Source organism: Trachypithecus francoisi, unplaced genomic scaffold, assembly GCF_009764315.1.
Source record: "Trachypithecus francoisi isolate TF-2019V2 unplaced genomic scaffold, Tfra_2.0 Contig00084, whole genome shotgun sequence".
Classification (NCBI taxonomy): Eukaryota; Metazoa; Chordata; class Mammalia; order Primates; family Cercopithecidae; genus Trachypithecus; species Trachypithecus francoisi.
The window spans coordinates 384,121-528,299 of NW_022680469.1; the positions used below are offsets into that span (position 1 = coordinate 384,121).

The 144,179-nt window shown below is 38.2% G+C and overlaps 2 pseudogenes across 1 annotated transcript; one reads left to right on the forward strand and one right to left on the reverse strand.

Annotated features, from left to right (window-relative positions):
* Positions 1–2,955: 2,955 nt before the first annotated feature.
* Positions 2,956–35,478, reverse strand: LOC117090476 (annotated as a pseudogene).
* Positions 35,479–64,187: 28,709 nt separating this feature from the next.
* LOC117090551 lies at positions 64,188–113,060 on the forward strand (annotated as a pseudogene). The gene is made up of 12 exons (XR_004440059.1): positions 64,188–64,266; positions 64,703–64,813; positions 66,397–66,471; positions 91,290–91,587; positions 93,943–94,034; positions 96,583–96,753; positions 98,192–98,386; positions 102,119–102,242; positions 103,733–103,806; positions 108,355–108,447; positions 110,731–110,825; positions 112,313–113,060. The product of XR_004440059.1 is annotated as a gamma-taxilin-like (transcript).
* The last annotated feature ends 31,119 nt before the right edge of the window (positions 113,061–144,179 follow it).

Here is a 144,179-nt window from a genome sequence, read left to right on the forward strand (position 1 = left end):
GAGAAACTCTAAATTGTGGATTGAATGTGACTTGCTGAAAATTAAAATATGAGACTTTTTTCACCCATCTCTGACATTTAAAATTTTTACTTACACCTCCAAGCCCTGAAACAGATTAGATGATATCGTTTGGGAGAAATGACTCACAAAGCTAGAGAAGAAGACTAGCCTCTTCACCATTCCCAAACATTCTACTGTCATTAAGGATTTGAAGCTAAGATATCCTATGGAGACCTCAAAACGTGAAGACTTTGTAGCTGAATACAATTCTTTCCTCTTCTTTTATCCCTTTGTACCTTCACTCTCCTGATACCTCAAGAGCTGAAAGAGTGGAAAGGCAGGGAGGAATGGAAATTATTAGGGAATTTGCCTCAAACTTCAAGAATTTAGTCTTTTCATTTTGGGGGACATTGTTTACTTAGGCTGAATGAAACCAGGAGATAATTTATACTCCAACCAACCTCAAGTTTGGAGACAAGTTTAACTTTTTGTGATTATAGATGGGTGTTTGTGTTTCACCCTTGCATTTGGAACTCATAACTACATCAGCATGAATTGGCTTTACAACAGAAGAAATAACCTGAAGTCATTTTCATGTCCTAGGCAATAGAAAAAGCATGAAATCACCAGAAACAGAGAACTCCCAGAAGAACTCAACTGTCAGAAAGCTTTATAAAGATCCTATTGTTTTTTGCACAAGAACCTCCTGAAGGGATTTCATAGATGGCCCTGATGAGGCATCAAGACCTATCACCATTTGTTTAATAGACTGTTCTTTCCCAGTTTAATAGTGTTGGTACACTAATCATTTGACACCGGTTCATTTGTGAACTCTATTCTATTCCATTAGTCCATATCTCTATCTTCATGACAGTACCACATTGTTTTGTTATAGTTTTGTAGTAAGTTTTGAAATTAGGAATGAAGAAACCTCCAACCTTATTCCTTTTCAAGACTGGTTTGGTTATTCTTGATCCCTGGCCACTTGGGTGTTGCATCTAATAACAGGGAAGAAAAAGAAAGTGTTTTAGATATGTGGTTTTAAGGGTTTCTTGGTGTCCCTCAACCTATTACACAGGAGACTGCTTCCTTTATTATGGCAAGAGCAGAGAATGTGGACTCCCAGAGAAAAGATCAGAAAGCTAGACCTGCAGACTGGATCCTACCCTACCAGCCTTTTCAGCACATTTGGTCTCCAAATTAGGGCCACCCTACATTGTAGAAGAGGTGAGTGTCAGGCTTCTCATTCAAAAGATACCAAACTTCTTTTCTGCAGGTAGGGGCATAGTACCCTTACTGTGGAAGGTTAACCCTTCATGCACTCCCAAAGCCATTAGCACTAGAGCTGCTAAGGTGGCAAATTTTAAAGGCTGCATTAAACAAGGCCTGCTGTTTTCTCAGCCAGTGGCTATCCTGTCAGTTACACATGGACTTGGTGCTCTGATCCCAGGCTCTGTGACTAATCACATGTTCAGTTTTCTTCTTTTCTCATCTGCCTCTGCAGGCACCCTGGAGACAGAATAGTTTGGGAGATGCTGACAGGAAACCTCCAGGCACAGGGCAGGTGGTCTAGTCAACCTGCTAAGGTTAACCCACTGAACTCAGCTGCCTTGGGGACCCTGCTGGCTCTCAAATGTAGACTAAGCATCCTGTCCTTCTCATTGTCCCTTGGGTGAGGCGGCACCATCCCTCTTTCTGCCTTTCTTAAGGATCTGGAGGATCTGTATGTGGTGGCATATGCATAAAAATAGAATGTGTGTTTCAGTGCATTGGAATGCCTCAGAATCCTTATTGAAGTGCCTTTGGTTCTCGGGGCTATTTGATTTACGGTATTTGTATTGCCATTTGAGATAAATAAGACCAAATTCTAGGCAAATCCTTTGGTGATCAGAGACCACCAGAGCATCCATATCTGCACATAAAACAAAGAGGTCTTAATCAGCAGCTCACAACACATTTACAAGTGACACTTCCCAATGCTGCCTTCTGCTGGACTGGACTCTCTCCAGGCTTGCTCTGCACTCAGCTGGAAGTGCCTTATGGGGGCAAATCAAGTGGCCACTCCTTTCTGTCCAAAGTGTAGCTTTCCTTCCCCAGCTACTGCTGCTCTCCTCTGCCTCTGCACTGCTTGCCAGGAACTCCTCAGCTTGGATAAATAAGTGGAAGAGCACTAGCCATAGGGAGCCAGTAAATCAATCATTAACTGGCCTGCGAAGGGAGCAGCACCCAGATGTATTGGGAGCCTTAAACGTTCCAGTGAAAGCATTCATGAAGAGAGGGGAGGCAGTCCCACCAAGATCTCTTCGTTCTTTCCAGAAGTCCCTGATAACTCCTTGGATCTTTCCAGCCACGCTCATAAGTTACGGTGCACCCTCAGGGCTGGCTTGAATATTAACGAACCACCTCAGTAGCCTGATTGTTTGCATTTCTTTGGATAGTCTGCTTCCCTATCTCAAATTTACTCTAAAATTCATACAAGTTTTAAATTATTCTAAGAGGCCATATAATGTTATTCCAAGCAGCTCTGTTTGTTGTAGCATGAGATCATAAGTAACCTAAGTGTCGGGCAACGACCTTGAAGTCTTCATACAATGCAATTATTCTGAAGCTACTTCTTAAAAAATGATTATCTACTCTGCAAACTGATTCTTTGGGAATGATCCCAAGATCTGTTGATAATGAAACAAAATACAGAGGCAGAACAATTTGTATAAAAGTCAGGATAAGCAAAAAATTGAGAAAACAGAGAAAGGGAGGTCCAGCAATGGTTTCTTTGTGGCCTTCACTAAATATGTAGTGCAGAAACAAGTATAAACACGGCTCCTTTCCCTCCTCACCTCCATCCCCTCCGTTCTATTTTTGATAAATAGGAACCCATTGTACTTGCTGTTTTGTATCTCCTCTGTGAAATTTATCCTTACCAAGGCTCAGAGAATGTTCACAGAATTTTTTTTCTCACTGTAATAGGACACATTTTAATAAACAAATGATCAGCATTTTACACAATCCGTTTTCTTCAGAAAACCTAGAGCAAGGGATCATTTCATTATCTGCATAACACTTCAGCACTGCAGATTGAAAACAGCTGAACTTTCAGATAAAGTTGACTTCTTGATTGCAGGATTCAAGGTTTCTCAGATGTTAATACAGAGTCAAAAGCAGTGGATAAAACCTTGCAAATGGCTTGTGCTTGTTCCAGGCTGTTGCACTGATAAACCCACAGGCTGTAATCTTCATTGCTTGCATCTGTGGTCTTCAGAGCCAGTAAGCTATTCCCGCCCCCCCCCCCCGCCCCCCCACCAGACCATCATCATAACACACCATCCGGATTATTAAGTAGAGAGCATGCCTGTGCAAAACATCATATTGATCTGATGTTGATACTTTTATGCCATACTTGGAAACTCCCATAATAAATTCTTCCTCTGGAGGAACAAAAGGCAACTTTCCATCTCGGCAACGTCTATATAATTTATCAGTCTAATGGCCCTTCAAGGCCTTTTCCCTCAGAGAGTTTCAGTTTCTCAATGGCCAACATATTTTATTCGAAATTCTGCACAGGTATCTGAATTATTGTTGCTTTGTCCTGAGCTTTTGGCGGAATCTGTGTCGAGGCTGGCCAACCATATGCTTGGCCATAAAGTAATTCTTAACAAATTTTAAAAAAGCAAAATAATACCAACCACAGTCTCAGACCTCAGCACAAAAGAAATCAATACTAACAATACCTGTCAAAAATCATATAATGACACAGAAATTAAACAACTTGCTCCTGAATAACTTTTGGGCAAATAAATGAAATTTAGGCAAAAATTAAGACATTCTTTAAAACTAATGAAAACAAAGATACAACATACCAGTCTTTGGGACACAGCTAAAGGAGCTTTGAAGAAGAAAGTTTATAGTGCTGAAAATCCACATAAAAAAGAAGACCTAAAACTAGCAACCTCATATCACACCTAGAGGAACTAGAAAAATAGAAGCAACCCAACACCAAAAGATTTTTTAAAACTCAATGAAAATCTGCTGAACTGAATGAAGGATGGGAAAACCATACAAAAGATTAATAAAACCGAAGTCAGTTCTTTGAAAGAAATAAGATGGATAGACAGCTAGCTGGATTAACAAACTAAAAAAGAGAGCACAGATCCAAATAAACACATTTGAAATGACAAGAAAACATGTAAATTGATCCCACTGAAATACAAAAATAAAAATTAGAAAGGAATATAAAACAGCAGAGACTATTACAAACACCGCTACGCATACAATCTAGAAGGCCTAGAAGGAACGGATAAATTCTTGGGGTCATTCAACCTGGTAAGTCAGAACCAGGAGGAAATCGAAACCCTCTGTAGAAAAATAATGAGTTCCAGGCCGGGTGTGGTGGCTCAAGCCTGTAATCCCAGCATTTTGGGAGGCCGAGAAGGGTGGATCACGAGGTCAGGAGATCCAGATCATCCTGGTCTACACGGTGAAACCCCGTCTCTACTAAAAAATACAAAAAAATAGCCGGGCGAGATGGCGGGCGCCTGTAGTCCCAGCTACTCGGGAGGCTGAGGCAGGAGAATGGCGGGAACCCGGGAGGCGGAGCTTGCAGTGAGCCGAGATGGCGCCACTGCACTCCAGCCTGGGATACAGAGCGAGACTCCGTCTCAAAAAAAAAAAAAAAAAAAAAAAAAGAAAGAAAGAAAAATAATGAGTTCCAAAATTAAATCAATTATAAAAAGGTTTCCAATCAGAAAAAGCCCAAAACCTAACAGATTCAAGCCAATTCTACCAGATGTATACAGAAGAACTGATAGAATTCCTTCTGAATATATTTCAAAAGAAATTGAGGAGAAGGGATTCTTCCCTAACCATACTAGTTTATTCTCACATTGCTAAAAAAGAAATACCTGATACTGGGGAATTTATAAAGAAAAGAGGTTTAATTGTCTCATGGTTATGTAGCCTGTGGAGGAAACATAGTAGCCTCTACTTCTGGCAAGGCCTCAGATAACTTATGATCATGATGGAAGGTAAATGAAAGGCAGATACATCTTAGAGGGCCAGAGCAGGGGGAAGAGTGAGTGGAAAGGTTCTCCACATTTTTAAACAACCAGATCTCTTGAGAGTTTTTCGTGAGAAAGGCATTAGAGGGATGGTGCTAAACCATTATTGAGAAACCACCTCCATGATCAAATCACCTCCCACCAGGGGCCCCTCCAGCATTGGAGATTACAATTCAACATGAGATTTGAGTGCAGCATAGATCCAAAGCATATCACTAACTCATTCTATATGGCCAGTATTTTTCTAAGACCAAAACTTGACAAAAATAATTAAAGATTGAAAAAAAAAAACTTCAGGACAATAACCTGGATGAACATGGGTGGGAAAATCCTCATATCCACCATGATTAAGTAGGCTTTATTCCTGTGCTGCAAGCTAAGTTCAACATACACAAATCAATGAATGTGATTCATCATATAAACAGAATTTTTAAAAATTACATAATCATCTCAATAGATGAAGACAGAGCCGTTTAATAAAATTCACTCTCCCTCATTCAAAACCCTCAACAAACTAGGAAGTGAAGGAATATACCCAAAAATATGAGCCATCTATGACAAATTGTCAGGCAACATCATACTGAACAGGCAAAAGCTAGGAGCATTACCCTTGAGAAGTGGAAGAAAAGGTTGCCCACTCTCAACACCACTATTCAGCGTTAATAGTGGAAGTCCATAACAGTAGAAGCCAAAGCAATCAGGCAAGAGAAAATAATAACAGACATCACAATAGGAAGACAAGAAGTCAAACAATCTCTTTATTATTTTTGCACATATGTAATTTTATGCCTAGAAGATCCCAATCTCTATCCAAAAGCTCCTAGATCTGAGAAAAAAACAGCAAAGTTTCAGGTTATAAAATTAATGTACAAAATTTAGTAACATTTCCATACACCAAAAAAAAAAAAAAAAAAAAAAAAATTCCAAGCTAATTCCTAAATCAAGAATGCAATCCTGTTCACAATAGCCACACACAGACACACACAAACAATACCTAGGAATACAACTAACCAGGGAGGTGAAAGATCCTACAATAAGAATTACAAAACACTGCTGAAATAAATCAGAGATGACACAAACAAATGTAAAAACATTCCATGCTCAGGCATAGATAAAATTAATAAGATTTAGCTGTACTGCTAAAACATAGATTCAGAGAGATTCCAATCAAACTTCCAATGACCTTCTACACAGAATTAACAAGAAAAATATTCTAAAATTTATGTAAAACTAAAAAAAAAGAAACTGAATATCCAAATCATACAATTCCTACTGAAACTATTCCAAAAAATTGAGGAGAAGGGATTCCTCCCTAACCGTACTGGTCCATTCTCACATTGCCAAAAAAGAAATACCTTAGACTGGGTAATTTATCACCACAATTCAGCAGGAAAAAAAAAAAAAAAAAAAAGCTGGAAGTATTGCATTATCTGGACTTCAAAATGTGCTACAAGACTGCAGCAACCAAAACAGCATGGTACCGGTATAAGAAAAGACACAGAGACCAATGGAACAGAATACAAAACCAGAAACGAGACCACACACTTACAACTGTCTGATCTTCAACAAACCTGAATAAACAATGGGTAAATAATTCCCTATTTAATAAATGGTGCTGGAATTACTGGCTAGCCATATGCAGAAGATTGAACTGGATGCCTTTCTTGAAGCATTAAACAAAATTCAGTTCACAGTGAATTAAAGATTTAGTTGTGAAATCTAAAATTGTGAGAACACTGAAAGAAAACAGGAAATATCATTTTACCTGTAGTTCCCGACACAAATTTCATGATGAAGACACAAAAAGCAATAGTAACAAAAACAAAAATTAACAAGTGAGATCTAATTGAAGGGCTTCTGCATACCAAAAGAAAGTATCAATAGAGTAAATAACCCACAGAATGAGAGAAAATACTTGCAAACTCTGCATTTGAAAAGTAAATCAAGAATCTCTAAGAACTTAAATAAGAAAAAGCCGAGCAACTCTATTAAAAAGTGGACAAAGACTGTGAACAGAAACTTCTCAAAAGAAGAAATACATGCAGCCAACAGCATATTTGAAAAGAAACTCGCCATCAGTAATCATTAACAGAATGTCAGTCAAAACTATCATGAAATATTATCTTACACCACTCAAAGTGACTATTATTATAAAGTCAAAAGTAACAGAAGCTGACAACATTGGGGAAGAAATAAAGAGTTTATACAATGCCAGTGGGAAGACAAATTCATTCAGTCATTGTGGAAAACAGTTTCAAAATTTCTCAAAAAAAGTTAAAATCTACTGGTAGACTCACCAATCCCATTATTGGTTATATATCCAAAAGAATATATATGCATATATATTATGTATATGCCATAAAGACACATGTACATGTATGTTTATGCATCACTGTTCACAATAGCAAACACACAGAATCAACCTAGATATCCATCAACAGTGGATTGGATAAAGAAAACATGGTATATATTTACACCATGGAATCCTACAGTCATAAAAAAGAATTCTGCAACAACATGGATGGAGCTGAAGGCCAATATCTTAAATGAATTAAAACAGGGACAGACCAAATACCACATGTTCTCACTTTTAAGTGGGAGTTAAATATTGAGTACATATGCACACAAGAAAGGAATGATAGACACCCAGTATTAAGATACAAGTGGAAGAGAATAAAAATTTTAAAACTACTATCGCATACCCTCCCTCCAGGAGGTCTCTGTATCTGTTTTTACCCTCTATGTGTACATTTGTCTCATCAGTTAGTTCCTGCTTATAAGTGAGCATATACAGTGTTTGGTTCTCTGTTCCTGTGTCAGTGTGCTAAGAATAATGACTTCCAGCAAAATGTTCCTGCAAAAAAAGATCTGATTCTTTTTTATGAGTGCACAATATTCTATAGTGTATATATACCACTCTTTCCTTATCCATTCTAACAATGATGAGCATTTAGGTTGATTGAAGGTTTTTACTATTGTGAATAGTGTAGCATAGAACATATGAGTGTTTCTATTTTTAGAATAGAATAATTTATGGTCCTTGAAGTATATTCCCAGTGAATTGATTGCTGGGTAAAACAGTAGTTGTACTTTTAGGTCTTTGAGGGATTTTCACACCTTTTTCCAATTGGTTAAACTAATTTACACTCTCATTAGTGAGTAAGAATGTTTCTTTTTCTCTGCAACCTTGCCAATATCTATTATTCTCTTACTTCTTAAAAACTTTTAAGTTCAGGTGTACACATGCAGCTTTGTTACATAGGTAAACTTTTGTCATGGAGATATATTGCACAGATTATTTCATCCCCCAGATATTAAATCTAACACTCATTGGTTATTTTTCCTGATCCTCTCCTTCCTTCTAACCTCCACCCTCAGAAAAACCCGTGAGTATTGTTCCTTTCAATGTGTCTCTCTGTTCTCATCATTTAACTCCCACTTACAAGTGAGAATATGCAGTACTTGGTTTTCTGTTCCTGTGTTAGTTTGCTGACAATAATTAACCTCCAGCTCCAACCATGTTCCCACAAAGGATATTATCTCTATTTTTTGTGGCTGTATTCCATGTTGTATATGTATCATATTTTTAAAAATCCAATCTATCATTCATGGGCATTTCTGCAATGAATATACATATGCATGCATGTTTATGATGGAATGATTAATACTGGGTGCATACCTAGTCATGAGATTGCTGGGTAAAATTGTATTTTTATCTTTAGGTTTTTGAGGAATCACCACACCGTCTTCATAATGGCTAAAATAATTTACACTCCTACCAACTGTATATAAGCATTCCTTTTTCTCCAGAACCTCACCAGCATGTTATTTTTTTTACTTTTTAATAATAACCATTCTGACAGATGTTAAATGGTATCCACTGTGGTTTTGATATGCATTTGTTTCCAAAGTTGATCTTTTTTTTTTCCATATGCTTCTTGGCCACATGTATGTTTTCTTTTGAAAAGAGCCTGTCTATGTTCTTTGCCCATTTATTAACGAGTTGTTTATTTTTGCTAGTTAATTTAAGTTCCTTATATATGCTGGATATTAGACCTTTGTCAGATACATAAGTTTGCAGAAATTTTCTCCCATTCTGTGGGTTGTCCATTTGGTAGTTTCTTTTGCTTTGCAGAGAAGATCTTTAGTTTAATCAGATGCAATTTGTCCATTTTCCCTTTTGTTGCATTTGCTTTTGGCATCTTCATCTTTAAATCTTTGCCTATTCCTATGACAGAGTGATACTGCCTAGGCTGTTATCAAGATTTTTATCATTTTGGGTTTACATTTAAGCCTTTAATCCATTTTGCATTAATCTTTGTATATGGTGAAAGAAAGGGGTCCAGTGTCAATCTTCTGCATCTGACTAATCAGTTATTTTAGCACCATTTAATGAACAGGGAATCCTTTCCCCATTGCTTATTTTTTGTCAGGTTTGTTGAAGATCAGATAGTTGCAGGTATGAAGTCTGATTTCTGGGTCCTCTACTTTGTTCCATTGGTCTATGTGTCTTTTCTTGTACCACACCATGCTGTTTTCTGGACTGTAGCCTTATAGTAAAATTTGAAGTTTGTTTTGTGAGGTCTCCAATTTTGTTCTTGTTGCTTAGGATTATCTTCTGTATACAAGCTCTTTTTTGGTTCCATATGAATTTAAAATAGCTTTCTCTAATTCTGTGAAGAATTTCAGTGGTAGTTTGATGGGGATAGCACTAAATTTATAAATTACTTTGGGCAGTATGGCCATTTTCATCATATTGAATCTACCTGTCTGTGAGGATAGAATGTTTTTCACCTGTTTTGTGTCCTCTCTGATTTCCTTGAGCAGTGGTTTGTAGTTTCCTTGAAGAGGTCCTTCACGTCCTTGTTGGCTGTTCCTAGGTATTTTATTATCTTTGTAGCTATTGTGAATGGATTCATGATTGAAAAAATAAACAAAACTGACAAATCTTTACCTATACCAGAAAAAAAAAAAAAATGGGAGAAGGACTACATGACTAAAATAATAGACAAAGAGAAGTCATAACAACTGATTCTGCAGAAATTAAATGGGTCATTAAGCTATTATGACAACTATATGATAACAAATTGGAAAACCTGAAAACAATAGAAAAATTACTAGATATGTACAACCTATCAATATTGAACCATGAAGAAATCTAAAACCTGAACACATCAGTAACAAGTAATAAAATCAAAGCTGTAACAAAAACTGCTCTAGCAAAGGAAATCCCAGAACCTGATGGCTTCATAGTTGATGTTCACCAAACATGTCAAAAACAACTAATGTCAGTGCTACTCAAAGTTTTCTGAAAAACACAGACAGAGGAAATACTTCCATATTTATTATAAAAGGCCAACACCAAAACCAGCCAAAGACACATCAAATAACAAAAACTACAGGCCAATATCTCTGATGAATATTGATGCAAAAATCCACCACAAAATACTAGTAAACTGAATTCAACAACACATTAAAAAGATCATTCATCATTGTGATGCTTTAAATACTAAGTGCCACATTGATTGGATTGAAATATGTAAAGTATTGATATTGGTTGGGTCTGTGGGTATTGCCAAAGTAGATTGACATTTGAGTCAGTGGGCGAGAAAGGCACACCCTTAATTTGGTGGTCATCATCAGTTGCAGTGTATATAAAGCAGGCAGAAAAACATGAAAAGACAAAACTAGCCTAGCCTCCAAGCCTACATCTTTCTCCTGTACTGGATGCTTTCTGCTCTTGAACATCGGACTCCAAGTTCTTCATTTTTGAGACTTGGACTGGCTCTCCTTGCTCTTAAATCTTGTAGATGGCCTATTGTGGGACCCTGTGATTGTGTAAGGTAACACTACTATATATATTAATATATTACATAATATTAATATATAATTAAATTTATTATTAAAATATATATAAATTATTAAAATATATATAATATTACATACTATATATATTAATAGGATATTTTATGTATATAGCCTATTAGTTCTGTCCCTCTAAAGATCCCTGACTAATACAACCATGATCAATTGAGATGCTCCAAAAATACAGGGATAGTATATCATATGCAGATCAATCAATGTGATACATCATATCAACGAAATGAAGGTCAACACTACATGACAATTTAAGTTAGTACTGTAACAGCATTTGATAAAATTCAACATCCTTTCATAATAAAAACCCTGTCAAACAACTGGGAACATATTTAATCATAATAAAAGCCATATATGATAGGCCCTAGCTAATACTATACTGAATGGGGGAAAATGAAAGCCTCTCCTTTAAGATTTGGAATATGACAAGGATGCCCAATTTCACTACTGTTATTTGACATAGTAGTTGAAGTCCTAGTTAGGGCTATTAGACAAGAGAAAGAAATGAAGGACATCCATAATTAACAGAAAACATCAAATTATTCTCTTTTGAAGCTATAATCTTACATTTGGGAAAACCTAAGACCCATTGCCCTAAAAAATATTAGAACTGATGAACAAATTCAGTAAAGTTGCAGGATGCAAAATTAAGATACAAAAATTAGTAGCATTTGTATATGTCAACAGTGAATAATCTGAAAAAATAAAGATATTAATTTTATTTATAATAGCTACAAATAAAATAGAACACCTAGGAATTAACTTATTGGTTAACTTATTCCTAAGTAAAAAAACTGAAATGTTTCCACAATGAAAGCTGTAAAACATTGGTGCAAGTAATTGAAGAGGACACAAAAAAATGGAAAGGTAGTCTATGTTTAGAGTTTGGAAGAATCATTATAGTGAAATGTCCATACTGTCCAAAGTAATCTACAGATTCAATGCAATATCTGTCAAAATATCAATTATATTCTTTGCAGAAAAAGGAAAAAAATCTTAAAGTTTATGTGGAACTACAAAAGACCTAGAATAGCTAAAGCTATCCTGAACAAACAGAACAAAACAGGACGAATTACATTACATGTCTTCAACTATACTTAAGAAGTATAGTAATCAAAGCAGGATGTAGTGGCACAAAAACACACATATAGACCAGTGGAAAAGAATATAGATCCCAGGAACAAATCTGCAGACCTATATATAGTAAAATGATTTTTTACAAAGGTGGCAAGAACATAAGTTGGTGAAAAAGACAGTCTCTTCAATAACCGGTGTTGCAAAAACTGGATATACATATGCAGAAAAATAAAACTGGACACTATCTACCAGCATATACAAAAATCAAATCAAAATGGCTCAATCACTTAATTTTAAGCCTTCAAACTATGAAACTACTGCAAGAAACTATTGGGGAAACTCTCCAGGACAGTGGACTGGGCAAAGATTTCTTGAGTACTACCCCACAAGCACAGGCAAAAAAGCAAAATTAGACAAATAAGGTCACAGGAAGCTGAAAAGCTTTTGCACAATAGAGGAAAGCAATTAACAGAGTGAAGAAACAACATGCAGAACAGGAAAAAACTTTGCCAAATATCCATCTGACAAGGAATTAATCACCACAATATACAAGGAAGCCAACAACTGTATTTTTAAAAAATCTAATAATTCAACTTATAAATTAGCCAAAAAAATCTGAATAGACATTTTTCAAAAGAAGACCTATAGGCTTATGAAAAGGTGATCAACATCATTGATCATTAGAGAAATGAAAATCAAAACTACAATGAGATATTATCTCACCCCCATTAAAGTAACTTTTATCCAAATAGGCAGTTACAAATGCTGGCAAGAATGTGGAGAAAAGGGAACTCTCAAACAATGTTGGTGGAAATGTAAAATAGGATGATCATTATAGAAGCCATTTTGGAGATTTGTATAAAAAGCTGAAAATAGATCCAGCAATCCTGCTGCTACGTATATACGCAACAAAAACCAAATCAGTATATGGAAGAGATATCTGCATTCACATGTTTGTTGCAACACTGTACACAATAGCCAATATTTGGAAGCAATCTAAGTATCAACCAATAGAGGACTGCATGAAGAAAATGTAAATATACTCAATGGAGTATAATGCAGCCATGAAAAAGAATGACATCCTGTTATTTGCAATATCAGAGTGAACTGTAGGTCTTTAAGTCAAATACAATAATCCAGGAACAGAAAGACAAACTTAGCATGTTCTCACTTACTTGTGGGAGCTAAAAATAAAAACAATTAAACCTACAAAGATAGAGAGTAGAAGGATGGGTATGAGAACCTGGGAAGTGTAGTAGTGCATTGGAAGAAGAAGTGGAGCTAGTTAATGGAATAAAAAAGAGTGAAGACCTACTATTTGATAGCACAATGGGATGACTGTAATTAATAATGATTTAATTATACATGTAAAAATAACTATAAGTGTACAAATGGATTCTCTGTAACATAAGGGATAAATGCTTGAGACAATTGATACCTCATTTACCCAGGTGTGATTATTATACTTTGTATGCCTGCACCAAAATAGACTATATATTCCATAAACATCTATCTCTACTATGCACCATGTAAAATTAAAAAAAAATAAAAATTGAAAAAAGAAGTCTAATTTCCATATGAGAGTCATTGTAGGTGACCCCGTAGACAACTCACCTAATCCTCTAGCAACAGCTGGCATCAACTTGTGGCCATGTGAATGTGCCATTTTGGATATCCTCTGGATAACTACAACCCTAGATGATATCTGAAAGCAACCCATGTAAGTTGTCTTTACTATCGTGAAAGAGAATCACTAACCTTGGCCCTTCTAACAATTACTCACCCAATGAATTGTGAGAAAAATAAACTGTGTTTTAGTATGTGAAGTTTGGGGTAATATGTTACTCAGTATATAGTAAGTAAAACAGATCCCTGATGTCATTTTTACTTGACAGAAAGGTATCCAGAGTGCAAAAGGGTTGATAATTTGCCCATTGTTTCATACCTAAGTGTTAGTGCTAAGACTTAAACTTCAATGCTAAATCCAAATCATTTTATCACAGTACCTTCTCAACATCTCTCTTGATAATTTATTTCCATGGAGAACCTTATTTTCAGACTCAGTTGATTTCCAAGCCTGTCTGTGCATCAGAGTTAACTGTATAAAAGTTACGATAGAGATTGCCATTCCAATTCTATAGAGTCAGATTTTAAAGGCATGAGACCAGGAATCTGTACCCTAAAGTGGCACCCCAAGTGACACAGAGGCAGTCTGTGAGGCCACCAGTAGATCCCACTGCTCAGTCAGGATATTCTGGATTAATTAGAAGTGACCAGCAAGATTTCCTTTGAAATATTTTCAGCATTGGAAAATTACTCAGGTATGTGTTTATCAGGTTATATTTAGACATTATGAACCCTAACTTCTACACTATTTTCTTGACCCCTAAAACTAGAAGACAAAAGCTAATGGTATTGTAACAGGCCAAAAAGTGTTTTTTGAGCAATGCAAGTGTGGCAATACCTTCCTAGATTCTGGGGTCACTGCCTTCTAAGAATAAACCATTAGAATGAGGAACTAAATGTAAATTCACTTCAGAACAATCAAAAGACAAGTGGCTGTGACCATAAGCACAATGGAGTGGAAAGAATAATACCCAAATATGCTAAGAAGTAGCAGTTTAAATGAGGCTCAGTGGAGGAGATTGTACCTGGGGCTGGATGTCTAATGAGATCTGCAAAGTAAAAAGATTACTCCAGGTAGTTAGAGCCCAGGAGCTTAAGCTTCAAGGGCAGATAGAAGAAGAAATGTATTCAGTGGGAAGGGAACAGTTTAGAGGGTGTAATTTAATGCAGCTTTAGAAGTAGAGGAAAGAGGTAGAGCAGACTTGGGTAATGGGAAAGGCTTGAAACTGAATTCAGATTTTTATTTTTTCCCTTTCTGAATTCTACTCTTATTAAAGATCAAGTACTGAACTCTATATTTTACTGCAAATAAAAAGAAAATAATAGAATTTTCTTAGCAGATTATTTAACATTTTCCCCTGAGATATTTATATAGGAGATACTGTGAAGAATTTTTAAAGGAAAAAATAACTTATTTCTGCCATTTTGGAACTTTAAGAATCTACTAAAATGGCTAAAACATAAAAGTGAGAAAATTCTGAGGGCTGGCAGGGGAAACTCTCATACATGCCTAGTGGAAGTGAAAAAATTGATAAAATTTGTCAGACCTGTTGCACCAGCTACTCATGAGGCTGTATTTTTGCACACATGTTTTACATGTCTACATAAATAATATGTATAGCCTCCAAATATATACACATGTGCATAAATATAGATGAAAACATTATTCTTAATGACAAAACCAAAAGTAACCAATGTTCATCAACTGTAGAACAGATCATTTAATTGTGGTATAGTTACACAAGAGAATATTCAGCAATGAGCATTAATGAACTACAATCCTATACAAAAATAAATGAATTCCACAAATATAATGTTAGGCAAGACAAGCCAACCAAAACAACCTTCATTTTTGTAAAATACAAAACATATAAAGCCAATCAATGTTGTTGAAAGTTACGAGTTAACAGACATATAAGTATACACATAATTAGTGCAAACCTTGCTAAGAAACAACATCCATATAATCAGACCCCAGTTTAGGGGATAGAACATCATCACTCTGATAGTGACAGCAAGGGAATCAGGAATTTCTAGGGAGGTGGTGATTTTCTATTCCTTAAACTGGGTTCTGGTTACGTGGATGTTATTTCTCAGCAAGCTGTGAACTAATTATGTGTATACTTGTGTGTCTGTATGTTTCACTTCAATAGAGTGTTAAAAGTTAATGTAGTTGGGGATAAAGCTCAATACGATATAATACAATACAATACAAACAATACAATACAATACAATACAATACAATACAATACAATACAATACAATACAATAAAAGACAAGGCCTCAGGAAAGGTCTCTGAGACCAGAGTAGGAATCATGGGAATTTTGGCAAAGTTGCTAATAAAATCTGAGGCCATCCTGCAGTTTCTGGAATGCTCTACACCCTCCATATTGTGGTGGTCTAAAGAATAACTATTAGAAGAGCATACCAGAAGGGACCAAGACGATAAAATAAGAACAGCTCTGGTCTGCAGCTCTAAGCAAAGTCAACGCAGAAGGTGGGTGATTTCAACTGAGGTAACCAGTTCATCTAATTGGGACTATTTAAGCAGCGGGGCACAGCCCATGGAGGGCAAGCAGAAGCAGGGTGGGGCTTCACTTCATCTGGGAAATGGAAGCAGCTGAGGACCTCTCTCTCCCAGCCAAGGGAATCCATGAGGGACTGTGCTACCCATCTGAGTTACTATGCTTTTCCCACAAATTTTTCAATCTGCAGATCAGGAGATTCCCTTGTATGCCTACACCACTAGGGCCCTGGGTTACAAGGACAAAACTGGGCACTGTTTGGGCAGACATTGAGCTAGCTGCAGGAGCTTTTTGGTTTTTGTTTTTGTTTTTAATACCCCAGTTGTGCCTGGAACCCCAGTAAGACAAAACCATTCACTCCCCTGGAAAGGGGGCTGAAGTCGTGGAGTCAAGTGGTCTCGCTCAGTGGGTTCATTCCCAGAGAATCCAGCAAACTATGAATTACTGGCTTGAAATTCTCACTGCCAGCACAGCAGTCTGAAGTCTATCTGGGACAATCCAGCTTGGTTCAGGGAGGAATATCTGCCATTACTGAGTAGGTGGTTTTCCCCTGACAATGCTAAGGAGGCTGGGAGGTCTCGGCTGGGCAAAGCAAAGCAGCTGTGGCCAGACTGCTTCTCTAGATTCCTCCTCGCTGGGCAGGTCATCTCTGAAGGAAAGGAAATAGCCTCAGTTATGGGATTACAGTCAAAACCCACATCTCCTTCAGACAGAGCACCTGGGGGAAGGGTGGCTATTGGTGCAGCTTCAGTGGATTTAATCATTACTGTCTGCCTGCTCTGAAGAGAGCAGCTGATCCTGACAGAGGGATTTCTCCCAGCACAGTACACCAGCTCTGCAAAGGGACAGACTGCCTCCTCAAGGAGGTCGCAGACCCCCGTGCCTCCTGACTGGGAGAAACCTCCCAACAGAAGTTGACAGGCACGTCATACAGGAGAGCTCTGGCTGGTATCAGGCTGGTGCCCCACTGGGGCACAGCTTCCAGAGGAAGGAACAGGCAGCAATCTTTGCTGTTCTGTAGCCTGCACTGGTAATACCCAGGTGAAAAGTGTCTGAAGTAGACCTCCAGCAAACTGCAGCGGACTTGCATAAGAGGGTCCTAACTGTTAGAAGAAAAACTACCAAACAGAAATCTACAACATAAAAATCAACATAAAAACCAGAATGCCTCTTCTCCTCCACATGCTCACAACTTCTCTCCAGCAAGGGCACAAAACGGGATGGAGAATGAGATTGACAAATTGACAGAAGTAGGCTTCAGAAGGTGGGTTATAACAAAGACCTCTGAGCCAAAGGACCATGTTCTAACCCAATGCAAGCAAGCTAAGAATGTTGATAAATGGTTACAGGAACTGCTAGCCAGAATAATCCATTTAGAGAGGAACATAGATGACTTGATGGACCTGAAAAACCCAAGAACTTTGTGAAGCATATGCAAGTAGCAATAGTCAAACTGATCAAGCAGAATAAAGGATATCAAAGATTGAAGATTAACTTACTGAAATAAGATGTGAAAATAAGATTAGAGGAAAAAAAAAAAGAGAAAAGTAATGAACAAAGCCTCCCATTAATATGGGACAATGTGCAAACACCAAACCTAAGACTGATTGGTGTAACTGAAAGTGACAGGGAGAATGAAACCAAGTTGGAAAACACACTTCAAGATATTACCCAGAAAAAATTCCCCAACCTAGCAAGATAGGCCAACATGCAAATTCAGGAAATACAGAGAACATGTCTAAGATACTCTTCAAGAAGAGCAACCTCAAGAAACAAAATCATCAGATTCCTCAGGGTTAAGAAGAAAAAAATTTTAAGGGCATCCAGAGAGAAAGGTCACGTTACCTACAAAGGGAAGCCCATCAGAATAACTGGATCTCTCTGCAGAAACCTACAAGCCAGAAGAGAGTGGGGGCCAATATTCAACATTCTTAAAGAGAATAATTTTCAACCCAGAATTTAATATCCAGCCAAACTAAGCTTCATAAGGAAAAGACAAACAAAATCCTTTCCAGACAAGCAAATGCTGAATTATTTTGTCACCACCAGGCCTGCCTTACAAGAGCTCCTGAAGGAAGCACTAAATAAGGAAAGGAAAACCTGGTACCAGCCACTGAAAAAAACACAGCAAAATATAAAGACTAATGACACTGAAGAAACTGCATCAACTGGTGGTAATGTGCAAAATTACCACCTAGCATTATGATGACAGGATCAAATGCACACATAACAATACTAATGGTAAATGTAAATGGGTTAAATGCTCCAGTTAAAACACACAGACTGGAAAATTGGATAAAGAGTCAAGACCCATCAGTGTGTTGTATTCAGGAGACCCATCTCACATGCAAAGACACACATAGGCCAAAATTAAGGCATGGAAGAATATTTACCACGCAAATGGAAAGCAAAAACAAACAAACAAAAAACCAAGCATTCCAATCCTAGTCTCTGATAAAACAGATGTTAAACAAAGATCAAAAAGACAAAGAAGGGCATTACATAATGTTAAAGTTGTCAGTGCAACAAGAAGAATTAACTATCCTAAATATATATGCACCCAATACAGGAACACCTAGATTCATAAACAAGTTCTTAATGAACTACTGAGGCTTAGACTCCCACACAATAATGGTGAGAGACTTTAACATCCCACTGTCAATATTATATCAACAAGACAAAATTAACAAGGATATTCAGGACTTGAACTTAGCTCTAGACTGAGAAGACCTAATAGACATCTACAGAACTCACCACCTGACATCAAGAGAATATACATTTTTCTCAGTGCCACATGACATGTCTTCTAAAATTGACCACATAATTAGAAGTAAAACACTCCCTCAGCAAATACAAATGAAATAAAATCAATCAGAGTCAGTGAATTGAAATTAGAACTCAAGATTAAGAAACTCATTCAAAACTGAATAAGTACATGGAAATTGAAGAACCTCCTGCTCCTGATTGGATAAATAACAAAATTAAGGCAGAAATAAAGAATTTCTTTGAAACCAATGAGAATGAAGAGTCATCATATCAAGATCACTGGAATACAGCTAAAGCAGTGTTAAGTAGGAAATTTATACCACTAAATGCCTATAACAGAAAACTGGAAAGACCTAAAACTGACTCCTTAACATCACAATTAAAACAACTAGAGAAGTAAACATAAACAAATTCAAAAGCTACTGGAATACAATAAATAACTAAGATCAGAACAGAACTGAAGTAGATAGAGACACAAAAGCCCTCCAAAAAATCAGTGAATCCAGGAGCTAGTTTGTGCAAATGTTTAACAAAACTGATGAATTAGTAACTAGATTAATGAAGAAGAGAGAAGAATTAAATAGACACAATGAAAATGGGAAGGGGATATCCCAACTGATCCCAGAGAAATACAAACTACCATCAGAGAATACTACAAACACTTCTATGCAAATAAACTAGAAAATGTGGAAGAAATTGATAAAGTCCTAGACACATACACCCTCCAAAGACTAAACCATAAGGAAGACAAATCCCTGAATAGACCCATAACAAGTTCTGAAATTGAGGCAGTAATTAATAGCCTATCAACCAAAAACATCCAAGATCAGATAGATTCATAGCCAAATTCTACCAGAGGCACAAAGAGAAGCTGGTATGACTCTTTCTGAAACTATTCCAAGCAATAGTAAAAGAGTGAGATTCCTCTCTAACTCATCTTATGAGGTAGCCTCATCCTGATACCAAAACCTGGCAGAGACACATACAAAAAAAGAAAATTTCAGCCCAATATCCCTGATGAACATCGATGCAAAAATCCTCAATAAAATACTGGTAAACTGAATCCAGCAACATATCAAAATGCTATCCACCACAATCAAGTTTGTTTCATACCTGGGATGCAATGCTCATTCAACATATGCAAATTAATAAACATAATCCATCACACAAACAGAACCAATGACAAAAAGTACATGATTATCTCATAGAAGCAGAAAAGGACTTCTATAAAATTTAATATTTCTTCATGCTAAAACCTCTCAATAAATTAAATATTGATGGAAATATCTCAAAATGATAAAAGCTATTTGTGACACACCCATAGCCAATATCATACTGAATGGGTAAAAGCTGGAGGCATTCCCTTGAAAACTGGCACAAAACAAGAATGCACTCTCTCACCACTCCTATTCAACATAATATTGGAAGTTATGGCCAGGGCAATCAGGCAAGATGAAGAAATAAAGGTATTCAAATATGAAGAGAGGAAGTCAAATTGTCTCTCTTTGCAGACGACATGATTGTATATTTAGCAAACACATTGTCTTAGTCCCAAAACTCCTTAAGCTGATAGGTGACTTCAACAAAGGCTCAGGATACAAACCAATGTGAAAACATCATGAGCATTCCTATACACCAAAAATAGACATTCCGAGAGCCAAATGATGAGTGAACTCCCATTCACAATTACTACAAAGAGAATAAAATAACCAGAAATACAATTTACAAGAGACATGAAGGACCTCTTCAAGGAAAACTACAAGCCACAGCTCAAGGAAGTTAGAGAGTACACAAACAAATGGAAAAACATTCCATGCTCATGGATAGAAAGAATCAATATCGTGAAAATGGCCATACTGTCCAAAGTAATTAATAGATTCAATGTTATTACCATGAAGCCACTATGGACTTTCTTGAAGAACTGGAAAAAAAAAAACTATTTTAATTTCATATGGAACCAAAAAAGAGCCCTTATAGCCAAGACAACTAAGCAAAAAGAAGAATAAAGCTGGAGGGATCATGCTACCTGACCTCAAAATACACTACAAGGCTATGGTAACTGAAGCAGCATTGTACTGGTACCAAAACAGATGTATAGACCAATGGAACAGAACAGAAACCTCAGAAATAACACCACACATCTACAACCATCTGATCTTTGACAAATCTGACAAATAGAAGCGATGGAGAAAGGATTCCGTATTTAATAAATGGTGATGGAAGAACTGGCTAACCATATGCAGAAAACAGAAACTGAACTTTTTCCTTACACTTTATGCAAAAATTAACTCAAGATGGATTAAAGATTTAATTAAAGATTTAATGTAAAATCCAAAACCATAAAAACTCTGGGAGAAAACCCAGGCAATATCATTCAGGACATAGGCATGGGCAAAGACTTCATGACTAAAACACCAAAAGCAATGGCAACAAAAGCCAAAATTGTCAAATGGAATCTAATTGAACTAAAGACCTTCTGCACAGTGAAAGAAACTATCATCAGAGTGAACAGGCAACCTACAGAGTGGGAGAAAATTTTTACAAGCTACCCATCTGACAAAGGTCTAATATCTAGAAGCCACAAGAAACTTAAACAAATTTACAAGTAAAAATGCAGACAACCCCATCAAAAAGTGGGCAAGTGATATGAACAGCCATTTCTCAAAAGAAGACATTTATGCGCCAAAAATACATGGAAAAAGGCTCATCATCACTGGTGATTAGAGAAAGGAAAATGAAAACCACAATGAGATACCATCTCACACCAGTTAGAAAGGCGATTATTAAAAAGAGAGGAAACAACAGATGCTGGTGAGGTTGTGGGGAAAAAGAAATGCTTTTACACTGTTGGTGGAAATATAAATTAGTTCAACCATTGTGGAAGAGAGTATCGCAATTTCTCAAGGATCTAGAAGCGGAAATACTGTTTGACCTAGCAATCCCATTACTGCGTGCATACCCAAAGGATCATAAATGATCCTACTGTAAAGAAATATGCACACTTTTGTTTATTGCAGCACCATTTACAATAGCAAAGCCTTGGAACCAATCCAAATGCCCATCTGTAATAGACTGGATATAGAAAATGTGGCACATTTTCACCATGGAATACTATGCAGCTGTGAAAAAGAATGAGTTAACCTCCTTTGCAGGGACATGGATGAAGCTGGAAGCCATCATTCTTAGCAAACTAACACAGGAACAGAAAACCAAAACCACATGTTCTCACTCATAAGTGGTAGTTGAACACTGAGAACACATGAATGCAGGGAGGGAAACATCATACACTGGGGCCTGTCAGAGGACTGGGGAAAAGGAAGGGAGAGCACTGGGACAAATGCCCAATGTTTAAGGAGATTAAAACCTAGGAGATGCATTAATCAGTGCAGTAAACAACCATGGCACATGTATACCTATGTAATAAACCTGCACATTCATTCCAGAACTTAAAGTAAGTTAAAAAAGAAGAAGAAAAGAAAAAGAACAATTGTTACATCTAGCTTGTCCTACTTCCAATTCTACCCTAGTGTTATTTACAGAATTTGGGATACCTCACATACTTTTTGGACATAAACCAGAATTCTCCTACGTAAAGATGGCTTAAATTCCTATTTACCCTCACCATTTAACATACCACTCCCAGCTGGGTGCAGTGGCTCATGCCTGTAATCCCAGCACTTTGGGAGGCCGAGGCAGGTGGATGACGAGGTCACAAGATTGAGGCCAGCCTTACCAACATGGCAAAACCTTGTCTCTACTAAAAATACAAAAATTAGCTGGGCATGGTGGCATGTGCCTGTAATCCCAGCTACTTGGGAGGCTAAGGCAGGAGAATTGCTTGAACCCAGGAAGTGGAGATTGCAGTGAGCCGAGATAGTACCACTGCACTCCAGCCTGGTGACAAAGCGAGACTCCATCTCAAAAACAAACAAATAGCAACAACAACCACCACCACCTCCTGTTGTGGGCTCGGGGGAGGAGGAAGGGATAGATTAGGAGGTATATCTAATGTGAATGACAAGTTAGTGGGTACAGCACACCAACATGGCACATATACACATATGTAACAAACCTGCACGCTATACACTTGTACCCTAAAACTTTTTTTTTTTTTTTATTTTTTATTTTTTATTATACTTTAAGTTCTAGGGTACATGTGCATAACGTTTATATCATGTATAACTCCCCAATGCAATCCCTCCCTCCTCCCCCCTCCCCATGATAGGCCCCAGTGTGTGATGTTCCCCTTCCCGAGTCCAGTGATCTCATTGTTCAGTTCCCACCTATGAGTGAGAACATGCGGTGTTTAGTTTTCTGTTCTTGTGATAGTTTGCTAAGAATGATGGTTTCCAGCTGCATCCATGTCCCTACAAAGGACGCAAACTCATCCTTTTTGATGGCTGCATAGTATTCCATGGTGTATATGTGCCACATTTTCTTAATCCAGTCTGTCACAGATGGACATTTGGGTTGATTCCAAGTCTTTGCTATTGTGAATAGTGCCGCAATAAACATACATGTGCATGTGTCTTTGTAGTAGAGTAATTTATAATCCTTTGGGTATATACCCAGTAGTGGGATGGCTGGGTCATATGTGTACCCTAAAACTTAAAATATGTATATATAAAATCAGCTTTCCTAACTACAGGTATGAGCCAGGTTGTGGTACTTGGCTGACTGAAGAGCTCTGGAGAATTTACTGAAGGGCAGTCAGATTTCAGAAATCATCATTTTCTGAAAGGATTCTTAGGGGTATTTCCCATCTTGTACAACAAAATGGCCTGAAATATGTGGGACAGGACTGGGAGTAGAGAAACATGAATTTCAGAAAAAAAAAGCTGGAAATCTCACCTGCTTATCAGAGTCCAATGTCTTTACACATCAGATGACAGCTCCTCAGATTCACTAAAGGTGTAGTTGTTAGCACAGTGAGACCAAGTGATGACTCTTTGGGCTATACACTATGGACCATACTTCAGGTTTGTGCCACTCAAAGGAAACGATGTTTCTGGTGATTTTTCTCACATTCCCTACCTGTGTCTTTCACTTCCTGGCAAGCCCAGGTAGGAAAAACATTTTTCAAACAATTTTTTTTAGTATTAGCATTGGTATGGCATATGGCTCATCTCCCTAGCTCATCCCATCTTGTCTCCACATCCTTTGACAAGAGAATTTGCAGTTCATCTTATAAGCATACCGTCCTACTCTTGAGATCAGGCTACAGGATTGCCTTGGAAAATAAAATGCCATCAGAAGTAGCAATGTGTCACTTCTGTGTTTACCTCTTAAGAATCATTGCATTTTCATTATATCCTCTTGAATGTTTACTATTGCCATGAGAATAGTATGTCCTACATATTCAACTCATTCGCAAAAGGTAGCAGACGTGAAGCAGACCTGGGCTCCAGCCTACATTTGCAGTTGAGTTCAGTTGTGCATAGTGTAGATTAGCGCACTATAGCTCACCCAAAGATATGTGAGTCATAGACAATTGAGAAATAAATGTTTACTGATACATAGTACTAAGTTTTAAGGTAGTTTTTAAAATAGCAGTATTGTGAAAGAGCTAACTGATTCACGACTTAAGCATATTATTCTGTCAATGCAAGATTTGTAATGAATAATTTATCATTTAAACTAACATCCTCTCTCTGTCCCCTTTATCATCTTAATTTTTTAAGAGTATTCGTCATGAACTAGAATATCATATATTTTAATATATGTATACTTGTTCTCTTCCCAAGAGTTTCACTGTGCCTGAAATAATGTTTATTTCCTGCTATAAATGCTCAACATCTTGGTAGGCACATAGTGGTTGTTAAATAATTATGCATGGGATAAATACATTACATAGTCCTTTTTTCTCATTATTTCAACATCTGTTATCTAATTTTGTTTCTGTGTATAATTCAATAAGTTCAGAAGCAGCAAAGATAATAGAGAAGACTTGTGGAGAAAAATACAAGAACAGGAAATGTCCAAATATTGTCCCTGAGGAGATATGAGTTATTCTTCTCCAAGACTGCATCCCTATGGTTGGAAAATATCAAAACTGTGATAACAAAAATGCCAGCAAGTAGCTTGTACAGTGTCATCTAATGTCACTTCCATGCCTCTAAGTTTCTGTACCTTATAATAAGGGTTTCTGTTAACCTTATCTGTGAGTCACTGCATGGATGGAAATTTTAAGGGGACTTATATGTCTTCAGAGAGCTGTCAGAATCTTTGACTTTGGTATTGTTCCAACAGTATGTATCAGTTAAATTATATAGTAGAAACACCACAATGTCAAGGTCAGACATTATGGTCACTAAAGCCTAAAATTAGATGCAATATTTTGTAGCATAGAGAAAAGTACATCTTTAAACAGACTTCTTTATTTCCCAGTACTCTGTTTCCTGCAAGTTTTTAAGATATCCACCAATAAGCACTTTGTATATGCAAAACATCTAAGACAACTTTGTCCAGCTTTTTTTCTCAGACTTAAGATATTATGTTATTCCTTAATTTGTATTAAAATAATTTCCCCAGCCTATGTTAGAAAATGAGGTCTAACCCTTCAAGGATGGTGAAAGGATGCCTCTCCCACCTCCACTCCTATTGACAGGAGAACAATCTGATATCTTTATTTCAGGTTGGATACAGGAGAGTGATTTGATGACCTTCTGTAAACTCCACTGTAGTGTGCATTTCAAAGTGGGACCTTAGAAATCATTGATTTTGTTTTCTCTTTCTATAGGCTCGCTGTATTTCATAGCTTTCCTTGCTAGGCACAAAAAAGACTGTTTCTCTGCTTGATGTTTTGAGGGTTTACAACACTGTGGCCCCCATATTCCCAGCATGTTGCTTTGTACACAGTAAATACTTAGTAGATCCTTGACAAGTGACTGAAATGTCAAGTCTCTTGGTAATTATGAGTATCTTGGATTTCTCCCTACCTGGAAGTTGCTTTTGTTTTCTGACTCTGTTTCCTGAAGTAGTGAGATCTAGGTTCTCGCCTGGTTTGTTCTGTGACCCTGAACTAGTGCTTCTACCACTCTAAAACACTTCACTCAGAAAGATGAAATATGGATGTGACTAAACCTATGTCCAATGAACTACTGTGTACTCCTCTCACTGGCTGGAAAAATTACTCCCTGGTGAAGCCATTATGCTCCTTCCTGGGTCTATGTCTTACTGAGGTTACTTGTCTACCCTTCTGCTCATAGGCAGAGGTAAAAGCTGAGGATTCTGTCCTGGTTCCTCTTAGTTCTGTTTAGCTTCATGATACTAAGTTGGATTCTTTTTGTCCCAATAGTCATTCTTCCCCTGTTCCTATATGCTATGGAATCATGGCACAAAAGCAATAATTGTTTCAGTACCTCAAGGATGCCTGAGTTATTTATCTGCTGCCAGCATTGTTGTTTAGATCTAATGTAAACTGACTTATCTCTTGCCTAGTGATGATACAGTTCCTGCTTAAATATGTATGAGCTATGGATTTTTCCCATTGATATCCTTATCTCCTTCATTTCAGCAAGAGTATTAACATGCACTCAAAATCTCTGCTGAGGGAAACAGAAAGTGCCATCACAGATCGCACATCACTTACTCCTCTGTTTCAGAAGGTTCACTTTCTCTGCCTAAGTAATGACTGACTTTTCCATAGTGTCCTCTTTATCCTCTCAGCATGGGTACATTCGGTGCAACTTGTCCTGAACATAGTTTAATTACACAATGTACCAAAGGCAAAGTCAAAGACTCCTCCTCTCCGGTTGGGCAGTGAGGCCTAAGTAAGCCCCATGCAGGAACCTGCAGCCAGCCTCCCACAGCTGGTTAAGTGCTGGGCTGCTAGCAGATAGAGAGGCCTATTCTTAGCTAATGACTGATTGAAGCAGGAAGTGATAGAAAATCCATGTGGGCTGAGGACCTGCAGGGCAAAACCAGAGACAAATGTATGAACCAGTGTAATCATGTTGTGGGAGGGATGGCAGAAGGAATTATGTGTATGTGCATGTGTGGGTGTACACATGCTCATTGGTCTCCTCTTCCCTCTCCATTCTTTCCTTTTTTTTTCTCATTTTCTCTTCCTGTCTTCTGTTATTAGACCACCAGAGTTGAAATTAGTATTTTAATAAATATATTTGTTTTAATGAATAAAGCGTTTCAAAACAACATAATTACAAGAACTGAGTATTAAACTAAACAGCAACCTAATTAATGCAATAGGAATATATAACTCCATTGATTAGACATATAATTAGCACACTCTTTAAGTCCCCTTGAGCCTTTGTCTTTCTGGAGATAAGACAGAGGAATCATAACCAACTTTAATAAAATGAAAGAGGATGTAAAGGCAAAAAGTGAATAAAACTATTTGGTGAAGATACAAAGTTCAAAGAGAATCTTCTTCTTCCAAAAGTAATGTGACAAAATATATTCAACATAAGATTTATTATGCTAGTCGTTTTCCATTGTATGAATTAAGTACATTCTTGTGTGTAACCAGTCTCCAGAATTCTTTTCCTTCCAAAGTTGAAGCTGTGTATGCATTAAATAACATTAAACTCTGTATGCATTCCTATTGACAGGAAGGTGATGCTTGAGTTTTACAAATACATTTATTGTTAAAAACATACCATTTTCTACAATTTATTTCCGAAAATAAAAGCAGAGAGATATTTCCTGACTCATTGTATGAAGTCAGCATTACTCTAATATCAAATTCAAATAGACATTATGAGAAAATAAAACAATAGACCAATGTACATGGATGCAAAAATCTTCAACAAAATATTAGCAAATTGATTCCAACAGTGTATAAAAAGTAATGCACCATGCCAAAGTGGGATGGATTCTAGGCATGCAAAGCCTATTCCACATTAAAAAATCAGTAATATATCGCAGCAACATATTTTTTTTATAAAACCATATGATGATTTCTATAGAAATACAAAAGCATTTGATAAAATTTAACATCCATTCATAAAAATAAAATTAAAACTCTTAGCAAACTGGGAATAGAGCGGTAAAATCCTCAAGTTGAAAAATAACATCTAGAAAAACATACAGCTAACATCATATTTAATGTGTGAAACTAGAAGCTTCCCCTCTAATATCAGGAGGAAGAAAATAACATTGTCTCTCATTACTCCTACTAAACACTATAGGAGAAATCCTAGCTGATGTAGTAAGACAAGGAAGGAAAATAAAAGGTACACAGACTGGAAGGAAGAAATAAAACGATGTTCAAAAATAAAATGAAAATCTAAAAAAAAAAAGTCAACAATGACACTAAACTACTGTACCTAAGTAATCATAGCAACATTACAGAGTACAAAGATATAGAAAAGTTAATCATTTTGCTATATACAGGTGAAACATCAATAAGCTAAAAATATGAAATCCAAAATGCTCCAAAATCTGACTTTTTGAGTACCAATGTAAAACACAAAGGAAAACCTCATTGGTGCATTTTGGATTCACATTTGAATTATGGGTGCTCAGCTGGTTAAATATAAGCAAATATTCCAATAAAAAAAGCCATAGAAATCTGAAACACTTTTGGTCCCAAACATTTTACATAAGGGATACTCAATTTTTATCAGCAGTGAATAATTAGAACTTAAAACAAAAAAACATTTATTTAACAACTCTCCTAGTTTGTTTTCGATTGCTATAACTTAATACCTGAGACAGGATAATTTATTTTTAATAAATTTATTTCTTATATTTTTGGAGGCTGGGAAATCCAAGACTGAGAGTCTGCACCTGAAGAGGGTCCTCTTGCTGGCGCAGATTCTGAATAGTCTTAAGACGTCACAGGACGTTACATGGCAAGGAAGCTGACTGTGCTGGGTTTTGTCTCTTCTTCTCTTTTTTTTTTTTTTTTTGAGACGGAGTCTCGCTGTGTCGCCCAGGCTGGAGTGCAGTGGCGCGATCTGGGCTCACTGCAAGCTCCGCCTCCCGGGTTCCCGCCATTCTCCCGCCTCAGCCTCCGAGTAGCTGGGACTACAGGCGCCCGCCACTGCGCCCGGCTAGTTTTTTGTATTTTTTAGTAGAGACGGGATTTCACCGTGTTAGCCAGGAGGGTCTCGATCTCCTGACCTCGTGATCCGCCCGCCTCGGCCTCCCAATCTTCTTCTCTTATAAAGCCACTAAGACCTCATTGTCATAATTCATTTAATGCTAGGGAAATTAGACCTTTTTCACGCATGTTGGAAGAGAGAAATATTCAAACTATCAAAAGAGAGAGAGAGAGGAGAGAGAGAGAGAGAGAGAGAGAGAGAGAGAGAGAGAGAGAGGAGAGGAGAGAGAGAGACTTTTTTTTTTTTTTTTTTGAGACGGAGTCTCGCTCTGTGGCCAGGCTGGAGTGCAGTGGCCGGATCTCAGCTCACTGCAAGCTCCGCCTCCCGGGTTCACGCCATTCTCCTGCCTCAGCCTCCCGAGTAGCTGGGACTACAGGCGCCCGCCACCTCGCCCGGCTAGTTTTTTATATTTTTTAGTAGAGACGGGGTTTCACTGTGTTAGCCAGGATGGTCTCGATCTCCTGACCTCGTGATCCGCCCGTCTCAGCCTCCCAAAGTGCTGGGATTACAGGCTTGAGCCACCGCGCCCAGCCAAGACTTCTTGACTGAAATTCTAACAAAGCGTGTACAACAATACTTGAGGAGGGTAGGGGCTTCAAGATGACTAACTAGAGGCACTAAGAATTATCTTTCTCTATGAAGAAGGACCAAACAGCCAGCAGATACACACATAGAAAAAAAGATTTAAGTAAGAACACTGGAATTCAATAGAAAGTGACAGGGAACCTCTGAAGCACAAAACGATAAAGCAGTAAGCCAGCCAGATTGACCAGGATTGGGTTGCAGTTATGAGAAACTGCAATGCGGATAAAAGGTAGCAAGAGATTCCCAGGAGTCCACGTTTCCACTGGTGTACTCCTGCAGTTCCAAACATACAAGATCCCCTCAGCCCTTGAGGGCCTCAGAGTGGAATAGGGAGCTGCCTGGGAACTGAGCACAGCTCCAGAGAGGGAGTTCACACAAGATTATTCACACCCCCTGAGACCCATGGCAACATTTTGAGACCCCATTCCCCACCACACTGCATTGTACCAAGGTTCCAACAGTCCCTGAACCTCCACATCCCTGGAATCCACTGACATTCCTTCCACACTCACCCACAGGGATAGACACTAGGAAGGTCCAGTGGTACAGAGAAGTCACTAGCGCTGTAGCGCTCTGTGGCCTAAACTTAGAGAACAGCAATACAGTGTACCACGGAGGTTTCCTCCAGAGACAAACTGAGCCAAATCACACATTCCAAAAACCTGAGTCATGTTCCTGAGGCTGCTAATTCTGACAGCAACCGCACTCATTCCAGCAAGTACTGCCATGCACCTATACACATCATAAGACAGACTGGGGACTGCCCACTTGGGTGTCATCCTGGGGACACCTTCCTGGAGGCATGAATTGACGGTAAGCCCACTGCCTCCAGCAAAAGTTACTATGCACCTCACATACCTTAAGAGGGACTGGGAACAGGCCCACCTGGGGACTGGGGATTGGCCCATCTTAGAGTCTCAGAATAGACACATCATAAAAACTGTTACCACCTGAGTGTGCTGTCCAGTGACCTACTAATAACCTGCCCAGTCACTACAGCCAGCACTCATGTGCACCGCTGGGCAGGTCAGACTCACCTGCCCACTGCTGTCACCAGTGCCCATGCATTGTTCAAGAGTCTGGAGATCAAACTATGCCACCTGCTACAGGTAGCCCCATGGCTAACGGTAGGCAACAACAATAGGTTGAAAAAGAGGATCAGCTTCCCACAATCACCAGTGCCTGTTTATGCTTTCTGAGGTCCTAAGAATGAGTGCACTTAGCATGCTGGTACAAACAGCATGCTGGGTGTCTAGGGATTGAACCCTCCCATCTGCGTTTTGGGAGCCTGAGGATAAGTCTGCCCAGACTGCCATCACCACCACCAACTATGTCCACTAACTTTTTCCACCCACATATGCTATATGGAGGCCTTAGAACGGACCTTCCATGACTACCAACACCATTGTAAGACACTTGAGAACCCAAGGGTTGGACCAGTGCCATTACTGCCATTGGTGATGTCATCTATGCTGCACTGAAAGCCTGATGTCAAGTTACCAGTCTAACCAACTGCTGCCACTGCTGGCATCCAAGTAAGCCCCCTGAAGACCTATGGATTGGATATGTTGATCCCACTAAAATTGATGCCCATATACAACCCCCAGAGGTTCCAGGGCAGGCATACCTATATCACTGCTGCCACAACTGGGGCCCAAGGATGAACTAACTTGGTATTCCCTCTCCAGGAAAGTTTCACCACAGGTTTCACAAACAACTATAGCCTAAGCCAATGAGAAACTCACAGACACCACTGATACTGATTATAGATAAATCATATGGAGACTATACTACTGCATGCACTTAGAATGAAAGCCAAAGCACCTGAATCAACAAACAACATATATGTATCTACAGCAAAAGTTTTTTTCTATAAAAGACAACTATAAATTTGGAGGATGTGATTGTTACACCAGGTATATAGATATCAATGTAAGGACACACAAAAAAAAATTTAAAAATCAAGGAAACTTGATACTCCAAAAGAACACAATGATTCTTCATGAACAGATTCTAATGAGAAAAAAATCTATAAAATGCTAAAAATGAATTGAGAATAATAATATCAAGAAGATTCAGTGAGATACAGAAGAACACTCATAATAAAAAAACAAGAAAATAATTAATGATCTGAATCAGAAATTCAACAATGAGGTAGCTTTAAAATAACTAAATAGAAATTCTACAACTGAAAATTTTGAATGAAAATTCAAAATACTATCAGATGCTTCAAAAATAGACTAGATCAAGGAGAATCTTAAAAATTGAACTTTGAGACACATCTTTTAAACTCATCTAGTCAGGAGAAAATAAAAATGAAAGAGAATAAAGAAAAAATAAGTGATCTATGAGACCCTATAAAATGAACACATTTCTGAATTCAGGAGTTCTGATAAGAGAGGGACACAGACATACAACAACTATCTAACAAAATAATAGCTGAGAATTCCAATGTATTGTAGGAGATAGGTATATACAGATACAGAAAACAAAAAATTTCCCCAAATACGTTTAAGCCATAATGGTCTTTCTGATGGCACATTAGAGCCAAACTGTCAAGCGTCAAAGACAAAGGGAAAATTCTAAAAACAACAAGAGAAAAGTGTCAAGTCACATGTAAGGAGATCCCCATCAGACTCACAGCACGTTATTCAACAGAATAATGAATGCCATTACAGGCAAGGAGAGAATGGGATGATACATACTAAGATGCTAAAAGAGAAAAAACTTCCCACCCTAAAATACTACAATCAGAAAAACTACCTTTCAAAAATGAAAGAGAAATGAAGTTCTTAACACCTAAGCAAAAACAGCAAATGATACAGAATATCCTGTACAACACTAAAAAAGAATGAAGTCAGAAGACTGACAATGTCAGACTTCAAGGTTTACTATAAAGCTACAGTATTCAAGACTATGTGACATTGGTAAAATAATAAATAGATCAAAGAAACAAAATAATGTCAGAAATGGACATATATAAATAAAGTCAACTTGTCTTTGAGAAACAAGCAAAGGCAATAGAAGTAATAGAGAAAGAATAGTGTTTTCTTTTTTTTTTGAGATGGAGTCTCGCTCTGCCACCCAGGCTGGAGTGCTGTGGCCGGATCTCAGCTCACTGCAAGCTCCGCCTCCCGGGTTCACGCCATTCTCCTGCCTCAGCCTCCCGAGTAGCTGGGACTACAGGCGCCCACCACCTCGCCCGGCTAATTTTTTTGTATTTTTTAGTAGAGACGGGGTTTCACCATGTTAGCCAGGATGGTCTGGATCTCCTGACCTCGTGATCTGCCCGTCTCGGCCTCCCAAAGTGCTGGGATTACAGGCTTGAGCCACCGCGCCCGGCCAAGAATAGTGTTTTTAACAAATGGTCCTAGATGCATAAGCACTTAAAAAATAAATTTTTTTCACAAAATATTTTTTCACAAAAATTAACACAATGAATTACATGCCTAAATATAAAACAGAACCATAAAATTCTAGGATTTTTAAAAAATGTGTATATTATATATAGAGAGAGAGAATATATATAGTATATATAGTATATGTATAGTATATATAGAATACATAGTATATATAGTATATATAGTATATGTATAGTATATAAACACACATAGACTTAATGTAAGTTATTATATATACAACTTAAAATTTTTATATGTAAACATACGTATAATATATATTTTTACTTTATATACAAACATATAAATTTTATAAATAAACTTATACAGTACATAAAAATTCAAAAAGATAACACAGGATTAAATGTAAATGACCTTGGGGATGACAACTGACTTTTTTCTTTTTTTTTTTTTTTGGATATAGAGCTTCACTCTGTTGCCAGGCTGGAGTGCAGTGGCATGATCTTGACTCACTGAAACCTCTGCTTCCTGGGTTCAAGTGATTCTCCTGGCTTAGCTCCCAGTATCTGGGACTGCCTGCCTCAGCATCCCAAGTAGCTGGGACTACAGGTGCAGACAACTGCGTCCAACGAATTTTTGTATTTTTAGTAGAGATGGGGTTTCACTATGTTAGCTATGAGATCTCAATATCTTGACATCATGATCCACTCACTTTGGCCTTCCAAAGTGCTGGGATTACAGGAGTGACCCACCACGCCCAGCCAACAGTTGACTTTTTTGATACAATACCTAAGACATTTTAGATACAACACCTAAGACATGCTGCAATTAAAATTAGTAATAATAAGTTGGACTTAGTTATAATTTTAAAACTTCTGCTATGCACTGCTAACAGAATTTAAAGATAAACTACATTCTGCAAAAATATTTGCAAACACATGAGTGATAAAGGATTAGTATTTAAAATATACAAAGAATCCTTAAAACTTAACATAAGGAAACAAATAATCGTATTAAAAATAGCTAAAATCCTCACATGGAGCACTAAACAACAACAGCAAAGTAAAAGAACTGAAGAATTGAAGAGATAACTCACCAAAAAAGATATATTTATTACAAATGGGCATATAAAAAATACTTTATGTCATATGTCATCAGAAAATTACACATTTAAAAAATGAGATATAGCTACATATATGTTGGAATGTAGATAAACAATGGCAATACCAAACGTCAGTAAGGATGCTCCAAATGGAGCAACAGAAACGTTCATTCATTTCTAGTGGGAATGCTTTTATAAAGAGACTTTGAAAGAAAGTTTGGCAGTTTCTCAGAAAACTAAATATAATATCACCATCTAATTCAACAAGTACACTTTTTGGTATGTACCCAAAGAAGCTGAAAAGTCCTGTTCATATAAAATCCTGCATTCGAATACCTACTGCAGCTATATTCATAATTGCCAAAACTTGGAAGCAACCAAGATGTTTTTCAATAGGTGAATTATTAATAAACTGTGGTCCACCCATACATTGAATATTTTTTAGCAATAAAAATAAATGAGCTACCAAGCCACAAAAAACACATGGCTAAATGAAAGAAGCCAATCTGAAAAGGCTGCATACTGTTTGATTACAACTATATAACCATTTGGAAAAGACAAAACTATAGAGAAAGTAAACGTATCAGAAGTTGCCACGTGAGGGAAGAAGGAATGAATAGTCAGAGCACAGAATATTCTTAGGCCAGTGAAAGTATTCTGTATAATATAGTACTAATGAATACATATCATTACACATGTGTGAACAAATGTAGAACGTATGATGCAAAGAGTGAATCCTGGCCTGGCGCAGTGGCTCATGCCAGTAATCCCAGCACTTTGGGAGGCCAAGCTGGGCAGATCACAAGGTCAGGAGATCGAGAGCATCCTGGCAAACACAGTGAAACACTGTCTCTACTAAATATACAAAAAATTAGCTGGGCATGGTGGCGGGGACCTGTAGTCCCAGCTACTGAGGAGGCTGAGGCAGGAGAATGGTGTGAACTTGGGAGGTAGAGCTAATGGTGTGAACCTGGGGGGTGGAGGTTTCAGTGAGCTGAGATCACACCACTGCACTCCATCCTGGTTGACACAGTGAGACTCCATCTCCAAAAAAAAAAAAAAAAACGGATGAATCCTTATGTACATTATGGACTTGGGTTTATAGTAATGTATCAATATGGTTCATCAATTGGAACAAATGTACTATACTAAAGCAAGATCAGCAACTCTGTAAGTCCTTCAGTGCCTAAATGGATTTCGAACTTCGCTTGCATGCTGCTCTGCTCCAAAAGCTCTCCTAATTCCCCACCTCTAACTTGTCCCAGTCCGCATGCTGCTTCCCTGGGTAGGAGCCAGCGCCTTGCATCTGGGGCTTCCCTAGCGAAGCCTAGGAAGCGGCCATTTACATCCATCTTGGCAGTTGCAATTCCCAAAGCCTTTGCAATTTGCCACTCTGTCACAGGTGACTGAAACTTCACATTAGCCTTCCTTACCTTCATGATACTCTCCCAAACCCGCTTACTTTGCTTTCCTTGCCACTTGCAGTGAGTTTTCTTTCAGCGTGGAACCCAGATTCCAACTCGAAGTTTTGTAATTTGCAACATCATAAAGGGAATTAAAGAACTTTATGTTAAATGAAATACCTCAGACAGGGAAAGGCGGACTTTTAAGTCAGCAGCCGAACTTTGTGCCTACATTCTTCTCTGCCCAAGCTATGGGACATCATGCCATGAATTGCTCACAGGCAATACAGACACAAAGTGGGAGAAGCAAAGAAAAGCACGTCAGATCAACCAAAAAGACTAGCAAGCACAGGTGAAAGGCTGGAACCAATACTGGAGATCAGAAAGTGTGTGCACAAGCCCCTGACGCTATAGGAGTAGCCAAGCCTTGAATCTCATACCACATTTAGCCCACCCAGGCACCAGCACTGGGATCTGCAGCCTCTATTTGTCTGTCTGTTTAAGCCCCATCAGTGACTAGTAGAGCCCACAGCATGGTCTTCACTGATCTGTACCCCTTGGTGCCTGCCATTTCCTGGACCGAGGACACAAGTAGTGGCACTTTCTCAGGACATGAGCACAGCAGTTGCTTAGCTTCTATCTCAGTCCTCGTGGCTAAAGTCAAAAGTAATCTTTAAGTCCATAATGCAATAGGGACTGGCAACTTCTCTGTATGCATTTTCCACTCCTAGTCATCAATAGAAAGAAACTTATAGTACAGCCTACAGAAAAAGAAACAGTACAATGTAAGAACAAATCCCCAACCTGAGGTTCTCTGGTACTTTTCTGGCTCAATCACAGTCACTCCCTTTCTCACTATTTCTTTTTCAGCAGGCTGCCCAAACTTTTCTAGACACTCCTGCAAGAACCAGAATTCAGAAGAAGAGGGAGTTCCCAAGGTAATGGTTGCTTTTTCAGATAATTGTGTATCCAGAAAAAAAAATACTTTCTTCTTGATCAAGACATAAAAACACAATTTGTCCTATCCTTACAGAGAAGGAAAATTATGATAAATGAATAGAGTAGGGACAAAAGAGATTAAGTACACATGTCTGAAATACTCAGTTGGTTTTTCTTTTCTTTTTTTTTTCCCCCAGTACAGAAACATGAAAGAAATGAGTTGAAGGATTTTGTATCGTAATCAAGTTAAATTATGTTAAGTTGACATATTGAAGTGCCTTTCTACCCATTATGCTGAGTTATTATTATCTATTTTACATCATATTTTTATTATATCTTAAAATCAGTATGAACTAAGTTGGAGATCTTGCTGTCATTATGACCTATTGAGTAATCATTTCAGAAAAAGCATCATGTAATAGTGTTTCTAGTAAGAGATACACTGCAAAGGAAGAACTGTTGGAAGATGACAGTTAATAATATCTGGGCCTCAGTTCTTTGTAAACCTAATAGCTGTTAGAGAGCCATTAGAGAGAAAAAAATATTCCACTCTTCTCAGAACTAACATATAGAAATAAAGTTGATAACTAAACATGCTACAGATTCACCCTGGCTTATAATATTAGTCTAGTAGCCTGAAAGAGTGTAATGTAGGCTTTTTAAGGCCAGCATTTACCTATTTTTATGAAGTTTAGCTCTAAGGTTCATAGGAAACTCTAAAAAACCAAAAAGGACCCCTCAAAGAAAATGACATTCTATAAGCAGATATTGCTATACAGTGGCTGCACTTTTATCACTAGAACTCTTGAGCAGGTATCACTATCAGACTCCTTGAACACTTCCTACAGGTTTTGTCCTCCACATGCCACCATTTGCAGCAAAGGCAATAGTTGTACCAAGAAAAACGTACCCTCCAATATCTGCCCTAAAGTATTAGTTTGTCTAAAATATAAAGTACTTGATATAAAAAGAAAAAAACTCTAAAAAATAAATTGTTTTCATATTTGAGTCTGAAAAGCTATGAAATGTATTTTAAGATACTACATTGGCAAGATTTGATCAGTTTTGATGAACACATTTCCTTTGTTTCTTATTCGCCTTCCCCTGCAATGTGAAGGATTATTCTTTTTTTTCTTATTGCTTAGATAAAAAAGAGTCCGTGCCTTAGTAGAATAATTTTCTCCTCATTATCTGTCTTCATTTTTTGAAGGAAAAAAATACAAAAAATTTTTCCACTTATGAATGTAATATTCTTCAAAATCTTGTATTAACTTCTTAACTTCTGTATTTATTTTTACATGTTTTATTATCTGCTTTAAGTGGATAACCAAATATTATTTCTCAGACACCAAAGATCCTGTCTTAATGAAATGTTCACATAGCCTTTGACCATTTTTTTCCCCTTTCCAACTCAGATTAAATATAAAATGGAATAAAATAAAACTTTCAGGGTGTATTTTTTACCTAAAATGATTTTTGAGATTTTGACTCTTAGAAAAATCACAAATATGTGTTATTTCATATTAAGAAGAAAACTGATGATAATAAAATTTATTTGATATGATACATTAAAGTGTTTTAAAAAGCTATCAAATCAGAAGGCATATACAGACTACCCTGTGTTACATCTGAATAAACAAAACCTTCTTTACACACATAGTTCAGAAATCGTATGCTATATCTGAAGTTCCTACAGATTTATCAATATACTTGCTCTCTCTTTTTTTTTTTTAAATCAGAATACTGTGGTTACTTAGCCTGATACTAAGCCAAAACAATATGGCATTATCAGTAATAATTTTTTAAGATATTAACTTTATCACAACTTTACTTCTATAGTTTAATACACCATCTTCTGGCCCACTGGTTTCTATTGGGAAACCTATTAAGTTTTATTAAAATATAGAGGGTGTATTAAATTACTGGGTGAGCATGGTTGGCTCATAACTGTAATCCCAGCACTTTAGGAGGCCAAGGCAGGAGCACTCCTTGAGTCCAGAAGTTGGAGACCAGCCTGGGCAATGTAGTGAGATCCTGTCTTTCCAACAACAAAAACAAAATACATACATGGTTAGGATATTCTGCAGATTCACTAAATTTCTTCACTTAATATTCTTGGTATATTCTTAATATATTCTTTCTATGTTCTTAACACATTTCACTATATTCATTACAAGTATGCACATTCTCCTAAAACAGTAGAAAATTTCAAGATAGTTTCCCCTCTGGAAAAAATTTACCTATCTTTGTATCAGGTATATTATTCAGTACATTTTTTGAAAATAGTCATTCTTATCTCTATAGACATTGTTTTTAAACTTTTTTGAATTAGCTTTGTTTTGGGAACCACAAATGCAATGAAATTTCCCTGTCAGTTCCAATACTTTTTATTAACTTATCAAATATTTTATGTTTAAAGTGATTAGTAATAAGTTAACTATGCAAACATTTTAAGCATTGTTTATCTAAAGATAGCTTCTTTAAAGCTATCTTTAGCTAAAGCTCAAGCTCTTGCAGTGAGCTACAGGCCAGAGTACTTCATCTTCAACAAGGAAGTTCTCTTTCAGAATTCCATAGTTCTTTACATTATTGACACTTCAAATAAAGCTTTGGGTACATTCTTCTGATGACATAGCTTAGAAAATCTGGAGACAGAGTCAGGATTTCTTGTCTCCTCTTTGGTTTTTATTCTTTAGAGATGGGGTCTCGCAATATGGCATAGGCTGGTTCAAACCCCTATTTCAGGGCATCTGCTCACTTCAGTCTCCTGAGTAGCTGAAACTTCAGGTATGTATCTCACTGAACACCTGGCTCAAAACTATTTTTAGCAGAAAAGTAATTGGGTTCATGACACTCTTAATTCAAGATATAGCAATATAAGTGTTAGTTACAAATATCTGAATGAACAAGTAAGGAAACATTCTTTGAAATATTCTTGACATTATTTTAAGTCCTTATTTCCTGGACACATAGGAAGCCCTTTCTCTTTCTTTTTAAGCTATCTGTATTTATAACAATCTAGTAGATTCATTCTGCCTTTTAAAATGGAAATTAAGCATTTGTAAATAAAATCTTACCCTCCTTGCCTGATGGCTTCAGAAATTGAAAACTCCTTTTTTTCTTAATTATACTTTAGGTTCTAGGGTACATGTGCACAACAAGCAGGTTTGTTACATAGGTATACACGTGCCATGTTGGTTTGCTGCACCCATCAACTCATCATTTACATTAGGTGTTTCTCCTAACGGTATCCCTCCCCCAGCCCGCCACTCCCCAACAGGCCCCATTGTGTGATGTTCCCCACCCGGTGTCCAAGTGTTCTCATTGTTCAATTCCCACCTATGAGTGAGAACATACAGTGTTTGGTTTTCTGTCCTTGTGATACTTTGCTGAGAATGATGGTTTCCAGCCTCATCCGTATCTTTGCAAAGGACATGAACTCATCCTTTTTTATGACTGCGTAGTATTGCATGGTATATATGTGCCACATTTTCTTAATCCAGTCTATCATTGATGGACATTTGGGTTAGTTCAAGTCTTTGCTATTGTGAATAGTGCCGCAATAAATATACATGTGCATGTGTCTTTATAGTAGCATGATTTATAATACTTTGGGTATATATCCAGTAATGGGATCACTAGGTCAAATGGTATTTCTAGTTCTAAATCCTTAAGGACTTCCATACTAACTTCCACAATGGTTGAACTAATTTACACTCTTATTAAGAGTTTCTTGGCTGGGCATGGTGGCTTATGCCTGTAATCCCAGCATTTTGGGAGGCAGAGGCATGCAAATCACTGCAGGTCAAGTTCAAGACCTGCCCGGCCAACCTGGCAAAACACTGTCTCTACCAAAAATGCAAAAATTAGCCTGCGTGGTCACACATGTTTGCAATTCCAGCTATTTGGGAGGGTGAGGCAGGAGAATCACTTGAACCTAAGAGGCAGAGGTTGAAGTGAGCCAAGATCATGCCACTGCACTTCAGCCTGGGGACAGAGTGAGGCTCTGTCTCAAAAAAAATTTTTAAAAAGTATTATTTTACTCTTGTCTATACAGTATTTCCTCAGGTTTAACAATAACCCATTATTCTTGTTAAGAGAACATAATGGGAAACATTGATAATACAACAATTTTTTTAAATACTGTGGGATTTTTTCTTTGTTGTTGTTGTTTTTTGAGATGATGTCTTTCTCTGTCACCCATGATGAAGTGCAATGAGTTCAAGCGATTCTCCTGCTTCAGCCTTTCAAGTGGCTGCGATTACGTCACCACACCTGGCTAATTTTTGTATTTTTAGTATAGATGGGGTTTCACCATGTTGGCCAGGGCTGTTGAATACTGTGTTTTAAAATCATGTTCATTTACTTAGATATGATCAGATCCTTTCAAGGTGTGAAGGCTGACAGCAGGAAGCCAATGATTACAGAACTCTCTTGGAAAAACTGATATGGTATCAGGCTTAAGGATCTAGCTATACAGTTAGTAAGAAGGGTTGCTTCCTGGGAGACATGGTATTTTAAGAACTTCAAAAATAGAGGGATTCCCCTGATACAGTGTGGAAGTTTGTCCCCCCCAAATCTCATGTTGAAATGTTATCCCAGTGTTGAAGGTGGGACTTAGTGGCAGTGTTTTGCAGGGCAGGGCAGATCTCTTATCTATTAGTTACAGAAAGATCTAGTTATTAAAATAGTCTGGCACTTCCCCTCACCTATTCTTTGTCTTGTTCCCTCTCTCACTACAATGGCATGCCTTCTGCCATGAGTAAAAGCTTCCCAAGTCTTCACCAGAAAAAGATGTTGGCACTATGCTGCTGGTACAGTATGTAGAACTACAAGGCAAAATAAACCAATTTTGTTTATAAATTGCCTAGCCTTATGTATTTCTTCATAGTCAAAATGGACTAATATATCACCCCAATATAGAGATGCGGCGAGTAAAATCTGATGCAGAGGTCTTGGCCTCGTCTTCCTAGGCTTAGAAGCTTTAAAAAGTCCAGTATGAGAGTCTTTATAAAACCTCCAGGAATATCAACTTTGACATGTCTGTATCATAAATTGCCACTAATGTTAAACTTAGGAATATAGTCATAGTGAAGCTAATGAAACTAGCCTTGTTTTATGATCAGGAATTATTTTTCTCTAAAAGTTAAAAAACTCAATAGGAAAGACTATATGAAAACTGCATGTTTACATACAACACACACTTCTTACAATCTGCAGATCTGAGCTTCTTTCCTTCTTTCCTTCCTTCCTTCTTTCCTTCCTCCTCTCTTCCTTCTTTCCTCCCTCCTCTCTTCCTCCTTTCCTTCCTTCCTCTCTTCCTTTCTTCCACCCTTCCTCTCTTCCTTTCTTCCACTCTTCCTCCTTTCCTTCCTTCCTTCTTCCTTCCTTCCTCCTTCCTTCCTTCCTCCTTTCCTCCCTTCCTCCCTTCCTTTCTTCCTTCCTCTCTTCCTCTCTTCTTCCCTCCCTCCCTCCTTCCCTCCCTCCTTCCCTCCCTCCCTCCCCCCTCCCTCCCTCCCTCCCTTCCTTCCTTCCTTCCTTCCTCCTTCCTTCCTTCCTTCCTTCCTACCTTCCCTATCTTTCATTTTTCAGACAGGATCTCACTCTGTTATGTGATCATGGTTCAATGCAGCTTCAATCTTGTGGACTAAAGTGATCCTCCCACCTCAGCCTTCTGAGTAGCTAGGACTACAGTGCATGCCACCATGCCCAGAATTTTTTGTATTTTTTATACAGACATGGTTTTGCCATTTTGTCCATGCTGGTTTCAAACTCCTGGGCTGAAGCAATCTGCCCACCTCAGCCTCCCAAAATGCTCGGACTACAGTTGTGCACTACCGCACCCAGCTAGAAGGTATTTCACATCTGAGTTCGTATTATTTCATTGTCTTCCTCCATATAATTTATTTTTCCAGGAAACTTGCCTGAAAAGATAAATCTGGCAAATTAACTTGATTATAGACAGTCACTGAAAGATGCTTCCATTGAAAGCATCAGATCAGTTTATTTGTGCATTTGCCTCTTAGGCAACTATAACAAAACACATAGAGTGAATGATCTATAAACAATGGGCATTTATTTCTCAAAGTTCTGGAAGGTGAAAGTACAAGATTAAGGGGCCTGCTAATTTAGTTTCTGGTGAGGGTAGATTTCTGGCTTGCAACTGGCCCAGTAATCTTCCTGTGTGTTCACTTGGCCTTTCTTTAGGGCTTCAGGTGGAGATAGATCTTCCTTCTTCTTCTTACAGGAGACTAATACCATGAGGTCCCCCCTTCATGACCTAATCTATACCTAACCACCTATCAAAAACCTCATCTCTAGTGAGTAGTGGGGTTGGGGGACTTCACCATATGAATTTGGAGAAAGAGGATAGGCTGATCTAGCCTTGTGGCCGACAGCAGGGAAGCTAGTGAGCTGGGGCAAAATACCCTGTGGTCAGCCTTCCCTTCTCCAACTGGTCTTCCAACTGCAGATGTACTCTTCCATCTTTCTTAATTTTCTAAACCAGAAAACATCATGAACATTGAAGTCCACTGCATTGTTAGTGTTTGGGGACCTTTCAAGCTTTCCTAGTACAGTCCCTATGTCCGTGTCCGTCTGTGCGTGAGGAGAAAAGTAGCTCAGGTATCAAGGAAAGAATCCAGGGCTCTGGCAGAACAGTTGGGAGTAGAGATCACCAGGCCCCACCCCACCCTGTGCCTCAAACCCCGCTCCCTGCCTACCACCAACACACATCATCGGCCACCCTCAACCCCAGGGCAGCATCATTGAAGTACTCTGGTCAAGCTTTCAGTTTACCTATTAAGGAAAGTTAACCCTTTTATTCCAGTTTTGACCCCTGAAGATTAAACCAGCAGCTTCAGGCCTTGAAATGACTGATGGGTGTGTAAATGGTCGATGTGCCTCAGGTATTACATCACTCAAATCTCCAGGTTGCATGTGGAGCAGTAGGTGGGGAAGGAGGTGGGCCAAGGGTAGGCGAAGTGGGAAGAAAAGGTAAAGCATCTTTGGTTTCTTTTCAGCTTTCTAGATTTTGCAGAGTTATAAAATATTTCAACCACAATGAGGGGTGGAAACTCAGATGATTAAAACTAGAGTGGGAACTCACTAATTTTACATGTTTTCCTTACAGACTTCAAGCTGTGGGGACAATGTCTTCAAACATATTAACAGCCCCTTATTATAATGGGTACAGAAATTATCTATTTGCCCAAGTCTTCACCTGAAAGTCACTGTTACAGCCTTTTAAAAACAATCTTTTCACATTTTGGAGGTTCCTAACAGATATTTAATGGATTCAAACTTGACAGAACAAGGTAAATTTCTACTTGGAAGGGTGAGATAGGAGGGTAGCTACAGCACATGAGTTCAAGGCTGCAGTGACCTATGATTCAACTACTGCCCTCAGTCCTAGGTGACAGTAAAACAACAAAACAAAACAAAACAAAAGGTAGCCTGGTAGCAGTGGCTCACGCCTGTAATTGCGGCACTATGGGAGGGCCAGGTAGGCCTATTGCGAGGTCAGGAGATGGAGACCATCCTGGCTAACATGGTGAAACTCCATCTCTACTAAAAATACAAAAAAAAAAAAAAATTTCTGAGCATGCTGGCAGGTGCCTGTAGTCCCAGCTATTCTGGAGGCTGAGGCAGGAGAATGGCGTGAACCCAGGAGCTGTGAGCCGAGATCGCGCCACTACACTCCAGCCTGGTTGACAGAGAGAGACTCTATCTGAAAAAAATAAATAAATACATAGGTACATTTTGTTTCCAAGGGTGGACGGCTTCACCCCTGGGACCATTCTTGGCTTCCCCAGATGCATCTCCAGCCACACAAGAGATTCACCTTTATTGCCCAAAGTTTCTCTATTGTTCATTTTTCCTCCTTACTAATTTTATATTTTGTTTTAGATTAGTTTTTGTTTGTTTATGGCTCCTGGAATTATTTTCCATTAGCCATGGCAATGATGGGAAATCTAGTTTATAACCTCACTGTCTCATGACAATCCTTTCTTACAAATTGAATCAAAGCTTTTTGGAGATCTTATCAGATGGAAAATAGTCTCATTTGTTAATCTGTGTTCTTTTGTCTATTTTGAGCTTAAATTAGTTGAATTTTCTGCACAGTAAACAAAGAGAATAACTATCTGAAATGTCATATAGTCGGGGGTGGTGTGTTTCTGTATTTGACTGGTGGCTGCAATGCTTTAACCAAAGGTAAGAAATTTTGCTCTCTGTGTTTCTACCTGTGTCTGCAATTCAGAATTTACTTCTCAGTTTGTGTGTGTGTGTTTTTAATATTTCAGAAATATATAATAAATTTGATTTACTATAAAGCTCTACATTAAATATTTCTAAAATATCCAGAAAATAATAAAATTAAATTTTATTTACATAAAATTTAAATTAAATTTTAAATACACTTTAAAAACTATTTTTCAGAAACTAACTCAATGTTGGATTTTTTGAAATAAAAGTTAATATTTGGGTTTAATGAAAATAACTTTATCTCTCATTAATTACTGCAAAGTATAATACAAACATACTTTTTATTCTACAAGTGTACATTTTCTCAGATTTACTCATAAGCTAAAATTACTTCTACCTAAGGTATAAGATTATTTAAAAAGTCAATTTGTGTTTAACCAAATTGAATTATTATTATTATAGCAAATGTTTATTTCAATGATAATCACATTTTATCTTACTAATGCCTTTTCTTATTTAAAATGTTATTTTTCACTTTCTGTGTAATTTGCCTGAACAGGAAACATTTGTAATTTAAAAGAATAGTTTCTCTGCTCTAAATTGACATTCATTATGTTTTTAAAATTATGTAAACACACACACACACAAAACAAAGAGACGGGCAGTGAGATTATAACATGAAATATGGACTCTGAAAGCAAGATGGTGTAACTATCAGAGAGGTGCTTTTGAATATCTTCATCACCGTTTCCTTATATTTAGGCTATTTTCTTAGCCTCTCTGGTTTCTTTTTCAGTTTGCTATTCTTGTCTTTCCACAGGCACTGTATGCTGGCTTTCCTCCTGAGTTTGTATGTGTGTTTTTGGGGAGGGAGGGGTTGTTTTTGTGTTTGTTTGTTTGTAAGTCAGTCAGGACTGAGCCATGTACTTGACAGGAATCCTGGCATCCTACTTGCCTTGAACAGTTGCCTTGACTGGATAAGCATGAACTCTGGAGTCTCAGGGAGGAGGTAGGCCCTGACTGCTGTCCAAGGAGCAGTTATCAAGCTTTTAAGCTTGTTATTACTTCCCAAAAAACGGACATTGTTAAGAACATTCCATAGTAGTAGTACTAAAACTATGTTAAATAAGAACAAAATTAATATTAAAATAATGTGGCTGTCCCCAAAACATCCTCAGCCAACCCAAGACTGTATTTATCTCTGCATGAGACTCCATGTCTCATGGAAACAAAATCTGGAAGAATCAGATAGGCAAAATACAATTCTGGATTTTAGAAATAATTGTATGTTACTTTAACTTAATCCTATTGCATATCTTCATCTATGTTTGTCAGTACATTTGTTTCTGAAACAAATGTAAGTTTGTGGAGTCTTCGTCTACTTACTGGCTTTCATTGTGCGTGCAACCTACACATTCTTCCAGTATTTCTGGAAGCTTTGGAAGGAAATGTCTTGAGATGGGCATTTCAAGAGCTGGGTGCTTAGTCTCAGCAGGGTACTACAACTACCACTAATAATAATGATAATGATAACAAAGGGTACAAAACTCAAGTCCTCTTTTCTAAGTCAAACCAAATTTCCTTCAAACCCTTTTCTAGAAATAATCTTTACAAAGACCATTAAATATGGCAATGTGAGAGAAAATAGCGCTTTATTGGAAAACCTTGCTTGGTTAGGGAATATATCTTTCTGGGTTATATGATTTTGATTGTGTGGGAGTTATTTTATAACAGTGTCAGTTGTAGATAGTGATACAAGTGCAAAATAATTCATGTGTATAGATACACAAACAAATTATGTACCACATAGAACATATCCTATTAAGAGTCAGTTTTGCCATATTCCTTTCAATATTTCTTTACAGCATATAAATTTCCCCTCCTTGGCTTCTTTTTGCATATATATATGTTTTTTTTTCAAGCAGATGTTTGCTTCACAAAGCCCCAACTTGCCTTCCAAGAGGGATAGGCAGTCTTATGTATTTTGAACTTTGAGGAAACTGAGTTCCTTGATTTCCATTTCAAAGAAACTGAATTTCTTGATTTCTTTTTATCACTCCTCCCTCTCCCTCTATGTGCAGGTAGCTGAGAAAGCTCTGGTGGTCCCAATGCTCTGCCATTGGAGCGTAGCACACAGACACACACAGGTACTAAAGTACATGACTGTTTGAGACCTGATGTATAATGGTATAGTGTTTGTATATAACCTATGTACATCCTCCCATATATCACCATCTTGATTATTTAAATCATTCCTAGATTATCTAAATAAATCATTCCTAGATTATTTATAACTCCTAAAACAGTGTAAATGCTATGTAAATAGTGTCATACTGTGTTATTTAAGTAACAATGACAAGAAAATGTTGGAACATGTTCAGTACAGATGTACCCTTCCATTTTTCCCAAAATATTTTCAATCTAAACTTGGTTGAATACGTAAAGACAGAACTCCCAGATAGGCAGGGCTCATTGTATCTCTTCCTCAGTGATCACAAGGTTCATGACCGACACCACTATGAATAAAGACAAATTAACAAGAGAAAAACATAAATTGATTCAACAAAGATTCAGATGACATAACAGCCTTAAGAAATAAAGACCCGGTCAGGCGCAGTGTCTCACGCCAGTAATCGCAGCACTTTGGGAGGCCGAGGTGGGCGGATCACGAAATCAGGACATTGAGACCATCGTGGCTAATACAGTGAAACCCCATCTCTACTAAAAATACAAAAAAATTAGCTGGGTGTGGTGGCAGGCACCTATAATCCCAGCTACTAGAGAGGCTGAGGCAGGAGAATGGCATGAACTCGGAAGGCAGAGCTTGCAGTGAGCCAAAATTTCACCACTGCACTCCAGCCTGAGTAGCAAAGCAAGACTGTGTCTCAAAAAAGAATTAAAGACCCAGAGAACCAGTAAAAATTGTGTATTTTAGTGTTTCAGTGCTGTCAAACAAAAACTATGGGGCATTGGTTTTGTATTGAGCTCCAAAACTAGGTTGCAACAGACCAGGTCAAACTAAAATGGAGTCACTCATGCTAAGTTTCACATAATTTTACATTAACTAATCTGAAAGAGGAGGGAAGCAGACAGATCCTGAAAACTATCAGTTTTTTTTTTTTTTTTTTTTCCTGAAAACAACAGATTACCCAACTCAGTGTAATAAGGAACTATCCTCTGCTTTATCCCTTTCAATAAGTAACCTCATGTCAACTAGTCATTTTATATTGTTTCATATCTTTGCTCTCATCATGCAAAATCCATTGTTCTACAACTTGCCAGTGGGAGCTATCACTCCATTTTGTAGAAGGGAGGCTGTTCCTTCATGAATTGCAAATAAAAGCCAATTAAACATACAAGTAAGTGTGTTATAATTTTGTCTTTTGACAGTTTTGGTGGTTCACACCTGTATCTTTACCTCAGTATGTAGGGGAAGGATGGGAGGCTGAGGCAGAAGGATTGCCTGAGGCCAGGGGTTTGAGATCATCTTGAGCAACATGGCAAAATCCTGTTTCTACAAAAAATTAAAAGTTAGCTGGGCACGGTGGCACATACCTATAATCCCACATACCTGGGAGGCTGTGGTAGGATGATGACAAGAGCCAGCGTGGTTGAAGCTACAGTGAGCTGTGATTGCACCACTGCAGTCCATCATGGGTGACAGCATGAGACCTTGTATAAAAAAAAAAAAGAAAAAGAAAGAGACAGAAGAAAGAAAAAATTAGAATGGACAGCTATCATAGAAGTATTATAGGAGAAATTAATTTGTGATATAATGATAATAAACTGGGTAAACTTTAAGGTCTGTGAGTTCAGATTCTTTCCAGCCTCTCTCTATTGTATTCTTTCCCTTTGTGTACCGTGCAGGATATATGCCACATGAGAACTACTTTTGGGAAATATATGTCAGACAATAATTTTATGGACAGCTCTCACACAGAAAGGTTAGAAAAAGTCAGTGATGGCTCATGCCTATACTCCCAGCACTTTGGGAGGCTGAGGCAGGGAGATCATCTGAGGTCAGGAGTTAAAGACCAGCCTGAACAATATGGTGAAACCCCATCTCTACTAAAAACACAAAATTAGCTAGGGGTTGTGGTGCCTGCCTGCCTCTAATCTCAGGTACTCAGGAGGCTGAGGCAGGAGAATCGCTTGAACATGGGAGGTGGAGGTTGCAGTGAGTCAAGATTGTGCCATTGTACTCCAGCCTGGACAACAAGAGCAAAACGTCATCGAAAGGAGAAAGAAAGAAGGGAAAAAAGACGGAAAGGAAGAAAGGGAGGGAGGGAGGGAGGGATGAAATGAAGGAAGGAAGGGAGAAAAAAAATGTCAAATGTCAGTGAGTGACCTCCATGATGCCATATTTTTGGCATAGTATGTCCTAAGCCCCAACACCAGTGACAGCAGTGATTCTATCCCTGGGCAGAGAATTCCCAAGGTCAGGGACAGGAGACAAAGGCCAGTACCCAGTTCTAACATACGCTGGTCTCAAAATCTTGCACCCCTGTATCCCAGTTTTAACATCTGTGGATCTTCAGAGAGAGAAGCAAGCACAGGTCTTTTTTCTAAAGTTCATTTAAGACAAAGTATTGGCTGGGTGCTGTGGCTCACACTTGTAATCCCAGCGCTTTGAGAGGCCGACGTGGATGGATCGCTTGAGGTCAGGTATTTGAGACTAGCCTGGCCAACAAGGTGAAACCCTGTCTCTACTAAAAATACGAAACTTAGCCGGGCATGGTGGTGGACACCTGTAATCCCAGCTATTTGGGAGACTGAAGCAGGAGAATTGCTTGAACCCAGGAGGTGGAGGTTGCAGCCACTGCCCTCCAGCTTGGGCAACACAGTGAAACTCCGTCTCAAAAAAAAAAAAGACAAAATATTACCCTTTTTCACCATCCTTGCACTACATGCCAATGTTACCTCATACTTAGCTGATCAAGAATGAGTCAGAGATACTTCAGGGATCCAGAGCAGGAAATAGTGGACACACACACACACACACATACATACACACACCAGCATCTGATCTCCAGAATAACAGTACATAATCAGAAAGTTACATTACATTAATATTCTTCATAAGAGTTTCTTTCAAAAATGAGTTTTGACAACACTGAGATGCCCTTTTTTCTTTCTTTTAACCTCTAACTCTTGATGTAGCCAACCAGTGGGTTCATCTTGCCCACATCCCAGACAGAGCTGATTTATCAATACAGGGGGATTGCGATAGAGGAAGAGATTAAATACACATAGAGCTGGCTAAATAGGAGCCTGGAGTTCTATTATTACTCAGTCTTCCTAACAACTTGGAGGCTAGGGTTTATCAAAGATAGTTTAGCAGGTGGGGGCTAGGGAATGGGTGCTTTCTGATAGGTTGGCTGTGGAATCACAGGGATGTGGAAAGTGGTCCCCTTCTGCCACTTACGGGAGGCAGAAACAGGAGTGGCTGAGTCTAGAATTGCCTGTCTAGTTGGGCCATCTGGTAGTTAAAAATGACAAAAACTTGAATCAAAAGGCCAGTCTTAAGTTCTACAAAAGTTATGTTAATTACAGGAGTAATTGGGGAATTTGCAGCTCTAGAATAATGACTAGTAATTATTTAACTACACCTACATCTTAGAAGGATCAGCCCCTTTCATCCTCCTAACCTGGTGGTCTGTTCTTTGTTTTACAAAGGTGATTTAGTTTTGGGGAGGGCTATTATCCTTTAAACTATAGACTAAATTTTTCTCAAAGTTAGGTTAGGTTATGCTCAGCAATGAACAAGGGCAGTAGGTAGGTTAAAGGCAAGATGTTTAGATCAGCTCTCTTTTACTGTTATAATTTTCTCATTGTTATATTTCCTGCAAATGGGGTTGGATAAAATCCTGGCTCATAAAAATATACAAAAAATACATATTAAAATTTTATTTAACATAAAACACATATCAAACATCTATTTAATGAATTATAAATGAAAAATCAGTTACATGTTATAAGCAGTTTAAAAAAGTTAATGAAGCTAAGTTTTAACTTGAAGTACAGGAGTGCTGAAATGATATGAATGAAATTTGTAAATGATGTCAATATGCTTTTATCTAGAGCTGCTATAGGAAATCACCATAAACTGGGTGGCTTAATATAACAAAACTTTCTTGTCTCACAGTCCTAGAGGTTAGAATTCTGAAGTCAAAGTGTTGCCAAGTTATTTCCTCTGGGAGTTCTGAGAAAAATCTGTTTCATATCTCTCCAAATTTCTGCTGTTTGCAGGTAGTCTTTAGTATTTTTGTTTAAACTTGAAGCTGCATCACTACAATGTATGCTCTGATTTTTACATGACTTTCTTATTGAGAACAACAGTCTTTGGACTTAGGGACCTCCTTACTCCAGGATGACCTCATTTTCACTAATTACATTTGCCATCACTTTATTTCTAAACAAGAGCACATTCGGAGATTCTGGGTAGATATGAAGTTTTCAGAAACATTAAACCAAATGCAGTGGGGAGAAGAAGTCCCAGGAAATGTCACTGCACATAATTCATTTGTATATCAGTACACAAGAATGATTTTGCATTGCTATAATTTACCTGCAATTTATAGAGTTGTGAAATAGTTCAAAACAATGAACAGTGAGACTCTGGTAACTTCGAAGAGTATAAGCTCATCACTGCTTAATTTCTACCAGAGGCATCCCTGAAATTTTTTTATTTCCAATGATCTTATAGCACTTGTAAAGTTTTTGCATTAGTTAAAAAATACAATTTGAAGTGAAACAGAAATAGAAAATATTAGTTTCTCTTTTAATCCTACATTACTATATGGATTTGTAGAAAAGCTGAACTTTACTTATAAAATAAATCAGCAAATGAGTGTTTTTTCTAGAATAAGGGTGACACAATATTTATTAGAGTGAAGTGCAGAGATTAGGACACATATACACAGCACTTGAACATGTTCTATCTTCTGAAACTCGTATGAAGTACACAAGCTGGTGTTATTGTTCTCACATTACAGATTAGGAGATTTCTCATATAAATTTCAGTTTGCTAATAAATATTTCATACTGAATTGGGGCTAGCAGCCAAGTGAAACTACCTCCTTTTGCTCCCACCTATGCTGTAGGTCAGTGTCATTTATCAAATGCTAAAGTGAGATCTTCTGAAATCTTCCTACTGAGGTTGAAGTAACACTAGTACCTCAAGCAGATCACATTTTAGGCAGCTCCTTTGCACAGCACAATATTTCATCTGAAGGAATTGACTCTCAAAATCTTCTGTTCTCTCATTTTACATTATTAATTTCATTTATAAACCTTAAGAACAATTTTAAAGCATTTCTGCAGGCTGACCTCTGCTTAAGCTGGAAGAATTTTAGGAATGTGTGAGCCTAGTTAAACCTAGGAGGGTCAGTAAGATTAGTCACCAAGCAGGAAGGGTCCTATGTTTAGATATTATTCCTGTGGAGAATAAGATGAGGACTGTTGGTCATTTAGGTGACAATACTTTTCACCTTAAAAAAAAAAAAAAAAGTTTCTCTACTGTTTTATTTTGTATTTTATTTTTTATTTATTTATTTATTTATTTTTGTTTACCTACCTAAGCCTCCTGTATTTTATTTTTTATTTTCGATTTTCTGAGATTTTTGCTTGGACTGGGTAAACTCAGCTGTATAGTGCTCAATGTCAGTCTACCATCAGAGTAGGAGCACCATACTGCGAGACAGAGGACATCCACACTGCACAGTCCTGAGATATCAAATTCTCAGTTTTTCTGCATTAGTGGAATGAAGAACTATAACTATGGATAGACATCATAAAAACAAAAACCTTATGTAGTCACTAGTTAAGATTATAGTGCCAGTTGTGGGATTTCAGGTTGCAGAAAACTGGTAGGTTGTATGTATGGGAACCCAGAGCATCTCTCAACATAGGCAATCATGGCTCTGTTGTCCTTTCTCTTCAGCAGCTTTCCTCTATAGGTCCCAGTAGAAATCCATCCTTTCAAGTTCTGGGATTTTAGAAGTGAACTGCAGAGATGGTATGCGAGTCTATCTTACCTGAAACCAATGCAAATTAGTAAATATTTGGGAACCAATTTACTTTTGGAGAGTTGAAGGGTGAAAGGCCATCTCCTATACTGACTATGAAGGATCTAGAGGCTGAGGAAAGCATTAGATAATGCTCACAGGGTAAACTCAGGCACTGAAGAGCAAAGACTGCCATATTGTTAAAAAGAGGTTGAAGGGGTATTCTCAGAAGAAGAAATTTACTGTCATATCCATCCCCATCCATCTGCAGGCTCCAATACACAGCTCTTTCATCTGTTCTCAGTAGTACGATGAAACACCAAGCACACACATAAAACCTGAACAATCGCCATCACCTCATTTGTGTACCCATAGGCCTAGTTTCTGATCTGGTTGCATGTCCAAAGGGTCTGCTGACCCACTGCACTTAGGGAGATAGGAATTGTACCACCCTTTCTCTACTCTTCCCAGACTCAACACATTTGATTGTATATGTACATGGGGTAGAAATACAAGGTGAAGCAGAACCAGAGTCAATAAGTCAGAACCAGATGCTTGTACCTGGACAGAAGACCTAGACTTCTTTTTTGGATCCTGAATTCATCAGGAAATTTTAGCCACATTCATTCAGAGATGCTGTGTAGATATGGTCAATGTCAGGTGGCAGTGTACCCAGTGCACCAGTGTCCCCCTCCTTGTGGTCACTAGCAATTGGAATTCCTCAGCAATCTGGCTAGACCTTTGGAAGCCTTTCCCTTACTTCTCCTTCACCCAGCAAAGGGCTATGCAAATATCCTTTTACAAATTAAGGACTGAATATCCAGCCCTGAGGTTTCTTCAGTTAGTAGATTACTTTTACTTTGGAAAGTTGGGCCCAAGTTATTTGACTCAAAACATCCTCCCAACACTGAGGACATAGCAGTTGAGAAACAGGACAACTGTTGGTATCCAGATTGCAAAGGAAGATGTAATAGTATTCATGTGTCACTTAAGAAGAGAGATACATTCTGAGAATGGCATGTGTAGATGATTTTGTCACTGTGCAAATATCATAGACTGTACCTATGGAAACCTAGATAGTTTAGCTTACCACACATCTAGGCTATACGATATGGCCTATTGCTCTCAGGCTACAAACCTGTGCAGCATGTTGCCAAACCAAATATTGTAGGTAACTAGGACACAATGGTAAATATTTGTTTACTTAAACACACTTACACATAAAAAGGTGCACTAAAATTATCATATTATAATATGATGAGGCCACCATTGTCTATGTAGTCCTGTTGTTTACTGAAGTGTTATGAGGAAGATGGCTGTATTTGTAAGACATGATCTTGCATATAGCAAATACTAGGAAACACATACACCACATATCTATCAAAGCTAATAAGTCAATTCTGAAATGTTGAGGTAAATAATATCAACATACAAAATCCACTTGTATTTCCACACATTAGTAATGAATAATTCAAAAGTGAAAGGAAGATAACAATTTATATCATTAAAATAATAAAATACATATAACAAATCTAACAAAAGAAGTACAGGATTTGTGCAAGAAAACTACAAAACAATGTTAAAAGAAATTAAAGAACCTAAGGAAAAGTGGAAAGGTGTATGTATGTGTGGACTGGAAAACTCAATAACATTAGAATGCCAATTCTCTCCACATTAATCTAGACCTTCAATGAGATCTCTGTCAATATTGTAACCAGCTTTTGGTTTGTCTTATTTTCCTAGAAATGAACAGATAACCTGAAAATTCGTAATTTTTTTTTTTTTTTTTTGAGATGGCATCTCATTCCATCACTAGACTAGAGTGCAGTGGCAGGAACTCAGCTCACTGCAAACTCCGCCTTCTGGGTTCAAGTGATTCTCCTGCCTCAGCCTTCTGAGTAGCTGTGATTGCCATCATGCCCAGCTAATTTTTGTATTTTTAGTAGTGATGGAGTTTCATCATGTTGGTCAGACTGGTCTCAAACTACTGACCTTGTGATCTGCCCCCCTCAGCCTCCCAATATATGAAGTTTTAAAAAAACCAGAAAGCAAAATCAACCTTGAAAATATAGTTGTACAGGGGGTGGGCCCAAGATGGCCGAATAGGAACAGCTCCAGCCTCCAGCTCCCAGCGTGAGTGACACAGAGACGAGTGATTTCTGCATTTTCAACTGAGGTACGAGGTTCATCTCACTAGGGAGTGCTGGACAATTGGTTCTGGTCAGCTGGTGCAGCCCAACCAGTGACAGCCGAAGCAGGGCGAAGGGCATCGCCTCACCTGGGAAGCGCAAAGGGGAAGGGAATCCCTTTTCCTAGCCAAGGGAAACTGAGACAGATAACACTTGGAAAATCGGGTAACTCCCACCCTAATACTGCACTTTACCAATGGTCTTAGCAAAGGGCATACCAGGAGATTACATCCCACACCTGGCCCAGAGGGTCCCATGCCCACGGAGCCTCCCTCATTGCTAGCACAGCAGTCTGAGATCTAACTGCAAGGCGGCAGCGAGGCTGGGGGAGGGGTGCCCTCCATTGCTGAGGCTTAAGTGGGTTAACAAAGCCACCGGGAAGATCGAATTGGGTGAAGCCCACTGCAGCTCAAGGAGGCCAGCCTGTCTCTGTAGACTCCTCTTCTGGGGACACGGCATAGCTAAACAAAAAGCAGCAGAAATCTTGGCAGAGGTAAATGCCCCTGTCTGATAGCTTTGAAGAGAGCAGTGGATCTCACAGCATGGAGGCTGAGATCTAAGAACAGACAGCCTGTTCAAGTGGGTCCCTGACCCCTGAGTAGCCTAACTGGGAGACAATCCCCACTAGGTGCAGACCGACACCTCACACCTCACATGGCGGGTACACCCCTGAGATGAAGCTTCCAGAGCAAGAATCAGACAGCAACACTCGCTGTTCAGCAATACTCTATCTTCTGCAGCCTCTGCTGCTGAAACCCAGCCTAACAAGGTCTGGAGTGGACCTCAGGCAAACTCCAACAGACCTACAGCTGAGGGTCTGGACTGTTAGAAGGAAAACTAACAAACAGAAAGGACACCCACACCAAAACCCCATGAGTACATCACCATCATCAAGACCAAAGGCAGATAATATCACAAAGATGGGGAAAAAGCAGTGCAGAAAAGCTGGAAATTAAAAAAATCAGAGCACATCGACCCCTCCAAAGAAACACAGCTCATCACCAGGAACAGAAGAAAGCTTCACGGAGAATGACTTTGACAAGTTGAGAAAAGGCTTCAGTCAATCAAACTTCTCAGAGCTAAAAGAGGAACTATGTAACCAGTGCAAAGAAACTAAAAACCTTGAAAAAAGAATGGATGAATGGATAACTAGAATAATCAATGCAGAGAAGACCTTAAAAGAACTGATAGAGATGAAAATCATAACAAGAGAAATACGTGACAAATGCACAAGCTTCAGTAACTGATTCAATCAACTGGAAGAAAGAGTATCAGCAATTGAAGATCAGATGAATGGAATGAAGCAAGAAGAGAAGTGTGGAGAAAAAAGAGTAAAAAGAAATGAACAAAGCCTCCAAGAAGTATGGGATTAGGTGAAGAGGCCAAATCTACGTCTGATTGGTGTGCCTGAAAGTGATAGGGAAAATGGAACACTCTGCAGGATATCATCCAGGAGAATTTCCCCAACCTGGTAAGGCAGGCCAACACTCAAATTCAGGAAATACAGATAATGCCACAAAGATACTCCTTGAGAAGAGCAACTCCAAGGCACGTAATTATCAGATTCACCAAAGTTGAAATGAAGGAAAAAACGTTAAGGGCAGCCAGAAAGAAAGGTCAGGTTACACACAAAGGGAAGCTCATCAGACTAACAGCAGATCTCTCGGCAGAAACTCTCCAAGCCAGAAGACAGTGGGGGCCATATTCAACATTCGTAAAGAAAATAATTTTCAAACTAGAATTTCATATCCAGCCAAACTACATTTCATAAATGAAGGAGAAATAACATCCTTTACAGACAAGCAAATGCTGAGAGATTTTGTCACCACCAGGCCTGCCCTACAAGAGATGCTGAAGGAAGCACTAAACATGGAAAGGAACAACTGGTACCAGCCATTGCAAAAACATGCCAAAATGTAAAGTCCATTGATGCTAGAAAGAAACTGCATCAACTAGCAAACAAAATAACCAGCTAATATCATAATGACAGGATCAAGTTCACACATAACAATATTAACCTTAAATGTAAATGGACTAACTGGTCCAATTAAAAGACACAGACTGGCAAGTTGGATAAAGAGTCAAGACCCATCAGTCTGCTATATTCAGGAGACACATCTCACATGCAGTGACACACATAGGCTCAAAATAAAGGGATGGAGGAAGATCTACCAAGAAAATGGAAAACAAAAAAAAGGAGAGGTTGCAATCCTAGTGTCTGATAAAACAGACTTTAAACCTTCAAAGATCAAAAGAGTCAAAGAAGGCCATTACATAGTGGTAAAGGGATCAATTCATCAGGAAGAGCTAACTATCCTAAATATATATCTACCCAATACAGGAGCACTCAGATTCACAAAGCAAGTCCTAGTGACTTACAAAGACACTTTGACTCCCAAACAATAATAATGGGAGACTTTAATACCCCACTGTTAACATTAGACAGATCAACGAGACAGAAAGTTAACAAGGATATCCAGGAATTGAACTCAACTCTGCACCAAGCGGACCTAATAGACATCTACAGAACCCTCCATCCCAAATCAACAGAATACACATTCTTCTCAGCACCGCATAGCACTTATTCCAAAAAAGACCACATAGTTGGAAGTAAAGCACTCCACAGCAAATGTAAAAGAACAGAAATTATAACAAACTGTCTCTCAGACCACAGTGCAATTAAACTAGAACTCAGGACTAAGAAACTCTATCAAGATTGCCCAACCACATGGAAACTGAACAACCTGCTCCTGAATGACTACTGGGTACACAACAAAATGAAGGCAGAAAAAAAGAGGTTCTTTGAAACCAAAGAGAACAAAGATACAACATACCAGAATCTCTGGGACAAAATTAAACCAGTGTGTAGAGGGAAATTTATAGCACTAAATGCCCACAAGAGAAAGCAGGAAATATCTAAAATTGACACCCTAACATCACAATTAAAAGAACTAGAGAAGCAAGAGCAAACACATTCAAAAGCTAGAAGAAAGCAAGAAACGAGTAAGATCAGAGCAGACTGAAGAAGATAGAGACACAAAAAACCATCCAAAAAATCAATGAATCCAGGAGCTGTTTTTTTTTTGAAAAGATCGACAAAATCGATAGACCACTAGCAAGACTAATAAAGAAGAAAAGAGAGAAGAATCAAATAGATGCAATAAAAAATGATAAAGGTGATATCACTACCGACCCCACAGAAATACAAACTACCATCAGAGAATACTATAAATACCTCTACGCAAATAAACTAGAAAACCTAGAAGAAATGGATAATCTCCTGGACACTTACATTCTCCCAAGACTAAACTAGGAAGAAGTTGAAGCTCTGAATAGACTAATAGTAGGCTCAGAAATTGAGGCAATAATTAATAGCCTATCAACCAAAAAAAGTCCAGGACCAGACGGATTCAAAGCCAAATTCTACCAGAGGTATAAGGAGGAGTTGGTACCATTCCTTCTGAAACTATTCCGATCAATAGAAAAAGAGGGAATCCTCCCTAACTCATTTTATGAGGCCAACATCAACCTGATGCCAAAGACTGACAAAGGTACAACCAAAAAATAGAATTTTAGACCAATATCCCTGATGAACATCGATGCAAAAATCCTCAATAAAATACTGGCAAACCGAATCCAGCAGCACATCAAAAAGCTATCCACCATGATCAAGTGGGCTTCATCCCTGGGATGCAAGACTGGTTCAACATATGCAAATCAATAAACGTAATCTAGCATATAAAAAGAACCAAAGACAAAAACCACGTGATTATCTGAATAGATTCAGAAACGGCCTCTGAAAAAATTCAACAGCCCTTCACGTTAAAAACTCTCAATAAATTTGGTATTGATGGAACGTATCTCAAAATAATAAGAGCTATTTATGACAAACCCACAGCCAATATCATACTGACTGGGCAAAAACTGGAAGCATGCCCTTGAAAACTGGCACAAGACAGGGATGCCCTCTCCCACCACTCCTATTCAACATAGTATTAGAAGTTCTGACTAGGGCAATCAGGCAAGAGAAAGAAAGAAAGGGTATTCAGTTAGGAAAAGAAGAAGTCAAATTGTCCCTGTTTGCAGATGACATGATTGTATATTTAGAAATCCCCATTGTCTCAGCCCAAAATCTCCTTAAGCTGATAACTTAAGCAAAGTCTCAGGATACAAAATCAATGTGCAAAAATCACAAGCATTCTTATACACCAGTAACAGACAGAGAACCAAATCATGAATTAAATCCCATTCACAATAGCTCAAAGAGAATAAAATATGTAGGAATCCAACTTACAAGGGATGTGAAGGCCCTCTTCAAGAAGAATTACAAACCACTGCTCAGTGAAATAAAAGAGGACACAAACAAATGTAAGAAATACCATGCTCATGGATAGGAAGAATCAATATTGTGAAAATGGCCACACTGGCCAAGGTAATTTATAGACTAAATGCCATCCCCATTAAGCTACCAATGGCGTTCTTCACATAATTGGAAAAAACTGCTTTAAAGTTCATATGGAACCAAAAAAGACCCCATATTGCCAATACAATTCTCAGCCAAAAGAACAAAGCTGGAGGCATCACGCTACCTGACTTCAAACTATACTACAAGGCTACAGTAACCAAAACAGCATGGCACTGGTACGAAAACAGAGATATAGCCCAATGGAACCAAACAGAGCCCTCAGAAATAATACCACACATCTACAGCCATCTGATCTTTGACAAACCTGACAAAAAAAAGAAATGGGGAAAGGATTCCATATTTAATAAATGGTGCCGGGAAAATTGGCTAGCCATAAGTAGAAAGCCGACACTGGATCCTTTCCTTATTCCTTATATGAAAATTAATTCAAGATGATTAGAGACTTAAATGTTAGACCTAAAACCATAAAAACCCTAGAAGAAAACCTAGGTAATACCATTCAGGACATAGTCATGGGCAAGGACTTCATGTCTAAAACAGCATAAGCAATGGCAACAAAAGCCAAAATTGACAAATCAGATCTAATTAAACTAAAGAGCTTCTGCACAGCAAAAGAAACTACCATCAGGGTAAACAGGCAACCTACAGAATGGGAGAAAATTTTTACAATCTACTCATCTGACAAAGGGCTAATATCCAGAGCCTATAAAGAACTCAATCAAATTTACAAGAAAAAACCAACAACCCCATCAGAAAGTGGGCAAAGGATATGAATAGATACTTCTCAAAAGAAGACATTCATACAGCCAACAGACACATGAAAAAATGCTCATCATCACTTGCCATCAGAGAAATGCAAATCAAAACCACAATGAGATACTATCTCTTACCAGTTAGAATGGTGATTGTTAAAGAGTCAGGAAACAACAAGTGCTGGAGAGGATGTAGAGAAATACGAACATTTTTACACTATTGGTGGGACTGTAAACAAGTTCAACCATTGTGGAAGTCAGTTTGGCGATTCCTCAAGGATCTAGAACTAGAAATACTATTTGATCCAGCCATCCCATTATGGGTACACACCCAAAGGATTATAAGTCATGTTGCTATAAAGACACATGCACACCTATGTTTATTGCAGAACTATTCACAATAGCAAAGACTTGGAATCAATCCAAATGTCCATCAGTGACAGACTGGATTAAGAAAATGTGGGACATATACACCATGGAATACTATGCAGCCATAAAAAAGGATGAGTTCATATCTTTTGTAGGGATATGGATGCAGCTGGAAACCATCATTCTCAGCAAACTATCGCAAGAACAGAAAACCAAATACCACATGTTCTCACTCATAGGTGGGAATTGAACAATGAGATCACTTGGACTCGGGAAGGGAAGCATCACACCCTGGGTCTTATTGTCGGGAGTGGGCGTGGGGAGGGATAGCATTAGCAGATATACCTAATGTAAAGGATGAGTTAATGGATGCAGCACACCAACATGGCACATGTATATATTTGTTACTAACCTGCATGTTGTGCACATGTACCCTAGAACTTAAGGTATTAAAAAAAAAAAAAAAAGAAAGAAAGAAAGAAAATATAGTTGTACGACTTACGCTTCCCAATTTCCAAACTGGCTACAAAATGACAATAATAAAAACAGTGTGATACTGGTGTGAGGACAGGATTATAGGTGAATACAGTAAAATTCAGAGTCTAGAAATGAGCTCTGACATCTGTGATGAGCTGATTTTCACAAAGGTGAGAAAACCATTCAATGCAGGAAAGAGTAGCCTTAAACAAAACAAAACAAAACAAAGCGTATCCAGAAACAAACAAATATTAACAACCAAAGTATAAAGTTGGATCCTACCAAATTAATTTAAGATGGTTCGGCCGGGCGCGGTGGCTCAAGCCTGTAATCCCAGCACTTTGGGAGGCCGAGACGGGCGGATCACGAGGTCAGGAGATCGAGACCATCCTGGCTAACACGGTGAAACCCCGTCTCTACTAAAATATACAAAAAAAAAAAATTAGCCGGCGAGATGGCGGGCGCCTGTAGTCCCAGCTACTCGGGAGGCTGAGGCGAGAGAATGGCGTAAATCCGGGAGGCGGAGCTTGCAGTGAGCTGAGATCCGGCCACTGCACTCCAGCCTGGGCGACAGAGCGAGACTCCGTCTCAAAAAAAAAAAAAAAAAAAAGATGGTTCAAAGTTATAAATGTAAGAACTAAAATTATGGAATTTTTAGAGAAATAAATCGTTGTAAATTATGATGTACTAGGATTAGCCAATGGCTTCTAACATGTGACATCAAAAGTACAAGTGTAAAATAAAAACTGGATATGTTGAATTAAAAACTTTTATGGGGCAATGGATACCACGAAGAAAATAAAATGAAAGTCAGAGAATAAGAAGAAGTATTTGCAAACCATGTCTACCAAGAGATTTATATCAGAATGTATAAGGAAATCTTAAGTGTCAATAGAAAAAGACCAACTCAAATATTAAAAAGGCAAAAGATTTGAATAGGCATTTTCCCAAAGAAGATATGTAAATGACCAATAATCACGTAGAATGATGCTCAATGTCATTAACGTATAAGGAAATGCACATCAAAACTACAATATATACACAATTATGATTCTGTCAATTAAAATAATGATTATTAAATGTAAAGCTACAATAAGATACACTCAGTGAAATGGCTAATCCAACAGAAGGGTAAAAACAAGTATGGTGAAGATGTTGAGAAATTATAATCCATATATATTGTTGGTAGGCATATAATGTTGTGCTGCTGCTGTGGAAAACATCTGTCAGTTCTTCAAACAAATTAAACATCAAATTACTACATGATCCAGCGATTCCAAACAATTCAAAATAGATACTCAAACAAATACTTGCACATGAATGTTCAAAGCAGCACTATACAAATTAGCCAACAAGTGGAAACAACTCAACTGTTTGTTGATGGAAAAGTAAACAACATGTAAATCCAATCAATGGAATATTAGAGCTGTAAAATAAATGAAGTCCAGTTGTTCCGTGGTATTCAGGGAGATTGGTTCCAGGAATCCCCGACCACAAGATACCAAAATATATGTTTGCTCATGTCCCTGATACAAATGTGTAGCCTGGGTAACATGGCGAAAACCTGTGTCTACCAAAAAGATACAAAAATTAGCCTGCCATTATGGTGAGCCTGTAGTCCAAGCCACACGGTGAGGAGGAAGGACTGCTTGAGCCTCAGAAACAGAGGTGGCAGTGAGCCAAGAATGTATCATCACACTCATCATAGGTGACAGGCTCAGGCCCTGTCCTTCCCATCCCCCGACAGAAGTGTAGTATTTGCACATAACCTATGCACCTCCTCCTTTGTGTGTGTGTATATATAAATATAATTTTCTTTTTTTCTTATGACGGAGTCTCGCTCTGTTGCCCAGGTTGGAGAACAGTGGCGCGATCTCGGTTCACTGCAAGCTCCGCCTCCCCCGTTCACGCAGTTCTCCTGCTTCAGAGCCCCGAGTAGCTGGGACTACAGGTGCCCCCTGCCACGCCCGGCTAATTTTTTTTGTGTGTTTTTAGTAGAAACGGGGATTCACCGTGTTAGCAAGGATGGTCTCGATCTCCTGACCTCGTGATCCGCCCGTCTCGGCCTCCCAAAGTGCTGAGATTACAGGCGTGAGCCACCGCGTCCGGACCCTCCCGTATATTTTAAATCACTTATATACTACTTATAATATCGAATACAAAGTAAATGCTACGTAAATAGTTGCTATATGGCTTAGAGGATAAGGACAAGAAAAAAGTCTGTACATATTTGGCACAGATACAACCATTCATTTATTTTTCCTGAATATTTTTGATCTGTGGTTGGTTGAATCTACAGATGTCTAGGGATTCTGAACCCACTAATAAGAAGGGCTGACTGTACTGATATTATACTACGACCTTGGAAACAAAACAGTTATTATAAGCAAAAGAAGCTAGACAAAAAGACCACTCGCGTCAGGATTACATATATATATATATATATATATATATATATACGAAAAATTAGTAAATTGTACATTTAAAAACAAGGCAATGCATGGTGCATGAATTACCTGATCTCCCAAGTTTTGATGACTGGGAGTAATTGCATCTAAAAGAAACACGTGACATTTTTTAGGGAATTCCCCCTCGTCTCCACTGCCAACTGTTCATATCAAGGAAAATAAGTGGATTTAACAAACGTGTAAATGTAAGGAAGAAACGGACAGTGGAGAAAGTGGAGTCCATTTAACATGTACTAGGTGAAAACAGCTCCGGAGAGTCAAGCCCGCTTGGGTCAGCGGGGAACAGTACGTGGTCCCCATTGCACTGGACAGGCTGGAGTCTGGGTGGGTATCACAGCTTAAAAACTGATATTCTGAAAGCCAATGCACGCACACTTTAAAGTCATATACTTTTTATGCCTACATCATTGATGACTAGGAACAGCAGGTGACGTCCTTATAAGATTAAGCAATAAGAAAATAGACTTAATGTGTACTCTCACTGGTCATTAATTTCGTACATTCTCTAACAAAAGAAAACGGTTGGAATAAAATCTAAACCTTTCCAGCACAGTACCAGCACAGTAATGAGTGCCTTACCATACGGAAACACCAGCCTGGGAACTACAAATCCCATTTGGCCACACACAGAAGAAATACTCTTCTAGAGTGCTGCATTACACTCCAATCCCGAGCAGTTCCAGAGAGCCGCGCAGCCTGCCGGGACTTGTAGTTCTTTAACAGGCATAGTTCTCGCGGCCACTTTGCGCTCTTTCAGCCAGAAGCCGGGACCAAGATTTAACGTTCCCGACCCTCTAGCACTCCCCAAGATAGGGTGGTAGTGTTAGGATGAGTGGATGGCGGAGGTCAACCTCCTCCGGTCACGTGGGGGTATTTGACATGTAGCGATTGGTCACCAGAGTTATAGGGCCAGGCTTTAAGCCCAAGAGCTTCCGTTATGCTACTCTGCCTGTTTTGCGGCTGAAGTCACCTCGTGGCGAAGTAGGGAAAGAGGTAACACCGAAAAGAGACAACGGCGGGGGCGCCAAGACGATTGGTGCCAAACAGGGCAGAAAGCAACTTAGCTTTGGGGTGGGTTCCGGTCCAGGGGTTGGAGAAGAATGGCTGAGGGCGCACCCTGGTCTCAGCGGGAAGGATGCTACCCCGAGGACGAGCTACGGTATGAAAGCCACGAGTGACCGGCACCGCGGGGACCCACGCAGCAGGTGTTCCCTCTCACGTCCCTGCCGTCACCCTACTCCCGGTGCCGGTCACCACCGTCTAGGGCTTACTTGGTTCACAGGCTAGTTCTGTCCTCAAGCTAGTGAGCAGAAAGTGTTGAGGTGCGCTACGCCAGTTGAGGTGAAACTGTTAGGCAATGTGAAAGCCGGGCTTTGTAGCTGGAGCTGCGCTTTGCACCCCTAGCTACTCTGTCTCCTTTCCCTCTCAGCCACAGGACCGGATGGCAAGTGGCCGTAACCAGTAGGTGAGACCGATTGGGCGTTGGGGCTTCAGTACTTGACACTACCTGCACGGCTACATCTCCAGCCAAGGATGAGAGGTGATACCAGAGGACCTCTATCTAAATTGGGCACCATTATTGTATGACAACTTCTCTTGCAAAACCTCTCTCTCTCTCTCTCTCTCTCTCTCTCTCTCTCTCTCTCTCTCCTCTCTCTCTCTCTCTCTCTCTCTCCTCTCTCTCTCTCTCTCTCTCTCTCTCCTCTCTCTCTCTCTCTCTCTCTCTGTCTCTCTCTCTCTCTCTCCTCTCTCTCTCTCTCTCTCTCTCTCTCTCCCCCCCCCCCCCCCCCCCCCCCCCGCTCTCTGTGCTCTCTGTCCTCTCTTCGTTTCTCCCTTCTTTCTTTCATTGCTGTTTCTCTGTCCTGTGCATGCCAAAGAAGAAACTTAAGTGCGGCGTCTTTGATCTCTCAATCCTGGAGACACAAGAACATTTTCTTTACTTTACTCAAATCGTTTCCATTGAATACCGCAAAATTAAGACGGCGTTTAAAACAGTTGAAATCCCTTTTCTTCTGGGGTTTGGTGCCTAAAGATTAGGAAAGTTTGCACAAGGAGTGCGCTGTAGCATATACAGCTTTCAGGACCCTGAAATACAGAACTGCAAAGAAACAGACTAAAATGGTTTAACCCCCTTTATTTTTCTTTCATTTTAGACACGTTCAGATGTTCAACGTCTTACCTTACGGCTTACTTCATTATGCATTTCAGTACTCAAAAAATCATTCCTTTGTGAAATGTTGAAATAATTTCTAATCTGTTTCACAAGCTTCAAAAAGGAAGAAAGAAGGTTCAGTTTACATTTCAGCAAAATGTCTCTTTTTAAAGCGGATTTACAGTACATTTACACTTGAGCAAAGTTAGGTTTTGAAGACTTGCTTAAGGTCAGACTTATTTTTTATTTATTTATTTATTATTTATTTATTTATTATTTTTGGTCTGCGCATGAAGATGTTACTGCTTAATTATCTTTCTCTCTCTCTGTCTCTCTCTCCTTCTCTCCTTGTATTCTAACTGAAAGGTTCAGAACGTGCATAATTGGGAAATAAACTGTTGCCTGAACTTACTGGGGGAGTCAACATTGTCACTTTGGACGTGACGCTTATCCTCAGTATTTGCTTCCCCCAGGAGAGAACTGTAATAAAAAAGCATTGCAATTTAATACATAAGCTCAGTAAGTTCCTGTTTATGCTCCTTGGGATGAAACAAAAAGTCCTTCAATTAGAAACAAAGGTTTAATCAAGTAGCATTTTTAATGACCATGTTAAAACTAAAGTTAATGTCCTTTGAAGGGCAGAGTTATAGTTAACAGCTAGCTGTGAATATGCAGAATTTACTTCTATTTCTGTCTTACTTTTCTGTACTTACCTCATACTCCTTTCTTCTTTGCTCATGTTTCTGGCCATCTTTTTGCTTTGGGTTACTTTCTTCCATTATTCAACTGAGATGGGATTGAAATACATAGCTAATTTTTTTTTTTATTTTTAAAAATTTTTGAATATTTTGTATATACGAATTCACTTTTAGGTTACTGACTTGTCACATTTATTTTTTATTTCCTCTGTGTCACTGACTGGCAAATAAAAATTACTTAATTTTAACTGAACATCTGCCCCTCTTTTCCAGGATGCAGAAATAATATTTATGTTGTTTTAAAAATCTTAAGTGAATTAAAAAGAAAAGTGGCTCTGTCATTCTTTGGTAAGTTACAACACAAGTCAAGTCAGAAACTAGAGAAGATGGGCTTTTTAAGTTTTGTTATTCTCGTGCTGCCTTTCTGTCTCAAGTTTTGTCTGTTTTTGCTTAATATATTTTGGGTTTAAGTGAATATAAATTAACATTTGTTAAATCTGCTTGGTGGATTAACCTTTTATTAATGGATAGCATCCTTTGTCTCTTTAAAAATATTATGTCTTAAGGTTTATTTTGCCTAATATTAGTGTAATTGTCTCAGTTCTTTTTGCTTATTATTTTGATGGAATGTCTTTTTCTCTTAACACGGTCAAGTGTATAATAAAGTAGTTTGAATTGGTTTATTGTTTATGATAAACTAGTTTGAATCTTAGATTCAGTGGTGTACAGAAACTTTGCTCCTCTATAGTTTTGCACACTGCCTTCTGATTGTCACGTTACATCTTTATACAGTGTGTGTCAATATCATTTTGTTTTATAAATTTCTTTTTAAAATCATATAGAAAAAAACTTACAATCCCCAAGTTTAATAATGCTGACTTTTATATTTACCTACATATTTATCTCTACCACTGTTCTTTATTTCTCTATATATGTTTGAATTATTGTCTGTTGTCCTTTTATTTCTGACTACAGGGCCCTCTTTTGCATTGTTTTTGTAGGGCAGATTTATTAGTAGTATATTCTTTCAACTTTCATGTATCTGGAAATATTTCAGTTTCTCTTTTATTTTGAACGATAGTGTTTGAGTTTTTTCTATTTAACAGATCCTGGAGCTTCTTGGATGTGCAAATGAATGATTTTCACCAAATGTGAAGTTGGTTTTGGCTATTCTGCAGATATCCTTTCCACCTCTTTGCCTCCTCTTCCTATTGTGTGTAGTAGGCATGTCTCTGTGTGTTGGAGAGCATCAAAGGTCTTTTAAGCTCTGTTCATTTTTATTTATCTTTTGTTTTCTATTCCTCAGACTGCATAATTTCAGTTGACTTAGCTTCCAGTTTGTTGATTCTTCTGCCTGCTCAAATCTGGTGTTGAGCCCATTTAGTAAAATGTTCATTTTGTTGTACTTTTCAGCTTCGGAATTTAATTTGGTTGCTTATGTATTATTTTGTTCACTTACTGTTTTCCTGATTTTCTTTAGCTCTTTGTTCACGGTTTCCCACGTAGCTCTTTGAATATATTTATGACCGTTGGTTTGTAACCATTAATAAGTCTAAAACCTGGGCTTCCTCCAGTGTGTTTTCTTTTTTTTTTATTTCTGTGCGTTGCCCATACTTTCCTGTTTTTTTTTTTTTTTTTTTTTTTTTTTTGCGTGACTTACAATTTTTTTTTGAAACCAAAGGCTTTGAGTATTACCATATGGTAACTGTCAAATAAATTCAGATTTAGACATTACAGAGATTTTTTTATTAAAGAGAACACTGAATTCAGGAAGCTTAAGCATCTTAAAATCAACCAAATATTTTTCTTTCATAGGGAGGGATAAGCAGGATTAGTAGAAATTTAAGGACAAATTCAACAAGCAAATGGGGAGAACAGAGAGCAGGAACTGTATCTCACATGGTAAACCAGTTCTTCAGATGAACTGTTAAAGAGGGTCTGTGCTCTATTTTAGTGCATGACCAGTGGTAAGACAAAATTTGAGGTCTGTGTATGAGAGAAAAGCCTGACTATTCTTAGGTCAAAAGAAGCATAGATACCCTTTGGCCTTGTCTTGAAGTGGCATTGGAGAATACTTGGTCATAACACTGGAAATCAGATTCTGTCTACTCACCAGGGTTTGTGGTTGCTGGTTTTATTAGTGAATTTTGGGGTTTGTTTAGTGACTAAACTACTTTTGTGAAGACTGTTTGTGGTCAGCTAGTGAGTTAAATTTTTTGAAAAGCCTGGAACAAACATAAATATCAGTAAAAACTTCCAGTCTCTGTAGATTGGCCGTCTTCAGCCAGTTGATTGGCTGGACAATTTAAAACTTATCTTAAGTACCACAGTTGGCCATTTGTGTCTGTGAGTTTCACTTTTGTAGGTTCAACCAACTGTGGATTGAAAATATTTGCAAAATTAAAAATAGATGGTTTCATTTGTACTGAACACGTACACTTTTTTCTTGTAATTTCCCTTAAACCATACAGCATAACAACTCTTTACACAGCATTTACATGGTATTAGGTATTCAGAGTACTCGAGAGTTAAAGTATGTGGGAGGCTGTGGGTAGGTTATGTGCAAATACTGTAACATTTTATATAAGGGACTTGAGCATTCTTGGATTTTGGTATTTGCAGGTGGTGTGGGATGGGGGTCTTCCTAGAACCAAGGAATTCCCCAAAGGAGGATGGTACCTTGTTGTGTGCATCCTGACTGTCAGCCAGAGGAGAAAACATAGGGTTTTCTAAGTGTGCATCCTGCTTTGGACATGCATATATCCTTGTAGGTCCCATGATATTTTTCAATCCTTTATAAAACCTTAACTTTTTTTGTGTATTTATTTTCCAGCCTCTTACTTGAAGGGGTGGCCTGCGCCTCCACACCTATGGGCGTTTCTTGTTAGGTGGAACGAGAGACTTGAGAAAAGAAATGAGACACAGAGACAAACTATACAGAAACAAAAAGTGGGCCCAGTGGACCGGTGCTCAGCATACAGAGGACCCACGTCGGCACTGGTCTCTGAGTTCCCTTAGTATTTATTGATAATTATCTTTACCATCTTAGAAAAAGGGAAGTGACAGGATAATAGTATCATCGTAGGGAGAAGGTCAGCAGTAAGACATGTGAATAAAGATCTCTGTGACATGAATAAGGAAAGATGTTGTGCCTTGATATGAATATGTAAACATCTTCTTAAACCTTTTTAGTGCGTAAAGAACAGCATTGCGCTAGCAAGTCCCACCTTTCACCCTAAGGCGGTTTTCTCCTTTCTTAGTAAACAACATACAATCGGGTTTTACACTGAGATGTTCCATTGCCCAGGGACGGGCAGGAGACAGATGCTTTTCTCTATCTCAACTGCCAACAACCGCCAAGAGGCCTTCTTTCCTCATGTATTAGTCCTCCTCAGCACGGACCCTTCACGGGTGTGTTAGGGTGGGGGACGATCAGGTCTTTCCCTTCCCACAAGGCCATATTTCAGACTCTCACATGGGGAGAAACCTTGGACAATACCTAGCTTCTCTAGGCAGAAGTCCCTGCGACCTTTGGCAGTGTACATGTCCCTGGATACTTGAGATTAAGAGAACAGTGATGACTTTTAACCAGCAAGCTGCCTTCAGGCACTTGTATAACAAAGCACATCCTGCACAGCCCAAAATCCATTAAACCTTGAGTCACCACAGCACGTGTCTCTTGCAACGACAAGATTGCAAGGGTGGGGATAGGGTCACAGATTAACAGCATCTCAAATACAGAACAAAATGGAGTCTCTTATGTCTACTACTTTCTATATAGACATAGTAACAGTTTGATCTCTCTTTTCCCCACACTTACTTTCCCTTCAGGCTTTTTAGCCTACGTACTACTTTTTTCCTCTGTTTACTCCTTACTTCTAGTGGCTGTGTCTTCAACAAATATCACCAGCAGGCCACAACAGCCTTGAGAAAATTCTGTTGCCTTTCCCTGGGGAACCAATAGACAAGTCACCCCCACCACCATAGCTCTTTTTTAATAGCAAGGTTTATATTCCCTACTGTGGCACCAGCAGTTCACACCAGGAATACTAGCTGCTTTCCTAATGGTTGCCCTCAAGGTAGAGATTAGGGATGGTAGGCAGGTAAATTAAAATGCTACAGGTCTTTCTGAAATGTAGTATCTTCTTTTTTCTAATCAAGTACTCCCCTGGTTATTTTAAGTTCTGATTAGATTTCGGAGTTTCAAATTACACTATTTAGATAATTTTTGCTTATATAAAGTTATGTTTTAACCTGATGTCCAAATTAAATCCCTTTGTCTCTTTTCTCTATCTCTTCCCAGTTCTTTTTTCCTTGATCTTAATGTGATGTACAAAGTAACTGTTAGATACTATGGTATCTGTGACAGCATTTAGACATATAAAGTATTATATAAATTTAATATACTGTTTAAAGCAGTGCATGTGAACTGTGTTAAAATTTTACCAGGTAGTATATTCAAAAGAAAAAAAGATGTTAGTTGACCTCAATATCCACTCAGACCCTGAGATAATGTTTTTATGATTCAGCCCATTTCCTAGTTGAATTTATGTTGGTATTTAAAACTGTGAGTTTTATGAGTTAATGATGAGTTGATGGGACAGATTTATAAAATATCCCATGTTGTCTCTCTGTGCCACCAAGATAATTTTGTTAATCTTCATTGCCTTGGATTTTTGTTAGAATGTAACAATTCCAAAATGTCCTTCAATGATCCTCACTCCAGTACACTACTCACCCTTTAATATGTCATGATAATATTTGCTAGAGAAGATGATACATTTTGTGTTCTCACACAAGGCAGTATTGTTTGGTGGAGAGCTGATTCTAGAAGTTGTGCTATTAGTTTGTAAGAGAGTTTCTCTTTTAAGAATTGAAGTGTGAACCACATTAAAGGCAATAACATATATGTGGTGGATAGAATAATATGCCCCAACTCGTCAAATCATATTTGTGTCCTGATCTCTGTTACCTGTGAATATGTTTCCCTGCTTGGCAAAACTTGATTTGCACATGTCACAAAGTAGGATCCTGAGACAGGAAGATTATCTTGGATTACGTAGTGGATGAGTGTAATCAATCACAGTTCTTTTACGAGGAGGGCAGGAAGATCAGTCAGAAAAAGAGATGTCCTAGGAATATATAAGTTTTATTTGTTTTTACAATATTTTAAAATAAGAAAGAAGATTAAAAGGAGAATTTATAGCTCCCACTGCCCCCCACCAAAAAAAGTAAGGGGATGTCAGAGAGACACAGAAAGAGAGAAAAGAGAGAGAGTGAGAGAGAGATCTCAGGATGTTTTGCTGTTGATTTTAAAGATGGAGGCAGGAGTATAAACCAAATAATGGAGACAAACTCTGTAAACTGAAAAAGAGAAAACAGACTATCCTCTGTGAAATAATAAATATATTGGTCTTTGCCCCATTTTCCTAATATATAGCTCCTAAAACCCTTATTGTTGGGATGCTGGGATAATTTTTTCTTCTAATATGTAGTCTTTGACCTCCAGTTCCTGACATGGAGCTCTTATGACCTTTCTAATTTCATGAGTAATAGGAGCATTTGACAAATAGCTGCTAAATCCCTTGGAATTTCCTGGTGATAGGAGAATCGTTTTCTAATGAGGTGACTATTAGTGTGTTCTTAGCCCCAGAATGGGAGGCAGTTGCCAGAGAAACCAACCTTGTGATTAGAAGATTGGGACTTTCAGTCTTATCCCAAACTCTTCAGAGACAGCACCAGGGGCTGAAAGTTTAGTTGATCACCAGCCACCAGTAATGTAGTCAGTTATGGTTATGCATTGAAGCCTTGTAAACACCTAGTGAATGAAGTTTAAATAACTTTCGGATAGCTTGATGTGTGAAGGGTCCAAGAGGTTCCTGGAACAGGGAAGCCTCATGCTCCTTCCCACATACTTCACTGTTTGCATCTCTTCTGTCTAGCTCTTCATTTGTATCCTTTGTAGTATTCATTATAATAACTCTGTAAGTGTAAGTGTTTCTGTAACTTCTGTGAGCCACTCTAGCCAATTAATTGAACCTAAGGAGGAGGTTGAGGGTAGCATAGTTTACAAAATGAGCCCTGTGGCTGACATCTGAAATGGGGGCAGTCTAGTGGGACTGACGTCTTAAATTGTAGAGATTTTCATTCTTTCTAGGTGACTAGTGACCAGAATTAAATTGAATCCTAGGCTACCCATTTGTTGTCCGCTGAAGAATTGCTAAGAATGGACAGAAATCCTCACATATTGGTGACCAGAGATGAAATATTCTATATTGAGAGTTTAGAAGAGCACACTTAGACGAGACTTAGAGTTTCGTTTTTCCTAACAGTCTGGCAATAGTGTCAACATATGTTAAAATGATCTGGGTAAAATAAAAGGCTTGATGTCTCTTAACTTATTATTATTGGTTTAATTGGAGCTGGGGAAGTGTAGCTTCATAAAATTGTGACCAAGTAGTTCCATTTAGGTAATCCATAAAAGTCAAGAACCATTGGAAATCTAGAAATGTATGACTTGACGATTCTAATTGAGTGACCCAGTTGGTGGCCTTTTCCAAAACAAGTAAGGCAAAAGCATATTTCAGCGTCTTTGGGCATTACAGTCTTTGGTTTTGGATTTCCTGATTCTTTTGCTGCCAAGGTTGGCATTTAGATTCATAGAGATATCTCCACTTGCAAATAATCACAGTGTTAGAGTTTTAGAACTAATTGTAACCCCTTTCAGTTTTATAGATAAAATAGTCATAAGTATTAAGTGTAAATACAGTGCAGTTGTGCATGCTTTAAAAGGCAAACAATATACGTGATCTAAGATAGAGGATTACCTTATGAGAACCTACTAGTAGTGTAGAAATTATGAAACTAAACATGACTATAATAATTTACCCTTTCTGAAACTCTTTTACTAATTCTAGGCTTCTTTCGATTTCCGCTTTCCTAAATTTAGCAATGACTATTTCTCTTCTAATTTACTTGTGAGTAGCTCTGTGTGTTCGTTTGTGTACCACAGCAATCACTTCAGGTACTTTCGCTGTTACAGGTAGTACTTGTACTAACTCCTAGGATGTTATTTTGTTGGAGTTTTATATTCGCCGTCAGAACTCCATGTTTACTCTGCTCTTGAAAGACCATACTCTTTGGAATGTTGTAGTTATTGATAATCATTTATTCTCATGTTTTCATGTCTTTGATTTATATCCCTGGACAAACTGTAATTGGCTCATCCTGCGATTATCTGTTTATCATACCTGCCTATAAGTTATTTCTCTAGATAAATGAAAAAGTAGATTAAATGCTGTTGCAAGTGGCTTCATGACAGTGAGCCAAACAATGAAGGACAAAGGAAAATGCTTTATATGAATTCTCTGTCACCACTCATTTGCATTAATTGGTCTTTGCCCCCTTTAACCACTTAGCAATTTGAGACCTATATCTTAGGTATGGTTGGCTAAGAAGAAAGTGAAACTTTTCACATTTCGTTGGATTTGCGTGACAATAGGTGCCAACATCTGGACTTCACTAGACGATGTTTTTCCTTTGATTCTTTATATATCCCTGCTGTACTTAGGTAGCACTTCTCAAACTTTTTGGCCTAAGAAACTTTTAGTTAGAAATTATTGTCTGGGTGCAGTGGCTCATGCCTGTAATCCGAGCACTTTGGGAGACTGAGTGCCCAAAGGTCACTCAATCTCCTGACCATTGAGATCATCCTGTCTAACATGGTGAGACCCCGTCTCTACTAAAAAATACAAAAAATTAGCCAGGAGTGGCAGCAGGCACCTGTAGTCCCAGCTACTCGGGAGGCTGAGGCAGGAGAATGGCGTGAACCCGGGAGGTGGAGCTTGCAGTGAGCCAAGATTGCCCCACTGCACTCCAGCCTGGGCAACAGAGCAAGACTCCATGTCAGAAAAAAAAAAAAAAAAAAAGTTTTTTTTTTTTTGGAAGACCTTAATGTGGAATCAGTGAACTCTTTTCTGTGTTATATTAAACTTCAGTCATCTTTTTTTATGTTTTAAGTGAATTTTATCCTTTTCAATAATTTTGTAATGTTTATCATTTGGAAATATTGGTTCACTGAGTTGTATAGATCTTTCAGATGGTTTACAATATTAGAAAATGAGATTTGTCAATATTAGTTACTACCCTTATCAGAAAAGTCTTCAAAGAGTGGGAAACTGCCAGATTAATGCAGATTGAAACTTTCCAAAATTCTAATTTTCACTAGAAAGCTTGATTTTTATCATTGCAATGCATAACTGTATTGTTTATCCTCCCATACTTATTTGATTCATTTTCTGTAAAATGTCTGACCTTAATTAGAATAACCATAGTAGTAAGAACTATTATACTATCATATCTTATATACTAGTATTATTATTATAAAAACATGTAGGAATGTTTATTGACAATAACACACAATAGCAAAGACATGGACCTAACTCACATGCCCATCAATGACAGATTGAATAAAGAAAACATAACACATAGCCACCATGGGATATTATGCAGCCATAAAAAAGGGATGAGTTCATGTCCTTTGCAGGGACATGGATGAAGTTGGAAAGCATCACTCTTAGCAAACTAACACAAGAACAGAAAACCGAACACTGCATGTTCTCACTCATAGGTGAAAGTTGAAGAATGAGAACACATGGATACAGGGAGGGAAACATCACACACCAGGGCCTGTCAGGGGTGTGATCCTAGGGGAGGGATAACATTAGGAGACATACCTAATGTAGATGATGGGTTGATAGGTGCAGCAAACTACCATGGCATGTGTATACCTATGTATACACATGTATAAACCTGAATGTTCTGCACAAGTACCCCAGGACATAAACTATAATAATAAAAAAAGAAGTATGAAGGATCAGAAATTGTATTTGCAAATTAATAAAATTGCCATAGTTTATGGATATTGACAGAGCTATTGAAACAATAGTTTCTCTTTTTTTTTTCTTGTGATGGAGTCTCGCTCTGTCGCTGGCAAATACAGGTGCAGAATGGGGATGGGGACCCAGCTACCTGTTTTCCCCTGTGACTGACCTAGTTCTGGACCACAAGGATACTGACCACAAAGTCTACCTATGATGGCCCACCCTATGATGTCCCACACAAGCAAGAGGAGAACATAATGGAACTCTGAAAGGTTTATAGATAATCTCATCCCATTACCATCTCACATTTCTGGACAAACCATGTACTGTGAGTAGGGGATGACTGAATGGAAGTCAAAGTTATAGTTACTAGAAATCCAGACTGTGGCTGTAGAAAAACCTACACACAAGGGAAGTAAAATGCTAACCCCTCCAGGCTGGAGGGCAGAGGCGCGATCTCGACTTCTCGACTCACTGCAAGCTCTGCCTCCGGGGTTCATGCCATTTTCTTGCCTCAGACTCCTGAGTACCTGGGAGTACAGGCACCCACCACCAGGCCTAGATAATATTTTTGGTATTTTTTAATAGAGATGGGGTTTTACTCTATTAGCCAGTATGGTCTCATCTGACCTCCTGATCCGCCCACCTTGGCCTCCTAAAGTACTGGGATTACAAGCGTGAGCCACTGCGTCCAGCTGAACAAGTTTTTCACAATGGCATCTACCACTGTGTCCACATTTGCGCCTCTGTCCTGAACCTCAATTCCTATAAGTTGATGTGTTGAGAACCAGACAACATTTACAAAATAGAAGACAAATCATGAGCTTACGGAACCTGAAACTTTTTATACTGGGCAGTGTGGTAGACAGAACACTGACTGCCCAAAGATGACCATGTTTTAAGTCCTGAAATCTGTGAATTATCATATTGGAAAGGGTGCTATTGTAGATGTTGTTTAAAGTTAGGATTTTGAGAGAGGAAAATTATGTAGGGCTATCTGGCTGCGCCCCATGAAATCACAAGAATCTTCTTAAATGAAAAAAGAAGGTAGAAGAGTCAACCAGAGAGATGGCATTATGCATAGCACTGGACTTGTCATTACTAGTTTTGAAGATAGAGGAAACAGAGATCTAAGAAATGCAGGCAGCCTCTAACTAATGTTTAAAAATCTCATTTTCTAATATTGTTAGCCTGTGGAAGAGGCTAGGGCACATATACTCCCCTAGAGTCTCCAGAAGGAATGTAAGGTAATGAGATAAGCTGCTAAACTTATTGTAATCTTACACAGGTAGTAAGCAAACCTACTCTTTGCTTATAGATGCAATAGCATTTTTATTTTTTTCTAAGACTGCTTGGTATACAGGAATCCTTGAAAAAATACTATGGAACAAAAGTGCTCTGTATCTCTGCTCCTAAAATAGCAGAAACACCATACTGACTTTGGTTCAATTTTCCTTTGATTATACAACTTCATTGGCAATGTTGTTTAATCTGACCATCATAGGCTGAGATGAGATCTGTTCAGTTTATCTCATAAGTTTACTAGTTAAATCTCAAACATACTATACTTTTGTAACTGAGTGACTGCGATTGTAAGGATAACTACTTCTGTGTGCGTATAAATGAGTCAGTTGTCCCTTTTGGGGTCTTCAACAAATAAGCAAAGATAACCTCATTGTGGAGAGCACTTCACAGTTGTTTTTAGGGTTACATAATCTACTCTGTATCCTTAAACACTTGAAGATCTGTTAGAACTACTTGTGACATAGTAGTCATAGTATTTTCTAATATTAATACCTGTCTTCCACCCGGGAGGCGTATGTGGTGTGTCTGCAAATAACGTGTTTATGATTATTGGGGTCCCCTATACTGGACCTATGTCTGTGTTCAAGTGGTCACAGGGTTACTGTGCTTTAACATGACTCCTTGGCTGGCTGTTAAGTGAATAATTAAAGTGAGTCTTTTTTGCAGGAGCTGAGACCAATCAGTCACTTTTCCTTTCTGTATGTAACACAAGCTGGATGGCATTTGTCTGTTCGTAGAATGACTAATGACTACAGGAGTCGGAGAAGACATCCAGCAATAATTAATTGGTAAGGTTTGGGAGCTGGGACATCCATTGAATGGCAATTAAATCATCTGAGTTGACTAGCTAGGAAAGCAAATTTAGCAGGCTTACTGTCTTTGGGAAAGACACACAAGGGTATATGCATGTGCACACATATTGTGTATGTGTAAGTCTTCAGGAGGAGATTTAAAAGAATCATTAATGTCCTGTTCTTATACCTTAGAGTCTTAATATTTTAATTCCCTTGTGCCTAGGTTTTTCTACTGCCACAGTCTGTGTTTCTAGTATTATAACTTTGATTTCCATTCAGTCATCCCCTACTCACAGTACATGGTTTGTCCAGAAATGTGAGACGCTAAAGCGATGAGAGTATCTATAAACCTTTCAGAGCTCCGTTATGTTCTCCTCTCTTGCTGTGTGGGCCATGATAGGGAGACTTTGTGGTCAGCATCTTCATGATCTAGAACTAGGTCAGTCACAGGGGAAACCAGGTAGCTGGATTCCCTATCCCATTCTGCACCTGGATTTGTCAGGGAAAAAAAAAAGCATTATGCCTAAAGAGTAGAATGCTGGAATAGAATGCTGAATTTTCAGAGTAGTTTTATATTCATATAACTGTGCGTCTTTTTTGTCCTGATAATAACTCAGGAGGAAACTAAGAGGGCATGATCCCTTTCTGTGGATAGCTATACTCAGTGTCCCAGTTTTCCTTTGGGACACTGGGACACAGGCAGAGACTCAGAAAGTCTACATGGATTAGCTGTTCATTCGCCATAGCTCCTCAGTATGCCAGGAGAGCTATGTATGGCCTTTGCTTTCATTCAGGAACTGGGAAACTTGACCCCATGCCTAGTCATTCTTCTCATTAAAGTAGCAGAAGTCATGTTAGAGACATTATTGCTGCACTTAGTACTCCTGCCTTTAAAGCTTTTTTCTGACACTTCCTGAAAGTAGCCTCAGCTCTCCATATGAAACAAAGGCAACCTTACGCACAGCCTTCTCAGGGAACCCTCAGACAGTTAAAAACCTAGTTTCACATTTTTTAGAGAATAAGATCCTCATTGCTCCCTCTGTCACTACAGTTTTTCACCAGGAGATCTGTTGGCTACCGTTACCCTAGGTATGGGGGTGGTATCCATGCAATAAAAATCTTACAGTACTTTATTATGGAAAGCAATTTTTTTATTCAGTAAGCTTTCCCCTGTGTTGTAAAAGTTTTAAAGATTGCAGGAGTCTGAAAAATTTGACGGTTTGCTAGCTCCAGCTGTTTTTTGTGGAGAGTGAGCCTTGGATTTTCTTTCTTTTTTTTTTTTATTATACTTAAGTTCTAGGGTACATGTGCATGATGTTTATATCATGTATAACTCCCCAATGCAATCCCTCCCTCCTCCCCCCTCCCCATGATAGGCCCCAGTGTGTGATGTTCCCCTTCCCGAGTCCAAGTGATCTCATTGTTCAGTTCCCACCTATGAGTGAGAACATGCGGTGTTTGGTTTCTCTTCTTGTGATAGTTTGCTAAGAATGATGGTTTCCAGCTGCATCCATGTCCCTACAAAGGACGCAAACTCATCCTTTTTGATGGCTGCATAGTATTCCATGGTGTATATGTGCCACATTTTCTTAATCCAGTCTGTCACAGATGGACATTTGGGTTGATTCCAAGTCTTTGCTATTGTGAATAGTGCCGCAATAAACATACGTGTGCATGTGTCTTTGTAGTAGAGTAATTTATAATCCTTTGGGTATATACCCAGTAGTGGGATGGCTGGGTCATAGGGTACATCTAGTTCTAGATCCTTGAGGAATCGCCATACTGTTTTCCATAATGGTTGAACTAGTTTACAATCCCACCAACAGTGTAAAAGTGTTCCTATTTCTCCACATCCTCTCCAACACCTGTTGTTTCCTGACTTCTTAATGATTGCCATTCTAACTGGTGTGAGATGGTATCTCATTGTGGTTTTGATTTGCATTTCTCTGATGGCCAGTGATGATGAGCATTTTTTCATGTGTCTGTTGGCTGTATGGATGTCTTCTTTTGAGAAATGTCTGTTCATATCCTTTCCCCACTTTTTGATGGGGTTTTGTTTTTTTCTTGTATATTTGTTTGAGTTCTTTGTAGATTCTGGATATTAGCCCTTTGTCAGATGAGTAGGTTGCAAAAATTTTTTCCCATTCTGTAGGTTGCCTGTTCACTCTGATGGTAGTTTCTTTAGCTGTGCAAAAGCTCTTTAGTTTAATTAGATCCCACTTGTCATTTTTGCTTTTGCTGCCGTTGCTTTTGGTGTTTTACATGAAGTCCTTGCCCATGCCTATGTCCTGAATGGTACTACCTAGATTTTCTTCTAGGGTTTTTATGGTATTAGGTCTAACATTTAAGTCTCTAATCCATCTTGAATTAATTTCGTATAAGGGGTAAGAAAGGATCCAGTTTCAGCTTTCTACTTATGGCTAGCCAATTTTCCCAGCACCATTTATTAAATAGGGAATCCTTTCCCCATTTCTTGTTTCTCTCAGGTTTGTCAAAGATCAGATGGCTGTAGATGTGTGGTATTATTTCTGAGGACTCTGTTCTGTTCCATTGGTCTATATCTCTGTTGTGGTACCAGTACCATGCTGTTTTGGTTACTGTAGCCTTGTAGTATAGTTTGAAGTCAGGTAGCGTGACGCCTCCAGCTTTGTCCTTTTGACTTAGGATTGTCTTGGCAATGCGGGCTCTTTTTTGGTTCCATATGAACTTTAAAGCAGTTTTTTCCAATTCTGTGAAGAAAGTCATTGGTAGCTTGATGGGGATGGCATTGAATCTATAATCACCTTGGGCAGTATGGCCATTTTCACGATATTGATTCTTCCTATCCATGAGCATGGTATGTTCTTCCATTTGTTTGTGTCCTCTTTGATTTCACTGAGCAGGGTTTGTAGTTCTCCTTGAAGAGGTCCTTGACATCCCTTGTAAGCTGGATTCCTAGGTATTTTATTCTCTTTGAAGCAATTGTGAATGGAAGTTCATTCCTGATTTGGCTCTCTGCTTGTCTGTTACTGGTGTATAAGAATGCTTGTGATTTTGCACATTAATTTTGTATCCTGAGACTTTGCTGAAGTTGCTTATCAGCTTAAGGAGATTTTGGGCTGAGACGATGGGGTTTTCTAAATATACAATCATGTCATCTGCAAACAGGGACAATTTGACTTCTTCTTTTCCTAACTGGATACCCTTGATTTCTTTCTCTTGCCTGATTGCCCTAGCCAGAACTTCCAACACTATGTTGAATAGGAGTGGTGAGAGAGGGCATCCCTGTCTTGTGCCAGTTTTCAAAGGGAATTTTTCCAGTTTTTGCCCATTCAGTATGATATTAGCTGTGGGTTTGTCATAAATAGCTCTTATTATTTTGAGGTACGTTCCATCAATACCGAATTTATTGAGCGTTTTTAGCATAAAGGGCTGTTGAATTTTGTCAAAAGCCTTTTCTGCATCTATTGAGATAATTATGTGGTTCTTGTCTTTGGTTCTGTTATATGCTGGATTACGTTTATTGATTTGCGAATGTTGAACCAGCCTTGCATCCCAGGGATGAAGCCCACTTGATCATGGTGGATAAGCTTTTTGATGTGCTGCTGAATCCGTTTTGCCAGTATTTTATTGAGGATTTTTGCATCGATGTTCATCAGGGATATTGGTCTAAAATTCTCTTTTTTTGTTGTGTCTCTGCCAGGCTTTGGTATCAGGATGATGTTGGCCTCATAAAAAGAGTTAGGGAGGATTCCTCTTTTCTATTGATTGAATAGTTTCAGAAGGAATGGTACCAGCTCCTCCTTGTACCTCTGGTAGAATTCAGCTGTGAACCCATCTGGTCCTGGACTTTTTTGTGGGTAGGCTATTAATTGTTGCCTCAATTTCAGAGCCTGCTATTGGTCTATTCAGGGATTCAACTTCTTCCTGGTTGAGTCTTGGGAGAGTGTAAGTGTCCAGGAAATTATCCATTTCTTCTAGATTTTCTAGTTGATTTGCGTAGAGGCATTTATAGTATTCTCTGATGGTTTTTTGTATTTCTGTGGGGTCGGTGGTGATATCCCCTTTATCATTTTTTATTGCGTCTATTTGATTCTTCTCTCTTTTCTTCTTTATTAGTCTAGCTAGCGGTCTGTCAATTTTGTTTATCTTTTCAAAAACCACTCCTGGATTCATTGATTTTTTGGAGGGTTTTTTTTGTCTCTATCTCCTTCAGTTCTGCTCTGATCTTAGTTATTTCTTGCCTTCTGCTAGCTTTTGAATGTGTTTGCTCTTGCCTCTCTAGTTCTTTTAATTGTGATGTTAGAGTGTCAATTTTAGATCTCTCCTGCTTTCTCTTGTGGGCATTTAGTGCTATAAATTTCCCTCTACACACTGCTTTAAATGTGTCCCAGAGATTCTGGTATGTTGTATCTTTGTTCTCATTGGTTTCAAAGAACATCTTTATTTCTGCTTTCATTTCGTTATGTACCCAGTAGTCATTCAGGAGGTTGTTTTCAGTTTCCATGTAGTTGAGCGGTTTTGATTGAGTTTCTTAGTCCTGAGTTCTAGTTTGATTGCACTGTGGTCTGAGAGACAGTTTGTTATAATTTCAGTTCTTGTACATTTGCTGAGGAGTGCTTTACTTCCAATTATGTGGTCAATTTTGGAATAAGTGCGATGTGGTGCTGAGAAGAATGTATATTCTGTTGATTTGGGGTGGAGAGTTCTATAGATGTCTATTAGGTCCGCTTGGTGCAGAGATGAGTTCAATTCCTATATCCTTGTTAACTTTCTGTCTCGTTGATCTGTCTAATGTTGACAGTGGAGTGTTGAAGTCTCCCATTATTATTGTATGGGAGTCTAAGTCTCTTTGTAGTCTCTAAGGACTTGCTTTATGAATCTGGGTGCTCCTGTATTGGGTGCATAGATATTTAGGAGAGTTAGCTCTTCCTGTTGAATTGATCCCTTTACCATTATGTAATGGCCTTCTTTGTCTCTTTTGATCTTTGATGGTTTAAAGTCTGTTTTATCAGAGACTAGGATTGCAACCCCTGCTTTTTTTGTTCTCCATTTGCTTGGTAGATCTTCCTCCATCCCTTTATTTTGAGCCTATGTATGTCTCTGCATGTGAGATGGGTCTCCTGAATACAGCAGACTGATGGGTCTTGACTCTTTATCCAGTTTGCCAGTCTGTGTCTTTTAATTGGAGCATTTAGTCCATTGACATTTAAGGTTAATATTGTTATGTGTGAACTTGATCCTGTCATTATGATTAACTGGTTATTTTGCTCGTTAGTTGATGCAGTTTCTTCCTAGCCTCGATGGTCTTTACATTTTGGCATGTTTTTGCAATGGCTGGTACCGGTTGTTCCTTTCCATGTTTAGGGCTTCCTTCAGGGTCTCTTGTAAGGCAGGCCTGGTGGTGACAAAATCTCTAAGCATTTGCTTATCTGTAAAGGATTTTATTTCTCCTTCACTGATGAAGCTTAGTTTGGCTGGATATGAAATCTCGGTTGAAAATCTTTTCTTTAAGAACGTTGAATATTGGCCCCCACTCTCTTCTGGCTTGTAGAGTTTCTGCCGAGAGGTCTGCTGTTATTCTGATGGGCTTCCCTTTGTGGTAACCCGACCTTTCTCTCTGGCTGCCCTTAAGATTTTTTCCTTCATTTCAACTTTGGTGAATCTGGCAATTATGTGTCTTGGAGTTGCTCTTCTGGAGGAGTATCTTTGTGGCGTTCTCTGTATTTCCTGAATTTGAATGTTGGCCTGCCCTACTAGGTTGGGGAAGTTCTCCTGGATGATATCCTGAAGAGTGTTTTCCAACTGGTTCCATTTTCCCCCTCACTTTCAGGCACCCCAATCAGACGTAGATTTGGTCTTTTTACATAATCCCATACTTCTTGCAGGCTTGTTCATTTCTTTTCTTCTTTTTTCTTTTGGTTTCTCTTCTCGCTTCATTTCATTCATTTGATCCTCAATCGCTGATACTCTTTCCTCCAGTTATCGAGTCGGTTACCGAAGCTTGTGCATTTGTCACGTATTTCTCGTGTCATGGTTTTCATCTCTGTCATTTCGTTTATGATCTTCTCTGCATTAATTAGTCTAGCTGTCAATTCTTCCACTTTTTTTTCAAGATTTTTAGTTTCTTTGCGCTGGGTACGTAATTCCTCCTTTAGCTCTGAGAGGTTTGATGGACTCAAGCCTTCTTCTCTCATCTCGTCAAAGTCATTCTCTGACCAGCTTTGATCCGTTGCTGGCGATGGGCTGCACTCCTTTGCAGGGGGAGATGCGCTCTTATTTTTTGAATTTCCAGCTTTTCTGCCCTGCTTCTTCCCCATCTTTGTGGTTTTATCTGTCTCTGGACTTTGATGATGGTGACGTACTGATGGGGTTTTGGTATAGGTGTCCTTCCTGTTTGATAGTTTTCCGTCTGACAGTCAGAAGGACTGTCTGTGGTCTGTTAGAGATTGCTTGAGGTCCACTCCAGACCCTGTTTGCCTGGGTATCAGCAGCAGAGGTTGCCGAAGATAGAATATTGCTGAACAGCGAGTGTACCTGTCTGATTCTTTCTTTGGAAGTTTCCTCTCAGGGTGACGCCACCTGTGAGGTGTGGGTTTCAGACTGCCCCTAGTGGGGGATGTCTCCCAGCTAGGCTACTCAGGGGTCAGGGACCCACCTGAGCAGGCAGTCTGTCCGTTCTCAGATCTCAACTCCACGTTAGGAGATCCACGGCTCTCCCCAAAGCTGTCAGACAGAGTCGTTCGGGTCTGCAGCGGCCCCCCTTTTCCCCTAATGGACTGCAGCTGTGCGCTGTCCGCAGCGGTAGAGTCTACAGAGACAGGCAGGCTTCCTTGAGCTGCTGTGAGCTCCACCCAGTTCGAGCTTCCCAGCGGCTTTGTTTACCTACTTAAGCCTCAGCAATGGCGGGCGCCCCTCCCCCAGCCTCGCTGCTGCCTTGCGGATAGATCTCCGCAGACGGCTGTGTTAGTAGTGAGGGAGGCTCCGTGGGCGTGGGACCCTCCGGCCAGGTGTGGGATATATTCTCCTGGTGTGCTGTTTCCTAAAGCGCAGTATTGGGGTGGGAGTTACCCGATTTTCCAGGTGTTGTGTGTCTCAGTTCCCCTGGCTAGGAAAAGGGATTTCCTTCCCCCTTGCGCTTCCAGTGATGAGGCGATGCCTCGCCCTCTTCAGCTCACGCTGGTCAGGCTGCAGCCGCTGACCAGCACCGATTGTCCGGCACTCCCTAGAGAGATGACCCCAGTACCTCAGTTGAAAATGCAGAAATCACCGGTCTTCTGTGTCGCTCGCGCTGGGAGTTGGAGACTGGAGCTGTTCCTATTCGCCCATCTTGCTCCGCCCCACCGAGCCTTGGATTTTCATATGCCACCGTTATATTATGATACTGGTAATGATTTATTTTAGTATCTTCCTTTTTTTTCTTTAAATTTTTTTTCTGCCTTTTGTGAGGTTTGTTTGCCAACCACCCCCCCTTTTTTTAATTATACTTAAGTTCTAGGGTACATGTGTACAATATGCAGGTTTGCTATATATGTATACACATGCCATTTGGTGTACTGCACCCATTAACTTGTCACTTACATTAGGTATATCTCCTAATGCTATCCCTCACCCTTCGCCCTACCCCACAACAGGCCCCATTGGGTGATTGTTCACCCTGTGTCCAAGTGTTGTCATTGTTGAGTTCCCAACTATGAGTGAGAACATGTGGTGTTTGAATTTCTATCCTTGCAATAGTTTGCTCAGAATGATGGTTTCTAGCTTCATCCATATCCTGCAAAGGACATGGATGCATTCTTATTTATGGCTGCATAGTATTCCTTGGTGTATATGTGAATTTTCTTAATCCAGTCTATCATTGATGGACATTTGAGTTAGTTCCAAGTCTTTGCTATTGTGAATAGTGCTGCAGTAAACATAGGTGTGCATGTGTCTTTATAGCCGCATGGTTTATAATCCTCTGGGTATATGCCCAGTATATGGGATGGCTGGGTCATATGGTACTTCTAGTTCTAGATCCTTGAGGAATCGCCATACTGACTTCCACAATGGTTGAACTTGTTTACAGTCCTACCAACAGTGTAAAAATGTTTGTATTTCTCTACATCCTCTCCAGCACCTGTTGTTTCCTGACTCTTTAATGATCACCATTCTAACTGGTGTGAGATGGTATCTCATTGTGGTTTTGATTTGCATTTCTCTGATGGCGAGTGATGATGAGCATTTTTTCATGTGTCTGTTGGCTGCATAAGTGTCTTCTTTTGAGATGGTGTCTTTTCATATCCTTTGCCCACTTTTTGATGGGTTTTTTGATTTTTTCTTGTAAATTTGTTTAAGTTCTTTGTAGATTCTGTATATTAGCCCTTTGTTAGATGGGTAGATTGTAAAAATTTTCTCCCATTCTGTAGGTTGCCTATTCACTCTGATGGTAGTTTCTTTTGCTGTGCAGAAGCTTTTTGGTTTAATTAGATCCCATTTGTCAATTTTAGCTTTTGTTGCCATTGCTTTTGGTGTTTTAGACATGAAGTCCTTGCCCATGCCTATGGCCTGAATGGTATTACGTAGGTTTTCTCTTAGGGTTTTTATGGCTTTTACGTCTAGTATTTAAGTCTTTAGTCCATCTTGAATTAATTTTTATGTAAGGTGTAAGGAAGGAATCCAGTTTCAGCTTTCTCCATATGGCTGGCCAGTTTTCCCAGCACTGTTTATTAAATAGGGAATCCTTTCCCCATTTCTTGTTTTTGTCAGGTTTGTAAAGATCAGATGGTTGTAGATTGTCAAAGATCAGATGGTTGTAGATATGTGGTTTTATTTCTGAGGGCTCTGTTCTGTTTCACTGGTCTATATCTCTGTTTTGCTACCAGTATCATGCTGTTTTGGTTACTGTAGCCTTATAGTATAGTTTAAAGTCAGGTAGCCTGATGACTCCTGCTTTCTTCTTTTGGCTTAGGATTGTCTTGGCAATGCAGGCTCTTTTTTTTATTCCATATGAACTTTAAAGTACATTTTTCCAATTCGGTGAAGAAAGTCATTGGTAGCTTGATGGGGATGGCATTGAGTATATAAATTACCTTGGGCAGTATGGTCATTTTCACAATATTGATTCTTCCTGTCCTTGAGCATGGAATGTTCTTCCATTTCTTTATGTCCTCTTTTGTTTCGTTGAGCAGTGGTTTGTAGTTCTCCTTAAAGAAGTCCTTCACATCCCTTTAAATTGGATCCTAGGTATTTTATTCTCTTTGAAGAAGTTGTGAATGGGAGTTCACTCATGATTTGGCTGTCTGTTATTGGTGTATAGGAAAGCTTGTGATTTTTTTAACATTGATTTTGTATCCTGAGACTTTGCTGAAGTTGCTGTATCCTGAGACTTTGCTGAAGTTGCTGATCAGCTTAAGGAGATTTTGGGCTGAGACGATGGGGTTTTCTAAATATACAATCATGTCATCTGCAAACAGGGACAGTTTGACTTCCTTTTCCTAATTGAATACCTTTTATTTCTTTCTCTTGCCTGATTGCCCTGGTCAGAACTTTCAACACTATGTTAAATAGGGGTGGTGAGAGACGGCATCCCTGTCTTGTGCCAGTTTTCAAAGGGAATGCTTAAAGTTTTTGCCCATTCAGTACGATATTGGCTGTGGGTTTGTCGTAAATAGCTCTTATTATTCTGAGATATGTTCTATCAATATCAAATTTATTGAGAGTTTTTAGCATGAAGGTCTGTTGAATTTTGTTGAAGGCCTTTTCTGCATCTATTGAGATAATCATGTGGTTTTGTCTTTGGTTCTATTTATATGCTGGATTACGTTTATTGATTTGCGTATGTTGAACCAGCCTTGCATCCCAAGGATGAAGCCAACTTGATTGTGGTGGATAAGCTTTTTGATGCGATGCTGGATTCGGTTTGCCAGTATTTTATTGAGGATTTTTGCATCGATGTTCATCAGGGATACTGGTCTAAAATTCTCTTTTTTTTTTTGTTATGTCTCTGCCAGGCTTTGGTATCAGGATGATGCTGGCCTCATAAAATGAATTCTGGAGGATCCTCTTTATCTACTGATTGGAATAGTTTCAGAAGGAATGGTACCAGCTCCTCTTTGTACCTCTGGTAGATTTCGCTGTGAATCCATCTGATCCTGGACTTTTTTTTGGTTGGTAGGTATTAATTATTGCCTCAATTTCAGAGCCTGCTATTGGTCTATTCAGATATCAGTTCTTCCTGGTTTCGTTTTGGGAGGGTGTATGTGTCCAGGAGTTTATCCATTTCTTCTAGGTTTTCTAGTTTATTTGCGTAGAGGTGTTTATAGTATTCTCTGATGGTAGTTTGTGTTTCTGTGGGATCAGTGGTGATATCCCCTTTATCGTTTTTTATTGTGTCTGTTTGATTCTTCTCTCTTTTCTTCTTTATTAGTCTTGGTAGCAATCTGTCAATTTTGTTGATCTTTTCACAAAACCAGCTTCTGGATTCATTGATTTTTTTGGAGAGTTTTTTTGTGTCTCTATCTCCTTCAGTTTTGCTCTGATCTTAGTTATTTCTTGCCTTCTGTTAGGTTTTGAATGTGTTTGCTCTTGCTTCTCTAGTTCTTTTAATTGTGATGTTAAGGTGTCAATTTTAGATCTTTGCTGCTTTCTCTTGTGGGCATTTACTGGTATAATTTTCCATCTACACACTGCTTTAAACATGTCCCAGAGATTCTGGTATGTTGTGTCTTTGTTCTCATTGGTTTCAAATAACATCTTTATTTGTCTTCATTTCATTATGTACCCTGTAGTCATTCAGGAGCAGGTTGTTCAGTTTCCATGCAGTTGAGTGGTTTTGAGTGAGTTTTTAAATCCTGACTTCTAGTGTGATTGCACTGTGGTCTGAAAGACAGTTTGTTATAATTTCTGTTCTTTTACATTTACTGAGGAGTGCTTTACTTCCAACTATGTGGTCAATTTTGGAATAAGTGTGATGTGGTACCGAGAAGAATGTATATTCTGTTGATTTATGGTGGAGAGTTCTGTAGATGTCTATTAGGTCCGCTTGATGCAGAGCTGAGTTCAATTCTGGATATCCTTCTTAACTTTCTGTCTCATTGATCTGTCTAATGTTGACAGTGGGGTGTTAAAGTCTCGTATTATTATTGTATGGGAGTCTAAGTCTCTTTTTACGTCTCTCAGGACTTGCTTTATGAATCTGGGTGCTCCTGTATTGGGTGCATATTTATTTAAGATAGTTAGCTCTTCTTGTTGAATTGATCCCTTTACCATTATGTAATGGCCTTCTTTTTCTCTTTTGATCTTTGTTGGTTAAAGTCTGTTTTATGAGAGACTAGGATTTGCAACCCCTGCTTTTTTTGTTTGTTTGTTTTCCATGTGCTTGGTAGATCTTCCTCCATCCCTTTATTTTGAGCCTATGTGTGTCTCTGTACATGAGATCTGTTTCCTGAATACAGCACACTGATGGTCTTGACTCTTTCCAATTTGCCAGACTGTGTCTTTAGTTGGAGCATTTAGCCCATTTACATTTAAGGTTAGTATTTTCATGTGTGAAATTTATCCTGTCATTATGATGTTAGCTGGCTTGCTCGTTAGTTGATGTAGTTTCTTCCTAGCATTGGTGGTCTGTACAATTTGGCATGTTTTTGCAGTGACTGGTGCCAGTTGTTCCTTTCCATGTTTAGTGCTTCCTTCAGGAGCTCTTGTAGCGCACGCCTGGTGGTGACAAAATCTCTCAGCATTTGTTTGTCTATAACAGGTTTTATTTCTCCTTCACTTATGAAGCTTAGTTTGGCTGGATATGAAATTCTGGGTTGAAAATTCTTTTCTTTAAGAATGTTGAATGTTAGCCCACACTTTCTTCTGGCACGTAAGATTTCTGCTGAGAGAGCCGTTGTTAGTCTGATGGGTTTCCGTTTGTGGGTAACCCGACCTTTCTGTCTGACTGCCCTTAACATTTTTTCCTTCATTTCAATTTGGTGAATCTCACAATTATGTGTCTTGGAGTTGCTCTTCTCGAGGAGTATCATTGTGGTGTTCTCTGTATTTCCGAATTTGAATGTGGGCCTGCCCTACTAGGTTGGGGAAGTTCTCCTGGATGATATCCTGCAGAGTGTTTTCCAACTTGGTTCCATTTTCACCCTCACTTTCAGACACTCCAATCAGACGTGGATTTGGTCTTTTCACATAATCCCATATTTCTTGGAGGCTTCAGTTCTTTTTATCTTTTTTCTCTAAACTCTCCTCTCCCTTATTTCATTCAATTGATCTTCAATCACTGATATCCTTTCTTTCACTTGATCACATCAGCTAGTTAGGCTTGTGCGTGCCTCACATAGTTCTCGTGCCATGGTTTTCAACTCCATCAGGTCATTTAAGGACTTCTCTACAGTATTTATTCTAGTTAGCCATTTGTCTAATCTTTTTTCAAGGTTTTTAGCTTCTTTGCGATGGGTTTGAACATCCTCTTTTAGCTGGAAGAGGTTTGTTATTGTCCATCATCTGAAGCCTTTTTCTCTCAACTTGTAAAAGTCATTCTCTGTCTAGCTTCATTCCATTGCTGCTGAGGAGCTGTGTTCCTTTGGAGGAGAAGAGGCGCTCTGATTTTTAGAATCTTCAGCTTTTCTGATCTGGTTTCTCCCCATCTTTGTGGTTTTATCTAGCTTCGGTCTTTGATGATGGTGATGTGCAGATGGTGTTTTGATGTACATTTCCTTTCTGTTTGTTAGTTTTCCTTCTAACAGTCAGGACCCTCAGCTGCCTGTCTGTTGGAGTTTGCCAGAGGTCCACTCCAGACCTTGTTTGCCTGGGTGTCACCAGCGGAGGCTGCAGAACAGCAAATAATGTGTAATGGCAGATGTTGCTGCCTGAACTTCCTTGGGAAGCTTCGTCTCAGGGCCACCTGGCTGTATGAGGTGTCAGTCAGCCCCTACTGGGAGGTTTCTACCAGTTAGTCTGCTCTGGGGTCAGGGACCCACTTGAGGATGCAGTCTGTTTTTTCTCCGATCTCAAACTCTGTGCTGGGAGAACCATTACTCTCTTCAAGGCTATCAGACAAGGATGTTTAAATCTGCAGAAGTCTCTTCTGCCTTTTGTTTAGCTATGCCCTGCCCCCAGAGGTGGAGTCAATAGAGGCAGGCAGGCGTCCTTGAGCTATGGTGGGCTCCACCCAGTTTGAAATTCCCAGCCACTTTGTTTACCTACTCAAGCCTCAGCAATGGCAGATGCCCCTCCTGCCTGGCTGCTGCCTTGCAGTTCAATCTCAGACTGCTGTGCTAGCAGTGAGCGAAGTTTCATGGGTGTGGTACCCTCTCAGCCAGGCATGGGATATAATCTGGTGTGTCAGTTTGCTAAGGCTGTTGGAAAAGCATAGTATTAGGGTGGGAGTGTCCCGATTTTCTAGGTACCTTCTGTCACAGCCTCCCTTTGCTAGGAAAGGGAATTCTCCGACCCCTTGCCCTTCCTGGATAAGGCAGTGTGCCACCCTGCCCCATGGGTTGCACCCACTGTCTGACAAGCCCCAGTGAGATGAATCTGCTACCTCATTTGGAAATGCAGAAATCACCTGTCTTTTGTGTCACTCATGCTGGCAGTGTCAGATTGGAGCTGTTCCTATTCGTCCATCTTGGAACCTCCTAATTTTAATATCTTTATACTTTGCAGTTAGGTCACCTCTTTGTGAAAGTAGAAACCACCATATTTACTTTAGATTGTTAGGAAGTAGTGTTACTTGGCTGGGCATGGTGGCTCACGCCTGTAATCCCAGCACTTTGGGAGGCTAAGCAGGCGGATCATGAGGTTAGGAGATCCTGGCTAACATGGTGAAACCCTGTCTCTACTAAAAATACAAAAAATTAGCCGGGCTTGATGGCGGGTACTTGTAGTCCCAGCTAGACAGGCGGCTGAGGTAGGAGAATTGTGTGAACCTGGGAGGCGGAGCTTTCATTGAGCCAAGATCAGGCCGCCACTGCAGTCTAGCTTGGGTGACAGAGTGAGACTCCATCTCAAAAAAAAAAAAAAAAAAAAAAGTAGTGTTACTTTACAAACCTCTATGAAAAGCAAAAAAAAAATGTTAGGCTTTATGACCTGCTTGTTGATTGTCAGATATACAAAATGTACAAAAGCATAGAGGTATGGAAAATTGAACTTTATAGTGCTGCTTGGTTTTCTTTGCTTGATAACATTTAACTCTTTCTTCAACTTTTTTGCTTACTCTCCTGCCCTCTAGTTTGTGAGTAGCATAATGGAAGAAGCTGGAATTTGTGGGCTAAGAGAGAAAGCGGATATGTTGTGTAACTCTGAATCAAATGATATCCTTCAACATCAAGACTCAAATTACAGTGCCACAAGTAATAAGCATTTGTTAGAAGATAGAGAAGACAGTGACTTTATAACAAAGAACAGGAGTTGGGTGAGCCCAGTGCACTGCACTCAAGAGTCAAGAAATGAGCTTCCTGCGCAAGAAGTAGCCCCTCCCTGTGGTCAACAAGATTTACAATGCAACAGGAACAAAGAAAAAGTCTTAGGTAATGATCTCTGGTCTATGGGTGGATATTGTCACATACTAGCCTTTTTACATTTTTCGCAGCATGAGTGATTATGAACTTGGTCTGTTTGGAGGTAAATGTTGCCTAGTAAACTTGTTTCTTCAGTTGGTTTAGTCCACCTGTCCTCTCCAGTTATGCGTAGGGAACAAAAACAGCAAAAAAGCCCATTTACAAGAAACTTAGTTACTTCTCTGTGTAACAGGAACTTACGTTTTAAGAAATGTTGAGGCCAATTTGATGTCATTAGTATTTGATTTACCTTGCTTTTTGTACCTTTGAAAATAATCTAATAATCTAATAATTAGTATGTATGCATATAACATACATACTAACTAAACATAAACAATATGTATGCATATTTTGCTTAAAAGATTATTCACTGAAATTTAGAGAGGACATAATGCTATCTGTAGTTTAGAAAGAGTTAAATAAGACTGATTTTTAGAATTTGTTTTATCCCTTCCATTCTGTTAGCTTGACGATTAGGATTAAGAATATGATATGTCAAATTTCATGACTGAAATCTGAAATACCTTAATAGTTGCCATCCTTATTATACTAACATATACACTGATAAGTGTCTTATATGTATGACTGAAACTTGGAATTTTTATTCTTAATCCATTTTCTGTTACCCTGGAAGACTAAAAAATGTATAGTAATATATAAAGTAATTGCCATTCCTTGAAAATAGACAGATATCTTCAAAACTGATAGCCCCAAATATATATGTAAAATATAGCTTGAAGTTAAAATTGTTTAAAAAGCTTTAAATGAAAATCTTCATGAAAATGCCAGTTATGGCCGGGCGCCATGGCTCAAGCCTGTAATCCCAGCACTTTGGGAGGCCGAGACGGGCGGATCACGAGGTCAGGAGAGCGAGACCATCCTGGCTAACACAGTGAAACCCTGTCTCTACTAAAAATACAAAAAAGTAGCCAGGCGAGGTGGCGGACGCCTATACTCCCAGCTACTCAGGAGGCTGAGGCAGGAGAATGGCGTGAACCCGGGAGGTGGAGCTTGCAGTGAGCTGAGATCGGGCTACTGCACTCCAGCCTGGGTGACAGAGTGAGACTCCATCTTAAAAAAAAAAAAAAGAAAAAAAAACAAAAAGAAAATGCCAGTTATATGAAAGTTGTTTTTTACACATACACATTCAATAACAATATTTATGTATTCTTTTTTCTAGACAGACAGGGTCTTTCTCCATCACCCAGGCTGGAGTACAGTGGTACAATCATGGCTTATGGCAGCCTTAAACTCCTGGACTCGTGATCCTCTAACTTCAGACTAGAGTAGCTGGAACAACAGGCATACACTACCACACATGGCTAAATTTTTATTTATATTTTGTTGTAGAGATGGGCTGTCACTCTGTTGCTCAGGCTGGTCTTAGTATACTGTCCTGTAGCAGTGTATGTTGCCTACATATATTGGCCTTGGCTTTTTCAAGTGTCACGATTACAAGTGTGAGCTACTGTATACCCTGCCCAGCATATCTTTCTTAGTTGACTTTGCTATGAATGAGAAAATAATTTAGTACTAAAATTTTATGTGCATACAAAAGTATTTGAAGTCAGCCTGTTTTCCCTCAACCTACAGTACTCTGTAAAGCGTATCAAAAGTCAAGGTTTTCTAAAGATTATTTTTTTAAAGAACTGTGTTAGATATGAGAGAGAATAAATCAAAAGGTACCTATCTCCATCTTTACCAGTAGAACCTTATTATGTATTCTGAAGCACCATTTGACTGAATTTCAGCTACTTGCTTGTCACTTCCAAAATTATTATAGTACTCTTTTAAGACTTTTCCTCAAGGGAAGAGTCATTTTAACTTCCTTTTCTTTGATCTAAACCTAACACCCAGAATATGCTTAGTAGATCATCCCAAAACTATCATAACTTGTTTAAGTTGTTCATAGCAAAAGTTACATATTACAAAGAGTTATGAGCATCTTAGGCAGTGAATAGTAACTGAATATCCTTCTATAGTTGTCCTTTCCTAGCAGGAAGCCTTATTCCTTGCCCTTTTAGATATCTTAACCTAAATACTGGTTAGGCAAGAGTAGTTCTTAAACTTGCAGTAATTATCTTTCACTGCGTTTAAGGGCTAAATAGCTAGTAGTGGTATCTGGTAAATTAAGAAATTGTTAAGGCTAGAGGAAGTACCTGCTAAATTTTCAGAAGTTCCCTGAATTTAATAGGTCAGTCTGTTTTTAATTAGAACTATAACATTTTACTCTAAATGTCTTAACATAGAAGTTTACATAAAATTTACAGATTGGATTGATTTCAACCTTCTTCTGGTACTTTTTTAAATCTTATTAATCATCAGGAAAAGGAGTGTTATTACTGATGCAAGCCCTAAACACTCTTTCGACTCCAGAGGAGAAGTTGGCAGCTCTCTGTAAGAAATGTGCTGATCTTGTGAGTATTTATTCAATGGAGAAAGGACCACAGAAAATAAAATATATGTGTGCTTGATAAGATTTTTAAATATTATTTTGATGTAACTTTAAATGTAAAATGATATTTTATCCCAAAATTGAAGAAAACAATCTCCTTTCTTTAGTATTTATGATTGGCGTGTGTGACTTCATCTTATGAAACGATATATAGAACATTATAATACTTTTTTAAATGTGAAATAAATTTCCTAAAATTCAGTCAGCCTTAGTATTCTACATCAGCAGTTTTTTTTTTTTTTTTTTTTTTTTTTTGTATACTTAAGATTCCTGACAATTGGGAGGAAGTGGTTTCTATATTTAACATTTCCCAAAGGAATTCTGCAGATTCAAGCTCTAAATCATTCTTGATTAAATTGTGAGTGAGATAAAATTGTTTAGTAAAATTGTACTGTGTCTCAGGAAATATTTATTAATATCTACTATATGCCAAGCATTGTTCTGTTTTCCATTTTCCAGGAAAATTCACCTCTTCTATAGAAGAGTTGTTTTGACCTATATGATTTGAAACAAAATTCTTTTTTCAGAGACTGTGGAAACATTCTCAACAGGGAAACCCTACCAGCCTTTGTAAAGCAAATAATGAAAAAGATACAGAACTTTTTGAAGAATCATGGGAAATTTTTTATAATTTTTTTTTTTTTTTTTTTTTTTTTTTTTTTTTTTTCTGAGGCGGAGTCTCGCTCTGTCACCCAGGCTGGAGTGCAGTGGCCGGACCTCAGCTCACTGCAAGCTCCGCCTCCCGGGTTCACGCCATTCTCCTGCCTCAGCCTCCCGAGTAGCTGGGACTACAGGCGCCCGCCACCTCGCCCGGCTAATTTTTTTTGTATTTTTAGTAGAGACGGGGTTTCACCATGTTAGCCAGGATGGTCTCGATTTCCTGACCTCGTGATCCGCCCGTCTCGGCCTCCCAAAGTGCTGGGATTACAGGCTTGAGCCACCGCGCCCGGCCAATTTTTTATAATTAATGTACATGCTAAAATTCTGTTTTGTGAAACATTTATGGAAATTATCACTGTCAGTTTTCGTACATTTTCAAATGATGTTAAAGCTGCAACTCCATATCGTAAATGCACAAAACAAATATTTAGTTAATAATCAACTCCAAGAATAAAGCTGTAACAATAATAGTTACTATTCTCTCATTTGGTTCATAGTTACTTCCACTCAGCTGGCATCTTCAAGTGCCACCTACTTAACAGCCTGGCACTTTCTGATATTTTGAGAAGCAGGAATCCCTGAAAATAAATGCAAATAGCTTAGAACTGTCCAAAAGCAAAGAGAGTAGAAAATAAAGTTGTTGATTGCTCTGTTCAGGAAGGGAATGCTTCCATTGGATATGGAAGCCAGTCTCAGTTGTTACATCAGCCTGAGGAAAATCATGTGAGAAACGCCAGGAAAAGAAGACAGCAACAAAGAAGATAAAAGAAAAACTGACAAAATAATTGAATTTCTGGTAGAAAAAGCACTGCACTAGAAGGTTAGATTTCCTAGCAGTCAGCCATGAAAGGGTTAGGGAAGAAAGAGCCAATTGACTGCATAGTGTAGCTTGGTCATCTAAAGTGGTTCTCAAACACATAGAAATCACACAAGGATTGTCAAATTGAAGATTCTGATTTAGTAGATCTGAAAACTCACTTTGTAAAATTGGCCACGGTAGGGGTGGAAATGACTGAAATACTGCATTATTTATTTATTTATTTAATTTATTTTATTTTAGTCAGAGTCTTGCACTGTCACTCACGCTGGTATGCCATGGTTCTGTCACAGTTCACTACAGCCTTGAACACCTAGGCTCAAGCAATTCTCCTGCATTAGCTTGCTGAGTACCTGGCACTACAGGCATGCACCAGCATGCATGGCTAATTTTGAAAAATTCTTTGTAGAGACGGAGTTTTGGTATTTTGCCCAGGCTGGTCATGAACTCCTGGGCTCAAGTGATCCTCCCACCTCTACTTCCCAAAGTGTTGAGTGAGATTACAGTCATGAACCACCATCCCTGTCTAGTAAAGATGTTTTTAATAGCTGTAAGAATATTGCCTGCAAGGATGTTTGATAGGTTTCTTGATACGTCATTCTCTCTTGAAATATTTGCCTCGTCAGTGTTTTATTTTTCATAAAAGCTTTACTCAAGAATCAGGGTGACCACTATGTTACCTAGTAGTATAATTTAGAATCATTTATTATAAATCTGAAACTGACTGGACTGATGAATCTTGAGCACTGCTTATTGTGTTTTAATTTTGGTAGCTGTTTCAATAAAATAGCTCCTATAGAATAGGAAAATTATATCATTTTTCATCTGAAATAAGCTTTTGGTTAAAAGGTTAGTTTTTCCTGTTAATGAAAAATTGAGATTAAGATTGCTTTTCTTGCTACACAAAATTATTTACATACTTTCCTGTCACTAGAAAAGAGGGGAGCATAAAGTGTTCCACGACTGTAATTGCAGTGCATAGAACTATAACTCAGATTACTATATTCCTAATGTAAAGTGGTTATTATTTTAGCTGGAGGAAAGCAGGAATGTTCAGAGACAAATGAAGATTCTGCAGAATAAGCAAGCTCAGATTGTGAAAGAGAAAGTTCACTTGCAGAGTGAACACAGCAAGACCATCTTGGCAAGAAGCAAGCTAGAGTCTCTTTGCAGGGAACTTCAGCGTCAAAATAAGACATTAAAGGTTAGTTGGTTTATTTTACTGTGTTTCAGGAACTACTTAGGCTGGTTATATAATCGCCTTGTATCTACTTAAAATAAATTCTTGCTCTATGTCTTTTAATGGGAATTGGTTGCTATAACGGCTTCTTGTTAACTGGCTCAGGTACACTTATGCTGGCAGATCAGATTCCTAAGCAGAGGACTTTGTAAACATCTTAACACAGAGATACCTTGCTTTTTGTTTTGCTTGAGCTGATGCTGCTTGTGAGGTAACTCTAAATTCAAGACTCACTCTACGTAAATTTTGATTTCAGATTCAAGGATAAGCTCTACCTTAATCTACTGTATACTTGATCACAGGGAATCTAGATGGCATTGGTTTTTATGTTCACAGCTCTCCTGCTTAAAAAGCTCAAAGTTGCCAGGGTTTTTTGTTGGTCTCTGGTGTAGTTGGTTACCATGTCCTCTTTTGTTAATGAGTGAAAAACAGATGAAATGAAGAAACCAGTAGCCATAGTCAGTGTGAGTTTGAGAAAGAAAAACACATTGTAGAGCTCTACTATAAAAGTTAATAGGTTACATTCTAAACTACATTCTGCCGCCCTTGGCTATTTGGTTGCTAAATACTTTTAGAATATTACTAACAACTAGGCTGATTATAACAGAATAAGGATTAAGTATGACAGCTTGTCTCAATAACAAGTAAAAAGGAGAGATCCTGGAAAGAAGCTGCCATCCATCAGAGGAATTTGTCTGACTTTGTGGTATTGCCAGGGGGTGTATAGTTTGAGTATTATTTTGATGGTGCTGGATCACCGTCATCACAGTAAACTCTCAAGAACATAGGACAGCTGTTGAAATCAGTTCTTACTTGTAGGGTTTGTGTTTATTTTTCTTGCTTTTGAAATATTGGATTTAAGTATAATAAAAGTAGATGGCACTGTTAATATTTAGACTGTATTGATAACTGTGTAGGTAGAGGTCTTTTGACACTTGTATCCTAGTAAGATTTTGAAAGTAAACTTTGTAAAATAATGACTTAGTTTGTCCCTTCCCTGTTATAAAGTGGAAAGTGTGACTCAGAATGTAGGCTGCAAGATCTTCAGGCTGATGTAGGATGATATACTGCCTAACCAGTGAGGATGACATTTGAGAAAATAATGTGGCAAAACCTGTGTGGAGCAGCACCTCACTTATGTGTAATTATAGTATAGTGAATATCTGGATCAACAGAGAATACTTATTTTATAGTAGGGCATTTGCTATTCTCTAATTATCTACTTAGAAAAAGCTGCTTGCTTTTAAAGGAGAGATTTCTGATCATAAATAAAGGGGAGGAATTATAGTTTGAAAGCAACACCTCATGGGAGCAATAAATGAATACACATAGCAGTTACTTCTTTTTTGAGAGTTTTATCTATAGATTTACACTTTTAATGTACATTATTTTGGATAATAAGGAAGAATATATGCAGCAGAAAAAAGAGGAGGAAGAAGGTCTTAAGGAAGTAACTGCACATTTCCAAATTACTTTAACTGAAATTCAAGCCCAGCTGGAACAGCACGAAATACACAATGCCAAAGTGCAGCAGGAGAACGTGGAAATGGAAGAGAAACTAAAGAAGCTCACTGACCAATATGCACTGAGGGAAGAGGTAAATGGCATTTGGTTTGTTTCTAGACAGCTGCTCACCAGTACCAAAAGCTACACCCTACCAAAAAGTAAAAACTCTTTCACAGGACAGTATTTGAGAACTTCTGTGTATGCACAGTGGAAATTACATGTTTCTTTGGAAAAGAGTAGACACTTGTAAACAGAATGACTAAATTGGAGCATCACTTGGCCCAAGTGTCGGTGGAGTTGGATAAGTGAAGTGATTTCTAGGAGATGTGTACCACTTGTCTCCCATATGATGCCACTGGATTGTCATTATAGCATACAGATATTTTTCTCTTATGCAGTCTAATAATATAGATTTGGTCCCCAGATCCTCCGTATCACATTTCTGTGACAATCTGAACAATATAGATAGGAGAATTGTGCTATTTGTGAGAATAAGGAACCTACTAATTACCCATCACCTAGTCATATTGTTTGTGTAATCAGTGAAGTAAAAAGTTTGTGGAGGACTCATAATTGTCGAACCTGGTCATTGGAGTTATTTTATACATTGATGTGGAAGTTGCATGATGTCTAAATCAAAAGCAAATATGTGATAACCTGCTTATTTTTATTTTTCTTTACTTTTAGAGGTCAAATATATAGGGTAAGATTTCCATTTTCAAAGGATTATCCCCTTTATTATGCTTTAAGCTAGCAAGATATATATTGAAATCTTTATTCAGTAAATTAAAATTGGAAATAAAAGAAAGTGACAATTTAAAATTAATAAACAATAATATGCATATCAAAATGTTATTTTAATTTACACCCTTTCATGCTACTTTTGAAATATTTTTCTTTAAGATTTTGAGTCTCTTTTTTTTCTCTCTTTTTTTTTTTTTTTTTTTTTTTTTATTATACTTTAAGTTCTAGGGTACATGTGCATGACGTTTATATCATGTATAACTCCCCAATGCAATCCCTCCCTCCTCCCACTCCCCATGATAGGCCCCAGTGTGTGATGTTCCCCTTCCCGAGTCCAAGTGATCTCATTGTTCAGTTCCCACCTATGAGTGAGAACATGCGGTGTTTGGTTTTCTCTTCTTGTGATAGTTTGCTAAGAATGATGGTTTCCAGCTGCATCCATGTCCCTACAAAGGACGCAAACTCATCCTTTTTGATGGCTGCATAGTATTCCATGGTGTATATGTGCCACATTTTCTTAATCCAGTCTGTCACAGATGGACATTTGGGTTGATTCCAAGTCTTTGCTATTGTGAATAGTGCCGCAATAAACAAACGTGTGCATGTGTCTTTGTAGTAGAGTAATTTATAATCCTTTGGGTATATACCAGTAGTGGGATGGCTGGGTCATATGGTACATCTAGTTCTAGATCCTTGAGAATCGCCATACTGTTTTCCATAATGGTTGAACTAGTTTACAATCCCACCAACAGTGTAAAAGTGTTCCTATTTCTCCACATCCTCTCCAACACCTGTTGTTTCCTGACTTCTTAATGATTGCCATTCTAACTGGTGTGAGATGGTATCTCATTGTGGTTTTGATTTGCATTTCTCTGATGGCCAGTGATGATGAGCATTTTTTCATGTGTCTGTTGGCTGTATGGATGTCTTCTTTTGAGAAATGTCTGTTCATATCCTTTCCCCACTTTTTGATGGGGTTGTTTGCTTTTTCTTGTATATTTGTTTGAGTTCTTGGTAGATTCTGGATATTAGCCCTTTGTCAGATGAGTAGGTTGCAAAATTTTTTCCCATTCTGTAGGTTGCCTGTTCACTCTGATGGTAGTTTCTTTGGCTGTGCAAAAGCTCTTTAGTTTAATTAGATCCCATGTGTCAATTTTTGCTTTTGCTGCCGTTGCTTTTGGTGTTTAGACATGAAGTCCTTGCCCATGCCTATGTCCTGAATGGTACTACCTAGATTTTCTTCTAGGGTTTTTATGGTATTAGGTCTAACATTTAAGTCTCTAATCCATCTTGAATTAATTTTCGTATAAGGGGTAAGGAAGGATCCAGTTTCAGCTTTCTACTTATGGCTAGCCAATTTTCCCAGCACCATTTATTAAATAGGGATCCTTTCCCCATTTCTTGTTTCTCTCAGGTTTGTCAAAGATCAGATGGCTGTAGATGTGTGGTATTATTTCTGAGGACTCTGTTCTGTTCCATTGGTCTGTATCTCTGTTGTGGTACCAGTACCATGCTGTTTTGGTTACTGTAGCCGATTTTGAGTCTCTTTTAAAACCATTTTCCTCTGTTTCAGGAACGTTTCAAACTTATTATGGAAGTTACAGACTTATAGTAGAATATATCACTTAGCTTTAGCAGTTACTTACTTTTGTTTCTAGCAACTCTTGTTTCCATCTATTTTTAAACAAATCCAAGATGTTATATCATTTTATTTATTACTGTTCGAATGTGCATCATGAAATAAGATTCTTTTTAAGCATAACCACTGAACTATTTTTAGACCAAAAGGTTAAACAATTACTATGTAATCGCATACCTTGTCACTCTACTGCTTAAATATCTGTTACTTCTCTTTTTCTTCAGATTGTTTACATCAAGATCAAAATAAGGTTTATACATTTTATTGTTTTAATATGTCTCAAGTCTTTTTAGGATGTAAGCTTCTCCCCCCTTTTTTTTCCTTGGAGTGTATTTATTAAATAATTTTTTTAGGCCTGTATAGTGAAGTTTTAAAAATTTGGTTTATTTTATAAAGCATGTTGTGAATATCATCAGTTGTTTTTAAAAGGACCCTTTAAATCCATTGTTTTAAATAATGGTATTAAAAATGATTAATTTTCTTATTTTATTTTTATTAGTTTACTATTTAGGATTTATATTATTTAACTTATTAAACTCTCCAATTGCTATAGAAGTAGCAGATTGGGAGAGTACATATGTTCAAATTGTACTACTTGTAAGTCTTGTTTAGATATTATAGTCTTTTTCTTTTATCAGAAAATAATTGAATAATGATAAAATCAGTTGCAGATTAAGACAGATTATCTGTTGCAGTCTCCTCAAAACTTAATTTAAGTACATTATTTTCACCTAGCATTTCTTCATTAGGAAGGGAATTCCTAACAAGTTTATTGCATATATGTAAGCACTTAACAATGTAGCTTTTAAATAATAACAGGATTTTACCAAATGTTTAATATGTGCCAGACATCAAGCACCTTATACAGTTTAATTATTGCATAGATTTGGACAGCAACCTGCAAGTTAGGTGTGGTCATCCACCTTTGCAGATAAGAAAACTGTGTTTCACAAGGAGAAGAGCTTGTCCTGGATCATGCAATAAGCTAGGATTTCCTCCAGACCATTTTTTTCATTTTATCAGGCTACCTACAATTAAGGAATTTCTGAAGATTTTGTGAACAAAAAATGTCCAGGAATTATGTGTGTAATGAATGATTTTGATCTCCTCATCCATCTTTTTCTTGATAAAATATCAGCTTTTTTTTCAGTGTAGGGCAGAAGCAGGAAGCACAAATATTGTGATGGGAACAGTCCACCTCTGATAGGGTGGGGTGTGGGGCAGCAGTTAGAGGGTTGTGCTCTTTCCAGTGTGGGATAGTTTGCAAGATATCTTGTAGCCACTTCTGCAGTGACAGGGACAGATGGAGTCAGTATTCTTAGCTACAGTGGTAGCAGCAGAAAAGAAGGTAAGCAGGTTCTAGAAATTTGTGTTATGTTTTCTCTCCCCACTGTTTTTCTTTCTTTGGTTAGTGATGGAAGGAATTCTGTTTTCCTGTAGCAAATTAATAAAGCGTTCAAACATAAGGAATTACAACAACAGCATGCAGATGCCAGACTTCAACAAACAGCACAGCTGATAAAAGAAGCTGATGAAAGACATCAGAGAGAGAGAGAGTTTGTAAGTTCTACTTCTTGAAAAACAAGAAAAAGATTGCCAAAATTGTAACCAAAGCCATTTAAAACAAACTCCTCACTTAACATAGTACCAGAGCATGGAATTTTATTTCTTTCTCTCTGGATTTGGGATATGTGAGTGTGGGTGTCTGTGTGTGTGTGTGTGTGTGTGTGTATGTGTGTGTGTGTGTATGTTAAGCTTTCTGTTTCTCATGAAATTTTCATATGAAATTTACTGGAGATAAGATTAAATTAGTGGAAAAACAAGATAATTTTGCTTTCTATGCAGTGGTCACCAAGTTAAAGAATTGTGCCAATTATTAGGCAAGATAGGCCTTGAGAGTTAGGGACAGTTAACTTAGTGAACTTAGTGAACTTAGTGATATGAGACTTCTACCTAGTGTTATGTTTCATTTTTAAATAAGCAATTTAAAAATTGGTAAATGATTTGTTTACTTTGATTGATTATATTCTGGTATAATTTTCTGACAAAATTATCTGTGTCTTAGTCAGCATTTTTGCTAGAATATGTATTCAGATTTTGTCTGTCCATAATTGAGAACACAGAAAAAATCTCATTTGAGTATATGCATTTACCCCGTAGAAATGAAACTATATTCTATGAATGAAAGATTTGACAAATGATTTAATAATATGGTGTGTTACATTTTCTTCATTCAAGTAATGTATGCCCTGAGTAGAGCGTGTTGTGAATATTTAGTTCCTTCATGTTTTTCTCATTCAAGCCTCTCATATGGAATGAGTCTAGGGTTTGGAGAGATGTTTCACACAGCATGTCTCTTCAGTGCAAACTGACAGATATCAGTGCACAAGTAAACTTAGTTGCACCTTTCAATTTGGAGTATACATTTTGTATATATCTATGTATATCTATGTGTACATTTTATGGTTAAAGGCTTATGTATATAATATGTGACATTTTACCTCAGAAATTCAGTGACTGAATTTCATAGCTGCTTAGTATGTATCTTTATTATCTATGTTTCTGAAAAACTCAAATATTAACTAATCTCTTTTCTTCCTTTAGCTGTTCTTTGCCTGTGGTTTTAAAAATGTGACCAGAAACTAGGTCTCTATTTTCTTTGCTTTGCTGCATATTGTTTTAACCTGCTCTTGTCTGTTACAGAGTTGAGGGGCTTTCTAAATAACCTACATAATGTCAAGATTCTTGGCTGCATGTTCTGTCTGTATGTATAGATGTCCAGTTATTTTCATGTAAAACACAATATTTCAACCCTAAGTATTACAAACTTTATTATGCTTCTAGGCTACTTTTTCTCCTTAAGCAATTATTCCTTCATTCCTAAGTGTTCACCAGTGGAGCAGATAATAGGTACAAGTAGTTGGAAATTGAGATAATTCGGTTGACCTGTCATTATTGCTAGGATAATTACTGGAAGATTAAAATATCTGTTAGATATTTTGACCATGTTTATAATTGTTGTTAGTATTCTGTCAGAATGTTTCTGTCTTCTAGTTGTTAAAGAAGCGACAGAATCAAGGCACAAATATGAAGAAATGAAGCAAGAAGAAGCACAACTGAAAGAGCAGGTAACTTAACAACAGAGAATAGCAGAATTTATGTTTCTTTCTTCCCAGCTACAGACTAGAACAGAGGATTTGATCTCTTGTCCTCTTGGAAACTTTTTGTTCTTTTAGGGTGACCAGTTCATTCTGATTTGCCTTGATTTTTCTTTTCTTTTTTTCTTTTTTTTGGCACTATAAATGAGTTTTATTCATTTTGGCACCCCTACTTCCAGGTTGATTGTGATGGCTGATTGTGAAGGCTATTTTGAAGGTCAGCTTTCCTCTGTCCCAGATACTTTCTCTAAAACCTTTAGAATTTTGTCTTATGGGTAGCTACATGTAATCTTAAAATATTACAAATGACCAGACAGTCCTCTTCCCCAAAAGATTTTGTGTGTGTATGTATGCTTTCTAAAAAAATATTGGGGCTGTCTCCAGTTTTCAGTCGAGACACTCAGTGTCCCATTCTAGTCTTTGCGTGCTTTTATTGTTTGAGATAAAGGCAACAGATACTTTCTAAGGAAAAGTATCAGAAATATTGTGCAGAAAAAGCGTAGATATGTGTGATTTTCCACAATATTGCAATAGAACATCTGCATTTTTTGTACTTGATGTGAAAGCTCCAGATTTAGGATACTGCAATAATAAGACTAGCTATTGCCTTAAAGGAGTATGTAGAGACAGGATAGACAGTGTGCACAGTTATTTGGAAAATTTTCTAAATCTGCTGTGTACAGAAGAAGTGAATTTTCTGACTGACAAATTTGGAAACTGATTCCTGTTGTCATTATTATGATATCATTTGTGGAAAGATTGTCTGTCACTGGACACATTCACAACCAGTATCAGTGACAGACTTTGATATACAATATACTTACTTTGGAGGTCATGTATGTTTGTCGGCACATGCAAGAAATGGCTCAACACATAGGGGACCTATACAGAACCTGTAACTGCTTGTGGTCAACACAAGGTATGTAGATTCCGGGGATGCACATATCTTAGGGTAATAAAGCGAACAAGATTTAACACAAATTCCAGAGAGATTGGGGTTTGCAATGAACATTTCCATTCTTAGTGCAATACTAGTTTTGCTCCTCCAGATTGTCAGCCTGCCATATCATCACCAGGAAGAAGTATCGATGATGGATTATAGCATACAGTAGAAAGAAGTGTACCCTTGCTTCCAAAAGGAAGTGCTGCTCCTAAAAACAATGATCTTTTGATCAGTTTCTACATGTTTTTTACCTTTGCTCATTTTAATTGCTCTTGTTAGTCTTAAATTGAATAAAATGAAGAGATTTTGGAGCAAAGTTGGAACAGTAAGCACCAGATCTATCTCAGAAGACAGCAGTATTAACAACAACCAGTTGCAGAGTTAAAGTAACCAAGTGATGAAATCAAAGCCATAGAAAAAAAAAGGATATTACCAAGAAACTTACCATTAACTGGCCTGATCTAAAAGTGAAAAAAAAAAAACAAAAAAACCCTTTCTCTCATTTTGTTATGGCTTAAAGCTTTAAATTTCATAAAACAAAATAAATTCCATAAAAAAAAGATGTTGTGGTTCTCACCTCTGAAAGTTTACTAATACCAACCTACTCTTCATAGACAAGAGTAGTTAGGTGTTTATTTGTATAATCATCCTTATAATGCTAAAATACACTAACATTGAGACTGGCATGCATCTTCGTATGTACCCTTTGGAATGATGTTTATCTTTGGGAACAGTTTATCGTGTAGCCATATTACGTGAAGCCAGCCAGTTGATAGTGAAAATTTAGGAGATGTTGAATATCAGAAGTCTGTTGAACTTTCTATTATGTAGAAATTTTAAGCCCTTTTTATATCCCTGCAATTGTCCGTGTAAATAGAGATGAAAATTAATGTGGAGACGTTATAAATTCCCCAGCTGGCTTTGAAAGATGTTCCTGAATGTAGGAATAATTGATAATGCTGTAAAAGAAGTCACCAGAGGACTCTTACTAAATTCCCTTCCAACTCTGTTTCTCTCATTAATAAAGCTTCTATTTCTTCTATTTCTGTTAATCAAGATGATTCTGTGATTTGTACCTTGAAATCACAGAATCCTCTTGTTTAGCTACTATTTTTTTCCTTTGCTGACACCTCTTTTTGTGGTACCTAAATGTGGCTGTCTTTCCCAAGAGTGTCTTATTTTCTGCTGTTAAAACATGTCTTTTCCCAGGATTTGTTAGTGATAGTCAGTCTTTGTACTGCCTTGATGCACTGTTTTATAATCTAGCCATGGAGGCAGGCCCAGGTGCGGTAGTAGTTGCCACTTATTGGCTATCCACTCTGGGCTACCCACTTGAACTTTCAGATGTGACAACTTTTATCCGGATTTCATCTTTATAAAATGGACCATAACCAAACTGCTAATTTTTACTGGCCAACCACCACAAGAACAGCTCCCTCACTCTGCCTGAACCACTACTATTGCCCCCAACTCTAGGCAGATAGACTCAGAGGCTCCGTCACTGTCTGCTAACAAATTATGGATATTCTCCAGTTTGCTCTACATTTCTTAGTTTATTTGATAAATATTAGATGTACATATTTTGGGGGTACCTATGATATTTTGTACCTGAATACAACATGGGTGATAATGGGAAGACATTAAGTGAAATAAACCAGACACAAGATGACAAATATCATACATTCTTATAAGTAGGAGCTTAAAAATGATCACAGGAAGGTAGAGTATAGAATGAAACTGAAGATTGGAATGGTAGTAGAGAAAGGGAATGAAGAGAGGTTGGCTAATGGATGCAGCTATATGAATAGATAGGAGGAATAAGTTCTAATGTTCACTAGCAGAGTAGAGTGATTGTAGTTAACAACAATATAATATTTGTTTCAACATAACAAGAAGAAAGAATTTGAAATGCTGCCAACATGTAGAAATGATAATATTCAGAGATGATGGACATGCTGTTGATGGTTATTTGATCGTTAAACATTGTATACAAGATCCCCTATGGTTCTGTGCCTGCTCTTTCTTTTTATCCTGGTCTATGCCCTTATCTTTCTATATGCATGGTTTGGCTGCCATATAACTCTCTCTTCTAGTTTAATATCATTGGTAACTTTGTTTGCTATCTTCAGCACCCCCAATCACCCCCCACCCCCCCACACACACTCTTTCACACACGCACACACACAGCTTGCTTCTAAGTACCTTCTTTATGGTTATTCCCTCTGACTGAGTGGGCTAGGTGCTGTCATTCTCTCCTTTATCTTATTTAGGTGGCTCTGTTTAATATCCTTAATACAGCATTGGTGAAAGTTGAAAGGCAATGTTTGTGAATATTCTTTATTCTATTTTACTTTTCTTGGGCAAAACACTTTATTCTTCTGGGCCTGTGTCCTGAAGATAATATAATTACATTAAGGTCTCTAAAGGATTCCTTTCTGATCTAAAATGAAATCATTCAGCTCACTTTTGAAGCCTAAGTCAGACTTTATGTATATGAAGCTTTCCCTAAAATGTGGATTTCTTTGAAGTCCACTGTATTAACTCCTAATATGCTTTCACCCCTACTTTTCTGAACCTTCTGTTGTAAGTATGAAAAAAGGTAACTAAACGTAATATTCTGCTTGGTTTTCTGCTGTTGTTCTCCGACTTAAAATAAAATGTCTATGATGATGGGTTTAAAAGAAAATTGCTTTTTCGACCTCTTTTAGGTTATCTTTTTCTTAACTACACTCCTACTAATTTTCTCCCCCATCGAACTATTCAGCTTCTGGTTTATTTTTCTGCATATTTAAAGGAAAGAGTTAGCCTTAATATTAAACTAAGAACTAGTTACCTTCAAGTAGGCTAAATACTCTAAAGGGATGCTGTTTTTATAAGGAAAGTTTTTCAAATGTAAGGAGACTTGGTAATACCAAAGCATTATGGTTATATGAAATTCACAGCTATAGCACTATACTTCAGTTTTTATTACTTTTGATGGAGTAGAGCTAATAAGTGATTTTACCTTTTGTTTGCTTGTTTGTTTTGTTTTGTTTTTTTGAGACATAGACTGCTCTGTTGCTCAGGCTGGAGTGCAGTCGTGCAATCTTGGCTCACTGCAACCTCCACCTTCCAGGTTCAGGCAATTTGCCTACCTTAGCCTCCCAAATAGCTGGGACTATAGTCAGTTGCCACCATGCCTGGCTAATTTTTGTGTTTTTTAGTAGAGATGTGATTTCACAATATTGGCCAGGCTTGTCTGTAACTCCTGACCTCCTGATCCACGCGACTTGGCCTCCCAAAGTGCTGGGATTACAGGTGTGAGCCTCCGCACCAAACTGTACATTTTAACATTCACAGTTAATATGATTAAGACAATGAAGTTTCAGTGCATTCCAGTGGGCCATAAAAATTTCAGGGATATATTCTGCAGTCCAGGGAGTGGGTGTGTGCTTCTGTTCTTTTTCAGTCGTTTATCAAACCTAATGTTTAATTACATTAAATTTTTTTAAAGTTACATTATGTTATTTTAAAATCTTTTGGGGTTTTAAATTGCTTTTCTGAAACTCTGAATATTTGATCATTTTTTTCTATAGCTTTTCCTTTATATGGATAAGTTTGAAGAATTCCAGACTACCATGGCGAAAACCAATGAACTTTTTACAGCCTTCAAACAGGAAACGGAAAAGGTATCTACATATTTTTAATAGAATATTATGTAAAAGTAATTGATATTAGATGCTATTTTAAGCATAACTGTGGCCAAGCGTGGTGACTCACACCTGTAATCCCAGCATTTTCGGAGGCCAAGATAGTAGGATTGCTTTGAGGAGAGGAGTTCGAGACCAGCCTGGGTACCATATTGCTACAAAAGTAGAAAAAAAAAAGGTGGCCAGACGTGGTGGTGTGCAGTGGCAGTCCCAGCTACTCGGGAGGCCAAGGAAGAAGGATTGTTTAAGGCCAGGAGGTTGAGACTAGAGTGAGCCATGATCATGTCACTCTTCAGCCAAGGTGACAGAGGGAGACCCTGTCTCTGAAAGAAAAACCAAAAAAAGCATAATTGCTACTTATATGAGTTTATATTAATCTGATAGTATCTTTTTTTTCTTTCACCAGCTTATTCAGGCATTTTGCCCTCAAATTGCCCCAGAATATTAATTATCATGACATTCTGAGACTTTTATTATAATAAAGATAATTCCTCCATTAAGGACAGTTTATTTGTAGATCATTTTTGTTTAATCACCTCACTTAATTACTCAGTTCTTTCACATACCCTTATGTAAACTATAAATTGTATATAAAATTATTTTAAACATCCAGGCCAAGGAAAGTAGTGATACATCTTGGTAGGAATAGCTTTATTTTTCAGGACCTAGCTAAACCTGAAATGTCTTTACTCTGAAATTTAAACTATATATATATATTCACACAGTATACAAGATGTATTCTTAATACAAAATTTAAACTGGTTTTTAAAATTAGGTGTAGAAAAATGTTCAGGATTATTCCAGGCTGAAATAGCAATTTTAAAGAGCAGAATTATCTATCTCCCTAAATAAACAGATAGCACTGTGGTTTGGAACATGAACTCTGAAACTGATATCTCTAACTTGCACTTTGTGACTTCCTTAGGGTGAGTCACTTACCTTGGCATTTCCTATTTAAGTTGAGATTTTTAAAAAATGTGCTGATTGGGAATAGTACAGTAGTTATGCCTGGGAAATTCATAAGCATTCAGTATATGTTAGTCTTCATTATTATTAGATCTTATGTAGTTGAGTTTAGTCAGATTTGAGCTAATACTTTTTGTGCTATAGATGACCATATAACAAGTAGTTTCCATAACACATCTTTCCATGTCTTTTCTCATGGTTAAAAATAAAAAGAGCAGAAACATCTAATATACTTCAGTCAATGCTTGGTTGTGTAAAATACTCAAATTACTATCTTCATTACTTTTAGACTTAGTAATTTGGAGAATTCATTGAGTAACAGATTAGTTCTGCCTGCTTATCTTTTCAGTTGTGACTCCAGTGGAAGCGGAACTGTTAGGCACAGTGAAAATGTTAGATGGACTGTAGCATATACTCACTGTTGAAGCAGAATAGAGTTTAAGTCCTTTTCTTGATAGTTGTAAGGATCACTGTAGTTCAGCACCTAACAGATCTTCCAGAGCTCTTCCCATGGGTTTTGTACGAATTTGACTTGTGATACAGTTTTGTGTGTTAACCAAAGCACAGGACATTTGTTCTATCTTATCCTTATTCTCCTTAACATTACCTAAAGTTTATCCTGAGGTATAAAGGATATACCTAAAGTTTATCCTGAGTTTCTGGGGATTTGGTTCTTATAGTATAGGTTCTTCCTCCCCTTATTTTTGGACCATTTTTGTCTTTAGCAAAATGTGAAATAAAGCAATCTTGTGAATTGAAAGGATAAATGAAACTAAAGATTCAGAAATGTTAATATCTCTTTCCTGATTACTTACCTAAATTATGCTACCTCTAGTTCTTACACTGATTTGCTTTCAGATTCTTAAGCTACTTTGGGGCTGAGAGTATATAAAATAATCTGATGGGTAGTTTATCATTTCTCCAGAAAACTCATGGACATCTTTTCATATACTTCGGGAGTAGGAGGTCTCAGCTCTACTGTTCACAGCTGAGCTAAACTACACTAGTGTTAACTGAGAGAGTCCATCTACCATGTGCTCATTCCTGTGAAATTAAGGACAACAAATTTGTTTTATTTTAATGTGAAACTTCCGCTTTGGTTACTGCTGCTTTTACCATAGGAGCTTCTGAGATAAGCTTTACTAACAAAAGACAAATACCACTTAAACTCTTACAAAGACAGCTGGTTGAGAAAAGTACAATGATGAAGGAAGGGAAGAATATTGTAAAGTGATTTCTGTGGTGGATCAGGAAATGAAACTTAGAATTTAAATTTATGATTATGTTGATTCACAGCTGACAAAGAGAATTAAAAAACTGGAAAAAGAAATGGTAATATGGTGTACCAAATGGGAAATAATAATAAAATACTTCTGCAAATGGCTGAAGAGGTAAGAAGGTGTTACATGACAAAATAATGGGTACTTACTTATTTCAGTATGAAGACTAAGTCATTATTTAGCCTTAACTAAATAGCCTCTGAATGTGTGTCTTTACCTTCAGAATGTGTACCTGACAATTACAAGTTTTATTTATATACTTTCGTGCAGCAAGTTAGATTTTCTTGCATATGATTAACTTCTTTGCCTCAACAAAGTTATTATCTCAGAGTTTTGTTGTAGAAAACTTTATTGTATCAAGATTTTGCTTTCCTATATAACAAAGTTGAGGTTACACAAACTCAGTCTTATCAAACCGACTTCCCTGTAATGAAGCTTTTTGCTTCATTAGATTATGGTGTTGCCCAGGAATTTGCATTTCTAGATATTCAAGCGATGCTGATATTCCTAATTCAGATTCTATGACTTTGACAGTCACTTGTTCTACATTTAGAAAAGATAGCTTTATTCAGATTTTCTCCTGAGAGCATTAATTAGTACTTCAGTTGCTTTTCTACCTTGATTTATTCATTTCCAAAGGCAACTAAGTACATTTTACCAAGTTTGCTTTAAATATATCAGAGATGCATACCATTTGCAGTCACTTAAGTTTTATTTTGTAAACTTGATTGGACTAATTATAACATTTCATAAGAAAATGTTGGAACATGCTTTTCTCAGAAATGGTAGAAAGGAAGAAAAACCCATGTAAAAATACCTTTAATGAACTCTTACTGCTGGCATTTTTTAAACATTTTCTCGTTATTTTTATTATACCAGTGATATATTTATAGCAATAATTATCATTTAATGGTAGGTCTTATAATGTATAATGAATTGATTCAGTTAGATTTCAAAATTAACAGTCTACTCAGTCATCCTATTAGACTTCAGTAATGACATAAAATGACTAAAACTTTATATTTGGGTAGAAAAACTTCAAGCAGATAAAAATAGCATCTTCTCTTAATAGTTGGATATGATTTTGTTTTATGGTCTTTATATATATATTTTAGCTCTTTACTAAAGAGCTTATTAGATGATAGAAAAAACATAATATGGCTTATTTTAATATCCTAGTTAAAATTGACAGTTATCACTTAGAATTTTTTTTTTTTTCAGAAAGCAAGCAGCTATGCATTCCCTTGGTGAGTTATTTTATATAAAAAGGCAATTAACAATTATAACATTATCTTTGCTTCTATAGGAAAACTTACACTCGCATTTTTGATTAATAGCCTTCATTTTCTTCATACTTCACTAAGTCAACTTAATACTTGAAGTCAAAAGGTCCATTTTGGTTACTTTACAGAAAATAACAGAGATAATTTTTATTGCATTGCATAAGGACAATTTTAACTATTTAACATAGCACTATATAGTGAGGTGTAAGACATGAATACAAAGCAACTTTTTTTATTATGGCTGAATTTACTCCATTTTGGATACAATAACCTAATGATATTTAGTAAGGCTACATAAATCTTTTTTTCTTACAGAAAACTATTCGTGATAGAAATTGTAAGGTTTTTCAAATAAAATTGGAGCGATTAGAGAAGCTGTACAAGGCTCTTCAAATAGAAAGGAATGAACTCAGTGAGAAAGTGGAAGTTCTGAAAGGGCAGGCCTCTGTGAAAGTAGCAGATGCAGATTTAGCAGTGCCTGTAATGCATTGCTGTGCTGACCTGGATTCTTCCAATATGCTGAACACTTCCTCTAAAAGAGTGCCAGGAGTCCACTTGGAGGCTGACCCCAAAGGAATGAATGAAGCGAAATGCTACTCAAAAGGCCCTCTCCACAGGATCTCTAGGCATTGATTAAGATGAAGTATGATCATTGTACTGATGGATGTATTTTGTGTACATATTTCTCTTTTAGTTGTAACTATTGGTTTTGTATGAAAATTTCCTCTACTTTTTCTACCATATCTGTCATTTTTTAGAACTACTGGACTGTGTGGTACAGAAAGCTTCTTACCAATTTCCCCAACTATGTTGCACATCTGCCTTATTTTCCCCCTTTATTGGAACGCATGTTTTCATTGCCTTGTACTTTCAAAATGTATGTTTGTGTATTCATTACCTTAATTTGATACTTTTTTATAATGGTTTCCTAGTGTGAAATCAAATACTATTTTAAATTCTGGAGCCCATAATATATATGTAAAAGAAAATATGAACTGATTAATATTGTCACATCATTTAAATGACAAATAAAACTCCAATGGATTAAGAAACAAACATGGCATATTTGATTCAGATCAGTTTTTTAACAATATTTATATGAATTGCCAAATTGATGTGACTGTAAAGCTTGAATTCCTCAAAATTGGCAGAATATATTATATATATATATCATTTAAATGTACATGATGTTAAGAAAAACAAAAACAGTAGCATATGCAGAAGTTATTAGACCAATAGGCTTAATGTTTATGAAACTGAAAATTGTTCTGCTTTATTTCAGGTTACAATTATGTTTAAAGTAAAAAAAAAAAAAAAATCAATATCTAGATGTCTGCACTTGGCATGGAAAATTCTGAACCCTTATTCCTTAATTTTTCTTTTATTTCAGTTTCTCATATAGCTAAATAGTTTTACATATATTCTCTCATCAGATTTGTGGTCTTACAGAGGTAGAAAATGGAAATGTTCCCAGTACTTAGAAATATGGCACTTAGGAGGCCGGGCGCGGTGGCTCAAGCCTGTAATCCCAGCACTTTGGGAGGCCGAGACGGGCGGATCACGAGGTCAGGAGATCGAGACCATCCTGGCTAATACGGTGAAACCCCGTCTCTACTAAAAATACAAAAACTAGCCGGGCGAGGTGGCGGGCGCCTGTAGTCCCAGCTACTCGGGAGGCTGAGGCAGGAGAATGGCGTAAACCCGGGAGGCGGAGCTTGCAGTGAGCTGAGATCCGGCCACTGCACTCCAGTCCGGGCGACAGAGCGAGACTCCGCCTCAAAAAAAAAAAAAAAAAAAAAAAAGAAATATGGCACTTAGGAAGAAGTCTGGCATGTGAGTTACATATACACTTACCCTAGTGACTATGATAATCAAGGGGGCAGATAGCAGAGGAATATAAGTTAACATTAAATTTGACAGATTTTATTACTTTGCCAAAATTAGCAAAACAAAAATACTCACCTTCCCCCTATTATCCCCCAGCTTTTTATAAATATTCTATTCAGCTACAAAACAAAATACTGGACCCACTTCTTTCAGGAGATGAAGATACCTTATATACCCTAAGGTTAATACCAGCAGTCATATTTTATCAGAACTCTTCTTGATATAAGCTCTTAATGTTATACTAAGGCAATTTCTTAGGCTGTGAGACTTCTTTGTGTAAAAGGTAAATTTTGGGGAGAAAGCAATGTGTTTGGCAGAACTTGGTCTGTTGTTTTTGGCATACTGTTTATGTTAGATATCCTGTGTTATAACACAGTATTAAGAAGATCTGGATTGTATTTTGGAATTTGCTTTCCTTTCAGAATTATTCCTCTGGCTAGCTGTGGAAACAACAACAAAACTCAAAGGAACCCTTTGCAGAAGATTCCTTTGTAAATGGCTCTGTGGCATGCCCAGTATCTGCAGTGTTCTAGAATAGGAGTTGTCAAAACTCCCTGTTTGCTAAGGCTGCAGAGTTGAACATGTCCATAAATGTATAGAATCTGACCCTGTTTTTCAGCCCTGTTTCTGGACAGTGTAGCTGACCAAGAAAATGTTTAAATGTTCAGATCACTTAAATTGTTTTGTTGTATCATTCTGGAGTTGTAATATGTATAGTGGCAGGGAATTCCAAGCTATAGAAAAAACATGAATATAGAATGACAGAGTGTGTCATCTTCAGATGTGTATTAATACATTTCTTGATGATGAGACCAATATTTCTAAGTTATTGGAACTGTTTTATTACAACTGATAATCACAGTTCACTTCTTGTATGTTGCAGAATTATCTACCTGTTTCAAACTGTAAATGAAAATAAGTGTGGTAAAAAAGGATACAGTACTGATAAACACACTGCTTTGTTTTTATCTCACCTCTTTTTTAAGGATAGGATTTTGTAAGAGGCAGTTAGATCTCTTTTGCTTTTCAGGACTTCTGTTTTTTTTTTTTTTAACCTAGTATGAATCTTATTTTATCTATTCAACTTTGTTCAACTTAACTAAAGATATAATGGTTAATATAGTAGCCTCTGTGTATTCTTTATTATGAATGTCACCTTGACTGTTTAACAGTCAAGTTCAAAAAGAACTGTTGGAAAAAGTTGCTGTTTCTCAAATCTTAAAATGTAGTTAATAGCACAATTTAAATACGCATTACCATGTGGTTAGATAACTTAGATGAAATGTATAAATTCTTTTTTATATATTTTAAGTTGTGGGGTACATGTGCAGAATGTGCAGGTTAGTTACATAGGTATACATGTGGCATAGTGGTTTGTTGCACCCATCAACCTACATCAACATTAGGTATTTCTCCTAATACTATCCCTGCTCTAGCCCCCATCCCCCGACAGGCTCTGGAGTATGATGTTCCTTCCGTGTCCATGTGTTCGCATTGTTCAACTCCCACTTATGAGTGAGAACCCCTTCCCCTTCCTCTTTCTTTTTCCCTTCCCTCCCTTTTTATCCGAGGTGGAGTCTCACTGTGTCACCAGGCATTCAGTGGCACGATCTCAGCTCACTGCAAACTCTGCTCAAGTTCAAGCAATTACTCTGTCTCAGCCTCCCGAGTGGATGGGACTATCGGGTCCGCATCACAATGCACAGCTAATTTCTGTATTTTTAGTAGAGACAGAGTTTCACCATGTTGATTAGGATGGTCTCGATCTCTTGACCACAGGTGATCCACTTGCCTCGGCCTCCCCAAGTGCTGGAATTACAGGCATGAGCCACTGTACCTGGCCTTGGTTTTCTATTGTTGTGTTAGTTTGCTGAGAATAATGGTTTCCAGCTTCATCCATGTCCCTACAAAGGACATGAACTCATTCTTTTTCATGGCTGCATAGTATTCCAGTGTATATATGTGCTACATTTTCTTTATCCAGTCTATCACTGATGGGCATTTGGGTTGGTTCCAAGGCTTTGCTATTGTAAATAGGGCTGCAGTAAACGTAAGTGTGCATGTGTCTTCATAGCAGAATGATTTATGATCCTTTGGATACATACCCAGTAATAGGGATTGCTGGGTCAAATGATATTTCTGCAAATAGATCCTTGAGAAATTGCCATACTGTCTTCCACAATGGTTGAACTAATTTACACTCTCACCAACAGCCTAAAAGTATTTCTATTTTTCCACAGCCTTGCCAGCATCTGCTGTTTCCTGACTTTTTAATATTTACCATTCTAAACATGAGATGGCATCTCATTGTGTTTTTGATTTTCCTTTCTCTAATCACCAGTGATGATGAACTTTTTTTTTCATGTTTTTTGGCTGAATAAATGTCTTCTTTTGAGAAATGTCTGTTTATATCGTTTGCCCACTTTTTGATGGGGTTGTTTGGGTTGTCTTTACCTGTAAATTTGTTTAAGTTTCTTGTAGATTCTAGATATTAGACTTTTGTCAGATGGGTAGCTTGCAAAAGTTTTCCCATTCTGTACATTGCCTGTTCACTCTTAGGATAGTTTCTTTCGCTGTGCAGAAGCTCTGTAGTTGAATTAGATTCCGTTTGACAATTTTGACTTTTGTTGCCATTCCTTTTGGTGTTTTAGACATGAAGTCTTTGCCCATGCCTGTGTCCTGAATGGTATGTGCCAAATTTTCTTTATCCCGTCTATCGTTGATGGGCACTTGGGTTGGTTCCAAGTATTTGCTATTGTGAACAGTGCCACAATAAACATATGTGTGCATGAGTCTTTACTGTAGCATAATTTATAACCTTTTGGTTATATACCCAGTAATGGGATTGCTGGATCAAATGATACTTCTAGTTCTAGATCCTTGAGGAATTGCCACAAAGTCTAGCACAGAAAATCTATAACAGAGCCATAGGAAACAGACTGAATTAGTATCAAAATACTCACACTTCTGGGCCCCATGGCTCATGTTTATAATCCCTGCCCTTTGTGAGGCTGAGGCGGGTGGATCTCTTCAGCGTGGGAGAATGAGGCTGCAGTACTCTGAGATGACACCACTGCTGCACTCCAGCCTGGGTGACAGAGTGAGACCCTTTCTCACAAAAACACACACAAAGAAACAAAAAATACACCTTACACAAACTGAGACCAGGTAGCTTCAATGTCCAAAAAATAGAAAAGGAGTGAAGACTTCCAACCTCATTCTATAAAACATTACTCTGATAAAAACAAATAAACTTAATGATCATATAGATTGATACAGAAAAATCATTTTAAAGTGCTATCCTTCCATGACTAAAAACACTCAAAAACTAGAAGTAAGGGGAACATAGGAACCTTCTTAACATGATAAATGCTTCCTCAAACATGCCTCACTGCAGCCTTGATCTCCTGGGCTCAAACAATCCTGCCCAGCCTCTCATGTAACTGGGACTACATGCATGCACCACCATGACTGGCTCTCATTTTTGTTGCCCACGCTTGTCTCAAAACTCCTGTAATCAAGTGATAATCCTACCTCAGCCTCCCCAAATCCTGGGATTGTAGACATGAGCCATCATGCTTGGTCAAGAGCATTTATAAAACACAGTTAACATTTAAGTTACAGCTAACTGTAGGCACCCTGTGAATTGCATGCCTATATCAAAACATCTCATGTACCCCATAAATATATACACCTACTGTGTAGTAACAATTTTTAAAAAATGTAAAAAGCACAATTAACATACTTGAACAACAGTCTTCCCCTGAGGTTAAGAGCAAGAAAAATCTCTTTATTTTTTGAGTATTTTACTGATTTTCAAGTTTTTAAAAATTACACAAACACTACATTCTTTTTATAAGAATTACCATTAGTGCAATAAATGAAAATGTAACTAGCAAAATTGTTATCATTCTCCTGCCCTCTCCCTCTCAATCGCCAGAGGAGCCTCCTCTAAAGGACACCCATTTTTACTTTTTACAAGACATACAAGTGTTTTACGAGACACACAAGCCCTAGGAGTTAGGCCAGAAAAAGATATGACATTACCATATAACAGGTATTTCTGTCTTTATATACCAGCAATGAAATTTGTGAAAATTTTCAAAATTGAAAATTTAGAAAATAATTTTAGTTGCAATGTTTTGAGAATAACATATACTCAAATAAATTTCACAGAGGTTAATGACTTGTACGCTGAAAACTACAAACAGTGCTGAAAAAAAATAAGTCCTTAAGTAAATCGAAAGATATCCCATATTCATAAAATATGTTATTTAAAATCTAAAGGCTTTTAATGCAAAAATGGAAAAGCCCATCCTCAGAATTATATAGAATTGCAAGGAATCCCAAATAATCAAGTTGAAAGACTCACACTGCTTGATTTCAACACCTACTACAAGCCAGGAATTGAAATAGTGCAATAGAATAAAAATAGTCATATAAATCAACTTAATAGAATTGATAATGCAGGACAAACTTGTCTCTCTATGCCTAATTGATTTTTAATAAAGGTGCCTAAGATAATTTGATTGGGCATTGGCACTTCTAGAAATGGTGCTGGAAGAAAATAACTTTATGTAAAAGAATGACATACCTGTTTCTTATATAATTAAGGTGGCTCAAAAACCTAGATATAACAGCTAAAACTATACAATTAAGAATTAAACATAGGATAATATATGAAGAATAAAATCTTTATGTCCTTGAGTTTGGCATTAAATTATTAGTTATGACACCAAAAGCATGAGCAAATAATAATAAAATTGAACCTCAAAATTAAAAACTTTGCTGCATCAAAAAAATTAAAAAGTAAGATAAATATTTGGAAATATTTTGTCTCATTTAATAGATTTATGTTTCATAAAATATGTCTCCTCTATAAAATGAGATAAAATATTTGCATGTTATATATCTAATAATATGGTATACAGAGTATATAAAAACACAAAACAATAAACTTAAATTGGGAACAATAACTTGAAAGATTTCTGCAAAGATGATATGCAATAGGTTAGCAAACACATGAAAAGATGTTCAACATTAGTAATCGTTAGGAAAATGCAAATGAAAATAACTACTTTTATTAATATTTTGTTTTTTGTGAAGACAGTCAAGAACTGCTCAAGAGAACAAACATAAAGTTATTCTTGAATGTTTGCAAACAAGAGTTTTAAGACAATAAGGACTTTAGTGGTTAATTTAGTGGGAATTGCCTACTACTTGCATTTTTAAGATAGATATATTCTTAAGCAACATTTGTTCCTTAATAACTAAAATATATACAATAAAGTAGCTTATTTAAAAGTGCTGGAATTAGGGGATAATAAATGATATGCCTTATTTCTCACTTGCATTTTGCATTTGATAAATCAAGCTTTCATAATTAATTACATTAAATGGAAGATATTTTAAAAGTGGTCCCCAACTCTGCAATAATATTTTCAAGGAAGTCAAGCCATTCCAAGCACTGAGAAATAATTCCTTGTACTTTTAGATTTAAGATAGTTGATACCCCGGTTCCAATCCTCCTATGTCTGGCTCTTCATTTTTGTAAATATTTTCAACCTAGAGATAATAAAATGAATTCAAGAGTAGTACTTGCAGTTTGAGTGTTTGTCCAGATGAAATACAGCATATAACAATTGTGTGTAATCATATCTTTGATTAATTGTTCCAAAATTATTTGGTTAATTATTCACTAAAATTGATTCAGAAATGATGCTAGCATTGGAAATATGATTTGGACTTGTGGATTTGTTTGGAGGGCAATATATTTACTCATTTCACTTTTCTGTTTTTCTCCCAGCACTTTAATAATTTAATGAGAAAAAGGCAAGACAAGTATCTTCAAAAGTTATTTGCAAGTGTATAGTAAAATATGTAATAGCAACCCATGCACTACTTTCATTTGTTATTCATACAACATTTTGAAAAACATTTTGAAGCATCATGGAGAAGAATGTATAGCTCTGATGTAAATGAAAGTGTAGGTTGTCAACTAAATCCCTTAGACTGTAAAATATTTAGTGCTCATTATTAGAGATGCAGCATCATTTGAATGTCCTCTTCTGTTATCTTGTCTGTGGCACAGCACAGATACTGGGCAAGTGCAGTGATGCCAAGACATCAGTTGAAAAATACTATCACAATATTAAAAACTGAAGCAGAAACTACATATTTATCTATGTCTTTATATAGATGTGTGTAAAGATTTATCACAATCTTCTATGTGATAAAAATAATGAATACAATTCTAGTATTGAAGTAAGAATTGTCTTAAAAGTGGAAAAAATTATTTCAAACTGTTTTCTTTCTGTAAATACTGTCATCTAAATATTTGAAATATTTCCATTCCTACTACCATCAAAGCTTTTCTTTTAAAGACAGTCATTCAGGGCCGGGCGCGGTGGCTCAAGCCTGTAATCCCAGCACTTTGGGAGGCCGAGACGGGCGGATCACGAGGTCAGGAGATCGAGACCATCCTGGCTAACATGGTGAAACCCCGTCTCTACTAAAAATACAAAAACTAGCCGGGCGAGGTGGCGGGCGCCTGTAGTCCCAGCTACTTGGGAGGCTGAGGCAGGAGAATGGCGTGAACCCGGGAGGCGGAGCTTGCAGTGAGCCGAGATTGCGCCACTGCACTCCAGTCTGGGCGACAGAGCGAGACTCCGCCTCAAAAAAAAAAAAAAAAAAAAAAAAAAAGACAGTCATTCAGAAAACACAAATGCACACAAACACACACACATTTTTTAAAAGCTCACCACTGGCCATATATACATGAAGTTATGCTCAGACACTTAGCAATAACTCAAGATACATTATGACTCCAACTAAAACTATTATCTTGGCATTAAATTCTCCATGAATAGACTGTTAATGAAAGTGATCAAAAAAAGATCAGATTCATACTCTGTCATATTAATGTTGACATATGTATTTAAAAACTTAAAAATTAGTTTTTGAGCATCACTCTTTTATTTTGGGAATGTTGCTCTGCGGTTTGAAGAGAGGAAAGTACAGGCTCATGTATTTGTCAAACACCATGAAAACTTAAACTTCATTATAGGTGATAGAAGAGTACAATGAATGAACACTTCTACACTCTTCATTTATATTCCCTAAATGTTAATATTTTGCTACTTTTTTTTCTTATTTCTATATGTATAGTCACACAATCACACACATGAGGCCGGGTGTTATGATTCACACCTATAATCTCAGCACTTTGGAAGGCCAAAGTGGTGGATTACCTGAGGTCAGGAGTTCAAGACTAGCCTTGCCAACCTGGAGAAACCCTCTCTTTACTAAAAACACAAAAATTAGCCAGGCATGATGGTGGGTACCTGTAATCCCACTGGGAGGTTGAGGCAGGAAAATCATTTGAACGTGGGAGGCAGAGGTTGCAGAGAGCCGAGATTACACCATTGCACTCCAGCCTGGGTGGCAGAGTGAGACTCCATCACAAACAACAACAAAACAACACCACACACGTAAACCGTTGGAAAATTAGCCATTGATACTTCAAGTACTTCAGCCTGCATTCCCTAAGAAATAGGGGATATTTTTCTACACAACTTCAATGTCATTTATATAATGAATAAAATTGTTATTAATTCAGTACTGCTCTATAATATATATTAATTCTGCTTTCTATTTGCACAGTTGGTGAGGAGACACACTCTGCATTATATGGTAGCTGAACACAGAACACACAACATTTAACAAATGAGATTAAGAGAAGTTTATTTGTCACATACAGTCATAGCCATGGGGGGTGGACATCACTTGGTATCCAGGCTCACATGGGGTGGCACGTAGAAGCAGAATGAACCAGCAAGGACTTTGAAGGAAAGCTGTGTTGTAACAAGCAGGTGCAGTGACCTGAATAGTAAGACGAAACCTGTTAGGTTGAGCAACTGTTGGGATGCAGCTGGTCTAGCTGATGAGGAAGCTATCAAATGAGGGACCTTTCATGTTGGTTAGGGGTTCCTGGCAAAAACAAGAGCTCATGCTAAGCTTTGGATCCCTATGAAATGAAAGATATTAAAGCAGCACTTGAAATTTAAGTTCTTAAAATACAAATATATGGAAATACTTAATGTAATAAATTTTAATTATAATATGTTATACACACCTTCCTAGAATTTGCCTACTTCAGAAGTTTCCTAATTCCTTTATACGTCATTACAAGTTCTTCTTTTCCTTCTTTCCGAAAAGAAATGCATATCTTTTATGATCTGAGAGATGAAACTAGATTCCCTTTATAACTCAGAGATCAAACTAGATTCCCTAACTCAGGCTGTAGTGAAATAGGAAGTGAGACTTGACTCTTGAGGCAAGGCTCAGAAATTGGACCAAATTGAGCACTAGCTAAAACAGGAGTAGGGTGAATACAGCTTTTCATAAAGATATGCCCACCAATGTGCCATGTCAGTTTACCATTGCTATGGCAATACCTGGGGGTCACTGTCCCTTTCCATGGCAATTACCTGATGACACAAAAGTTATGATACTTTTCCTAGAAAGTTCTGCATAAACCACCGCTTAATCTGCATGTAAGTAAAAGCAGGTATAAACACGACTTCAGAATTGCTTCTGGGCTCCTACTCAGCACACAGTGTGTGGGGTAACCTGCTCTTTGGGAGATATCATGTGCTGTAACACTGCTGATTCAGTAAAGCTGTTTTTTCCCTACCATTGGCTCACTCTTGAATTCTTTTTTTTTTTTTTTTTTTTTTTTTTTTTTGAGACGGAGTCTGGCTCTCTTGCCCAGGCTAGAGTGCAGTGGCCGGATCTCAGCTCACTGCAAGCTCCGCCTCCCAGGTTCACGCCATTCTCCTGCCTCCGCCTCCCAAGTAGCTGGGACTACAGGCGCCCGCCTTGTCGCCCGGCTAGTTTTTTGTATTCTTTAGTAGAGACGGGGTTTCACCGTGTTAGCCAGGATGGTCTCGATCTCCTGACCTTGTGATCCGCCCGTCTCGGCCTCCCAAAGTGCTGGGATTACAGGCTTGAGCCACCGCGCCCGGCCCACTCTTGAATTCTTTTCTGAGCAAAGCAAAGGACACTCCCAGACTAAGCCCCGATTTGGGGCTTACCTGCCTTGTATCAGTTTGGTGTCCAACATGGTACAAAGAGAGGATGACGGTGTGATAGATGGTGACAAAAGTGGTAATCGGCAGTCAGTGAGGTGATGGCAAGAGAAAGCAAATTGGTGAGACTAAGGCAATCAGTGAGACTATGAGTAGAAAGACAGTGAGATAGGTGAAAGTAGTTAGTGATTGAGTCTCCAAAAACTTTAACATCCAAGAGCTGTTAACACTTAAAACTTGTCACAGCAACCAAAGGCTCTTTTTAGAACAATCATTTTCCTTGGCAGGCAGCAGAACCAAGTGGACAGGCATAGTCCTGCTGCCTCTTGTGAGACAGGAACTATGCTGCTACCTCATGTGGAACCCACTGCTCTGACTGGCAGGCTGCTGGGTTACCAGTCCCCATACTGGCCCCTCCCTCAGTGGCACCTGTTCCCACTCAGTTTTTTATTTAGAAAACTCCCAGTCTTCATTATTGGTGGCCTATAATGAAGCTGAAGGATTCTGGAGAGACGTTAAGCCAGGTTCCACATGGATCCGTCAGTAACATCTTGGCTTCTGTGGATGGGTGAGTGTTCTTTCTACATGCCACCCCCTCCATAGTATCAAAAGAACTACAGAATAAAAGCCTTTGGTTAAGTGGTCAGTTAGAAGTTCCTCAGCATTAGAGTGCCCCAGAGTATACCCTTGTCACCTCTTCCCCATGATCCTTTCTTCTCTGACTCCATTTTATTATCTTAGACATTTTATTTTCATTTCTAAAATGGATATTTTCTTTGCAATGTTAAATTTGCTTTTGACATTCTGTTAACTGTGCAAGTGTCCAAGGCAGGACATTTGATTGTATGAGGTCCCCTATTGTTTTGACTCTGGGATGCCAGAGTCATGTTGTTCAGTGACCCCAACTTGGTCTTGGGTTCACTGTTTGCCACCACACTGGTGCCCCAGAGTTCTTGGCATTTGGGGACCCTCCTTGACAGAAACTCAGGCTCTGTGTTGTCAGTTTTGATATTGGTTGCCCCCTCAGATGCCCTGGGGTTTTCAGCATTGACATTCCATGTAGGATTTTGAGTTACATAGACATTATTTGGGGGAATATTGATCTTGCCTTTTTCTTTCTGAAATTAGAAGTTATTTTCATAAAAGCCAGTTGCAGGCCTGTTTTTGTTTGCTTACTTACTGCTGTCTTTCTCAAACCCCTCTTGGTCAAAGGCATTGGGAATTTCCAGGTCCCTTGCCTGATGGATGGTTACCTACAGTGGTATACAAGTGGCCATCTGAATATTTTTATGGCATCTCTGCTGCTGGGTAGATTCACTGGCAAGTATGGGCCTTTGAGGTCTTCCCTTGGGCAATAGTATTTACTCTTTCACTTCCTCCCTTCTTCAGTCACATTTGTTTAGCCAAGCTTTCTGCCCAACTCTTGCTCTTTGTGGAATTTAGATTCAGCATCCAATTGCCCATTAGTAGCTCATAATCAACTTTCATAATGCCTTGCTGTGTATATTTTATTGAAATTGGAAATGGAAAAGGAAAAAGTAATGAAATATTTGTGAAAGCGAGGCTAACTAAAACCCCCTGTAGTTCCTTACAGGTGATCTGTAAGAGACTTCCTAGATGTAGGGTCAACAGCAACCATCCTGAAGAACTTGGCACTAGAGTGTTTTTTAGACAAATGGAGTACATACAAATTATTAGATAAGTTGAAGAAGAAAAATCCCATTTACTATTGCAATTATGTTTGGGTTCAATACAAAATGGCAATCCAGCAAATTTGGCCTAGGCATGGTTCTTTATATTATAACGATACTGTACAATCAGATTTGCTTTGTAGAAAGGAGGAAAAATGGGAAGAACTTTCTTATGTGCAGGCTTTTTGGCCCTCTATCAGTATCTAAACCTAAGAGCTAGCTATAGAGTGTATCTGGCTTGTGATACTCTTCGACATCCAGAAGGTGCATCAGATATGCTATAAGACCTCCTATTAGCTGCTCCCCTGGTATGCCTGTGATCTTGTCTTCAGAGTTTCCTCAGTCCCCTAGTTCTGAGGGAGCACACTAGTTATGGCATGCAGGATTTCACCACAAGGTCATAAGTCACCCCTTCACCTTATCCAACAAGCCCTGGCTTATATCCTCCACTGTCTAAGGAAGTAAGCCCAACCAGTACTGCTAGGATTGAGGTCCCATGTTAGTCCCCAAAATCAAACTTGTGTCTATTGTGGGAGATAGCTGATAGAGACAGAGGAACTACTGAAGTATATGTACTTTTTTTCATATCTGATTTTGCTGTATGCAAGGAAGAAATTGCTCAGTTTTCAGAGCATTTAGAGAAGTTTGTAGAGGAGTTTGTGAAGTTGACAATATCCTCTGATTTAACATGGCTCAGCATGCAAATATTATTATATTGTATTATTATACTTTAAGTTCTAGGGTACATGTGCACAATATGCAGGTTTGTTACATATGTATGCATGTGCCATGTTGGTGTGCTGCACCCATTAACTCGTCATTTACATTAGGTATATCTCCTAATGCTACCCCTCCCCCTCACCCCTCCCCACAATATGCCCCAGTGTGTGATGTTCCGCTTCCTGTGTCCAAGTGATCTCATTGTTCAGTTCCCATCTATGAGTGAGAACATGCAGTATTTGGTTGCCGGTTCTTGTGATAGTTTGCTGAGAATGATGGTTTTCAGGTGCATCCATGTCCCTACAAAGGACACTAACTCATCCTTTTTTATGGCTGGCATGTAAATACTATTATCCACTTGTACTGTAGATGAATAACAAAGAATTCCGGGTACTAGGTATAAGCATACATACGGAATGGCTGTGTGTAACCCAGTTCATGCCATTTATCATGTGGGAGGAGATGCAGTTCCAGATCTAGACATCAGTGGGATTACTAGAAAAGGTCTCAAGATCTCAAATGTGGAAATCGCATAATAACTTGTTTAGTTGTAAGACAATGTGTGTGATTATGTCAGTTAATTATGATAAAGTCAGAAAAATAACTCAAGGAAAAGAGGAAAATCCCACTCTAATTCAGGGCTCTTTGGTTGAGGCAATCAGGAAATATACTAATATAGACCCTGACTCCCAGGAAGTGTGAGCTCTTCTAGGGGTGTATTTTATTACTCAGTCTTCCCCCTGACTTGGATAAAGCAAGAAGTAGCAATTTGACCCTAACATCCCGGAGACACTCTTAGACATTGCCTTTGGGGTTTACAATAATAGGGACAGGGCAGAGGTGGAGACAAAAATCAAAAGAATTGTCTAGAAAGCACAATTGTTAGTGACAACTTTAGGCCCACTCCTGCCTCTGAGTTACCCTCCTCAAAGAAATGTGTGACATTACATCTAGGGTGCTCAGATGAGCATCCCTCACTTACTAGCCGTCTCTAGGTCAAAATCAGCACTTGTCTTCTGTATGCAAGAAGGTCACTGGAATGATTGCACCAGGATTAAAAGGGAGTTTGAGACATTCAGACTCATAATGGCCAAAAAGTAGAGGACAGATAAGGACTAAGATGCTCTATATCTCCCACTGGACACCTTATTACCTCCACAGAGGAGCCTCAAGTAACCCTTGATATAGCAGACACAATATTGAGTTCTTATTGTACACAGAAGATGCCTACTCAGTTTTAACCCATTTCCCAGGGCTACAATTTTCCCACTCTTGTACAGTAATAGGAATTGATGGTCAGCCAAGAATGAGGAGATTCTCCTAGCCACTTGATTGCATTGTAAAGCACCATATATTTTGCCAAAGGTTTTTAATATTATACCTGAGAGTTTTATCCTATTACAAGAGACTAGTTTTCCAAACTACACATCACAGCTCACTTTAAGATGCCCAATGAGAGAGCAACAGGCCAGAAGGAATGCTTCTCCTAGCTTCAAATACTTGCCTTTACACAGATACGGAGAAGAACTGCCTTCCATGACATATTGCTTCTCTACTAGACCCCTCTGTTTGAAACATGGAAGTTTCTAGTAGAGCTGTTAATGTATCCCCAGTCCAGACTGTTCTAAAACCCAGTGTTAATTACCTGTGGGGGAAAAAAAACAATATCCTATGAATCCTGAGCTCAAAGGGACATTCATCCCTTAATAATGAGGGCCTAAAGATATGACTATAACAGCCCTGTCAGTGTCCATGTACACCCCATTCCACCTGTAAGGAAATCAATTGAGGAATATAAATTTATTTTGACTCTAAGGGGATTTAAATGGGACAGTAGTCTCAGTTCACTCATTAGTTTCTAATACTTGTACAATCCTGACTGAAGTATCTGAAGATGCTCATTGATTCACATTGTTAGATTTAAAGGATGTTTTCTTTTATTTATCTTTTACACCCACACTCCCAGTATATTTTTGCTATTGAATGGACTGATCCAGACCCTCATGCTGCATCTCAACTTACCTGAACAGTTCTTCTCCAGAATTTTAGATACATTCCCCATCTATTTGGCAATGCATTGGCCTAGGAGTTAAGGAAACTGCAGTTAACTAATAGGTCTCTCTTGCAATACGTTGATAACTTACAAATATCTAGATCTACCAGGGAATACTCTCCCAGGACCACAATTCATCTTCTTAATTTTCTGGAAAAGCAAGAATATAATGTACTCCCACAAGGCCCAGATCTCTGTGAAAAGATGTATTCACGCTTGGGACAAGGACTTGGACCCCCAAAGTGAAAACATCAGGGGTCAAAGTGACCCAAGTGAGACCCTCTTGGTCCTCCAACCCCCTCTGACTAAGAAACAGTTGAGAACCCTTTTGGAAATGGCAAGTTTCTGTGAGATCTAGATTCCCTGGTTTGGTCTTATAGCAAAGTCACTCCATAAGCTCTAGAAGGGAGTGGTAATGAGCTTTTGAATTGGGATGGAACCTACCAACAGGCATTCTTGACCCTAAAAGAAAACCTAAAACATCTTTTGGATGTTTTGGACTCTAACCTCAAAAAACCTTTACCCTCTATGTGCCCAAAAAACAGGAATGGTTTGAATGTCCTACCTCAAAGTCCCAGGAAGAGCCCTAGACTTAGTGCTTACTATTCTAAACAGCGAAACCAGGTAACAGCTGGGTGGCCAGGATCCTTGGGTTCTGTGGAAGCCATTGCTCTATTAGTAGAAGAAGCCAGTAAGTTCACCTTTGGATAATAATTAGATGTCATAACCCCTACCAAGTACAGGGGGTTTAGAAGCAAAAGGATATGAATGGCTAACAGGGAGTCACTTATTTAATAACAGGTTTTTCTTCTTGACACCCCAGATGTAACCCTTATAATGTATTGAGTTTTAAACCCTGATATCCTGTTGCTACACTTCACATCCTAATAACAGACACCTAACTCACTTCCCTCCTGTGTGGAAACTATAGCAGATCTGACCTGAAAGATCAGCCTCTGTCTATTCCTGATGAGTGGTTAATAGATAAGAGTAGCTTTATACATCAGAGAGTAAGAAAGGCAGGTTTTGTGGTATTTAGTCAACAAGAAGTCACTGAGGCAAAAACTTTACTTCCCCAGGTTTCTGTTGAAGAAGCAGAATGAGTTGTTCTGGTCAGGGCTCTCCAATTAGGAAAGACTTGAGAGTCAATATATTTCCTGATTCCAAATACAGGTTTCTTATTCTCTGTGCTCATGCTGTTACATGAAAAGAAAGAGGAGTACTAAGAGCTAAAGTATACCCAGTACAACGTCACTGAGATTTGATGCTGTCCAGCTCCAAAAGAAAGTAGCAATTATTCACTATAGGGGACATCAAAAGGGAAGTGCTTCTATATTATTAAATAAAATGCTCTGGCAGAAAGAGCAGCTAAGACTATAGCTAAAGAGACGCCAGTTTTATAGGTCACTGATTAATGCCAGGTGCTGCACCCATGTCAGGATCACCGCACTATATACCCCTGAGGAATTTAAATGGGCAGAATAGAAAGGTTTATACAAGGATTCATCAGGACGGTTACTAAAAAGCAACTAACTCTTGTACCCTGAGTCTGACCAATGAAAAATAATTAAGCATTTTCATGACTCCTCACATTTGGAGTGGAGTCAATTGAATTTTCACTATTCAATTGAATTTTCCAAATCTTCTCTGGAAACAAGTTAGTCTAGACTGTAAAGAGGGTCACCAGGGCTTGTGAATTTCGTGACTGTCATGATCCAGGAAGCCACCTCATACTTCCACATCGACTGAAATTTTAGAGACAGTGAGGGACATGACCTGGGACAACTGGCCGATAGATTTTTCTCAGATACTACCTTATAGGGGATGAAAATATCTGCTAGTATTTATAGACACTTTCACCAAGTGGGTTGAGATTTACCACATAAGGCATTAGAAGTGTCTAATTTTTACTTAAAGAGATCACTGCAAGGTTTGGATTATCTAAATGTCTGCAGAGTGATGATGGACCTCTCTTCACACTTAAAGTGACCCAGCAGCTTTTCTTCATCCTTAAGCATTGCCTATCACCTTTACTCCTCCTGGAGTTCTCAATTCTCAGGTAAGGTAGAAAAGCTAATCATGTTTTAAAAGGACATTAGAAAAGCCATGTAAGGAGACCTCAGAGGCCTGGGTTTCTCTCCTAGCCATAGCCCTTTTTAAAAGGAAACTCACTCATTTATGTGATGAATTATATTTATTGATTTGTGTCTAACTAGCCTTGCATCATGGGGATGAAGCTGACTGATCATGATGATCATCAGATATATTGTCCTAAAGTTTTCTTTTTCATTTTATCTCTGTCAGATTTTGGTATTATCAATGATATTTGCCTCATAAAACGAGTTAGAGTGAAGTTCCTCCTTTTTGTTTGAAATAATTTCAGAGAAAATGATTCCAGCTCCTCTTTATACCTCTGCCAGAATTCAACTGTAAATCTACCTAGTTCTGGGCTTTTTTAAGTTGGTAAGGTATTTATTAATGCCTCAATTTCAGAACTTTTTATTGGTCTGCTCAGAGATTCAACTTCTTTCTGGCACCCCTCATGATTATATGACTAATGTTCATGGTCATGATACTATGAAATGACTTAAACTCTGGAATGAAATTAGCAAAAATGACCCCAAATATTCCTGGCCATAATGGTGAACTTATGATATCACTAGATGAATTTGTCTGCATGCTCAAATGTAATGGAAGCTATTGAACCTTACAAACATAATCAGTCATTTTACAATTTGTAATTTGAGCTTTCTAAAAGAAATGAAGAATTATTTATAGCTTCTCTGAAAGAGAATCAATAAAAATGTAACAAAGTCTTTATAAAATAGAAAAAAAGAGAAAGTGGAACATGCAAAAAATGTATGGAGTTGACTCTTCTTTTTTTTGTTTTTGGACCTACTTTTTCTACCTTTCTCTTTCTTACTCCTTCTTCCATCGCAGCTCTTCTTTCTTCTACAATACTTCCATCCCCTCTCTCAACTTCCCCTCTCTCAACTCAGCTCTGTTTCAAATACTCCTTTCCTGTACTCTGACTCAGCATTATGAACCTTCTAGTTTCCTTTGTGATTATAGGAGGCAATGGTAATCCTGCCAGGTCAGTTTGTTCCCCAGGTAAAATTGGAGTTCTGGCTGTCACTAATCCCTTTCCCAATTCCTTATTAAATTCCTTAGTACTCTGCCACTTGTCAGTTCAATCTGTTAATTACCAAATATCAGCCTGAATATTCAGATCGCTATTCTCCAAAACTACATAGAGAGGGTGGAGAAAGATGGCATTATGGAAGCCTATACCATTTGTCTCCCCCAAGGAACACCGAATTTTCACAACAATCTGTACTGTCACAAGAATAGAGCACTTTCACAGAAACCAAAAAATTAGGCAAGCAACCACAGTATCTGGTTTTAACCTCATATTACTGAAAAATGCATTGAATAGGGTAAGAAAGACAGTCTTATATCACTGACACCAGTCCTCCCAATGACCCAGTAGCAGTACAGAAAGAGTCTGCACACTTGGGGAAGGAAAAGAACAGTGACTGGGGGACTTTATATAGAACTCAGTGCTACCCTGTCACAGCGGAGAGCAAAGCTATGCTGGGCCCAACCAGCACCTATAAAAGAAGAGAGCATTTGAACCAGACGGAGGGGTATTGTTCATTCTAGCAGTGAGAACTTCAGTCTCTGAGAATGGCTTGCCAGTGGGAAAAGAGTTCTGAGATCCTGGGTAAATCTGAAAGGCAGTCTAGGACACAATGACTTCAATTCCTGGGCAATGCATAAAACTCTGAGTTGAGTTCAGAGCCAGCAGCAACACAAGCTAGAGAGACACTAGCTGAGGTAACTAAGGAAGTGCTTATGACTCCCCTTCCCCAACCTCAGGCAGTGCAGATTGCAGCAAGGAAAGTGACTGCTTTCTTCTGCCTAAGAAAAGGAGAGCAAAGGGTAAAGAGGACTTTGTCTTGCACCTTGTATACCAGCTTAGCCACAGTCAGATAGTACATGAGGCAGAGTCATGAATCACCCATTGTAGGGGCAGGATTCATCACCTCCTTACTAAAGAGCTCTTGGGCCCATACTGTGAAGACCACAATAAGTACCTAATTATTTACTGTCCAGAGACCAGTGAATATCTACAAGCATCAACACAAAGCATGAAAACATGACATTACCAAAGGAGTTAAAAGTTACCAGGGACAATCCTGGAGAAACAGAAACATGTGACCTTTCAGACAGAATTTGATAACTCTTTGGAGGAAAGTAAAAAAAAAAATCGAGATAACATAAAGAAAAAATTCAGAATTCTATTTCAATAATTAAACAAAGAGATTGAAATAATTAAAAAGAAGCAAAAATAAAAATAGTACAGCTGAAAGATGCAGTTGACATACTGATGAATTCCTCAGCCTCTTATAGCAGAGCTGGTCAAGCGGAAGAATTAGTGAGCTTAAAGACAGACTATTTAGAAATACACAGTTAGAAGAGATTTAAAAGAATAAAGAAGAATAAACTGTGTTGACAGTATTTAGAAAATAGTATCAAAAGGGCAAATACGTGAGTTATTGGCCTTAAAGAGGAGGTAGAGCAAGAAGAATAGAAAGTTTATTCAAAGGAATAATAGAGAATGGTCCACATCTAGAGAAAGATATCAATATTAAAGGAAAATAAGATTATAGAACACCAAGAAATCTTTACTCAAAACTACATGAAGATATTTAAAAGGCAAAATCTCAAGGGTCTGGATAAAGAAGATAAAATATCCTAAAAGAAGCAAGATTAAAAAAAAAAAAAAAGCACCAAATAACACACAATGGAACTTTAACATGTCTGACAGCAGGTTTTGAGTGGAAACCTTACAAGCCAGCAGGAAAGCCATTAGACATTTAACTTGTAACATTCTTAATTCTGAAGGGAAAAAAAAAAAAAAAAACATAAAATAGAGTATCTGCTTAAAATTATCTTTCATACACAGCAGACATATCCTAAAAGAAATATTAAAAGTAATTTTATAATCTGGAAGAACAGAATGTTAATGAGCAAGAAACCAACAGAAGGTGCAAAATTCACTGGTAGTGGCAACACACATAGAATAAAATAGAAAGATGCAGAACATTACAATACTGAATTATGCTATATAAGCTACTCTTATCTTAAATAAAAATAGTAAATAATGAACTAATCAAAAATAGTAACTACAAATTTCCAAAATATAGACATTGCAATAAGACATAAAGAAAAACAAACAAAAAAAAGTGAGGAGATAAAGTGTACAGCTATTGTTAGATTATTTTTGCATGTTGTTTATGCAATCAATATTATGTGATCAGCTTAAAATAATTTTGTTAATAATTTTAAGTTAATAATTGTAATTAAATAATCTTAAATTGGAATTTTGTTAATTTAATCTAATTATTTTGATTTTTATAAAGAATTCTTTTTTTTAATTGTACTTTAACTTCTAGGGTGCATGTGCACAACATACAGATTTGTTATATACATATACATGTGCCATGTTGGTGTGCTTCAACCATTAACTCGTCATTTACATAAGGTGTATCTCCTAATGCTATTCCTCCCCCACTAGCCCCATGCCACGACAGGCCCTGGTGTGTGTGTTCCCCACCGTGTCCAAGTATTCGCATTGTTCAGTTATCAACTATGAGTGAGAACATGTGGTATTTGGTGTTCTGTCCTTGCGAGAGTTTGCTCAGAATGATGGTTTCCAGCTTCTTCCATGTTCCTAACAAAGGACATGAACTCATCCTTTTTTATGGCTGCATAGTATTCCATGGTGTATATGTGTCACATTTTCTTAATCCAGTCCATCATTGATGGACATTTGGATTGATTCCAAGTCTTTGCTATTGTGAATAGTGCTACAATAAACATACATGTGCATGTGTCTTTATAGCAGCATGATTTATAATCCTTTGCTTATATACCCAGTAATGGAATGGCTGGGTCAAATGGTATTTCTAGTTCTAGATCCTTGAGGAATCGCCACGCTGTCTTCCACAATAGTTGAAATAGTTTACAGTTCCACCAACAGTGTAAATGTGTTCCTATTTCTCCACATCCTCTCCAGCGCCTGTGGTTTCCTGAATTTTTAATGATTGTCATTCTAACTGGTGTGACATTATATCTTATTGTTGTTTTGATTGGCATTTATCTGATGGCCAGTGATGAAGAGCATTTTTTCATGTATCTGTTGGCTGCATAAATGTCTTCTTTTGAGAAGTATCTATTCATATCCTTTGCCCACTTTCTGATGTAAATTTGTTTGAGTTCTTTGTAGATTCTGGATATTAGCCCTTTGTTAGATGAGTAGATTGCAAATATTTCCTCCCATTCTGTAGGTTTCCAGTTCACTCTGATGGTAGTTTCTTTTGCTGTGCAGATGCTCTTTAGTTTAATGAGATGCCATGTGTCAATTTTGGCTTTTGTTGCCACTGATTTTGTTGTTTTAGACATGAAGGACTTGCCCATGCTGAATGGTATTGCCTATGGTTTTTCTTCTAGGGTTTTTATGGTTTTAGGTCTAACATTTAAGTCTTTAATCAATCTTGAATTAATTTTTGTATAAGGTATACGTAAGGGATCCAGTTACAGCTTTCTACATATGGCTAGCAAGTTTTCCCATCACTATTTATTACATAGGGAATCCTTTTCCCATTTGTTGTTTTTGTCAGGTTTGTCAAAGGTTGTAGATGTGTGGTATTATTTCTGAGGACTCTATTCTGTTCCATTGGTCTATTATCACTGTTTTGGTACCAGACCATGCTGTTTTGGTTACTGTAGCCTTGTAGCATAGTTTGAAGTCAGGTAGCATGATGCCTCCAGCTTTGTTCTTTTGGCATAGGATTGTCTTGGCAAGGCAAGGCAAGTTTTTTGTTCCATATGAACTTTAAAGTAGGTTTTCCAATTCTGTGAAGAGAGTCATTGGTAGCTTGATGGGGATGGCATTGAGTCTATAAATTTGGTTCTTCCTATCCATGAGCATGGAATGTTCTTCCATTTGTCTATATCCTCTTTTATTTCATTGAGCAGTTGTTTGTAGTTCTCCTTGAAGAACTACAAGTGGTCCTTCACATCCCTTTTAAGTTGGATTCCTATGTATTTTATTCTCTTTGAAGCAACTGTTAATGGGAGTTCACTCATGATTTGGCTCTCTCTCTGCTGTTGGTATATAGGAAAGTTTGTGATTTTTTCACATTGATTTTGTATCCTGTGACTTTGCTGAAGTTCCTTATCAGCTTAAGGAGATTTGGGGCTGAAACATGGGGTTTTCTAAATAGGCAATCATGTCATCTGTAAACAGGGACAATTTGACTTCCCTTTTCCTAATTGAATACCCTTTATTTCTTTCCCCTGCCTGATTGCCCTGGCCAGAACTTCCAACACTATGTTGAATAGGAGTGGTGAGAGAGGGCATCCCTGTCTTGTGCCGGTTTTCAAAGGGAACGCTTGAGGTTTTGCCCATTACTATGATATTGGCTGTGGGTTTGTCATAAATAGCTCTTATTATTTTGAGATACATCCCATGAATACCGAATTCATTGTCAGTTTTTAGCATGAAGGCTGTTGAATTTTGTCAAAGGCCTTTTCTGTATCTATTGAAATAATCATGTGGTTTTTGTCTTTGGTTCTGTTTATATGCTGGATTATATTTATTGATTTCCATATGGTGAAGCATCTTTGCCTTCCAGAGATGAAGCCCATTTGATCATGGTGGATAAACTTTTTGATGTGCTGCTGGATTCAGTTTGCCAGTATTTTATTGAGGATTTTTGCATTGATGTTCATCTGGGATATTGGCCTAAAATTCTCTTTTTTTCTTTGTATCTCTGCCAGGCTTTGGTATCAGGATGATGCTGGCATCATAAAATGAGTTAGTGAGGATTCCCTCTTTTTCTATTGATTGGAATAGTTTCAGAAGGAATGGTATTAACTCCTCCTTGTACCTCTGGTAGAATTCGGCTGTGATTCCATCTGGTCCTGGACTTTTTTTGGTTGGTAGGCTATTAATTATTGTCTCAATTTCAGAGCTTGTTATTGGTCTTCCTGGTTTAGTGTTGGGAGGGTGTATGTGTCCAGGAATTTATACATTTCTTCTAGATATTCTAGCTCATTTGCATAGAGATGTTTATAGTATTCTCTGGTGATAGTTTGTATTTCTGTGGGATCAGTGGTAATATCCTCTTTATCATTTTTTATTGCATCTATTGTACTCTTCTCTCTTTTGTTCTTTATTAGTCTTGCTAATGGTCTATGAATTTTGTTGATGTTTTCGAAAAAACCAGCTTCACTGATTTTTGAAGGGCTTTTTATGCCACTATCTCGTTCAGTTCTGTTCTGATCTTAGTTATTTCTTGCCTTGTGCTAGCTTTTAAATGTGTTTGCTCTTGCTTCTCCAGTTATTTTAATTGTGATGTTAGAGTGTCAATTTTAGATCTTTCCTGCTTTCTCTTGTGGGCGTTTAGTGCAACAAATTTCTGTCTACACACTCCTTTAAACATGTCCTAGAGAATGTGGTGTGTTGTGTCCTTGTTCTGATTGGTTTCCAAGAGCATGTTTATTTCTGCCTTCATTTCGTTATCTACCATTGTCATTTAGCAGCAAGTTATTCAGTTTCCATGTAGTTGAGTGGTTTTGAGTGAGTTTCTTAATCCTGAGTCTTTTTATTGCACTGTGTTCTGAAAGACAGTTTGTTACAATTTCTGTTCTTTTACATTTGCTGAGGAGCACTTTACTTCCAACTATGTGGTCAATTTTGGAATAAGTGTGATGTGGTAGTGAGAAGAATGTATATTCTGTTGATTTGGGGTGGAGAGTTCTGTAGATGTCTATTAGTTCCGCTTGGTGCAGAGCTGAGTTCAATTTCTGGATATCCTTGTTAACTTTCTGTTTGGTTGATCTGTCTAATGTTGACAGTGGGGTGTTAAAGTCTCCCATTATTATTTTGTGGGAGCCTAAGTCTCTTTGTAAGTCTCTAAGGACTTGCTTTATAAATCTTGGTGCTCCTGTTGGGTGAATATATATTTAGGATAGTTAGCTCTTCTTGTTGAATTGATCCCTTTACCATTATGTAATAGCCTTCTTTGTCTCTTTTGATCTTTGTTGGTTTAAAGTCTGTTTTATCAGAGACTAGGATTGCAACCCCTCCCTTCTTTGTTTTCCATGTGCTTGGTAGATCGTCCTCCTTCCCTTTATTTTGAGCCTATTTGGGTCTCCGCACGTGAGATGGGTCTCTTGAATACAGCACACTGATGGGTCTTGACGCTATCCAATTTGTCAGTCTGTGTCTTTTAATTGGAGCATTTAGCCCATTTACATTTAAGATTAATATTGTTATGTGTGAATTTTATCCTGTCATTATGATATTAACTGATTATTTTGCCCTTTAGTTGATGTAGTTTCTTTCTAGCATCGATGGTGTTTACATTTTGGCATGTTTTTGCAGTGGCTGGTACCGTTTGTTCCTTTCCACAAGTGCTTCCTTCAGCAGCTCTTGTAAGGCAGGCCTGGTGGTGACAAAATCTCTCAGCATTTGCTTGTCTGTAAAGGATTTTATTTCTCCTTCACTTCTGAAGCTTAGTTTGGCTGGATATGAGATTTTGGGTTGAAAATTTTCTTCTTTAAGAATATTGAATATTGGTCCCCACTCTATTCTAGCTTGTAGAGTTTCTGCTGAGAGACCTGCTGTTAGTTTTATGGGCTTCCCCTTGTGGGTAACCCAACCTTTCTCTCTGACTGCCCTTAACATTTTTTTCTTCATTTCAACTTTGGTGAATTTGACAATTATGTGTCTTGGAGTTGCCATTCTTAAGGAGTATCTTTGTGGCATTATCTGTATTTCCTGAATTTAAATGTTGGCCTGCCTTCCTAGGTTGGGAAAGTTCTCATGGATAATATCCTGCAGAGTGTTTTACAACTTGGTTTCATTCTCCCCATCACTTTCAGGTATACCAATCAGACCTAGATTTGGTCCTTTCACATAGTCTCATATTTCTTGGAGGCTTTGTTAATTTTTTTTTTTTTACTCTTTTTTCTCAAAACTTCCCTTCTTGCTTCATTTCATTCATTTGATCTTCAATCACTGATACTCTTTCTTCCAGTTGATCAAGTCAGTTACTGAAGCTTGTGCATTCTTCATGTTATTCTCATGCCATCATTTTCAGCTCCATACTGTCATTTAAGGACTTCTCTACAGTGGTTATTCTAGTTAGCCATTCGTCTAATCTTTTTTCAAGGTTTTTAGCTTCTTTGCGATGGTTTCAAACTTCCTCCTTTAGCTTGGAGATGTTTGATTGTCTGAAGCCTTCTTCTCTCAACTTGTCAAAGTCATTCTCCATCCAGCTTTGTTCCATTGGTGGCAAGGAGCTGTGTTCCTTGGAGGGAGAGAGGTGCTCTGATTCTTAGAATTTTCAGCTCTTCTGCTCTGTTTTTTTCTCCATCTTTGTGGTTTTTATCTACCTTTGGTCTTTGATGATGGTGATATACAGATGGGGTTTTGGTGTGAATATCCTTTCTGTTTGTTAGTTTTCCTTCTAACAGACAGGACCTTCAGCTTCAAGTCTGTTGGAGTTTGCTGGAGGTCCACTCCAGACCCTGTTTGCCTGCATATCAGCAGTGGAGGCTGCAGAACAGCAAATAATGCTGAACAACAGATGTTGTTACCTGATCCTTCCTCTGGAAGCTTCGTCTTAGAGGGGTACCTGGCCATGTGAGGTGTCAGTCTGCCCCTACTGGGGGGTGCCTCCCAGTTAGGCTACCTGGGGGTCAGGGACCCACTTGAAGAGGCAGTCTGTCCATTCTCAGATGTCAAACTGGGTGCTGAGAGAACCACTACTCTACTCTCCTCAAAGCTGTCAGACAGGGACAGTTAAATCTGCAGAGGTTTATCTGCCTTTGGTTCAGCTATGCCCTGCCCCAAAGGTGGAGTCTATAGAGGCAGACAGGCTTCCTTGAGCTGTGGTGGGCTCCACCCTGTTCGGGCTTCCAGCCCACTTTGTTTACCTACTCAAGCCTCAGCAATGGTGGGTGCTCCTCTCCCAGTCTTGCTGCTGCCTTGCAGTTTGATCTCAGATTGCTGTGCTAGCAATGAGGGAGGCTCTGTTGGTATGGGACCCTCTGAGCCAGGCACAGGGTATAATCTCCTGGTGTATTGTTTGCTAAGACCCTTGGAAAAGTGCAGTATTAGGGTAGGAGTGACCCTGTTTTCCAGGTATTGTCTGTCAGGGCTTCCCTTGGCTAGCAAAGGGAATTCCCTTACCCCTCATGCTTCCTAGGTGAGGCGATGCTTCGCCCAGCTTTGACTGTCACTCAGTGGGCTGTACCCACTGTCCTGTATCCACTGTCTGACATGCCCCAGTGAGATGAATCAGGTACCTCAGTTGGAAATGTGTTAGTGTCAGGTGTTCCTCCTTCTGCATTTCAGGCCTTACCGTGAGTGTGATGAATTCAAGAGTGGAGTCCTGCAATTTTCACTGCCAAGGGGTTGCAGAGGATGGTACAAGGTCCCTAACACTTGCGACTTCAAGACGGGGAAAGAAAGGGAAGAGCCTTCACCAGTTCCAAGTCTCCTGGATTAAACGGAGGTGATCCTAGTTATTGGGGTTGGATTTTAATAGCTGTTTTAATTCCTGCTGGAAGTGGGCCAGGGAGGTTACATGTTTAATCAATTCAGAAGTTTCCCAATCTAATATAAAATCATGACTAAGGAAAGGCCATTCATATACCATTTCAAAAGGTCTTAACCTCAAATTTAAAGGGATCGTCCTCACTCCCACTAAGGCTGTAAAAAGGAAAGTAGTCTAGTGGACTGCTTCTTGAGACAACTTCTTGAGGTGCTTTTTAACGATGTCATTTGTTTTTCTCTACCTTCCCTGAAGATTGTTGTCTCCAAGCACAATGAAGATGGTATCGTATGTTCAGAGCTTTTGAGAGCTTCTGTGTAACAGCCACCTTAAATGAAAGGCCATTGTCACTTGGAAGGTATTTAGATAGTTCAAAGTGAGGAATTATTTCATTGACTCATGCTTTCATCATTTTAGAGGCCTTTTCTATTCAATATGCAGATTCTTCTATTCAATTAGTGAAGGTATCCACCCCCTACACCAGGAGGTACTATATCTTTTTTCTCTTTGGCATATGGGTAAAACTAATTTGCCAGTCCTCCCCTGGGAAACTTCCCATCTTTTGACTTGGGTGGGGAAAAGCTGTCTGTTGAGGGGATTGTTTTTGAGGCATATCTCACAAGCATTAACAACCCATTTGTTTTTGGTAAATTGTTACCCAAAAACAATTTCTGACTAGTTGGTTAATTTTATCTTTTTCTAAGTGAAAAGATTGGTGAAAGATTTTATAACTTACTACTGACTAGAGGCTGACAAGTAAAATTTGCCATTCTTTGATTGTAACAATCCCAAGAGTTGAAAAGTGTATCCTCAAGACGCAGCCCGATCTATCTCTACTGGGGAATAGTGAGGCTTTATTCCCCTATAAAGACCTCCCAAATTAGAGGAACTTCAAATACACTGGAACTTTGGGGTCATCTTATTAATGACTTAGCTGTTTGGTCTGCTAACCTATATCCCTTCAACTATTTCATCCATCCTCTTCTGGTGTCCTTAGCAATGTATTACTGCCACTTCCTATGGAAGGAAAACTAAGACAACAATCTATTTCCTGGTGATATTCAATGGGAGACCTCTTAGCGTCGGGAAATGTCTTTCTTTCCAAATAACAGCATGATTATGAAGAACCGGGAAAGCAAATGTAGAATCAGTATGTATGTTAACTGCCTTTCCTTTGCTTAGTTCAAGAGTCCTTGTGCGGGTGATTATTTTAGCTAATTGAACATTTGTATCTGGTGAGAGAGGTGCGCTTTTAATGATGTCATCCAAGGTGATTATTGTATACCCTACCCTATGAGTTTCTTCTTCTACTAAAGAGTTCATTTGTAAAGAGAATCCAGTCTGGGTTTCCTAGGGAAGTTTTCTTGAGGTCCTCTCTGGCTGTATAGGTTTGCACCACAATTTGTCCAAATTCATGTTTAGGTTTCCTCTTAGAGGAAAGTGACTGGGTTCAGGCAAGGACAAGTCTTTTAGTAAACTGCAGATTCCTCCATCAGCAATGCTTGATATTGTGGAGCTGATTATCTGTTAGCCAAATACTTTAATTAGAGGATCACAATCCTGCTACATTATGGGCGGTGTAAACAGTCAAGTTATTCCCCGGGTTAACTTAGTGGCTTCTGGCACCATTAAAGCCACCACTGCAACTGCTTGGAGGCAAGCTGGCTATCCTGTAGCCACCAAATAAAGCTCTTCCTTAGGTAATTGACTGACTGTTGGGCTGAATCTTGGGCCGAAGTTAAAACTTCCAGGGTTCTTCCCTTCTTTTCAGAGACATAAAGATTTAATGCCTTTTCTATGGGAAAACTGGGGGCAGGTATTTTAAGTAAGGCTTGCTTTAGCTGATTAAAGACCTTCTGAGGCTCAAGTTCCCATGTGAAGAGATGAGTTTTATCTTTTAATTTATAAGGTGATAAAAATGATGAACTATTTCACTGTGCCCAGTGAAATAGGAATCCACAATCTGCAAAAACATAATACACCAAAATTCTCTTAGCTGTTTGAGGGTTTTGAGAAGGGGAAAGGAGGAAATAGGCTTATTTTTCTCGTCTTCTAATGTTCTGTTCCCTTTTAACAAGGCTAGACATATGGCTTTACTGAAGTTTTACAAAGCTTTGCTTTAGATTTGGAAATTTTATATCCTCTACCTGCTAGTAAGTTAAGAAGTGCCTCAGAGCCTTTTTGAGAAACTTCTTCAGTTGGGAACAGAAGAGAGTATCATTTACATATTGTAAAACTTTTACCTGAGGATGAGAAAATTCATAGAGGTCATTTGATGATGTTTGCCAAACAACTGGGGCTGTCTCAGAATCCCTGAGGCAGTACTGCCCAAATCAACTGGGTAGCCTGGTTGGAGAGATCCTTGAAAGCAAATAAGTTTTGGGAGTCAAAGTGCAATGGTATGCAAAAAAGGCATTCTTTAGGCCCAAAAGTGAACCATTTAGTTGCCTTGGGTATTTGAGTTAGCAAAGAATAAGAATTAGAAATGACCAGATGGATTGGAACTACAGCTTCATTAATGAGATAGAGATCCTTAACTAGTCTCCTCCATTCATTAACAGGTTTCTGTAACCTTAATATTGGAGTGTTGAAGGGTTGTTGCAAGATTTGTGAAAGTCGTGTGCTTTAAAGTGATTAATAATGGCTTCTAATTCTTTTCTAGCTTTGGCTTTAGGGGGTACTTCTTCTGGTTTTGGAAGAAAGTGGGATCTTTAAGGTAAATCTGGACAAGTATAAGAGTTGCAGACTGGCCAATTTTCCCTTGACTTGCACCTCTGGGTTAATATTGGTTTCTATTAAGGGCAGACAAAGAGTTTGTCCTGGAGCCATAAGGATGATGCTAGAATATCCCATATAGGTTAGCTGGAATACTAACTAGAATATCTCTACCTAGTAAAGGAGGGAGACTCTCAGGCATAATTAAAAAGTACGAGTGTGAGTAAAGAGCAAGTTTCCCCAACTATAACTAAAATCTTAAGGAATTCCCAAGTCACTCATCATGGTCATGCTATGGATTGGAGAGGAGAAGAGAGGCTGGTACCAGAGAAGTGGGGCATTGCTCTAAAGGTACTTGAAAATGTTGAATGCAACATGGAATTAGGGACCTGCTTTAAAAACTGTCTTGGCCACATTTTCACAGAACAGCTGTCTTTGCTGAGAAATCACCTCTACCCCAGATAAACTTGGACTGTCCAAAGCACAAAAGCTGGAATGACTAAGTTGCCCAAACAGCAAAGATGGCAGAAAGCCTATCTCTCTGAGAGCCGGTTCCCAGGGAAGTTTCAAATGTCTGTATAGTGAAGAACACTGGCACGGATGACTAGAGGCCTGAATTGAGAGGTCCTGCCCAGTGAGGAGAAATGAAAGTTGAGACCCACTTAAAGCAGAAGTCTGGCTATATTTTTGTAGAGCAGCCATGCTGTGTTGCTCTACAAAATTAACACCTTTTCTGCTCCTGGCTGACTTGGACTCTAATGCTTAATGGCTGATACGGTTAAGTCACCCCAACAACAATGAAGCAGGCCACCCCTCCTTCTGGGAGCTCTGTCCCAGGGAGGCTTCACATTTTTATCAACTGCAGAACACCAGTGGAGGTGACTGAATGAACCAGTTGGGAGATCCCAACCAATGAGAAGGAACAGGAATGGGGGCCAACATTAAAAAGCAGTCTTGCAGTCTTTGTAGTGTAGTTTTGCTGTGCTGGGTGATCCCTTTTGCCTCTGGTTGGCCTGACTCTCCAAAGCCTGAAGGTTGGAATGGCTGAGTCACCCCAAAAATAAAGATGGTGGCCTGCCCCTCCTTCTGGGAGCTCCATCCCAGAGAAGTTTCTAATCTCTGTCAGTTAGAGAACACTGCTAGGTGTGGCTGGAGGCCCCATTTATAGGTCCCACCCAGTGAGGAGGAATGAGATTGGCTACCTACTTTAAAAATCAGTCTTGCCATGTTTTCATAGGGCAACCGGGCTGTGCTGGGCACTCCCTTCCACCATCAGTTGGCTTGAACTCTCCAAAACCTGAAGGCTGGAATGGCTGAGTGTCCCAAAGAGTAAAGATAGTGGCCTGCTCTTCCTGATGGGCGCTCCCTCTTATGAAGCTACTGATGGCAGTCTAGAATTCCAAGCCAGAGTGTATTTTCCTTTGAGGTGCCACGGCATGGCTCAGCCCCCTGGATTCAGCCTCTTTGCTAGGGGCATGTATCAGTGTCTAACCTCCCACTGCGCCAGAGTTGCCGGTACTTTGGCTGGGAAGGCATGAGGGCCCGAGTATCTAAGGCTCCTGGGTCTCTGCGTTTGCATGAGCAGCTACTCTACCAAGACCCGATGTAGCTCTGAACGACCTGGTAAAGTGGGCTCAAGAGGATCCCCTGACCTGAGGTTGCAAAGAACTTTGACAGATGTGTGAGTTTGTTCATTGCTACTCTGGGTTGGGGAAGTACCTTTGGCCCCGTGTTGCTCCCAAGTGTGTCATCATCCTGTCTTGCATTTCTTTGTTCTCCATAAATCAAGTTGTTTCCTTGATTAGTCACAATGTGAGTACCTGAATGTTTCAGTTCAGGTACACAATAGCTGCTTCTAGTCAGCCATCTTTTCTGCCTCTTAACCTCTTAAAAAGTGGTATTTGTATGAATACGTTATTAATATATTAATTATTAATTAATACAGATAATGTATTCAAAATTATTTGAGATTCTTCTAATTCTCATGTCTTGGATTATGTTAACAGTTATAATTGTGGTTCTTACTTAATTATAATCCACAAAACCAAAACTTTTGGACAATTTTATCTTTAATAATGACCATTATAATAAAGTATTTTTTCTTTACATTTGTAATTTTTGTGAGTACCTAGTAGGAATATACACTTACAAGGTACATGACATATTTTGATACAGACATGCAGTGCCTAATAATCACATCAAGGCAAATGTGATACGAATCCTCTCAAAAACAGCGTTTATGTTAAAAAAAATTCAATTATAGTTTTTAGTTATTTTTACATGTACAAACTAAGTTATTATTGACTATAGTCACCCCACTGTGCTATCAAGCACTAGATCTTATTCATTTTTTCTAGCTATTTTTTAATGGTACCCATTAACCATCCCTACTTC